Source organism: Poromitra crassiceps (genome assembly GCF_964638095.1).
Source record: "Poromitra crassiceps genome assembly, chromosome: 6".
NCBI lineage: Eukaryota > Metazoa > Chordata > Actinopteri > Beryciformes > Melamphaidae > Poromitra > Poromitra crassiceps.
This window is the reverse complement of record NC_139627.1, coordinates 18,853,827-18,998,005: the sequence shown is the minus strand read 5'-3', so window position 1 is coordinate 18,998,005 and position 144,179 is coordinate 18,853,827. Positions and strand designations below refer to the sequence as shown.

The following is a 144,179-nucleotide window of genomic DNA, read 5'->3' as shown; positions in this document are numbered from 1 at the left end:
CATTGTACTGCTAATTTGAATGAGTTCCAAAGTGGTATTAATGCCTGAATGCGAAATCTGCATATGTGAAGGAGATACCGTATATATATACTGTATATATATATGTGTGAATATATTATGTACATACAGTAATAGGAGGAAAGCTCAATAGTGCGCCCCAACACCACCGTCAGGCTAGCGGGCCGTCATAAGGTGTGGGTACGCTAGAGAGGCGCCTCTATATGTCTTGAACTCGGTGTAATTAACACCGAGTTAACTTTAACTTAATTAACTTAATTCAAACGCACACACACACACAATTCTCATGCAATGCAAGGGGCAGCACCTCAGGAATTAAGAACATATAACTATCATTTTCACGCAACAAATGAGAAACCTAAGAACTGTATTTCGGTAAATGTACTTCATTCAAACTCTCTCTCTCTCTCTCACACACACACACACACACACACACACACACACACACACACACACACACACACATACAGACTTACCAAATTCATTTTCTGGTAAGATGTCTGCCTACTTTTACTGAAGTGTGTTTTTCAGGTACTTCATCCACCGCTGGATAATTGGGACATGTCTGTGATTGGTACAAGACTCAATGGTGGTCATAGACGTTCCATCTCTGCTCTTTGTGGGCTGATGATGCTAAAAGCTGAAGCGGGGGTCCAGCCTCATTAGAGGGGACATGACACAGCACATGGAGGACAGTTTGACATTTGGAAGTACTTGTTGTTGTACCTCCAGGCTCCACACAAACACCTGTGTGCATGTGCACAGTTCTGACTCACATGTTACAAAGCAGTACACACACTCTCTCTCTCACTCACTCACTCTCACACACACACACACACACACACACACACACACACACACACACACAGCAAGCAATTGTACTTCAAACACACATACAGAACATGTTGGTGTCCTGATAGACTCAGCTCTGTCTTAATCCGTTTCACTAGGTGGCGCTGTTACCAAACGTCTGGAAACCGAGACTAGTGTCCTGACAACTCACATTGGCTGTATTTCCGTAATTTACGTTGTTTCTTTGTGGATTCCACACTTGTGCTGCTGACGGAGTCACTAGCAGCACATGTGGCGCTCGGTTCAGCACTGCTAACGCTAGCATTAGCACTGGAAGGCGTTGTTGCGGCTGTGAATACCGCTCGTGGTGCGCTTCTGGCGGAGCCTGCACTGGTGCTCGCTTCACTGTCCTCGTTCGCTTGAATGTCATTGCTGCTGGACTCCTCCACACGTCTCTTTCGAATAGTTCCAGTTTTCAGCCAATTTTGCAACATGCCTGCAATAGCTTCTTGCTTGTAACATTAGCAGCAAATTGTGTACGCGCATCGTCGCGCAACAGGTAGTAGTGTCCGTCAGAAACAACTCCAGAAACACATTTATTTAATATGTTGTTCCTAAATCTACAAGAACAAAATAAATGTAGATACAAGTTATTTTAAACCCCATTTCAATTCTCAAGCTCATTTTCATTCGTAGTATATTGATAGTATTACTGTACAACATGTTTTAACGTTGGTTTTATTTCACATAAAATAACATTGAGATTCCAGGGATCCCCCCGAGTACCCCCAGCAGGGGGTGCAAGTACCCCAGGTTCAGAATGACTGCTCTAATGAGTCCCATTGTCAGGATGTGTTGAAAACATACCAATAAATAGAAACCTTATTAACACTGATTAAACAAAGTGTTGTGTCACTCTGCCATTGACCACAGTGGCCAACAACACGCTTTGGCTCCAAACTCTCTTTTTATCTTTTGGATATTTTGTTGGCAATTGAAATTACAATATGCCTATGAGGTTAAAGGTTAAGTTGCTTTAGCTTTAATTTGAATGTGATTGTGTGTGTGTGTTTGTGTTTGTGTGAGACAATTAGGACATTGAGGTAAAGCTTTGAAGCTCAGAATTTGAATCATCTATTGTTAACTGAAAGTCATCTGTTGTGAAAACTGAATCCAAGCAAAGTCATGAGTTGGAGCCTACAGTATACTTAGTCTAACAGTTACAAAAAAAATATATTCACTAGATAATAATTCAAGTTTCACACTTCTATTCTATTCAGCAAACCTGCCGCCGACTCTGGCCAAGTCTCAGGTGAGCAGCGTGCGTAAGAACCTGAAGCTCCACCTGGTGGCTGTGCTGAAGCATCCCTGCTCCCTGGAGTTTCAGGGCCAAATCAGCACTCTGCTGCTGGACCTGGGAATGCCCCAGAGCGAAATCACCAAATCCACACCTGCGCCACGCGAGCAGCGCAAGAGACCGCGCCACGAACAGTACACAGAGGGCAAGAAGCTCAAGATGGGTTAGTATGGTGATATCACACACATACAGACTTATTCTTTGTAGTCTTTAAACCCCAGAGACCAGGGTTCATACACAGAGCTGGAATGCATGGACACAAATGGAAGCAGCATTTGGCAATTTCCAAGTTTTTAGATAAGATAAGATGAAATTTCAACCTATTTTTAATATATGGAAAAATATTGCAGTACTGTTCCGTTCCGATATGATACACATACAACTACACATTTTCTGGTTTCAGACCCATTTCTTGCTGTGAAGAATAGTCTTTAAATAAGTGATATGGCATAGTCATTAGGTTCAAATCAGTATCTTCAAATGGAATCAAGAAATTAAGGTCTGGAGAAGGTGGGAACACAGCCATATTTTAAGCCATAAGATCTACAGTTGCATACATCAAACGACCAAGAGTCATCGCATTTGTGTGTCTGTGTTCAGAGCCGGCCCTGATGGAGGATGACGAAGACAAAGAGGAGCCGGCCCCGCTTTCAGTCTCGAAGCCCTCCGCTGTGCCGGTGGCTCAGTCTGCCATCGACCTCACAGCCGAGTTCCTGCACCCGCTGCTCAGCCCCGAGAATGTGGCCAACCTGGTAAGCTCCAGCAGATGTTTTTTATCGGGGGGGGGGCACTGATCTCTCACTTTGACCCAAACAGTACGACCATTCAGCTCAAATCTCGGTTGTTCTCTCATCATTTAGGTGCTGATCAGCATGGTGTATCTGCCAGACGTCATGCCAGCCTCCTTCCAGGCCACGTACACACCAGTCGAGTCGGCAGGCACCGATGCCCAAATTAAACATTTGGCTCGGCTGATGGCCACGCAGATGTCGGCAGCCGGGATTGGTCCAGGTCAGTAACAGAAAGATTTGGGTGTCTACAAAGGTTTGAGAATTTGTGTGTGTGTGTGCTTGTGCAAAAAAATAAAACATTCTTCCTCTCTCAGGACTTGAGCAGTGCAGAGCTCGAGAAGAAGACGCCGGCAAAGAGGAAGCCATGGAGGACGACTCTGTTGCCAAAGACCTGCTCATCAAGCGCAAAGTGCCAGGCGTAATGCTGGGCCAGGCCATCTCTGTGGTGGGTTACACAGAGAAGGTCCAGGCCCCAGAGGCTCCACTCAAGAAGCTTCCTGAACCCATCCTTCCCTCTGCACCAACCAAGTGAGTTCAAGGCTCTGACACACAGGGCGACTTCTGGTCAGATCAGAGCAGCAACGCTGCCCAAGGATGTGTGTTTATCACATATTTAGTCTCTCAAGCCAGTCTATCTTTCCACAATTTCAAATACTCCAGAGATAGAGCCCGACCAATACTGGATTTTTGAGGCCGATGCCGATACCGATATTAGGGAGTAAAAAAATTCCGATATCGATATATCAGTCGATATATATATATATATATATATATTTTATCCAATTTTGATCCCCCATTAGTGCTAATTTTTTATTTATTTATCCTGGTTGCTGCTCCACCCTCTGCCGATTTGGGGAGAGCCGAAAACTGGCTCCATGCTTCCTCCGAGACATGGGCAGTTAGCCAGCCGCTTCTTTTCACCTGACAGGGGAAGCTTCACCGGTAGGACATAGCACGTGGGAGGATCACGCTATTCCAACGAGTTCCCCTCCGAACAGGCGCCCTTAACGACCAGAGGAGGCACCACATCAGCAACCCTCAAATATCAAACACTTGACAAAGATATGAGTTGACATGAATTGAAATATGTAATGTAGGCAGGATATTTTACAGCTTATTAATAAACTCAATGCAATGAAACAGTAAACTTAACAGGGAATTTAATAATTATAAATAACTAGAAATACAAAAACACAAGAAATAGAACAAATAGTTAAGAAAAAATATCAAATATACACAACATGCTGTCTATAACAAAAAAAAAGAAAAAGAAATCTGCAATATCGGCGCACCATATCGGCCGATACGATATATCGGTAATCGGCCGATAATATCGGTGAACCGATATATCGGTCGGGCTCTATCCAGAGATGCTCTGTACTTCAGTCCATTCAAATTTGGACAGACGTGGTTATCTTACCAGAAGGAGGTTTGATGATTAGATTCAAGATTCAAGATTCAAGATTTTTATTGTCACTCCATGGTACAAGTACCACGTGTGAAATTCTTGTGCAGTGGACTCCGTTTACGACATAGTACAAATAGGCAACAGCAATAAGTAATAGGCAATAAGAAATAGGCATCAATAAGCAATAAGACAGCAATAAGGCAATAAGAAATAGGCATCTTATAAGCAATAAGACAAGTCGGTGGCTTATACGACAGTGGCATATTCATTGCACATAGGTGCACATGTCATGTGCATACGTTAGACGTGTTCAGACATTCCAAATTCGACGTTTTATACATACATGTGCAAATAGCATGTACCTTATTAAAAATACACTTAAATTTACAATTAAACGTTAGGCACCTTATTAAACATACACTTAAATTTACAATTAAACGTTAGGCATCCGTAATAGTAGCAGCTGCAGTACGGTACTGCGGTACGACTACTGCACTATTTGTGCATATTTAGGAGTCTCGTGGCCTGCGGGAAGAAACTGTTCCTCAAGCGATTTGTGCGTGTTTTTGGACCAATCATGACACATGTTCACTAAAATAAATATATAAATAAATCAAAATATCTCGTCCAATTTGCACTTCTGCTCAGCAGCTAGCTAGCTAGGATTTGACTAGTTTGTTTTCCTGTCGCAGCTATTATTAAGCGACTGCACAGGGGACACGAAAGTTGAGAAATGAGCGGATATCCTGCCTTATTTTTACGGGATATCTTTTAGATATATTTATTTATTTTTACCAAGTTTAAGACCTGCTGAAGTACAGATGGGTAGGCGGGGGCATTTGCAAATTGCGGCAGCCAACACGTCTGTCTTGAGAGACTAATCAAATTTTTTGCTACAGTAGCACTAGCAGATTTTCATTTTCACAACATTGAACCTAAAGTAATACATAATAATCATAAATGACAGTTTTGCCACACTCTATTGCTGATTGACACGATACAATAGTGATTAAACCTATAACCAGTTCATGAATGCTTTTATATTTGCTGTTCTCAACACCTATGAGTGTGTCCTTCTTTCCCGGGAAAAATCCTCCACTGCACAGAAAGTGATAAATATAAGAGTATAGAAGAAATAAGAAGATGCACTCTACATTTAATGTCTTTATCATTGCAGTATGTTCGGTCAGTGCCTTCACTACATGCAAAATGTCCAAGCAAAATAAACCCAAGAATTTTTGTTTGTTTTGTTCTTTGCCCATTTTGGTGTAAACCCCATTTATTACCCAATATGTTTTCTTTCTCTTCCAGAATGACAGGGGCAAGTGGGAGAAAAAAAGTGTTTCGTTTGTCAGATGTCGTCCAGCCTTTATCGGACACCCAGATTGAGAAGTTAACCTCCTTGTCAGTCAAACGCATCCTGCATTCAGAAAAGGCGATTGCACAGAGCGGCATGTCCCATGTAAGTAACCCAAACAACCATGGACAGGACATATATGTCGTTGAAATCCAAGATGGCATAACGCTTGAATCGGAAGAGCACTGGGAGGCATCGTACATGGATTTTAATGCATGTAAGATGGACAAATGCACTCCTCTGGCGTTAGAACAATATATTACACGGCCTTGTTGAATGCTCAATTCTGATTGGGTATCACGGCATTCAACGGTTTCTATGACAGCCTGCTGCTCGGGATATCAGAGCGCTTCCATACCATTTATTTAGCTCAGTGTTCCATACACAGAGGCCACCTCAGTCATATCAATCCACACAAAGGAGTCCAGTTAATTTAACAAGCTCATTTGCGACACCCTGTGGCAAAAAAATTCGCAACAGTCTGTTAAAATGGCACGTAGCCTCCTACCAAACACCTCCCTCTTGGATGTATTGCTTTCTTCGTTAGAATCTCAGACTAATCCAGGTAATGTTATGTTGTTTCTACCCGGCTGGTGTGTTACATGTAGCATGTCAAATCATCATTGTTATATTTTGTGACAAATAATTGATTGACTTAGTAAGTGGCCGTGTAATAATAACACTGCGTGTCGGTGATCTGTCTGTTATTTTACAATAATGACCAGCTTGCTGTACATTATCCCTTACATATTACCCTCCTAGTACCCTATGATATAAGTCACAAATACTAAATGGACTAAATACTAAATTTCCTCACTGTAAATGTTTGGTACAGGGAAAAATTCACTGGTACCTGGATGGAGTTCTGCTGTAAATATTTGGTACAGGGAGAAATTCACTGGAACCTTTCTCACTCTGGCTGAAAAATGTCAGCACGAGTGAACGCCTCTTTGCCTCAATTTGTGCTTAGAGCAAAGTTGCATCCACCTCACTAAATTAGTTGACTATTGTAAGTAAACTTGCCACTGTGGTTACATAACCTTTGACACAACTAAACTAAGGGGTTGTCCTACAACCCAGGTTTTATGAGTGAAGCGAGGCTCCCACCTATTGCCATCTCTGCGTGGTACACGCTATCGAATGCTCTTACCTTTTATTACTTTAAAAGTGTCCTTTCCAACCATCCATTAGACCGTTGACAGGATGCAGACTGGACCCTTGGAAAATCCGGGGTGATCCTGACGGTCTCATGGTCTCCGATCCAATAGCAGGAGTAGAGGCGGGCACAAGCCCTCACGCCTGGAATTGGACCGGGAAAACACCACTCACCCGGCATTCGGCCACAACCAGACAGACTGGCAGCAAGGCACCTGAGGTGGGAGCCTCGCTTCACTCATAAAACCTGGGTTGTAGGACAACCCCTTATTTTTTTTTCGTTGAAGCTCGGCTCCCACCTATTGCCACCTTACAACCGACCTTGCTGCAAAGGAGCACCTAAGTGCCCGACCTTGCGACTCTCGATCGAAAAATGGGCCGTCACGGCTTATAGCGCATGGGAACCCGATAAGGATTGGGGAGCAGTCAGCGAGGCAACTAGTCCGCGGAGGCAGACAGAACCGCATGAGCGAATGTCGCGCCTCCCACATCCAGACCTCACAAACCTCACACATAAAACCTCACAAAGGTATGGTGAGTCGACCATGACGCGGCTGCGCACATATCTTCCACCGTCACACCGCGCAACAGCGCCCAGGAAGAAGCCACGCCCCGAGTAGAGTGGGCCTTAATTCCTTCCGGTGGAACCTTCCCAGCGGCAGAATAGGCCAAGTTAATGGCCTCCACTATCCAGTGCGATAGACGCTGTTTGGACAACGGCTTGCCCAGAGCCTTAGCCCCATGGCAGACCAGAAGCTGGTTAGAGGTACGCAAAGTACGCGTCTTGGCCACATAGGCACGGAGCGCCTGCACGGGGCAGAGCGACCGAAGTCTCCTCTCTTCCGCCGAAGAAGAGGCAGAAGGCTCAAACGCGACCAGGTCTATGGTCATGGACCTGAAGCCAGCCCCAATACACTTAGGCTGATAAGCAGGGTTCGGGCGGAGCGTGGCCCTGCGCCCATCGTTAGAGAACACCATGCACGATTGTTGCACTGACAGGGCAATCAAGTCTCCCACTCTCTTGCCGGAAGACAAAGCGAGAAGCAATGCCGTCTTCAGCGAGAGGTGTTTCAGGTCGGCAGCGTCAAGTGGTTCAAACGGAGGCCTCGAGAGGCCATCCAAGACCGTGACCAAGTCCCACTTGGGAAAGATGTTCCTTGTCTGGGGGCGAAGCTTGCGCACACCCGTCATGAAACGAGAGACCAAAGACAGGCCTCCCACTGTCTTGCCCTCGATGTCCATGTGGCAGGCCGAGATGGCGGCCACATAAACCTTAAGGGACTGCGGCGACTGGCCCGCTTCGTACAGACCCTGGAGGAAGCAGAGAATGGGCCCAACGTCGCAGGTCACCGGGTCCAGGTTCCTTTCTGCGCACCAGCGCGAGAAGGACCGCCACTTGTAGGTGTACTGAGTGCGAGTCGAGGTGGCTCTAGCACTCTGTATGGTTTGCACCACGTTCGCAGGCAGGCCCTGGGCTAGCAACCGTTCCCGTTCAGGGACCAAGCGGCCAGCTTCCACTTGTGTGGGGATGGGTGGAGTATCTCTCCGCCCGCCTGCAACAGCAGGTCCTTCCGATGCGGCAGCAGCCACGGAGGACCTCTCGTCAGAGTGATCAGATCCGCAAACCAGACCTGCGACGGCCAGTGCGGGGCTACCAGAATGAGCTGTAGCCCTTGCTGTCTCACCCTGGCCAGCACCTGGGGAATCAGTGCGATTGGGGGGAACGCATAGAGGGCCGCCCTCTGCCAGACGTGCGCCAGCGCGTCGTGGCCCAACGGTGGATCGTCCGCGAGGATGGAAAACCACTGGGGGCAATGGTGTGCGAGCCGCGAGGCGAAGAGATCGACGCTGGCTCGCCCGAACTTGGCCCAGATCTGCTCCACCACCTGTGGGTGGAGAACCCATTCTGAGTTGCGCGGGTTGCCCCACGATAGCAGGTCCGCGCCCAGGTTGAGGTGGCCCCGAATGTGTGCCGCCGACAGGGACAGCAGGTGGAGACGGGCCCACTCGTGGATGACCGTAGCCAGCTGGTTCAGAGCCAGCGACCGGACACCGCCCTGGCGGTTGATGTACGCCACTGTTGCGGTGTTGTCCGACCGTATCAGCACATGGTGACCCATGATCTGATGTTGGAAGTGCCAAAGAGCGAGGCGAACTGCCTCCAGCTCTAGTACGTTTATGTGGCGAAGCTGTTGGGCTTGCCATCGCCCGTTTGCAGCCTGGCCTTCGAAGACCGCGCCCCAGCCCCAAAGGGAGGCGTCGGTCCGAATCACTCGCCTGAGTGGGACCGGACCCAGTCTGGCGCCCTCTGAGAGCCAAAAGCGGTCCGTCCACACTTCCAATGCTTGGCGAGCGCGGTCCGACAGCGTAAGGACGCGGGACCGATGTATCGCTGGGTCCAAGCGATGACCGAGGAACCACCTTTGGAAGGGGCGCATGTGCAGCAGCCCCAGAGGAATTGCCGCGGTCGCCGTGGCCATAAGGCCCAGTAGCACGGAGCACTGGTGAACGGAGATCGTGCGTGACGCCGAGTCTCCGCTGTCCTCCGAAGGTTGTCCAGCCTCTCCGGAGAGAGGCGGGCGTGCATTGAAAGGGAGTCTAGCTCCAGACCCAGGAAGGTCGTGACCTGTTGAGGCACAAGGGCGCTCTTGCGCCAGTTTATAAGGAACCCCAAGGCCTGGAGGTGGGAAGTCAGCACCTCGGTGTGTGCGGACACCATCTCGCTCGAGCTCGCCGCTATCAGGGCGTCGTCAAGGTAGACGTAAACGCGGATCCCCATCTCTCGGAGGGGAGCCAGCGCTGTGTTGACGCAGACTGTGAAAGTCCTGGGACTTAGAGACAGGCCGAAGGGAAGTACGCAGTACTCGTAGGAGACTCCCTGAAAGGAGAACCGGAGGTACCTCCTGTGCCTTTCCACGATGGAAACGTGGAAGAAGGCGTGCTTTAGGTCGACTGACGTGAAGAAGTCCCCGGGTCTGATCGCTCTGAACAGTGTGGGGAGCATCAACATGCGGAAGGGAAGCTTCCTGAGCAGGGGGTTTAGCCGCCTGAGGTCGAGGATGGGCCGTAAGGACCCGTCCTTCTTGGGCACCAGGAAGTACCTGTGGTAGAACCCAGACTGCCTGTCCTTGTCCGGCACGGGCCGTATCGCGCCCTTTGCCAGAAGCGAGGAGACTTCCTCGCCGAGGACAGCCATGGAGTCCGCATCCGCCAGGTCTGAGACAGGGATGCCCGTGAAAGCCGGCAGGGGGGCCGCGAACTGCAGCGCGTAGCCCTTCTCCAGCGTTCGCAGTACCCACGGTGTGGGTCTGCACAGCCTCTTCCACAGGGGGAGGCTGTTTGCCAGGGCAGGTCTGGTGCCCTGTGTCGGGGTTACCCTTGGCACATGATCCTGAGGCGCCACGGCACACGGCCCCAGCAGGACGTCCCCAGGGGGGGTGCGTCCCGGAGGCCGTGGCAGCATGGCGTGCAGCCCCGGCAGGACCAGCCCATAGGAGCTGCGTCCCGGAGGCCGCGGCGAGTCGTCGCCCGTGGTGTGCGGCCCCAGCAGGACCAGCCCGGGGGGGCTGCATCCCGGAGGCCGCAGGAGGTCGTTGCCCGGCTGGTGCGACGACAGCTGTGGGGGGGGAATAGCAGGGGGGCCTGCAGATGGTGAGGTGCCCTCCGAGCACCTCGCAGCTTTCGCTGGCAAGGGACACGTACTGAGCAAGGCTCTCTTCGGCGCTCGACAACACTGTGGGACGCCAGGTCCTGGCAGCGTGGAGGCTGCCCCTCCCCCCCCCCGGGGGACCGCTAGGTACGCGCCGGGCCTCGGGGCCCGGTCGCGGTGGCCGACTTGTCAGGGTTACGGCGGGAGCCCCTGCTGCGGCGGGCACGGCTTCCTCGACCCGCGCCAGTCCAGGCTGGCTGGGGAGGTGTTGGCCCCGCGTTCCTTGGGGCATTCGAGCTGTTCCTGTCTGCATTGGCTGGGGGACCGGACCACCCCTGGGGTTGCCTGTCCCGTGGACGGCGTGCAGGGCTGCCGCGGGTCGTCGTCGAACGACCTCAGGCAGGGGGTGGCCTCGCTGTGTGATGGGTCGCCCCGGTCTTGCGCGGCAGGACTCTGCCGACCGCCTCCGTGTCCTCACGCCGCCTCTGGGCCCTGCTGGCGAGGTCCGCCATTGAACCGAAGAGCCCGGTAGGGCAAACGGGCGCGTTGAGGAGGTCCGTCCTCTCATGGCCACGCAGGCTGGTGAGCTGCAGCCAGAGGTGACGCAAGGCGGCCACCGAAGATCCCATGACCCTCCCTGAGTCCTCCGACACACACTCCAGCATCTTGAAGACGTAGTCGGAGACCCGGCGTAGCTCAGTGAACATTTCAGGCTCGGGGGCTGCTTGGACCTGGTCTACCAGGAAGCAATGATACTTCAGCAGGAAGGCCATGGTGTTGGCCATGGAGGCCGCCTGGCCTGCCGACAGATAGGACTTTTCCAGGAGCGAAGCAGTCCCCCTGCAGGCTGGGGAGGGGAGCAAGGGCTTCCCTTCCTTCTTCTGGCCTGGGAGCAGGTGGTCCGCCACCGCCTTCTCCAGTGGGGGGGGATGTTCATAGCCTGATTGGGCCCCTTCCACGACGCTAGACCAGCACTTAAAGCGTCGGATGGGGGCCTCAGAGGAGTAGGGTTTGGTCCAGGATCGCTGAACCCTACGCTGCACGTCGGGGCAGAAGGGCAGGCTGCCCCGTAGCGGCGTCTCAACGGCGCGGAAGTGGGAGGCGGTGAACATGTCCTTCTCGACGGTAGGGGGCGTAGGCCAGTCCCAGTCGAGGGCGGAAACAGCCCTGGCCACGACCTCCCTGAACTCCCTCTGGTAGATCTCAGAGGAGATGTCGTCAGGAGGGGGGAGCCCCCCGGGGTGAGCCCTTTCTGGGTTGGCCGGCCAGCAGGGAGGCCTCATCATCCCGTTTTGGGTGGATCTCGAGGAAGTCATCCCAGGGTCCCCCGCCTCCAGCCATCTTGGCGGAAAGGCGAGCCCATTCCGAGACACGGGAGTTAGCCGCACCTTCACCCGACCTGGGGGAGGGGGGCAGGGAACAGCGGGAACCATGTGGGGAACGCAGGTGGGGACCGCGCTGGGAACCCGTCTTGTGCTGTGAACCCGCTGGGAAACTGTGCCGGGTATACTGCTCGCACTGCCGTGATCCCGGCGGGAAGTCACGCTGGGAACCTACCTGGTAGCTGTGCTGTGAACCCGACCGAGAACCGCGTTGGGAAATCTGCGCGTCATGCCGCGGGCGCTTCGGCGGGGAGCGCTGTTGGGAACCTACCTTTTTTCTTTGGTAGCTGTGCTGCGAACCCGACCGGGAACCCCGCGCATCTTGCCGTGGGCGCTTCAGCGGGCAGCGCTGCTGGGAACCCTCCTTGTGGCCATGCTGTGAACCCCAACGAGACGCACGTGGGGAGCTCCCCTGGGAGCACTGCTGGGAACCCTCCTTGTGGCCGTGCTGTGAACCCAAACGAGAAGCACGTGGGGAGCTCTCCTGGGAGCTGTGCTGGGAGCCCTCCCGAGAGTTGTCAACGTGCTGCTGTCCGAGAGGCAGCGGGGTGTCGGAGGTAGCAGGCCCAGAGGTAGTCTGACTCTGGCTGGGCTCAGCTGCAGCAGCAACGCCGCCAGCGTGGCCTCTGAAGAAGTCTGCCCTGTATTTTTGAGTGCTACGAGGCATCTCAGTACAGGCGAGGCAAAACTCCGGATCTCCGAGGCAGCTATCTGCGTGGGCCTGTCCCAGGCATTCAACACACAGCGTGTGCGAGTCCTTGGCTGATAGCCACGCGCCACACTTGGGGTCCGCACAGCGCTTCGCCTTGTTAACACTAGCCATCCTGTTAGAACACGCGGTAGTGACAGGCGAACAACGTTAACGTTAAATGTATCCTCTTCTTTTTCGCCTTGTGGGTAACACTGAAGCAAGCGAGTTAACACAAACCACTGAACGTGGCAGACCGAGCGCGCGTAGGCGGCAGGCTATTTTAGCGGGTCTTAACTCTAGCAAGCTAGTCGGCAATGGTGCCGACTAATACCTGTAACCAACACAAGAACGAGACTAAGCTACGAAACACGTGACGCTAGTAGCGGAGAGTTATCTCTACGTGAGGTTAGCTTAGACAGAGCAATTCAAATAGCAAGCATACAACGACACTCGGACCGGCTTGTTCTTAGAAGCCGCCGACACGTGAAAAAAAGCACTTAGCTTTGTCGCCTCCAACTTTCACCTCCCAGGCGAAGGTAACCTTCCAGACCGGAAAATAAACGACCGAGGTTCCCGTCCGCTACGCCGATGTACGGGGAGCAGTTGAAGTGAAAGTGGTCGGGCAAGCTAACGCTAATCTGGAGCAATAATTCACACGTCTGTCCGTGGTCGAATGCAGGTAAGAGTGGTGTTTTCCCGGTCCAATTCCAGGCGTGAGGGCTTGTGCCCGCCTCTACTCCTGCTATTGGATCGGGGACCATGAGACCGTCAGGATCGCCCCGGATTTTCCAAGGGTCCAGTCTGCATCCTGTCAACGGTCTAATGGATGGTTGGAAAGGACACTTTTAAAGTAATAAAAGGTAAGAGCATTCGATAGCGTGTACCACGCAGAGATGGCAATAGGTGGGAGCCGAGCTTCAACGAAATAAAACTAGCCACAACTTACGAGATAGGAGGTTACAGGAGTAATCCGTGTGCGGGTATTGTGGATGCCCTCGGGGTGCACATGTTAATGCAATAGCCTATTTCACATGCAGCCAAAGCAGCCATTTTGTGTCAAAAATAAATTGTATATACCATTTATAGCAACAGCAGGGGATTAAACTTTGATATCGTGTTACTGCATTTTCGACACAAAATGGCTGCTTTGCCTGCATGTGAAATAGGCGCATTAGCTCGCTATCTGATATTGGCCAACAGTAGCTGTATCGTTGTTGCTGTTCACATTTCTGATGTATATTATATGTTTACCTCTTACAGATATCAAGAATACCAGATCAACAAAAGCGTCACAAGAGAAGAACCACAACAGCCTATAATCTCTCTGTTCCTGCAAACCCGTGTTGGGCAGTACAATATGACTCGTCCACAGCAAAAGGCCATCACCAGCGCTATACTTTCGGACTTCGTTATTGACTGCAACTTGCCTCTGTCTATTGTTGAACTAAGAGCTTCCGGCACTTTATGACAGTAGTTGACAGTAAGTACAACAGCCCAGTGTGTCGCAGAACATTGAGTTCAAAAGTAGAGACCCTTGCTGCAGAGAGACGTTCAAAATTGAAAACTCAATTGACCAACACAGACCATGTTTCAGTCACCGTGGACATTTGGTCTTGAATTTGAATTTGAATTTTCTTTATTTTTAATACAGGGACAGTGTACAAGAACATTAACCCTATAAAATAGGGAGAGATGCATCGTACCAGGTTATAGCAGAAATGCTATTTTCCACCCGTAGTCCCTGGGCAGGTAAAATACAAGCTTAAAACAGTAGGAAAAATAGAATCTAAAACATAGTAGGAAAAAGGTTAAAAAATAAGGAAATTACACGTTAAGAGATACAAAACACTAGTAAACAGAAAATCCAATCATCCCTGCATCCCCATACCCACAAACCTTTAGAATACCCCCCCCCCCACACACACACAGACAATAGCTCTATTTTACAAATGTGTGCAACTTTGCTGTGCAAATAACCACTGACCGAAAGATGAGGTGATTCCTTGGTGTCACTGTGCACTGTATAGAGAGAGACTCAGAGAGTTTACAGCTCAAGTCCAACCTCTTGGCCTGCGACCGCTTCAAAGGCTCGCACACTGCAGAAAGAATCTGTGAGCAGTTTGAGGTCATCTGTGATGAGTACAGCATTAAAGATAAATTGGACTACATTATTAGTGACAATGCTGCTAACATGCGGAAAGCATTTACGGTGTGCTTCCCCAATGAACAAGAAGATGAACAGGATGGGGATCATCTTGATGACCCAGAGCTCTGGCATGACCTAACTCAGGAAGATCAGCAAACAGTAGATGCTGCTATGGCAAAAAGACAGCGCTGGCAGTGTTTTGCCCACACTCTCCAGCTGGTGGTGGGAGACGGTTTGAAAGAAACTAAAGTTGCTTCATCCTCTCTTTCAAAGTTATCAAAACTCAGCTCTCTGCTGCACACAAGCACAACATTTAAAGATGCGTTTGATTCTGAGTTTGGAGAAAAAAGAGGCATCCCTGCTGCTGTCAATACAAGATGGAACTCGACACTCAAACAAGTGAAGGCAGTTCTCCAATGTGAGCATCTAAAGGTCTGCCATGTTTTAGAAAAGGCTGGGCACAAGTTCACAGTCGTTCACAGCACGGGAGTGGAATCTGTTGAAGGAGTTGGCAGACATCCTCAAGCCGTTTGAAGAACGCAGACTTGACGCAGGCCATGGGGAGAAGATTGTCACAATCAGTTCTGTTGTTCCCTCTGTCCTGTCCCTGAATCATCACCTTGAGAAGCTGAAGCCTAATGTTTGTTTCCTGAGTGGCCTGGTCAGAAGTCTCCAGGCATCCCTCAACAAAAGATTTCTTGGAATCTTCATCAATGTAAAAATGGTGAGAACACAAGATGGAATGACTGCCCCATTTTCAGATCCAGTCTACCTCAAGGCAGCAGCATTGGATCCAGCCTTTTCTCTGATGTGGGTGGAGCACCATGTGCTGGTCAATCGTGAGGTCAAGGCAGAGGTGACACAATGAGTGAAAGGTAATTATTATATTACTTATAATTATAATACTTATTATACAGTATATAGTTTAATGTAACTTTTTCCCCTCATAATTTGATATAATTCAGTCCCTCCAGGAAATTGCGATTTTGCGATCGCAATAATTAATGCAAATTCAACCAAACTCCGCGATATTTGCGGGGGCTTGCAATTTTTCAAAATTCCCGCGATTTCGCCGCAAAAAGTTAGTAAAATGCCGCATCTTTACCTGGGTTTGAGATATGTGTGCGCTGTCATCTTGCCTGGTTGCTGTGGGAACGAGGGACAACAATAGGAAGTGACGAGAGTATGGGACGTAACGTAACACGTCATCGCATTGCGATGAGGAGGGCAAACCCCTCACATTTGCCAACAAAAATAACCGCAAAACAATTACCAAATGTTTTGCATGAAAGTGGAGGCAAACTAATTTGCACTCCGTGCAACACTGTCGTGGAGGAACACAAACGGAAATCGTCACTGGACAGCCACTTTGCTAGCGCGAAGCATTTGAGACCCACACACACACACACACACAGGTGGCATATTTAGCTTAGGATCTAGTTGTTTGAATATTTAACAAGGAACAAGGAAGGGATGAGGAGGACAGGGAAGGCATGAAAAGGAAATAAGGATAAGAGGAAATATATAAAGCACTAAGCAAAAAGTATGAGAAAAGGCAAAGTGATCATGGCATTACTGAGGATGAGGAAGAAAGGAGAAGAGAAACGATGAAGGGAGGAAAAGAAAAAATGTAATTAAAAATTAAAAAATTAAATCACATTTTTTTCCTCAACTCCGCAATTTTTGCCAGTTCCTGCAATTTTACCGCAAAAAACACATAAAATGTCGCAAATTGCATCGCAAATACATTTGTTATGTATGCGGTGGGATCAAAACAAGCAAATTTATGGTGAAAATTTTACATATAAACGGAAAACTTAAATGGAGCCAATCTTGTTGAACTGGTTTCAGACTTTTAGACATATGGAACGTAAATGTAGAGGAATGGTACATCTATAGATTTTTGAGAGAAACAGTAAATCTGTAGATCTCGTGTTAGTCATGTGTCTGATGTGTTTTTTTAAGCCTAACCCAAACCTTAACCTAAATGTAACCTTAACCAAGTTGTTTTACTTGCCTACCCTTAACCAGCAAGTTATGCTTGCCTAACGTGGCCCTGCCTCATGCCACCGGGCAGGGCTTTGCTTTTTCTCCACATTGCCGGTCTGCTTAGAATTGTATTTCCTGAGAAATCTACAGATTTACGGTAAAAAGTGTGTGTGTGTGTGTGTGTGTGTGTGTGTGTGTGTGTGTGTGTGTGTGTGTGTGTGTGTGAGAGAGATTGCATGTAAAGGTGGCAAAAATGTTTTCATGACACTGGATGATTCTTCTCTTTTCTAATGTGTTGTGTCTCAGTGTGTATTGATTTAATGTTTTGACCTGGGTTTAGTTTGTTTGAGTGAGTGAGGTCAAGGCTTCTAATTACTGTATAGGCATTTCTAATGGATATCCTAGCTGTCATAATAACTCGCACGGTTCCAACGAGGTTGCAGGAGATGTGGGTGTTTGCAAACTGTTTATGATTTATGTTTATGCAACCGTTAATGCTCCCTCTCTCACACTCTCACAAACACTGAACCTATCTGTATTATTATTTTTACATTGTTTTATTTCGTTTAGACATAAAACATGAAAGTATGACAGTGCAATGTCAGCACTATTTATTATTCAGTTCAAGCAAACTTGTTTAAAAAAATAAATACAAGTTACACTGTAAATAAATACAAGTTTTACAAAGTATTCATGATTTGTGTAAATTTAATCTATCATTACTCTGTTAAAATAGCATTACATTTGGTGAAGAGCACATTATGACTTGTTTAAGACTCGAAACTAAAAGTGTATGACTTGGACTTGACTTGGGACTTGTGAGTGTTGACTTGTGACTTGACTCGAGACTTGACTGTCTTGACTTGTGACTTGAGTTCAAAGACTTGTGACTGACTTGTGACTTGCAAAACAATGACTTGTTCCCACCTCTGGTGATTAGTGATGTAAACTTTGACCCTTCTGGCTTCTGCACTAATTACTCAATTGTCATTACAGGGGATGTATGTGTTTATGCATGCAGTGAAAGGCACGCCTTTTGAGACCCCCGACCAAGGAAAAGCCAGACTGCTTACACACTGGGAACAGCTCGACTACGGCGTGCAGTTTACTTCATCCAGAAAGTTCTTCACCATCTCCCCAATTATTCTGTATGTATTAAAGATATGATTGTTTTATTTTTGCCTTAGATTTGACAGCCATTTAAGCATAAGTCAGACCTTGGGTATGCGCTACTGTGATACTATAGCCACATCTAAACATGAAGTCTGGACCATGGCCGTTAGTCAGGGCAGGATATTTGCCGGTTTTCCCCTTCTAGACATGAGGGATCTTAGTTTCTAAACATGGGGAAATGTTCAGTTTTTTCTGGCCGATGGCGAGTAGAGCGGGCGGGGGGAGCGTGCGGGTGGAGGCGAGCAGTGGGGTGGGATGGGGGATGACGCATTTTGTGCTGCGGAGGAGAGCCTGAGGCAGCAATTGGCAATGCCCAAAACGTGCAGGTCTCCACTGCATCCACAACACGAGATGTCTGCCCAACACTTTTCTCCACTACTCCATAACGCACATGTCCCCCGAAGTTCCTGATGCATTCCGATGCTTTCAGGCAATAACATGGGGTGGCAATGTGCCAGAAAGTGAGCGCTTGCCTTGTTACATCGCCCAAAAGCCTAAAAATGGTGGTCGCACTAACATTAAACGGTGGATGATTTTACATGATTGATTGATTTTCTTTATTTAAGTGTCATGCTTCGAATGAAGCCCAGCCCACATGGGCTTACAGGACACTTTTACTGTTCATCATTTAAACAAACAATGATCAAAACATAAAACCAACAGAAAACACCCAAAATACATACAGTAAAGTTGTACAGCATGAAAACCACCACCTGAACCTACTTAAAGAGCTGTGCTTGCCTTTTATTCCAGGCCCTAGAGATAAAGTTAGCAGTCTTAAATACCTCAGTCTTAAACAACCACTCCAACTTCTGGCCATCATCTGCCCAGAAGAGCTCAGGTCTTTGCTTTTGCATTTCGTCAAATAAGGAAATCCTCAAATCATCATATAAAGTACAATAAAACATGAAATGAAACTCATTTTCAACATCCTTTAGATCACAGACATTGCATATCCTGTTCTCTTCTGGTATAGCTGTGAACCGCCCTACTTCAATGGCAAGAGGCAGAATACCAATTCTCAGCTGAGCACATAAAGACCTCTGGTTTCTGGTTAGAACGGAAGTGACATAGGGCTCAGGACCAAAACGCTGCTTCATCTGAACATATGATCTAAGCTTAGGTTTAGACCATATGTCGTTTGCCCATCCCTCTCTGTAATTAAGAGATAACTTTTGTTTCAACATATTAACATTACAGCAAAGCATGTTGTGAAAAATATATGCCAGGTCTGCCTCTCTAAGAATAGAACAAATTTCCTTTATGATGATTGATGATGATGATTTTACAAGTGGCATTCAAGTCATATCTGACTAGTTTTCAATGTATTTCTCTCCACAAAAGTTAGGCTATATGTCTCGAATATATAATGCAACACTATCACCCTCTTCAAATAAACCATTCAAGCCGTTTTTGCAGCACTTGAGGAAACAGTGAGTTTGCTTGTATAATTCATTGATATGAGTGATTGTGTGAACATTAATAGTGGGCACTTATCACCTAATAGCCTAATGCAGTACTAGGCTATCATCTCCTTGTTGCATTTTCTAACTGGCAGATGGGGGGGAAAAGAAACGATTCAACTTTTACTTTACTCACCAATTTGGCTCTCTTCCAAATAATCCAGCCACGTAACTATGTCCATTCATGAAATTATGAAATAGCACAGAAACATTAACTCATTCACCGCCAATGACGTCTTTGACGTGTTATCAGCAATGGCCTTCCCCGCCAAGGACGTGTTTGACGTGTTTTTGTTTTTATTGGTGCAGCGCCTGCAGCAAACACTTGCCCAGCCTGTCACACAGACACAGGTCCCTGCCTTCAAAGGGTAGCCGACAGCACGCGATCAAACACATACCGCAGCTGTTGTTTTGAAATTGAGCAAGAGGGAAAGCAGAGAACGGGTAACGCTTCCTTGTGCAGACAGGAGAAACGCCATTGAAACGCCGAGCTGGAGTCGCCTTCCTCTGTGCCAGCCAGGAGAAAACGGGAGAAAGTAATCAAGAGATGTGTTTGATCATCGGAGGAATGAGGAAATGATCGATCAGTTTGCGAGGGCGGTGAGGACGTGTTGAATAGCCGAGGGGAAAACGGGAACGATCATAGATATGACAGGGAGACATGGACGAGGACGGTGTACCAGAACAAATCAAAATAAACACAGGAACAGCTAGGCAGCAGCGGGCAGAAGGCACTCACAGCAGCCCGCTGTCCTTCTCAAGAGCTCTTCAGTTGGTTCATGAAATCGCTGGGCTGCTCGCCCTCCAGTGTTGCTCCTGGCCAATCCCAGCGCCACAGGGCGTGGTTATTGCTTATCCTATGTTGGGTTAGAAATCTAAAAGGGGGATCGTGTGTGTGTGTGTGTGTGTGTGTCTGTCTGTCTGTCTGTCTGTCTGTCGGTGTGTCGGTGTGTCTGTCTGTCTGTCTGTCTGTCTGTCTGTCTGCACACTCACACCGAGTAAACTGTATTGTTGAATGTAAAAAAAAAGCACTTCATGTGTGTATATATATATATATATATATATATATATTTTTTGTCATTTGTGTCCTAACGAATAATATTTACATGTCTGATGTCAATACAGTTCAAAATAAAAGAATTGAGAGTGAGTTATGCCTGAGATTGTGCCCTTTTACAAAAATGCTTTTTTCTCCCTTTTCTCTTCCCAGACAGGCTTTTTTGGTGAACATGGGGTGTATAAAAAGGGTTATAAGTAGAGTACAGAACATGCTAAAAGCTAACTTTCTTTTTGGGGGTGAAAGTAGAGACTTAGATCTTCATTTCGAGGTATTGGACATCACTGTAGTCCTAGTACAGAATTTACTGTGGGTCTTGAAAGATGACCAAACATTATGGAAATACTTGGCCTGTGCCAAAAATGCCAGTCAGATATTGGCAGTGAATGAGTTAATGGTTTGTAAAGTGCCATTTAACCACCCGCCCACCCAGGCATGCTCCGGAACATGAGCTGGAAGCTGCTAAACTACAGCTGCTCTGCCAGCGATGCGGACCTTATACTAGGGGGCTCGGGTGGTAATGAGCCGCACTCGCAGGAGTACACATACAGCAGATAATTGTTTCTAAACATGCAGGCCGACCGGCTAGCGTCTGGTTATGATCAGGAGTTCACTGCATGTTTAGAAGGGGCTCATGACTACCAGGGCTCAAATCACAGATGTCAGTGCAACAGCAAGAGCAAACACAATACTCATTAGTTATTACAGGGTTTCTGGGACATTGGTAAAACTAGAAAGACCGCACCAACAAGTGAGCAGTCGACATCCATGTCTGACCAGAATTTGCCAAATGTGAACAAATTCTGTCAAGGCGTTACTGAGATATTGCGTTAACGAGCTTGAAAATGGCGTCCGTGAGGTCATAGTGACCTTGAATTTTGACCTTTGACGACCAAAATCTAATCAGTTCATCCTTGAGTCAAAGTGGACGTTTGAGCCAAATGTGACAAAATTCAGTCAAGGCGTTCCTGAGATATCGCGTTAACGAGGTAGAAAATGGCATTCGTGAGGTCACAGTGACCTTGATCTTTGACCTGTGACCACCAAAATCTAAGCTGTTCATCTTTGAATCCAAGTGGACATTTGAGCCAAGTTTGATGAAATTCCATCAAGGCGTTCCTGAGATATCGCGTTAACGAACATGGGACGAACGTACAGACGGAGCCTCCGGCTCGGCCATAGCTGGCGGAGGCATAAAAACAGTTAAAAATATAGCCGCAAGCAGCAATGGCAGGGCTTCAAGCCTTGCGCAAATTGAACACCTAATAGTCCTTGAGGCAAATTTGTAGAGCACGTTCAGGTAAACATGTGGAAAAAAAGTTGCTTGAAAATTGGAGAAACAGCCTGGGAGTTACAAACGGGTGTGAAGTTATGGCATATTAGGCCACGCCACTTTTCAGATCTGTGGCGCCCCCTTTTGGTCAAATTGCGAAATAGCATGCCAGAAATGCCATTCCAGATGAAGCTGAGAAGTTTGCAACCGATGATGCGAATGGACTTGATTTACCGCTATTACATGCTTACACCATAGACCCCGCCCAATTTCACCAATGATGACAAAACTTCAGATTTTGACTAGGACATCCTCCTTGATATATCTGCCAAGTTTCGCGATCATTGGACAAACGGGTGCGGAGTTACGGCCTTTTTTGTGTTAGGCCACGCCTATTTCTGGCACTTTTGGTCGAATTGTACAAGATTTGACAGGCATGGTCTATGATGGTCCCTGAACATCTCCAGCAAGTTTCGTGGAGATTCGTTAATCTGTCATGAAGTTATGACAATTTAGCTGAGAGGCCACGCCCTCTCACAAATTTAACGATTAATATCTCCGAAACGAAAGTAGATTTCAAAAATCCAAAATTCAGGATTGTAGAGCTTGCTCCATAGATGCTCCCTGGCGATTTTGGTGGAAATCCGTCAAACGTTCTAGGAGGAGATGTCAAAATGTGTTTTCCAAAGTTTTCAAAATATCTCAAAAAGTTTCCAGACGGACCTTTAGGGTCCTTATAGCAAAGTTGTAGAGCAGGTTCACCTGAACATGTGGAAAAAGAAAGTTTGAAAATCGGACAAACGGCGTGGAAGTTATGGCCTTTAAGGTAAAATCTCTAATTATAGCGCCACCTTCAGGCCGATTCGAAAAATATTTCTTGAGCAGAAACCAGCCACCAATATCTGTCATTATGCCAAATTTCAGGTCTCTGGCATTTACCAACTCACGGGAATTTGCGTCAAGGCAGATGGAAAACGACAACAACGATAATAAACCGGCACAAAAACAATAGGGTTTCAGCCCCTTCAGGGCTTGAACCCCTAATTATGATTATAAAAAATCAAATACAACGTGCTCCACTCCCGATGTATTAGAAGAACTGGGTGCTGGATCCTTAAAATAGTAAATAATAATTCAAAAACACAAGAACAGCACTCCAAATTGACTTTTTATTGCAGAATTGCTATAATTATTTTAATGATTTTAGGTCAAAGTAATATTTCCGATGTATCTTGCCCATTCTATGGCCAGGCGAGTTATAATATATTGTCATGTCATGGTGTTTTGGGGTCATTAATAAACGAGATTGATCCTGTTATTTTTCTATAATTTTCTGGGGTAGTGCTAGTTTACATTAAAGTCAACGGGAGAGGCTTGTGTTTTCCCCCTAAAAGGGGGCGGGGCCTAATTGCCGATCTGATGTATTTTTTCATTCTTGCATCGGGGAAAACGCAGTTGTGTTGTTTGCGTTTTCATCCTGTCTAACGTTAGAGCTGCTGCTTGTTTCTTGACAGTGAAGATCTCTCTCGTTTCTCAAGCTCGCTGCACCCCGCCCACATCTATCAGCGGGCTATCAGCATCACCATCAGACACAGGTGCTGCCAATTGTGCACAAACAAGTGGCTTTTAAACATGAAGTCTGGATCATATCTGGCTAGCCAGAGCAGGATATTTTCCGGTTTTACCTTTTTAAACATGAGGGGTCTTTGTTTAGAAACAGCTGGAAATGGTCAGTATTCTCTCTGCCAGTGGGCGGGGGGAGGGGGTGCGGGAGTATGCACGTTATTGGCAAATAGTTGTCGTGTGAGTCGTCGTCGGCGCTGTGCTAAGTTGAAACAGCGTTGTAACCAAACTCCATTCAAAAACATGCCGTTTTAACTGAGGGACCATTCCGACGGTGGCAATGTGCCAAAAATGAGCGCTTCCGCCTTTGTTACATAAAGCCGCCCTGTCAAAATAGTGGTCGGACCGTCGTCAAACACTGGGTGATTTATTTTACAAGTGGCATTCAAGTCATATCTGACTAGTTTTCAATGTATTTCTCCCCACAAAAGTTAGGCTAGGCCTATGTCTCACAGCAGCGCAGCAGTAAGCGTCCCTCCTCTGTGATGCACCGGACCTGCCTGCCTGCATAGCTGAAGCGCGTTGGGACCAAACAATTCAAGCCGTTGTGCAGCACTTGAGGAAACCGTGAGTTTGCTCGTTTAATTCGTTGATATAAGCGATTGCCCGAACGATTAATTAATTAATAAACTACGTGAACGTGAAGTGCCACCACCCGCCCACTTAGACGGGATTATGAGCTGCCAGTGTTTAACAGCAGCCGCTTTTCCTATAATGCGGATCCTATACAGGGGACCGAGATTAATATGATACGGACTCGCGGGAGTGCGCGTAGGCCGGCTAATTGTTGTTTAACATGCAGGCCAACCGGCTAGGAGCGGGTTATAATACGGATTCCACTGCTCTAGGGGGGCTCCAGCCCAGTGTGACAGGGTGCCTCATTACAGGAGAAATGACGAAGGAAGGGAACAGAGTTTGACATTTGGAAGTACTCCTACATAAGAGAGGTTATTGTCCACACAAGCACCTGTGTGCATGTGCCATGTGCACAGTTCTGAGTCACATATGTAAGAAAGCAGTAAACACACACGCACGCACGCACACACACCTTGAAACACAGGTTTAATCAGGCATCGTTGAAACAGAAAATGCCATTAGATATTGAAGTGGATAATTTCACATCTTGCTCCATTCATTTCTTCGTGTTTTTTTTTAAATGGGCCTTTCATGCCCACTGACTGTGCTTTTATGGGAAATTACAACATTTAAACTCGACTCGTTTGTCGGGGATACGGTAATTAATTGCACAAAAAACCATTAGCTGTCTTCCTGAGAAATGATGTGATGGGTGGTTATAGTTGTGTAACTTAGCTTAAAGGCTCTGGCGGACCACCAGGCGGAGCCCCGCGGACCACTGGTGGTCCACGGACCACAGTTTGGGAACCACTGATCTAGGGAAATTGAGACCTGGGACATTCAAATCGGCTACCTATGAAAAACCAAAAATTGTATCATCGATATACTAACAAATGTTGATTGTGGAAACTGTTGTATATCATAGAAAAGTCCTCGAAATAAAAAAAACTATTTTTTAGGAACCCTGTATAGTATATCTCACCACACTATAATTGGAGAGTGTGGCACCAAGGCGCACAATTGCCCAACTGTGCCTGCACGGGCATGTGTATATGAGCCCGCCCTCAAGGGGAAACCAATGAGGGACAGTATAGAGTAGCGCGTTTCTGCCTATGGGATTTTTGAATGGGTTTTTGGCGTGATGCTTAAAATGAGGTCTGTGGTTAACGCAAGCTTCTTCAAACGCGAACCTGTGTTCAGCAGGATAATCTTCACACATGATGACCACTTTCATGAGTTTTGAAGCATAAATGCCAGCCCTAGAAGTAAAAAGCTCATGCTAAGCTATTCCAGAACTACACACACTGTCGCATAGGCTTCCACATCACGTCACCACAGCCAAATTCAACCTTTTATCAAAATAACCGTTGTTACTGTGAGCTGACAGAGAGCAGTGTGTGGGACGGAGGGGGGAACATGCACCCAATTAGTTAGCAATCACAGACACATAAATAAAATAAAGTTTATTAAACATAACTATAAACCAACTGGCAACTATTAACATTAATGATCAACTTAATACTGGCATGAAACTAACAAACATGAAACCCACCACTACACAGGTATCTACAGGTGAAGAGGGAATTCTCTCCACCAAACCATTGCGAACAAACTAACGTTAGATTATTTGTTATTCTAGAATGTACACGTATCATTCAGCGCTCTGACAACGCTTCTGGTGTTACACTATAACACGTCCGTGTGGGAACATATCACAACACGGGATACAATGCTATTGTTACAACGATAACTACAATTGGAAAATACTACAATCAGAAAATACTACAATTGGAAAATACTAATAAATCTAGTTTGAAAGAGCGAGTGGGCAATAGCTGTGTGACTGAACGGCGAGGCGAGGGAAAGAGAATAGGCTCGTTTGAGATGAGCAAATTCTGCGCAGATTCGACCAGCGCATTGCTTGCCCCGTTGCATGATGGTTAGAAAGTTGTCCGACTTGCTCCGTCCTGCCCGACTGCGTGAGTCACGTGACTCTCGCGAGAGCGAGGCGGGCGCAGATTTGGAGCGAGGCGCCGCAGTTGCTCCCCACCAACTGCGCCCGACTGTGGATGACAGAGGATGACGAGAAACGCATCAAGCTGAGCGCCCATTGGTTCAACACAGGTGCATCACAAACCCACAGTGAAGTGTAGAAACTTCAATTTTATATCTATTCCAAGCTGTCACTCCATATTTTACATAAATACCACCTGGAATGCCTACATTAAAATAAAAATAAGGAATCTGAAGATCTGTGTTATTTGAGCAGTGAGTGTGGGTGGCGCTAATGCATGTTTTAATTTGTTTACAAACCGCTGTTAAACCAAACTGTAGAAGAAGAAAAGCAGCAGCGAGTGTGCTGCGGGGGTGTTCGACTTGTTGACACCTCGCCTGACTGCTCGCCTGCTCTCGTCTGCTTTCCAGGCGAGGCGGCAGTCAACTCAAACGAGCCTAATGTCCCCGTTCGCCCTTCGGCGTGATGACGTATAATATCCCCGTCGACAGTGTAGTCTCATTTAGCCGTTTGCTAGCTAGCTGCCCTTTTAACGGCACGTAAAAGCTTCAAAACTCATAAGAGTGGTCCTCAAGTGTGAAGATTATCCTGCTGAACACAGGTTTGTGTTTCAATAAGCTTGCGTTCACCACAGACCTTATTTTAAGCAGCCAAAAACCCATTCAAAAATCCCATAGGCAGAAACAGTGAAGAACCCGGAAGTGTTAGCACCCATGTTTTCCGGACTCATTCCAGCAATGAGGAGGAGGACGGGAAGTGCGTTTGTGAGCCGGATGGTAGAAATGAGCGGGAGGGCAAGGCACGGTAGGCTATAAGGAGCGCGCTCTGTTCCTAGTCAAAGGCCTGCATGTTAACCATTGGCAGGTACAGTATGTGTGGTCTCACTCCTCATTGCTGATACTAAAGGGATTTTAATTCTTGTTTTGCTCTACAGATATTTCCTGGCAAGTTTCTACACAAAGTATGACACGGCACACTTCGTCATAAACACTGCATCGCTTTTGAGCGTGCTGATCCCCAAGCTGCCACAGCTACATGGAGTGAGGATCTTCGGCCTCAACAAGTATTGAGATGAGTGTTATAAAGTCCTGTGCCCCCCTGTAATCTGTACCACCGACGTGTGTACTAAGCTGTTTCGTACAGTTTGTGTAAATGTCACTGTCGTCGTTTAGATATATCAGGTTTAAGGTGAGATGTTTAAAAAGAGGAGTAGATTTGTAGAAGACAGGATGCCATATGCATTACTAACTTAAGTGAATATTTAATGGTGTATTTGGGGGGGTCTGCACAGACCTGGGCAGGCCCAGGTTTGAGTGGTGACACTTTTGGTTGTTCCTTCTTTTCTTTTTCGGTTTGCGCTCACTTCACACGGTGACACAGAGACTGAGTCACAATTTCTAGCCACGATGTCCTAAATATATTTTTAATTTTTAAAAGATGCTTTCTTCCTAAGCGTAGGAGCCTATGGCTCATTGTGTACATTGGTACACTCTCATTCTGTGATGGGTGTCAATCTCATTCATGCTGAGTGAAGAATGAAATCATACTCTTGCATGATTTCCTTGGTATGTGAATCATTTCTCATTTGTAACTCAATCAAATAGGGCAAGCATTTTTCATTGTATATAGTTTTTTTGTGACTGTTATGTACTGTATGTTTAAAAAAAAGAAAGTCTTGTATGTAGATATAGAGACAATTTATTGTTGCCAGATTAAGTGTTTACTGAGGCAGGTCTACAGTGTGTCTATTATGTACTTATTCATGTAGGGTTAGGGTTTAAGTTGAGTGCTAACTGCTTTGTTTAGATTATGACCTTTTGCTATCTACAAGGCAGCTAGTCCTGTTTTGTTTGGCCATAGCTCATAGTAATCTTGAACCCTTTTGTTCCTAACCTCATTAAAACATTTTGTGCCCTCAAAGTGTTGCACCTCTTATGTGATGTGTCGCTCAGTGGTCACTGGTCCTGGTGTTTCTGGAATATCATTGCATTTTCAGAGCTTTATAGAGTGCCAAAGTCACACATGGGAGAAGCTAGCCATGAAGGCTTTCTGCCAGAAAGGGATGACGCAGAATAGAGGAATCGCCATACAACTCTTCAAACATGATTCATTGCATTTTTATTTTTAGGATGTTGGTTGTTATGGTTAGGCTAGTAAAACAATTTGGTTAAGGTTAGGGGTTAAAAATGTTCAGCTGAAGTTGTGGTTTGGGCTTGTGGGTTAATAGTTAAGGTGCTTGCTTTCTGAGCTGAGGGCTGGGGTTCGATTCCCGGTCAAGCCACATCACTTTTTTAACAAGCATTTTTCTTATTTGAAAACATTAGATTACATTCCAAAGATTGCTTATTAGGGTTAGGCAAGTACAACAATTTGGTTAGTTTTTTTTACTTGCTTAACCATAACAACCAACATACTTAAACCAAAAATAAAATGCAATGGAACAATGCACCCCCCTTATTATTATTTTTCTAGTCTGGACTTTTGGCATACATAGGACCTCTAAAATAAAGATTTTGATGATACCAAGAAAAGAACCTGTCCAAAATGTGTGTTTTTCCCCCCCAATGTTTTATTACCCCTATGAGACCCGCAAGATTGCTGGCAGGAACGCCGGTGAGACTGTCTTTCAGAGACTGTGGCGCGCTCAGGGAAGCTCAGGCTTGTCGGGAAGGGGGCTAAATAACTAATGATTCAAAGTCAGACAAAATTTTGGCGAGGGAAAAACGGCCATCACCATTTTCCAAATGGTCCCTTGACCTGTCACCTCAATATATATGATAATGGGTTAGATGGGCATAGCCTTCCCTATACAGATATGCCAAATTTATGCTCATCTGATGCAGTTTTGGGCAAGAACCACACCGTTCTTTACATGCAGTAGGCCTGGAAAATTGTCATTTCCGCCTATTGCAAAAATGGTGTATTTGACATTTCTGCATACTGGGGTCCCTAAAGAGTCTTGGAATTTCATAAATTTGGGTATGACTGGACAGCTGAGACTCTTATAGATTCAATAAGCCCAATTAGCAGCTATTCATGTGTGATCTTAGTCCCCAGAGTAGCCATTTCATTGTAGTGATACACTTTTTTGAAACTAGACCTGCACTGTATGAAAAGCAATGACCTATGGCTACCTCTAGGACAGGGGTTTTCAAAGTCTGAGACTGTGGGCCTCCCCCCAGACAAAACTTGGAAAAAGGAGCCCCCCTCACTCAACTCCTGCATGCCTATCGAGATCTTGTTATTTGATCCCCATAGACACTCAACAATCGACCCATGATAGCCTGATATTGCTGTTTGACATACTTCAGACTACACCAAATACATAAAAAGGTCTGTCTGAAGGCGTTTATTTGCTTCTGACTCTGGGAAAGTCAGATTCCCCAAACTACTGTATCTCTGAACTATCTCTTTAACCAAATCACACACATTTAGGCTATACTATGAGATCTCCTTTTAATAACTAATATAATATTTTTTCACTTTATAATTTGACTGAGCCCCTGAAACTGCTTGGAGCAGACCTGGGTCATTCAGACAATGCATGACTTTATTGTTTCTGAGCAATATCCAAAACAGAAGTGCTCTAGTAGAGGAATGGTATGGCCACCACATAGACATCTGGGCAAATGGAAACATTGATTTTCTGATTCCTTATACAATACCCTATCCAAAAATGTATAGTTTTGCTAATCTCCCAAAAAATCCCACAAAAGTTAACATCAAAACATAATAACCTGACTATCTGTAAAGCACTTAGAACTGCTCCGATCAGTGCAGGAAATGTGCTATAAAAAGCTGCCTTGCCTTGCCTCCTGTGATTCAGATAAGTGTCAGACAATTCTAATCATGGTCATATTCAAGTCATAAGCCATGTGGGGCACAGGAACAGGAACAAAATGATATGATAACAAAATGGATCATGATGTCAAGTGCTTAACAACACAAAGACCAAGCTAAAAAAAGTTTTGCCATGACAACAGGTTCAGTTAGTGAGAGAAAAGCATACTGTATATATTTTTTATTTTTTTATTTTAGAGTTTTCATGTAGACAAAAAACAACAACACATAATGCAACTCATTCCCATTAAAGACAGAAAAGAAAAAGCAGTAATATAAATTACTAAAAAGAAAAGGAAAATAAAAATAATAATAATGTTTCATGAAGTACGGTGAGATATCTCAACCAGGGTTTTTTTTTTTTTTTTAAGGTGTTATTGACCTAATGTATAGTGGGACCAGTTCAGAAGTCATAGCAAGTTCACAGTTGGTAGAGTTAGTATTTTCATGTACTCAATAAAAGGTTGCCAAATACTTAGAAATACATCAAGTCTGTTTTTCAGAACATACATAATTTTCTCTAAAGAAATACAGTTAGTCATCTCTGTTATCCATTTTGATATAGAGAGAGGGGAATCCGATTTCCAGGTTAGGGCAATGCACTTTCTAGAGACAGCAAGGGCTATGTCAATGAATTTTCTAGTATTTTGACTTAGCTTCAAGTTTGATACATTTCCCAGTAGACAGAGCTCTGGGTCGAATGGGATTGAGGAGTTTGTAATTTTAGTTAACGTATCACATAAGTCACTCCAAAATGTTGTGACTTTAACACACTGCCATGTACAATGTAACATTGTGCCCTCATCAATACCGCACCGAAAACACAGGTTTGAAATTGTGAAATTATAACGGTGTAGTTTATGAGGGGTGAGGTAGAGTTGGTGTAGAAAATTGTAGTTGATGAGCCTGAATCTGGCATTTACAGTAGTAAACATGCTGTTCTGACATAGATCAGACCAGAGGTCTTTATCTATAGTGGTGCCTAGTTCAGTTTCCCATCTCTCTCTTGATCGATGTATGTTTTGTTTTGGATAATGATCAATCATTATGGAATATACCCTACTAATAAATCGTTCTGAACCTTTGTCATTATGAAACACCTCCTCCAACTTTGTCAAATCACATAATGACATTTGTTCACCCAGAGTTTTTTTCAGAAAGGTTCTTAATTGCAAATAACAAAAAAAATGTTTGTTGGATAAACCATATTTCATTTTTATCTGATCAAATGACATGAGGATATGATTATCATAACAGTGTTCAAGACATCTTATTCCCTTGTCATACCAAAACTTAAACATTTTATTATCAGAGATCATTGGTATAAGTTTGTTTTTCCACAAAGGTGTTTTGGGAGACAAGTCAATCCTTACTCCAAGAATTCTATGCATTTCGTACCATGTTCTAACCAGGTGGACAGTAAGTGGGTTTTTTGTTTTACTAGTAATACTTTTAGGGTTCCATTTATAAATGAGATCAGTTCCTACCTCTTCATCAATATCATGTAATTCAATTTGTGTCCAGGAGGGGGCATAGTCACATTCAAAAAAAGATGAGAGAAATCTAATTTGTGATGCCAAATAATAAAATTTAAAGTTGGGAAGTCGAAGGCCACCCATCTTGAAATCCCATGTTAGTCTCTCCAAGCTCACCCTCGGTACTTTACATTTCCAAATGAATTCACTTACAAATTTATTGAGAGTTTTAAAAATACTATTGGGAAGAGGGATAGGGAGAGACTGAAATAAATACATTATCCTCGGTAAAATGTTCATCTTTATACAATTGACCCTGCCAAGTAGGGTCACGGGTAAGTCTGTCCACCTGTTTAGATCCCCTTCAATTTTTTTGATCAACACAGGATAATTAAGTTGAAATAAATTCTTCAAACTATTATCCACCTGTATACCCAGATATGTAATTTTTTTAACATACTTAAAAGGCCCTAACTGACACAGGTCTCCATGATCAAATTCAGTCAAAGATATTATTTCACTCTTTTCATAATTCACCTTATAACCAGATATTATACTGTAATTGTTCAAAAGATTTTGTAATTTGATGAGAGATCGGGGTGGGTCTGTTAGAAATAAAATTATGTCATCTGCAAATAAACTAATTTTGTGACTTTGTTGACCTACTTGAAATCCTTTTATATCTGGGTCTTGTCTCACAGCTTGCGCCAGTGGTTCGAGTGACAGGACGAAGAGTCCGGCGGAAAGGGGACAACCCTGCCTGCTGCTTTATGTAGCATAATGGGGGTTGATGTTATACCGTTTGTGATTATCTTTGCTTGGGGTTTATAATATAGAGTTTTCACCCAGTTAGTGAAAGATGTGCTGAAACCAAATTTGTCTAAGACCTTCATCAGATATGGCCATTCTAGGCGGTCGAAGGCCTTTTCAGCATCTAGTGCTATAGCAATACTGGGCTCGTTTCTGGTATTCGCTGTATGAATAATATTGAAGAGTCTACGGAGATTGTCAGTCGAGAGCCGATTGTGTATGAAGCCTGTTTGATCTTGGTTGATAAGTTTGGGGAGGAGCTCATTTAATCTACTTGTTAAAGCTTTGGAAATGATTTTAAAGTCTGCATTAAGGAGACTAATTGGCCTATAAGAAGTAAATTTTTGGGGGTCCTTATTTTTCTTGTGAATAACAGTTATTAAGGCAGTGGAAAATGAATCAGGTAGTGATTGTGTTTCACTTGCCAGGGTTATAACATCCATAAAAAGGGGGATAAGCAGATCTTTAAACTCTTTATAGAATTCAGGTGGAAAGCCGTCTTCACCTGGTGATCTATTAGATTGCAGTGAGGAGATGGCTTTTTCAATTTCTTTTTGAGTAAGGGGACAGTTTATCTCCTCCTGGTCCACCTGTGTCAGTTTCGGTAGATTCACAGTTGATAAAAACCGATCTATCATGGTTAGATCATCAGGGGATTCCGATGTATACAGTGAAGAGTAGTAAAGTTTGAAACAATCATTAATTTCTTTTGGATTCCCAGTAACATTCCCATTTTCAGTTTCTATAGAGTTAATAGCTCTCGACTTCTCCTCAGACTTCAACTGCCAAGATAAGACTTTGTGTGCCTTTTCCCCCAACTCGTAATATCTTTGTTTGGTTCTGAGAATATTTTTTTCTATTTCATAAGTATTTAATAAGTTATATTTAAGCTTTTGGTTCACTAATTTTTGGTATATCTCTTTAGAGAGTGACTTTTGATGTTCTTTTTCCAAATACAAAATTTCTTTCTCCAATTTGATAATTTCAGCCATATGTTTTTTCTTTAAACCAATGGTGTAGGAAATTATTTGGCCTCTTAAATAGGCTTTCATTGTATCCCACAATACAAAACTTCAGACTACACCAAATACATAAAAAGGTCTGTCTGAAGGCGTTTATTTGCTTCTGACTCTGGGAAAGTCAGATTCCCCAAACTACTGTATCTCTGAACTATCTCTTTAACCAAATCACACACATTTAGGCTATACTATGAGATCTCCTTTTAATAACTAATATAATATTTTTTCACTTTATAATTTGACTGAGCCCCTGAAACTGCTTGGAGCAGACCTGGGTCATTCAGACAATGCATGACTTTATTGTTTCTGAGCAATATCCAAAACAGAAGTGCTCTAGTAGAGGAATGGTATGGCCACCACATAGACATCTGGGCAAATGGAAACATTGATTTTCTGATTCCTTATACAATACCCTATCCAAAAATGTATAGTTTTGCTAATCTCCCAAAAAATCCCACAAAAGTTAACATCAAAACATAATAACCTGACTATCTGTAAAGCACTTAGAACTGCTCCGATCAGTGCAGGAAATGTGCTATAAAAAGCTGCCTTGCCTTGCCTCCTGTGATTCAGATAAGTGTCAGACAATTCTAATCATGGTCATATTCAAGTCATAAGCCATGTGGGGCACAGGAACAGGAACAAAATGATATGATAACAAAATGGATCATGATGTCAAGTGCTTAACAACACAAAGACCAAGCTAAAAAAAGTTTTGCCATGACAACAGGTTCAGTTAGTGAGAGAAAAGCATACTGTAAACTGTCGAAATCAAGTAACCAAATTGAACAGGGTGAAAAAGAGAATTCTATCAGCAAAGAATAAAAGGAGTCCAATATGACGGCAAAAAGCTATAGATACAGTCGGTCACGTTACTTCCAGTATTGTGTGTGTGTGTGTGTGTGTGTGTGTGTGTGTGTGTGTGTGTGTGTGTGTGTGTGTGTGTGTGTGTGTGTGTGTGTGTGTGTGTGTGTGGGTGGTCAATGGGTCAGCCTGGGGGAAATGGAAGGATTTCCCCCAGGCTGACCCATTGACCACACTTCTGACTATTATATGACAAGACACCGCCTGCATGTATGGAATGTGTTGAATGATATTATGGGTACCTTTTACTCATTACCCACTGTTCTCTGTGATCAACGTGGATTTTGTTCTGATATTCATCTGTACAGGACTAGAACAGCCACTGCTGCACTACTTTCATTACCATGCCCTAGAACTAATGCAATGAAAATACTGTATTATATAGAGCCTTTTCCTTATGGAACAAACTTCCTCTGGACCTTCGAAACATTCCTGGGAAGATAGAATTTAAGAGACGAGTAAAATCACTTTTTCGTCTGCACCTCTTTTACCATTACTATTCGGTAGCTACCTATTCTTCTGGATGTCTAGTTTCCGCCACTAATACCAGTCCAGAAGCTCAGCTCTAGCTTCAAAATTGAGCGTGTGAGAGCTGGTCAAAAGGTCAAAACCAGACCTCTGCCATCTTCTTCCCACAGGCGGCTGCAGGGCCCTAAGCAGCTGCTTAGTTTGCTTATAGGGAGGGCCGGCTCTGGGTAATAAAACATTATTATGTCCAAAAACATTTTGGACAGTTTTTTTTTATTGGTATCATCAAAATCTTTATTTTAGAGGTCCTATGGATGCCAAAAATCCAGACTAGAAAAAAAATAAGGGGGGTGCACGTGGACCCCTCAAAAGTGCCCTACTATATGGCAATTCCCCTGTTCTGGGTCATCCCTTTCTGGCAGAAAGTCTTCAAGGCTAACTTCTCCCATGTGTGCGAAGAACTGGATTTTCCAGCATTCATTTCTTTCGATAGACATTTAGTAAAATGCTTATAAAAAGTTTTACTTCGCCAAAAGAAGTGGTTCAACTATATTTAGAATCAGGAGAGACCATGTAACATTTCATTCAGACAAAAAAAGTGGTATGAGTGAAATGTCTATGGAAAAATGAATGGCGGATAATCCCTTGGTTCGTATACCTAACCTGGAAGAGGGTGTGACTTTGGCACTCTATTCCAGACAGGAAAGTCCGGGAATTTGATCAATTCTGACAGGGAATCTTGAGGAATTTTACAATTGAGCCACTTAAGTTGCAAGGTTTCCTCTATATACATTTAGTAGCGTATAGTAGTAGTCACTGTTGGGGACAGTTGTCTTGCCTTTGCACACAGAGATCCACACAGAAGAAAACACTGTGTCGGGTGGGCAGATCCATGCGCTTGGAATAAGCCTTGTAACAATTGTGTGATGTCCAAAGTCACACAATTGTTGCAAGGCTTATTCCAAGTGCACCGATCTGCCCACCCAACATTTTCTTCTGTGCATCATGGAGAGTGGTGTGCTGCTGCCAGAGTGCACCGCAACTTTACTCCGCCACCTCCCAAGTGAGCAAATAGATAGAATATTCACAGTTCGCATAATCCGGTTGAAATTCATACACATTTTATTGAGGGCCCTATCTTCCCAAAAGCGCTAATTTAGCGTTTGCGCTCGTTTAACGCCATGCGCAATGCAAATTGGGGGCGGACACAAGCGCATGCCTGTGATAATTGTACTGGGCATTGGCTGCCACAAGCCAAGCAGGCGTTTCAGCGCTAAAATGTGGGATAGATGGCATTACCCTATTGTCAGCAGCGCGCAATTAGGCTACTTTGCGCTAATTAATAGCTTTGAAAAGGACCTCTTACGCGCAAATACCTCCCTGCGCTGGGAGCTCACCCGTAATCTCCGTGCAGTGCAGCGCAGTGCAAAGTAGAATTCCTTTTGGAGATGTCATTATGCACAGCCTAAAAATGAAAAGATGGGGACCGCACTCAAGGAATATCGTTTTTAATTTTCTTTATGCACAGCCTAGACATCAAATAATGTTGCTAAAATTGGGTATTAGCAGATAATTCAGTGAGGCAATCAACTATAACTCACTGAGAAACTTTTATCACATCGCAAAGAGGGAAATTAATTGAGAAAACATGTTGGACAATGGACATAGGCTATTTACCTTCATAGCCCGGAGGGTCGTTGGCACCACAGACGATCTGTCAATAAGCTCTCTCTGTCCTCGCACGTCATTCTTCTTTCAAACACTTGTGCGTGGAGATATAAAGCATTATGAATGCTGAACTTATAAGACATTATATCCACCACTTATAATACTTTATAAACCTTGTTATAAGTTGTTATGCATGATTATAAACATTTATAAAGGGTCTTATAAAGCCTTATAAATGCATTATAATGCCTTATGAATGTGCTCATAATGCATTACATGACCGTCATAGAAAGTGTTACCAAATATTTTCCTTTAAATCCGCTTTTTTTTTATTTTATGTTTTGGTCCGAATGAATGTTACGTGGTCTCTCCTGTTTCTAAATATATCTGAACCATTTGGTTTGAACAAGTAAAACTATTTTATAAGCATTTTACGAAATGTCTATGGGAAAATAAATGGTGGATGAAAATCTCTGGTACAGTGCTGAAGCAGGAAGTAGGCAGTCACTTTGCCTTTCTATACCTGTTTTATGGGCTGGTCAGGCACAAAAGAATAATTGCCTGACCGTATGCAAGATGGCCGGTCCAGCCCCCGTGTGAGCGTGACATCATCAATGATGTCACATGTGAGGTCTCCAGACCATAGTTCAAGCAGAAGGCCACTCACGCGTAATCCGATCTCAACGTGGTCAAAAATCCTAGTATGACGTCTGCTATGACGTCAAACATGACGTCAGTTAATCCTCATATATATAGCAAGGGTTCTACGTCACCTCTCTCTCTCTGGCCGATCATAGCAGCAGCAGCCCACGGCAGTCCATCTCCCTTGAAGCCGGCCTCCGAAGCGTTGTTTTGCGGCTGTTTTGCACCACATCTGCAGACCGAATCAGCACCCACTCCTGGCATGTCGGATCCCGAGCCAGAGCAGTCCTGGACAGTGACGACAGCTTAAACAACGATACCCCGTTCCGGATCAGCCACGGAGCGTATTTGCCCTCCGAGACGCCTGACGACACCGGCGAAGCGGCCGTGCCACAGGCCGCCAACGTAGCCACAATGAGAAGGCACGGGCCGCGCCACAGCTCAGCAGCCGTTCCTGTCCCGGGTGTTCAGGCGTCCAGCCCCAGGCTTCTCCTCCAAGCAGGCATCACAGGCCGTTCCATTCCACGTCGCTGTGGTCAGTTGCACGGCAGGCGCAGACCCCTCTGCTATCACCGGGCAGTTAAGTCTTTACTTTAACCGTAAATAAACGGGAGGTTGCGTGAGTAAAAGACGTCACGTCGCTGCCTGATGACGGTGACGTTATCACCGCACATTGCATACTTCACCATGGAGCATGTCCGAGCATCAGTTAGAATCAGGTTAGAATGAGTGTTTACTGTATAACTTCCAGACCGAAGTCAGACGGCCCAGGGAATGCTAACGCCTTTTTCCGTGTCAAGCTACCCAGTCTTAATACACCACTTCCTGTTCTTAACAAATTTCAAAGTAAAATGCCCTGGCGTTTCTTTTAACTGTGGGAATTAGGAAACAGCGAGACAGTAGACGAAGGTTGGTCGAGGTAGTTTACTTCTATCCATATAAATGTTTACATTCACCGCGGTTAGCAACCAGCAATAACAGACCTAACCCGTAACCGGAAGTACGGTAACCTTAACCCCCCGCTCTTAAAGGCACAAGTCTCCTTTGGCGAATGTCTCTCCTAGTGTCTCGATGTGGGTCACCACATAACCATAAATAATACCAAAGCTAAAATAATTAATACAGTGTCACGCTAGTCATGTAACAAGAGGCTGCGAATCCCACTGTTATCAACCAATCAATCAATCAATCAATCAATCAATCAATCAATCAAACAAACCGTTATCGGCAGACGCTTGGTCCATAGATGACACATACACAATTCCAAAAAAAAAAAAAAAAAAAAAAAAAAGCACATAAGGGCACAATAAAAGAACAAAGTACATTATAAAAGAGAGTCATACCAGAATTTCCACATATGTGACTGGTATCTCACAGTGCTTAGCCCAAGGTCAGTGAGCAACTTAATAATAACATTCTGAGACACGTTCAATCTACAGATGAACCTGTACCTCAGATCTCTCAGGAGCGCCTGGAAAATGGCCACCCTCGCCTTACAGAACAGGTCGCTAGCACTGCTCCACCTGGGTTTAACGTTAGCCCAGTGAGTGCGCGAGCCAGGCTGCCCGGTCTATCGCCTGGTATATCGCTACTAAGAGAGGAGCTTGTGAAGAACGAACATCCCCACAGTCAAAGCATTTCCCCCAGATATGCATATAAAAACGTTTGTTGCTTTAATAGCCTACAAAAATAAAACGTCCGTTCGTACGTGATGCTAATCCGCTAGCGATGAGCTAACGGTGCGCGTGTACTACTAGGCCTCATCCCATGAGCCACCCCGACCTCCAGGCCTGCACTACCCAGGCTAAGAGCCCATCTCCCGGCCCCACACACCCAGCAGAGCCACCCGACCTCCAGGCAGCATTACATAACAATGAAGCCGCGTGTCTTGTCTATCACGATAGATCTATAATGTGAAGAGCCTGTCCAGCCAATGACGGCTTGAGACTGGCTGCCACAGCTGCCAATCACCCATTTTTATCCCTTTTTATACGTCAAATAACTACTTAAAAAACAAACTGATCAGAAAAATGACCACCTGCACAGGCATTAGCATGATAATGACTATCTAAAAATGATACAAACCACCTTTAAAAAAAAAAAAAAAAAAAAAAAAAAAAAAAATCATCCGACGTATACTGTGATTATTTCGGTTTTGATTTTCCCATCCACTAACATGAGGAGGCGGGCCTCGTGACCCAACACTGGATTCAACCGCCAGAGCGGCGATCTAACATGCAGCGGCTTCACTGAACCAGTGTGATGCCCAGTCCATCTTATGACGGGTCCATGGTTGCAACTAGCAGTCTATGGTGCACTTGCAAGGCGGTGAAACCACTGTTTTTCTTTACTTGTTTATTAACCAGGTCTTTATATCCCATGCATTAAGCGTTACATTTCAGCTCTATAGGGTTGCCGCCAGAATGAACCGTTTGCCCCATGGATCTTTCGGTCTGTCCAGAGTGCCCGAGATGCTATGGCACTTCAGCATCAGTGCGTCTCCAGGCCGGGTCCCGTCAATCACCGTGAATCTGCCCAGACTTCCCCATGGGGGGAAAAGATGGTCGCCATCTGAGGACATCATCACCGGCCGGCACCGTATCTTTTCATTCAAATAGCTAGCTACTAATAATGCTTGCATTCCCATGAATTATTGGCTCGTAATTCTGAAATAATTGTCCCTGAAAGGGCTGAGAGCGCTGAAGCTATTATCATAAGAATCTTGCATCGGGTGAATTCTGTCTGCCTCTCCAGCTAGCGATCCTGTCCACGTGTCATATCGTTTATTTTCAGCTCATCAATCTCATCACGTGATGACTGCTGACCCATACAGCATTGCAGCTAAGCCCAAAATCAGGGGAAAGACCGCTCAGGCCCCAGACCGGCCCCCGGCTCCCCTGTTCCTCATCGCACCTCGTCACCACATGACAAGATCCCGGTTCGTCCTGCACCTCGAGCGGACGCTCCAGAAGTGCAACCTCCCGACAAAGAACTTCTCCAGCCACTCCTTCAGGATCGGAGCGGCCACCTCAGCCGCCGTGCAAGGAGCGTCCTCCGCCTCCCTCCAGCAAACGGGCCGCCGGTCTTCATCAGCATTCTCCAGCTACATCCGCCCGGAGCGGGTGGCCATACCGGCGGCCCAAAGGACCCTCCTCCCTTCATCGGCAAGCATGGCAACGAACAGTGTCCCGGACGTCCGTGCCAAATAATGTCTCGTTGGTGGTGGCTCCCCGAAAAGCAGGGTGCCCAGCAAGGCGCAGTAAATCTCCCGGTTATTTTTGGGGGGGGTAACCCCGAAAGAGAGAGCCGGAGAAAGTCAGGGTAGTTGCGCCAAGGCAGCCAAGTAGGCCAAGCCGGGAAGCGCCAAGCTAAACAGAAAGAGAGAGCCGGAGAAAGTCAGGGTAGTCGCGCCAAGGCAGCCAAGTAGGCCAAGCCGGGAAGCGCCAAGCTAAACATCAATGTACCAAGATCGAAGGCCCGACCGAGTTGGGAGCGCCAGCCGCAAATAACGTAAGTCGCTAAAAAAGGTCGAAGGCCGGAAAAGTACAATCGCGAAGCGCCAAGGCGGCCAGGTAGGCCAAGCTGGGAAGCGCTATCGCGAGGTGCCCGACCGAGTTAGGAGCGCCAGCCGCAAATAGCCGTAAGTCGCAAAAAAGGTCGAAGGCAGGATAAGCACGTACCAAGTAAACATTAACGTATCAAGATCGAAGGCCCGACCGAGTTGGGAGCGCCAGCCGCAAATAGCTGTAAGTCGCTAAAAGGTCGAAGGCCAGAAAAGTACAATCAACTACTGGCGCCTGCAGATCTCAATTAACTTCCGGTAATCAGATCTTCCTTTTGGGGGATCTCCTAGCCCATGCAGGCGCCCTCCTCTGCCTCAAGAGCAGCGCCACTGGCCAATGGAGTCAAGCGCCAAAGCATTTGCCATGCATGCCGATTGCTAAATAAAGTTTGTCTAATCCTACCAACTGGCCTCTCCTGATTGAAGTGAGGTCTCCAGACCATAGTTCAAGCAGAAGGCCACTCACGCGTAATCCGATCTCAACGTGGTCAAAAATCCTAGTATGACGTCTGCTATGACGTCAAACATGACGTCAGTTAATCCTCATATATATAGCAAGGGTTCTACGTCACCTCTCTCTCTCTGGCCGATCATAGCAGCAGCAGCCCACGGCAGTCCATCTCCCTTGAAGCCGGCCTCCGAAGCGTTGTTTTGCCCCACCCACCTCCCCAGTCCACCACCAACGAGTCTTGACTCCCGATCCCCCACGGGGGGGGGATCTCCTAGCCCATGCAGGCGCCCTCCTCTGCCTCAAGAGCAGCGCCACTGGCCAATGGAGTCAAGCGCCAAAGCATTTGCCATGCATGCCGATTGCTAAATAAAGTTTGTCTAATCCTACCAACTGGCCTCTCCTGATTGAAGTAACAGTATGCTGACTTTTTCCCTCAGAATTCTGAATGAATCTTTTACTAAACCAAGTTACAGTTGTACAGCATGAGAAGGGCAGAATAGCAGCTTATGTTCTGTCCAACAGCAGTTAGCATAGACATATTGACACCTCCTTATGCCCAGACCCATACACAGTATGTTAGCCGGTTAGCCTGCCCATCTAAAGGACAAATGGCAATGCACGTAGCATGGGACTGTTTAATCCCTTTTTGTAGCCTGACCAAGGAGCCTACACAGCCTTCCTCCAATGGAGGTTTAGAAAGACACCAGAGAAGCCAGCCTTACTCTATTGTCTGTTTAGAGGCTACTTATAGGGGCACAGACAGACAGATGCACAGACAGACGCGGCCACAAACATGATCTCCTGGCGGAGATAAAGATAATAATGGAGAACAGATGCGTGAACTTTTTGTTATTTTATTTATGTTTATTTATGTATTTATGTTGTCAAGTCATCACTTGACAACTGTGCAAATGTAGGCTTTATATATAGGAAACCATCAAGCCAAAAAGAATGTGTAAAGAAAAACAAGTGTAACTATTCCCTTGTACCCTACTAGTCCATCTGATGGATATTTCCTACAGTCGCGTATGGGCCGTTTCGACATTTTTTGATTAAATGGTCTGAAATTAAGGCTAGGTATTTTTTTTGGGGTATTTGACAAAAATCAATCATATCTATCATCTTTCTACCATCCTAATACCTTGTTTCAAAAGTACAACTCAATTTACTGTTAGTCCATCTGATGGACCCATTGACTTCCATTGAAAACACTCTATTGGTACTCCCAGCAAACTTTTACAAAATTAATTTATTTCATTTGTTTCAGCGGGCATCCTGGACCAAATACCTTGAAATTTGACCTTAATATCTAACCTTGGAGTTGGTAGAAAATTTGGGGGAGTTACATGGTCTCAAAGTCCATTGCATAGTTGTCCTAATTTTGCACAAAAACAACATTCTTTTTTTGACTCCCAGCAAATTTTTCAAAAAATCATTATTTCCTTGATGTTACACATCTCACCTTGACTCAAGCGGTTAAAATTGTAGTTTCTACTGTGTTTGGCTATTTCCCCATATTCCCCCAGTTTTGGCATAGCAATCAATTCCATACAGTTTACATGAAATGTAAAAAAAACTGATTCCTATGCCAAAGATGGGAAAATATTAGAAAACTGAATTTGACAGTCCACACTACTGATTTGAAGCCTTTAGACCAGGATGGATGCTGGACTAAAGCTCGTTTGTGTGTTTTGGGGGAAATGGCTGGTAGTCCAAAACATGCGCTTTTTGGATTTTTGGCTCAAAATATGAAAAAATATTATTTTTACAAAAAATCACAAAAAATACAAAAACCCACTGATGATGTCACAATGTCTGTGAAATCATCAGTAATGTCATCAGTGACATATTATTGACCAAAAATCATCTCATGACATCACTGATGATGTCATAGGCTAGTGATGTCATAGGTATTGTGACATCATTCCTGCCAATCTTTGACACTAGGCATCTTGCAGTGGTGACTTTTGTAAAACACCCCAACCTGCCCATAATATCACACCCAAATCCAGTTTGTCTTTATGGAAAGGGAGGGGGGGGGGAAATCACTTTTTTTTTTTTTTTTTACTGTACTTTTTTTTAAATTTACTGTACTTACTGTACACTGGCATTTGAGGGGTTAAAATTTGAATAGGTATGAAATGTTGGTATGAGGTATTAGGGAAGAAGTTACCAATGAATTATAAACAGTCAAAAATTTTAAATTTTAAATTAATATTTATAAATTAGTACAATATTTCCCTTAAGGTCCATCAGATGGACTAACAGTAAGTTGAGGATTATTCGTAATTGGGGTACAAAGGTTAAATCACAATATCTGCCTCAAATAGTACAATACTCAAAATAAAACAGTTATAAAGATACAATAGAAAACACAACACAAAATACATCAGCACAAAATAACAGTCATGAACAGCAGCACATCACAATATATTCCTACTTTTCCACTGTGTTCCAAAAAGTAAATTTTAGATAAAAATAACAGGTGGGTAGTCTCAGAAAGCACAACAGTTCACATTTCGCATATAGCAGCAGCCTGCTGACTGGTGATGCACGAAAAAACAGTCAGCACACTGTCCTGCTACACAGACCAAAACATAATCTGCCTACATTATATCCTCTTTTGCTTGTTTCACAAAGACTGCTACCAAGTATGTCCGAGTATGTCTAATGTTTAATTGTATGTTTAATTAGGTATATGCTATTTGCACCTGTGCAAACAGAATGTCAATTATGTTTAAGTATGTTTAAAGTATGTACATGCCATTGGCACCTATGTGCAGTGAATATGTCACTGTCTTTGACTTGTCTTATCACTTTACTGCCTTATTGCTTATCGTTTCTCTTTTTTTCCTGCACCCATATGCCCTGTTATTTTGCACTATGTTGTAAACGGAGTCTACAGCACAAGAATTTCACACGTGATACTTGTACTACGGAGTGACAAAAAAATCTTGAATCTTGAATCATGACTATTCACAGCCAAGGTTATTATAGTTAACGAAAACTAACGAAAAAACGAAAACTAGAATTGAAAAAACATGAAATAAACTGAAATAAAAATAAAAACTAAGCTTTACAAAAAAACGATAACTAACTGAAACGGTATTGTGTGTTTACAAAACTAACTAAAATAAAATAAAATTGAAGAGAAAATGTCCTTAGTTTTAGTCTTTGTCAGTTTACAGTATTTCATACATAATAAGCCTATATTTTGAGTGGAGATTAAATCTATTTTCCTAGATCTATCATATTTTATGACCCTTTTGAATCTCACCCCTGACAAACACCCCATATTACAAAAAAAAGAGGAAAGGGGCAAAAAAAGACTAAAACTAACACTGAAACTAATAAAAACTAAACTAAAACTAAGCATTTGCAAAAAATAAAAAATAAACTAAACAATCAAACCCACCTTAAAAACTAATGAAAACTAAACTGAAATTGAAAACAAAAAGTCAAAACTAATAAAAATAAAAACTAATGAAAAAATCCAAAACTATTATAACCTTACAGGAATGAACAGAGTGACATCTACAGAATAGAACCACGCCTCGAAAAACATCACTGTATTCAAAAGTACAAATGCAAGAAAACAAACACGACAGTCACCAACAACAGTAGCTTATGGCTAGTTAATCTCCCCAAAATGGGTGTGCTAAACTGAAGCTTTTGTTGTGTATTATTTACAATATTGTTTATTATTGTTGATTCAAACGGATCCCCATTAGCTGACGACCACTACTCTTCATGGGGTCCAAGACAATAGGTATACATTGCATAACAGACAATACAATAGAATACACAAAAAACATGTATCACATAAGATAAAATACACAAATAGAATATACTAAAAAACATGTAGGCTTATCACAAAAAACATGTATCATATAAGAAAAGGTGAGATGAAAACAAGAGATAAAAGCTAATTTAGAACCAGATGAAACAATGTATGTAGGTCCGCAAGCACTCAAGCTAGCCTGCGGACACATTTTTCATTCTATGTATGAGTTTATGTAGAGTCTAAGTTTCCTTTTAAAACAAGCCTTTCCTTTGATGTAATGGACATCACCTGGAAGGCTGTTCCACGACACTGGCGCCCTGTAAAATACAGCCCCTTCATATAATTGGACTTTGGTAGAGGTAAAGTTAACAGTCCACCTCTTGCCCGTCTAATGGAATGTGTGCGAGTAGCTACTTGAACTATAAATTATAACAGAATTTAGGAGTATGAGTTTGAATAACTATGAAAATATATAAGTAAGTTAGCCGATAGTCTTTCCTTAACACTGAGCCAAGTGAGACGTGCATGCATGCATGTCCACTACACTAGACCTACAGTAAATGTGAGCAGCCCAGCAGGACCAGTCTAGCTACCTTGTTTTGAGCTACTTGTAACTTTGAGTAGACCATTGGATGCATAATTAAACCGAACATTATGCACATTGTTTTTTATATGTTAAGCATTTATGTTGTGCCATAAATATTTTTGGTCCTGATTATTTTTTTTATCATAAAATAGAGATTTACATTGTTTAATGTGTGGTAAAACAAAACCCCAAATTATAATGGAGGGGTTTTAGAGTAAACTCCACCTCCCATCATTCATATTCGAACTCCACCTCCTCCTAACCTTGCTTGCAAGATGGATAACCTCGCGAGATCAAAAGAGATTCTCTCCAGAGCAATCTAGATGCTTTACTTTGAGTGTTCCAGTGAGTCTATTTTTTTCCAATATTTTATTTTGCAATGTTCAAAACGTGAAAAACAAAAGGCTCAGACACAGAAAGAAAGAAATCCACATTCCAATACTACAGCTTGGCACTAAAGTGCTTATGTGCTTGTAAGAGATGTGCATGGGATCCCACACAAAACGTCCATGAGAAGTCAGTTAGGCGTTATTAACCTTGTCCAAATAGGCCAGAAACGGGTCCCAGATATTTGAGAATTTCCTAAGGGAATTGGTACTCAAGAACCGGAGTCTCACAACTATGCTGTTATTAATACATTTATCGGGATGACCTTTGCTTAACCCAGCCAGCCATCTAAACATCATGTTCAAACTGTGGAACAAATATTTGACTCCCTAAAGGAAGAAATAGGCTATATAGCCCAGAACATAGACTCACTAATGCACGACTGCTGCTTCTTTTTAAATGGACTGCCTTTATATAGCGCTTTTATCCAAAGCGTTTTACAATGTGCCTACATTCACCCATTCACACACCGAAGGCGGCCAGCTGCCACGCAGGGTGCTGGCACAGCCATCGGGAGCAATTTGGGGTTCACTTCAGTGTCTTTCCCAAGGACACTTCCACATGCGGACTGGAGGAGCCGGGGATCGAACCACCGACCTTCCGATTAGTAGATGACCTGCTCTACCTCCTGAGCCACACCCGCCCCCTTTTTAAGCTTTCACACACGGGCGCGCATGCATTTGACTTCACTTCTGGGAATGTTACGTATATATTGATCGTGATATTGTGGCATGTTGTGCTGAGGAAATGACCGTGGCTGGCTCACCCGTGACTAGTTGGAGTGGATCTGCATCTGATCTCCTCTCACCCCCTCTTTCTGTAACATTGCTGTCAGGTTGTTTATGTGTGATACAGTGACCATTGTATCAGTCAGGCTGTCTGCGGTATTGAAGTTTCCAACACTTAAAACACTCCCATCGTATTACATTGCACTCTGCTTTTTTCTTCCTTGATTAACACAGCTGCTGTCTTGACAACACAGTGCAGTCTCACTCTCTGTTCACATGCTGCGGTTGTTCATCTGTGTCCGTGACCGCGCTTTGCTCAAAGTTTAGTGAAGCATTTAGTGATAGTTTAGACTATGGATCGGATCAGATTCTACTTCTTTTTCCCATCAGACATCCAATCCAGTGATTTTGGCCGGATCGGCTCCGATACCGATACTGAGTATCGGATCGGACCATCCCTAGTCTCGACTCGGTCTCGACCCCCCTTGGTCTCGGTCTTGACTCAGTCTCGACCCCCTCAACTCCCCCCGGTCTTGGTCTCGACTCGGACTCGATTCACCAATGACTCGATCTGGACTTGGACTTGACCAAGGCGGACTCGACTACAGCTCTGACAGGAAGTGTAAACACAATCAGAACTTGTGTTTACACTTCCTGTTAGTCTCTCAAGCCAGACTGTCCTACATAAGGTGAATAGGCTTGTAAGTGTATGAGCATCTCAGTCGCCCCAACACAGTATGCTTAACCGCATTCTACTGTAACAACCTGTCCTTGGCTAAGACCATGTCCCCATGGTTAGTCTATCTCGTCCCTCTGCCTGAGTTGTATGACCCAGGATGCACCTCATTCAATGGAAAGGAATTGCATACAAAAATTCCCATTCTCTGGGGTGGAGTTGTCCAATCTCTACAACCCAGTTTCCCAGGAGTTGTAGAGATTACTTGCAAAGCCCCATTTAATGGACAGCTTGCCTAGGTTACCTGAAAAAGCCCATTTAATGGACAGCTTGCACAGTTTACCAGAAAAAGCCCATTTAATGGATAAACCTGGGGTCTCCGAGGCCTGGGTGGGAGACCCAGGGCCCCAGGACCCTGCAGAGGTCCTGGGGTTGGGTCGAGACCCCCCTTCGGGGGTCTCCGACCCCCTGAAAGGGGGACCCCTCTCCCACGCCCCATGCCTAACCCTAACCCAAACACTAACCCTAAACCTAACCTTTCCCACCCCTAACCCTAAACATAACCTCTCCCACCCCCCACACCTAACCCTAACTCAGACCCTAACCCAGACCTTAACCCAGACCCTAACAACCCAGGGGTCTGACGCCTAACCAGACCCTCCCCACACCTGCAGAGGTGGGCAGGGTGGTCGAGAGAAGAGCCAATGGAGAATCCTATCCATTAAATGGGGTTTGCAAGTAATTGGGGTGGAGTTGTACAATCTCTATACAACCCAGTTTCCCGGGGGTTGTAGAGATTGTACAACTCCACCCCAGAGAATGGAGGCATTTTGATGCAATTCCTTTCCATTTAATGAGGTGATTCATCATTAATCTAGTGCGAATGCAGGGTTCTGATCCCTCTCCGTCCAGTAACAATGCAGCCTGGGTAGTGCCTGCCTCACCTCCCCGTTCCTCAGCCCGTAGACAATCGGGTTGATGCAGGGTGGCACCATCATTAGGACCAGCAGGGTCATGTGGAGCACGGATTGGGAGACCACACTGTTCTCCTTCACTAGACACAACAGCGTTTGCATGATGGTATAGAACAGCCCTGGCAGCATTCCCAGCACCTGCATAAAACAGTAGAACAACACAGTCTTACGCGCTCTGATGTTGACCATGTCGAAGGGTGCCACGGCCCTACTCGCGTCCTGGTAGATCTTAATGTAGGAGAACGAATGGAGCATGAGAGATGCCAGGATGCAGAGGATGCCCGTGATCATGCGGAAAACCTTAGGCACATGCGGGAAACCCAAGTTCTGCTCCACCGTGGATGGCTCGCACAGCAGCCCCACCATGAAGGGGCTTGACCGGGCCGTCTCTTCTGATGGCAGCAGCACAATGTAGATAACGACGGTAGAGATGGCGGAGAGCCAGATTAGGCTGAGGGAGAGCCGCAGGCGCGGTTGGGTGATGATGACCAAGTAGTGGATGGCATGGCACACGTACACGTAGCGCTCGAGAGCCATGAAACTGATGGTCATGATGCTGGACAAGTTGGAGGTGGAGACAATGAAGAACTGGATGTAGCACCAGGCATTGAATGGCAGCATCCGCCAGTGGACCAGGCAGTGGATGACTGTTGAACCTACGGTGACGGTCTGGAGGAGGTCGCTCAGGATCAGGCTCTTGAGGAGGTAATAGCGTGGCTGCCAGGACACGTCGTCAGAAAGTCCAAGCGCGAACAGACAAAATCCGTTCACCACCAATGACAGGAGAGTCAGTGTCACAAACAGGCATATCAGCATGGGCACTGCCTCAGCGTGGGGCAGGATGCGAAAGAGGCAGCCGGCTGTGTGCTGCCCGGTGGAGGTGTTCCACGGTGGCTCGGTTTGGTTCTCCTCGCCGAGCCAGGCACACACGTCGCCGGTCAGGTTGTGCACCTCTGCGGCCTTCATGCTGGGTGCAGTGTTGTAGTCAAGTCACTATATCTCGAGTCCGAGTTGACCCTCGAGTTCCTAATGTTCAAGAGAGACGAGCAAGCGCACACACACACATACACACACACACACACACACACACACACACACACACACACAAACACATGCAGAGAGAGAGAGGTAGAAGAGACTTGTCAGAAGATGACAATACTGTGTGGCCCAGGGGGGTCCGGGCGCTAGTCCGACTTCCCGCTAGTCCGACCTCCCGCTAGTCAGACCCTGCCACGACCTCCCGCTAGTCCGACCTCCCACTAGTCCGACCTACACTGCCATAAATTCGGCTGTGTTGAGGAGAGATGCGATGCGATGTCTGTGGAATATTGGGTGGTCGAGGGTAGGTCGGACTAGCGGGAGGTCGGAACAGCAGGAGGTCGGAATAGCGGGAGGTCGGAATAGAGGGAGGTCGAACCAGCGGGAGGTGAGGTCGGAACAGCGACATATGTATCTGATGTAGATAAAATTAAAAGAAATAAAATAAAAGTTCCATTCATTTGCATTCAATTAAGCAATAATTGCATACACATAATTAATTGTAATGAGTTATAGTTATGTCATAAGGACAGACTCTTATAGACAGGCACTACAAAGACAGCATAATCTGTCATGGCATTGAGAAGGTCAAGGCGCGGATTGCAAAATCGGGCACGTCGGGCAAATGCCCGGTGGCCTGGCCTGGCATGCAATTTTTTTTTTTTTTTTTTTTGCCCGCAGTCAGGCCACTCACTGAACAGCAGGCCAGGCCCCGCCTAAGCTTCCCACAGGTGGAGGTAGTGTAGCGATCCTAGGTCTGGGTGGATAAAGCAAATCCACTCCGGAGACATCTGAACCTGGACCAATCATGTAGCCTGCTATATACATCAGAAATAAAAATGGAAATAAGTGAAGAAATAAATAGGCTAAATATTTAGTGTGCAAAACTGTCCTCCGCCTGCCCATATTGAGCCAAATGGAGAGAAAGTTCCAAGGCACCACACAGTTCCAAGACACCACACACACACACACACACACACACACACACACACACACACACACACACACACACACACACACACACACACACAACACACACACACACACAGGTAAAATAAATGGAGTGTCTATTCGTACCCGGGTGTAAATATCTTCCGCCGTGTTGTGGGGCTATTTGTACCCCCTATAGAGAGCCGCAGGGATGACGTATTTTTGTAGGCTGAATGCGGAAGTCCCGAACTTCCTGGTTCTTCACTGTTTCTGTCTATGGGATTTTTGAATGGGTTTTTGGCGTGATGCTTCAAATAATGTCTGTGGGCAACGCAAGTTTAATCAAACGCGAACCAAGGTTCAGCGGGATAATCTTCACACATGAGGACCACTTTCATGAGTTTTGTAGCGTAAATGCGAGCCCTAGAAGTAAAATGCTCGAGCTAAGCTAATCCAGAACTACACACTGTCGCATAGGCTTCACGTCACGTCAGCAGTCAACCTGGCCGGTTGCACCAACTGGTCTTAACTATGCCTGGTCGTAACTCCTACGTTGGTCTTAGTTAAAACCATGGACTTACGCCTGTTGCACCAACACGGCTTATGTCTGGTCTTAACTATGCTGGTCGTAGCAATGCGCGTCCATGTGAATTGCCAGGGAATGCACCCTGATTGGATGATGTGTGCCTCGCGACCTGCTTGGAGCACTGTGCCACTACGCTCTCTCAGCCACTACTGTAAAACACCCTCCCTCCTCTCACCCTCCCTCGCTCCGGGGGAAAAATGGCAGCGATTGAGCCAGAAAGACAGTCTGAATGAAATTGAATGTAACGTTACCAATTCTATGTATTACATTCTAAAAAACTAACGGCAACATTTTGGAAGGCTAAGGCACACAACTAGTTAGTTATAATCTAACGTCGTGCTTTCAAAGACGGCGAACTGGCGGTGTTACGACGATGACGGTCAAAAAGGTCTCCGCGGAGGGCGCGGTGAAATTGGTTTTATATTCGATATTCGCCTGTTTTACCCGTTTCTAACTGTATAGCTTCATGAAAACGGCACCAATTAATTCCAGATTAGTCTTATTTTGTACAGATACGTGAGGCCGACATTTCACAGCTTTGATCAACTCCCCAACCGCAGCGGTTATCGCGCAATTGCCGAGGAACGACTCTGAATATCCTTCTGAGTGCGTGCGGCAGGCTGAATATCTAGGGACCGTCGTCAAAGAGCAATATCCGTAGTTTCACCTTTGTAACAACGGTTGTATTTCCTAAAAAAATAAAAGAGTAGAAATACAACTGTTATGGCCATTCTGTTTCTCCACAGTCTAGTCACAGCGCCACCTACTGGCAACACAAAAAGCGGTTAATTCTGAAGACCGTTTGCCCGATTGACCTCAAATTTGGCGTGTGTGCTGCTATGAACCAGATGTAGTCTGGCACTGAATTTCGGACATGTGAATGGTCATAGCGCCACCTACTGGCAACACCAAATGTGGTTTATCTCAAGAACCGTTCATCCGATCAACTTCAAACTTGGTGGGTGTGCCGCTACAGGCCACGCCCACCACCTACTACACCATAGGAGCCATCTAGAAACGCCATAGCAACTGTTTGTCTCTGTGTTTCTCTACGTATCTGTTTGTTGGTGTGTGTGTCTGTGTGTGTGTGTGTGTGTGTGTGTGTGTGTGTGTGTGTGTGTGTCTGTGTGGCCTGGATCGTTCCCTCTCTCCCAGCTCCTGGAACTCTGGCTTGCCTTGCTTATGGTACTCTCTCAGCCAATCAGTATCCAGTAGACCCTAGTTGTTCCTGTTCCCTCATGCCTGTTTCCTAACATTGTTTTCCCCTGTCTTCAGGATCGCTCGTGCCCTCTGCCCTGTGTGTCACCTGCTCATACCTCTGCTGCCAGCCTGTTAGGTCATCGGCTCGTGTACTTGCCTACCTGCTAGTATGCTTGCCCCCTGCTACCTCACCTACTTATGCCTCAACCCATCTCTTCGTCCTATTCTCAAACCAACCACCAGCATACAGAAAACATGTTTCCATCCCATCCACCCTTTTTTATTGAAATAGCTCTGTCGTTCGTGGACCAATCAACACCAAACCACCTCTCATCTTTTGCTAAGCCCACTGCTAAGGTTCCACAGCCGTTGTTTTGCAGAATAACACATTTGGGACTTTTCTAGACAATAAAGCTGTCACAGAACCATATTCGCGGCTTTTATTTTGAAATAGCTCTGTCGTTCGTGGACCAATCGACACCAAACCACCTCTCATCTTTTGCTAAGCGCACTGCTAAGGTTCCACAGCCTTTGTTTAGCAGAAAAAAACATTTGGGACTTTCCTAGACAATCAATATGTCACAGAACCATATTCGCGGCTTTTATTTTGAAATAGCTCTGCCGTTAGTCAAGCGATCGACACTAAACCACCTCTCATTTTCGCTAAGCCCACTGCTAAAGTTCCACAGCCTTTGTTTTGCAGACAGAAACATTTGGGACTTTCCCAGACAATCAATATGTCACAGAACCATATTCGCGCTTTTATTTTGAAATAGCTCTGTCGTTCGTGGACCAATCGACACCAAACCACCTCTCATCTTTTGCTAAGCCCACTGCTAAGGTTGTTGGTCATGATTAACGGTCCGCATCAACAGGGCTGAATCATTGACAGTGGTGGTGTAGTCAGGAATGTCATACCGAACCGACCTGGATAGCTAGGCTTAGATAGTGAGGTAATATGCAGTTGTGCGGTGGTAGCATGGAGGGGGGTGTTTCCAGGACGCTGGATTACACCGTTAAGCCTTCTTGAGGTGTCGTGGGCCTAACTTAACGAAACGTCGGTGAAGGAAGGTGCCCACTTGAAAACCCCGATGACATGCTTCATACTGCTGTTGGCTAGGGTAGGTAACTGGTGATTTGTGTCTTGTTTATTAGTTTGTTAGCCTGTTAGCTTGTTTTATTCTGGATTGGGCTTCTAAATGTGTTTTTCCTCGGATTTTGGCACAAGGGATAGTAACATCTTGTCCTGTGTATTAATTAATACACAGCCTTTGTTTTGCAGAAAAAAACATTTGAGACTTTCCTAGTATTATGATATTCTGGCCTTTTTGTTGCCCTAGATCTGCACAGTTTGGAATAGTGTATGGTTAAAAAGCTGAGACACTTGTGAATGCAAATAGCCCAATTGTGTTCATGTAGGATAAAATATGGCCGCAGAGTAACCATTTCAATGTGATAGCTTTTTTTTTTTTTTTACTTGACCTGAATGTATAAATTATCTTAGTAACAGTGTTTCTCGTTCAGATAGAATTGGGCTTAATGGTACAATACATGAACAGTGAATTGAAGCATGGGCACAAACCCCCATCCATTTTGTAAATATTTCATTATGTCTGCTCTGGGATAAACAAATATTTTAATTAGGAGATAAAAGCCTGAAATGGCACGTTTTCCTGTCTAGGCCAAGTCTGAATGTTTTTTCCTGCTAAACAAAGGCTGTGGAACCTTAGCAGTGGGCTTAGCAAAAGATGAGAGGTGGTTTGGTGTCGATTGGTCCACGAACGACAGAGCTATTTCAAAATAAAAGCCGCGAATATGGTTCTGTGACATATTGATTGTCTAGGAAAGTCCCAAATGTTTTTTTCTGCAAAACAAAGGCTGTGGAACCTTAGCAGTGGGCTTAGCAAAAGATGAGAGGTGGTTTGGTGTCGATTGGTTGACGAACGACAGAGCTATTTAAAAATAAAAGCCGCGAATATGGTTCTGACATATTGATTGTCTAGGAAAGTCCCAAATGTTTTTTTCTGCAAAACAAAGGCTGTGGAACCTTAGCAGTAGGCTTAGCAAAAGATGAGAGGTGGTTTGTGTCGATTGGTCCACGAACAACAGAGCTATTTCAAAATAAAAGCCGCAAATATGGTTCTGTGACATATTGATTGTCTAGGAAAGTCCCAAATGTTTGTTTCTGCAAAACAAAGGCTGTGGAACCTTAGCAGTGGGCTTAGCAAAAGATGAGAGGTGGTTTGGTGTCGATTGGTCCACGAACAACAGAGCTATTTCAAAATAAAAGCCGCGAATATGGTTCTGTGACAGCTTTATTGTCTAGGAAAGTCCCAAATGTTTTTTTCTGCAAAACAAAGGCTGTGGAACCTTAGCAGTGGGCTTAGCAAAAGATGAGAGGTGGTTTGGTGTCGATTGGTCCACGAACGACAGAGCTATTTCAAAATAAAAGCCGTGAATATGGTTCTGTGACATATTGATTGTCTAGGAAAGTCCCAAATGTTTTTTTCTGCAAAACAAAGGCTGTGGAACCTTAGCAGTGGGCTTAGCAAAAGATGAGAGGTGGTTTGGTGTCGATTGGTCCACGAACGACAGAGCTATTTCAAAATAAAAGCCGCGAATATGGTTCTGTGACAGCTTTATTGTCTAGGAAAGTCCCAAATGTTTTTTTCTGCAAAACAAAGGCTGTGGAACCTTAGCAGTGGGCTTAGCAAAAGATGAGAGGTGGTTTGGTGTCGATTGGTCCACGAACGACAGAGCTATTTCAAAATAAAAGCCGCGAATATGGTTCTGTGACAGCTTTATTGTCTAGGAAAGTCCCAAATGTTTTTTTCTGCAAAACAAAGGCTGTGGAACCTTAGCAGTGGGCTTAGCAAAAGATGAGAGGTGGTTTGGTGTCGATCACTTGACTAACGGCAGAGCTATTTCAAAATAAAAGCCGCAAATATGGTTCTGTGACATATTGATTGTCTGGGAAAGTCCCAAATGTTTTTTTATGCAAAACAAAGGCTGTGGAACCTTAGCAGTGGGCTCAGCAAAAGATGAGAGGTGGTTTGGTGTCGATTGGTCCACGAACGACAGAGCTATTTCAAAATAAAAGCCGCGAATATGGTTCTGTGACAGCTTTATTGTCTAGGAAACTCCCAAATGCTTTTTTTCTGCAAAACAAAGGCTGTGGAACCTTAGCAGTGGGCTTAGCAAAAGATGAGAGGTGGTTTGGTGTCGATTGGTCCACGAACGACAGAGCTATTTCAAAATAAAAGCCGTGAATATGGTTCTGTGACATATTGATTGTCTAGGAAAGTCCCAAATGTTTTTTTCTGCAAAACAAAGGCTGTGGAACCTTAGCAGTGGGCTTAGCAAAAGATGAGAGGTGGTTTGGTGTCGATTGGTCCACGAACGACAGAGCTATTTCAAAATAAAAGCCGCGAATATGGTTCTGTGACAGCTTTATTGTCTAGGAAAGTCCCAAATGTTTTTTTCTGCAAAACAAAGGCTGTGGAACCTTAGCAGTGGGCTTAGCAAAAGATGAGAGGTGGTTTGGTGTCGATTGGTCCACGAACGACAGAGCTATTTCAAAATAAAAGCCGCAAATATGGTTCTGTGACATATTGATTGTCTAGGAAAGTCCCAAATGTTTTTTTCTGCAAAACAAAGGCTGTGGAACCTTAGCAGTGGGCTTAGCAAAAGATGAGAGGTGGTTTGGTGTCGATCGCTTGACTAACGGCAGAGCTATTTCAAAATAAAAGCCGTGAATATGGTTCTGTGACATATTGATTGTCTAGGAAAGTCCCAAATGTTTTTTTCTGCAAAACAAAGGCTGTGGAACCTTAGCAGTGGGCTTAGCAAAAGATGAGAGGTGGTTTGGTGTCGATTGGTCGACGAACGACAGAGCTACTTAAAAATAAAAGCCGCGAATATGGTTCTGTGACATATTGATTGTCTAGGAAAGTCCCAAATGTTTTTTTCTGCAAAACAAAGGCTGTGGAACCTTAGCAGTGGGCTTAGCAAAAGATGAGAGGTGGTTTGGTGTCGATTGGTCCACGAACAACAGAGCTATTTCAAAATAAAAGCCGCAAATATGGTTCTGTGACAGCTTTATTGTCTAGGAAAGTCCCAAATGTTTTTTTCTGCAAAACAAAGGCTGTGGAACCTTAGCAGTGGGCTTAGCAAAAGATGAGAGGTGGTTTGGTGTCGATTGGTCCACGAACGACAGAGCTATTTCAAAATAAAAGCCGCGAATATGGTTCTGTGACATATTGATTGGATGAACGGTTCTTGAGATAAGCCACATTTGGTGTTGCCAGTAGGTGGCGCTATGACCATCCACATGTCCGAAATTCAGTGCCAGACTACATCTGGTTCATAGCAGCACACACGCCAAATTTTAGGTCAATCGGGCAAACGGTCTTCAGAATAAACCGCTTTTTGTGTTGCCAGTAGGTGGCGCTGTGACTAGACTGTGGAGAAACAGAATGGCCATAACAGTTGTATTTCTACTCTTTTATTTTTTTAGGAAATACAACCGTTGTTACAAAGGTGAAACTACGGATATTGCTCTTTGACGGTCCCTAGATATTCAGCCTGCCGCACGCACTCAGAAGGATATTCAGAGTCGTTCCTCGGCAATTGCGCGATAACCGCTGCGGTTGGGGAGTTGATCAAAAAAACTCGTGTAAAAAAACACAATTTGGTTCATCATATTGTTAAAACATTTGTTGTAGTTTGGAATAGAGACAATATTGATAGTGTGTGAATTGGCATTTGTCCATTTTATTGTGTAACAGAGTTGAAATCTGGTCTACACGAAAACTACATTTCAACGCATTTTATGTCACATGAAATATCATAAATATGGGACTATATAGGCTATGTGGTGCCAGCAAAAAGCTTCCAGGACACAACTATGGTTAATAGTTTAGCGCAATACTATAAAATAATGAATTCAGTTCCTGCAGCAACGCGCATGCGCAACTACTTGACTAGACCAAAGCAAGTCTGCACCGGTCTGCACTAAGTGCGGAATGAGGTGCTCTGGGCACGCTATGTTATTGTAACATACTGTATACGAGGCTCTGTGTAGCCTACCTCCTGAGTCTCTGGTGTTAAATGAACCTCTGAAGCCGTACAGCTTACAGACTATAGATGCACACACAAACACATAATTTTAGTCTGTTACATAGAATATATATGTGCCCGGCTCTCTGTACAGTATAAGAAAATGTATAGCTCAGGGTGTAAAGCGCAGTGGCTTGAACGCTGCTCAATTTTTTATTTAAGATCCTGGTGAAATATGGTCTAAATGTGAACGTTCAATAAACGTCTGCAAATAGTGGGTGAAAAAACTTTCACTTTCAAACCTTCCTTGCACGTTTTTTCAACGTTGACCCTAAACGTTTTTTAAACGTCTTTTCAACCGAAAAATGCTTGCTGGGAAGCTGTGAAATGTCGGCCTCACGTATCTGTACAAAATAAGACTAATCTGGAATTAATTGGTGCCGTTTTCATGAAGCTATTACAGTTAGAAACGGGTAAAACAGGCGAATATCGAATATAAAACCAATTTCACCCCGGTCCGCGGAGATCTCTGTTACAGGCAGGCTCTACGCCTCCTCCTGAGTGAAAATAAGGCTTAAGCCGTCTTGGTGCAACCGGCGTAGCTGTTAGGTCGTAAAGTTACGACCAATGGTCTTACACTGGTCTTAAGCTAAGTTGGTCGTAACTTTACGACCTAACAGCTACGCCGGTTGCACCAAGACGGCTTAAGCCTTCTTTTCACTACGCCCAGGCGCATAGCGCCTGCCTGTCAGAGATCTCCGTGTCTTATCAGCGGAGACCGTTTTGAGTCCTTACCCTCATCGTCGTAACACAGCCAGTTCTCCATCTTTTGAAGCATGATGTTAGATTACAACGAGCTAGTTGTGTGGCTTAGCCTTCCAAAATGTTGCCGTTAATTTTTTAGAATGTAATTGTAGCGAAGCTTGTGGGCTTGCCTCGGGTGATGCGTGAAGTGGCCTGGGCCTGGCCTGGCTGGGTGTAAGGCAGCCAGTGACCAAGAGTGATCGGTCAGAATCGCAATCAACTTGTAGCGAAGCTTGTGAGCTTGCTGGGGGCGAAGCTTTGGGGCTTGCCTCGTGAAGTGTGCTGGATCGTGGATGAGGGCTCACGGGCTGTGATCGATCAGAATCACGGGGATGGAGATAGGGACCGAGATGTCGGTCCTCGGACGCGGTTGAAATACCACTGGTGGCCTGTCTGAGTGTAAGGCAGTCGGTCACCAGGGCCTGGCTGGTTGTAAGATAGCCAGGATTCAGCTCGAGTTCGGAATTGGTTGTGCTAATGGTTGACATTATGAAGGGTAGTAGGGAGTAAGTATACCGGATACTGGAAGAAGGAATCTAGGAATGCATCACAGAACACCTTGTTTATATCCCCGCATTTGTGATGTCACAACGTTCAGGGGGCTATGACATCATCGGTGTTATGTCTGACGTCGCCGATGACCTCACAGGTGAACTCTATGCTATGACATCATTGTCATCGTCATTACGTCGTTGGCGCGCCGGTTGGTGGGCATCGACTGCCCCAAGAACAGGCCTGACGGTGGGCCATTATGGACCCTTTTCTACAGTAATACATAGAATTGGGAACGTTACATTCAATTTCATTCAGACTGTCTTTCTGGCTCAATCGCCGCCATTTTTCCCCCGGAGCGAGGGAGGGTGAGAGGAGGGAGGGTGTTTTACAGTAGTGGCTGAGAGAGCGTAGTGGCACAGTGCTCCAAGCAGGTCGCGAGGCACATTTTTTGCAACATCATCCAATCAGGGTGCATTCCCTGGCAATTCACATGGATGTGTATTGCAAGTCACGTGACGCCATGCAGCCCAGAAAGGAAAAGGTAAAAGCGGCGTAATTCATGTTTTTAAAAGGCATAGAAAAATGGTTAGTTGGCAGATTAAAACAATAAACAAAGCATCTAAACGAAGCAAATTATGTTTCTGTTTACCAACTGTTTTAATAACATTGAGAACGCTCTTCTCAGTAGCCTATGGCTAAAACCTGTTCACTGGACTTATACCCCGTTCAAGACAGCTCGGACCGCCGGAAAAAATGGGTTCCGACCTGTAAAAAGTGAATTGAACAGTCGTTCAGGCAACGGCGTTGGAAGCACGGTGCGGCACCCCCTGGTGGCAAGAGATGTAAAAAAAAAAAAAAAAAAAAAAAAAAAAAAAAATTTTTTACAGTGCACCTGAACGCAACATGCAAAATACCCGCTGAATAAGTGTCCAAATGTTCATGTAATTCTGGCCAATACTCCACTTCTGTTATAACATTTCAGTCTGGAAGATATAATCTTTATGACTACCTTAAAAGGCTAAATGAATAGCTTAGAAAATGAATAGCACCGGGGGCCCATGGTACTATTAATCCAGCCCTGGATATATCGGAGGAATAGCAGGTAGGCTATCACTGTCCCTGAGTCCTGAGGGTAAATTGAGTAATGCTGCAGAGAAGAGGAGAAGACACTGAATAATGACATCACAACAGTATAATCCTAATGTTAATTTAAAATGTAATATTCCTCTAAATATGGCTAAAAGTCCAAAAAGGGTGGGAGAGAGAATGAGGATTCCAACACAGCAGTGGGAGCAAGTGGTGACATGGAGGTGAGTGAGAAAAGGTGACTGAATAATGACACAACAGTCTAATCTTAATATTAATATTCCTCTAATCTGGCGACAAAGTGGTCAAATTTTTTGGCGCCCTATGGGCGCCGTCAGCCGTCCCCCCCAATGTTGAATCGGTGGCAGCACCCCCTACCTAAAAGTACTTCCAACGCCACTGCGTTCAGGCCAGAATTACAGCTAGGAAATTCGGGTATCATTTTTTTTCCCCCCCCCCCATTTTTTGTAACACCTATTTATTACCACCATAATACGAGAAATTTGGAAAATACAAAGATCAGCTTATTTATACGTCTGAAAATCTCGAGGAATAAGAAAAAATATAAAAGAAAACAAATGAGGTTATATTGTGTATCACAAATTTTGAGAAACGGACAGATTCCACAGTCAGACAGGAGACACAAGAACCTAAACATGCAGAGAAAAGCTCGCTACACTGTCGATTTATGCTGTTGATACAGGTCAAATGCCTCTCTAGAGACAGAGATAGAGTCGCAGAATGTGACAGAAACTGAATAGGAAAGGAGCTGGTGAATCGTTGCCCCCTTGTGGCTGCCATTAGAGTCAGAACGAGTTGATTTGGGAAACACACAAGCCCTTCCGGATTTTCTAAAACAAAACAAGATTACTGTAAAAAGAGAAGGAAAAAAATCCAATATATCACTTTCTCCTTTTATTTTGATGAATCTGGAAGTGGTAAAATGAAGAGATGTTCATCCATGAAGTATAGGGTAAATTCGGGTATCATTCAGAGCTCCGAGTTGACGTCACAGCCACATCACAATGGCAACTTGCATCGTTAATCATAATCACAAAATGATTATAAAGACGTTTGTTGACGTTTTAACACACAATTTGAAGTCTTAATGATGTAATGTTAATGTGTTTGTGTCATCTGTGTTTCGCTCTGTGTGAAATTCAACATTCAGCATGTTCGGTTAGCATTGTTCACTAGTAGGTAGCTACCATGCTAACATGGGTTGCTATAGCAACAGTTTGGGTTATCTTCCCCGAGCGGGAGGTGCAGCGTGAACGCAAATCTGTCCGGGCCGGAGGTTCCGTGTTGAAACTTACGGCGGTCCGAGTCTTGAATGCGGTATTAGTTGGCTAGGTATTAGTGTTAGCCTTTACAAATTTGACACTGGACAGGTTTGTGTTCAGCTGTGTCCTGTGAGCGAATATAAGAGCTAGCGAATATAAGAAGTTCCGGTGAGATTTTTCAAAAAATTTCAAAGTAAAAGAAAGATTCTGCACAATTATAGAGCAGACAGGGGCGATTGAAAAATCATTATTTTCCACATTAAACTAATAAACTAAGCATTTAAATGAAGCTATACAATACAAATGATGTTTCTGTATGACAATAACTCTTTCAATAACATTGAGAACGTTCTTCTCAGTATCTTAATAGATAAAAGCTGTTCACTAGAGTGCATAGCCTTTACAAATTGGATACTGGACAGGTTTGTGTTCAAAGTGGGAGCTTGCCAAACATATGCACACGCTCGGGTAGACCCCCTCTATCACATCACACTGTCAGCTAACCTCGGGAGGAATAAAAAAAAAACATGGCAGGCCGTCAAACCCAGAGGTCACTCATATTGTCATTTCTGTACAAATATTGAACACTGTACACCCCTGTGTCGAAAGTGGCAGCACAAACGATATATGCACGCGCTCGGGTAGACCTCCATCACATCACGCTCTCAGCTAACCTCGGGAGGAGTAAAAAAAAAACCCACCCAGAGGTCACTCATATTGTCAAAAGTAACTAGGTAGCCTACGTTACTAGTTACGTTAGCCTACTAGTTACTTTTATCCCAAATACTTAAGTTGTTACATGTCTAGCATGTCACTGTATTAATTATTTTCGCTTAAGAGTGATATGAGGTTGCAAACTATTGTATTATGTTAACTGTCAAAGAAATCACATAGGCTACACTAAGTATAAGGGACATCAGATTAGCCTACTGCATACCATGAGAATTATTTATTTATTTAGAATAGCATGATTTATGTTATACTAATTGTCAAAAACCCACCTACATGTATGAACAAACAAGAAAACACTTGACACCACATAAACCACAACATACATTTTATGGCACTTAATGATGAAGCTCAAACTCATGATTATACTAAAGTAGACTGAACAGAAATTATTCTATTCTGCGCTCTACTGAACACATTTCCTCGTTTTCTATTTAGTCAAATGAGACGCCAGCATAATCAGCTATCTTTGAACACCACAGAAAGTATGATGAACACTCAAAAGATGAATTTTAACTTCCATGTTCTTCTGTCATCCATTATTACACTACTTTTCCTGTCAGGGATGCTGACCCCCCTCTTCTCACCATTCCTTCAACATTTACTCACAGCAATGTTTACTTTCAACCCCCCTCATTCTCACCATTCACTCTCAACGACTCTACTTACAGCAGTGTTTACTTTTCTCCTGTCACAGAGCGACCCGCCCAGATCAGCTGGGGCTTGAAGGAGCGCAGAATTGAACACACATGTATAAATATTAAAAATACTCCCGAAGTTTGAAGTCGATCCAACCAACGGTTCTTGAGATACGAGAGAGAGAGAGAGAGAGAGCGAGAGAGAGCGAGAGAGAGCGAGAGAGAGAGAGAGAGAGAGAGAGAGAGAGAGAGAGAGAGAGAGAGAGAGAGAGAGCTGCTGGAGTGTAGATTAGCCCAAAGTTTGAAGTTGATCCGACCAACGGTTCTCGAGATAGACAAAGGACAGAGAGACAGATCTCGCCAATCTGCTGTGAAGGTCCGGTCCTCCCTCTCGTCCCGTGTGTTGTGTTCAGTCTGCCAGGTTGCCTCCTGCCATCGGTTAAAGGCCGAGTTAAAAACCCTCTCTCCGCCAATCAGCGCAGCCCCCTGGAAAGCTTGGCACTCAGCTGATGTGCTGCACATGAGGACAATCTTAAGACACCCCCCCCACAGTCCATCCAAAGCCCAACCCAGGTAACCCATATCCCCAGTCTCAGTCTCTATACATCTGGCAGTGCAAATCATGACATATAATAGTATACAGTATGAACTAGAAGTAGAGAAAATCCCGCATGACACTGACCTTACTGGTAAACTCTTTATTAGAAGATTAATAGGGAAACAACGTTTCGGTGCTAGACCTTCATCAGGTTTTAAAAGACTGACTCATGTCAGTGAGGTATATGTAAGGGATAATGTATATTGAGGCGGTGATTATGGGGGAAATAATGACCGACAGGTGATGATTGAGCCCGACGCGCAGCGGAGGGCTTAATGATTCACCTGAAGGTCATTATTTCCCAGTAATCACCGCCTCAATATACATTATCCCGCTTAGAACACGGCCTACAACTAAATCATTCAATAATCTGACAAAAATAATTATTCAAATAGATTTTTTAATAGCGTTTTCAACGGCAAAGCGGTTTCATTTCTTAATTGGCACACAAGACACCACAGCTGCAACTGGTTGGCCTAATTAGTAGTGTTTGCTGACAAAAAGCTCTTATCAACTGATTAATCCTGGTGTGGCAGAGCAGCGGTCGGTTGTCGAGAAATAATGACCGGTGAATATTGTTGATTGACCAATCAGAATCGAGTATTCGAGAGAGCCGTGTTCTAAATACAGGCTGGCCACACCCTGAAAATTGCTCAGGTGAGCTTGATTAGGGAACAGTGGGTGTGGCTAGATGAAAACATTATAGCCTACATACAGCCAACAACAACAACAATAATTAACAGTAAATAAGATAACATTTTCAGAGTATACATGTAGAAAAAATTCCATCAATACATATCACATGGATAAAATTCCAAATTGGATATAACATTATAGCCTATATAGCAAACAACAACAATAATTCACAATAAGAGTACATATCACTCAGGGAAAGTTGTAAAGTCAATCCACAAATTACAACATCACATCAAGTAGCATCTCATCATTAAGACCCTTAGGAGCTAAAGTCTGCAAAGTGAAAATCCAATAAACCTCTCTTCTTTTCAAAAGCAGATCCATGTCACCACCTCTAGGTGGCACCCTTAGTTTTTCTAGACCATAGAAACGAAGTGTAGATATGTCATGTCTCATATCATTAAAATGGACCGAAACAGGATAATTTCTGTCATTACGGCGTAGCGTGCTCTTGTGTTCACTAATTCTCAGCTTTAATTGTCTCGTCATCTTGCCTACATAAGCGAGACCACAAGGGTAACGGAGCATGTAAAAAACATAAGTAGATGCACAGGTGATGACACTAATGGGAAATAATTTTCCTGTGTGAGGGTGACTGAAGTGGGAGCTCTTAGCTGTACTGTTGCACTGGGCACAGTGGCCACAGCGGTAATTGTCATTTGGAATTGGGCTGAGTAATGACTGTATTGGTAGACCAACTGTGTACTAGTACTCAGCTGATGTGCTGCACCTGAGGACAATCTTAAGACACCCCCCCACAGTCCATCCAAAGCCCAACCCAGGTAACCCATATCCCCAGTCTCTAATCATAACGCAAGCTCAATGTTCCGGACCTTCGCTTGAGGACATTTTCTCTATCTGGACCTCTTAGGCCATGTCCACACGGAGACGGAAGCTATCTTTTTTTTTTTCGTTTCAGAAAAGTTTTCCATAAACATGGACACGTTTCAAGAAATGTGTGTATCCACATGAAACCACTGAAACCGCTGTAGAATAACAGAGAAAGACAATCTCGTCAATAATGGCATACAACCTCTAGGGGCGCACAGTCTATAATGTGTATCTCACTGTAGCAGCAGCTTAAACCCTTGGCTTTGCGGGGAGGTTTGCCATGTCGATGAATAAAATGATGAAACCTACAGTATACAGGCAAATGCAGAGCTGTTCAGCAGGGCTGATGGTCTCCCTGTAGCCTACAATATAGAACGTTAACTATCGGTGACATTCCTGATATCATCCACTTCCATGATCTTTAGACATGTTGCAAACACATCCCAGCGTATTGGCCGCTCCTGCACATCACAGCACAGGCTAAATGATGCAACATAAATATACATTATATAAACTCATGGCATAAATGTGTTTTTATTGGAAAAAGTCGCGTCAAGTAAGCTAAAGTCTTGTTGGAGTGGACACGAGCGGATATCACAGACATCACAGTGCAACCGCGTGTTCCTCAAACCTCTCACTTCCCTATTCACGTTGTAGGGCTATATATAGGGCAAGAGAGTATGTTGGTTACACTCAGGGTTTAGATTTAATTTCACTTCATTTTGTCCAATATTAAAATATTCCAGAATTGCATGTTGTATTAAAAATAAATATAATTTCTATCTAACACGTTAAGCCTGATTTTGTTTGTGTTATTGTAAAAATGTAGCCGCCGCTAAGCCTTCTGGGAAATATCCGATGAAGGGAGGGGTGGATGGGAAGAGTCAGCTGTGTGGAGCCCTGAGGATGTTGTAGGCTACACGCTGTTCTCCGTGTCCACTTGTTGCTGACGGTGGTAATAGAGGAGCATTATATTTTGCTGCAAGATCCCCACTGCTGTAGCACGAACGTTACTGCCATGATTGTTATTGTTGCTGGTGGAGAGAGGTGGGGCTATGGCGTCATCGTTTCAGGAAAGATGCGTATGGGTTGTAAACACGGAAATGCAAGGGTGGCGTCTTCAGATTTAATCACTCTGGGACCCGTTTTGAAAAATTAGCGTATACGGCCAGAACGTATAGTCCCAGAACGCGGTTCCATCTGGACGAAACGGCTATATGACAAAAAACTTTAGCGGATACACCTAAACTCGTCTCCGTGTGGACATGGCCTTAGAATTTTAATTGAGTGCCCCTGGTATACAGTATAAAATAAAATACATCTGTTCCAATGGCGACACACACACACACACACACACACACACACACACACAGAGAGAGGGAGATACAGAGACAGAAAGGGAGAGAGAGAGAGAGAGACGCGCCCCGTGTTATGGCCCGTTCCTTTATCGCAAAATAACTGGGATGTGGAGGCTAAATTATGTCACATCTGTTTTGTTAGGGTTCCATTTGCAGAAAACTAGAGCTGGGAAGTTCACTGTTCACTGGTCAGATCCAGTCGCTAGCCATTGTTAGCAATAACAGTTGATAACAAGGCATTTTGCGGCATCTTGCACATACAAACACTGCAGCCTCATGTCCACACAGATAGAAGTTAGGCAGTGCTGTGTGTACAGCTGATTTAATGAAACACAAACAAGACAGAAGTGCTAATAAACAACATTCACTACCATTATATATGTTGTTGTGCGGCGCAGCCATATTGGATCTTTGAGGTCGGGGCTGCTGAGTCTCTACGAGTTTGGAATGGCAAATACCAGCTCTGGTGACGTCACCGTCCCAGCTCATGACCTTTGAACCGTAAGATTACCAGTTCCGAGTTATAAAGGAATGCACGATAATACAATCCATGTAGGCCAGGCACGAGGCCCTGTGCAGTTGCACGCACCTCCTGATATCACTGTGTTGGTGTCGTTCCTGGATCAACATTTGTTCCTAGTACGGCCCGGGAAAACAATTGCGGCGACCAATCAAATAAGTTCGGGGTGGGGTTTTCCCGGGCCGTACTAGGAGCAAATGTTGGTCCAGGAACGACACCAACACGACGATATCAGGACGTGTGCGGTGCCACACTTCGCACAGCCCTCGCAACGCTTCTGTCATCAGCTGTGCCAGCCTCGTGAGACCATTATTAGGCTTCAACATTGGTTAGGTTAGGTTAAGTTTATTTGATATGGACATTACAGAGTATTGGAGATGTAACATACATGTATGCACAGTAACCAGATACAGTGTTAAGTGTATATAGCAGAATGCTAATTTTCAACACCTGTCCACAGGCGACTCCTACACCAAAACACAACCCAAAAGGACATACCCAAAAAGAAGCAAAACATAATTCAACTTCAAGAGCTCATCCTAGGGCAGGAGGATGGAATTGAAGTTGTTGCTGTTATTGCTACATTGTTGAGAGGCCATGCAGATTGAAAGTGACAACATTGAGGCAATTGTGAACTTTGAACAGCAAGAGCCCATTCATGACCATGCACTGGTGAGAGTTGGTCGGCACGGCATCGTCGTGCACACTGGCCGGCCAGGTCGCCCACATTAAATGTAAAGTGCCTAGTGATCTCAGCCCACCAGTGGCGCTGTTCGAGGTCAGCCACCCCGACCTGAAACTGGAGCAGCTAGGTCTTGACGATGGCTTGGTTGAGGTCCACCACACCAAGTGGCCTTATGTCGAAATTCCAGTGTTGGGCAGTATATCCAGACAATCGACAAAACAGAGACAATATTGAGGTTAACAATGTCGACTCACCTGACTGTTGACAAAGATCAACCAGAGCAACTGTCCAAACTGTGGCATCCCCCCGTCGATAAGCCATCTCAGCACCGGACAGCTCCATGGTGCTGAAAGAGCGCACAGGCTACTTCCCAAGCATAATGAAAAACAAAACACATAAAAAAACATGAGAAAACGAAGATTGTTATATCGAGTAGATAACGAAATAATAAGTCGTTATCATGGGAAAACAGACTTTGTTATATCGAGATAACGAAATAAGTCGTTATCATGATAAAATGGTAATAAAATAAACGCTTGGCCTTTCTCGGTTTCCGTAGCGTTCAGCAGGATAAACTTCACAAACGTTAATCACTTTTATGCCTTTTGAAGGGTTTTCTAAAAATGTTGTTAAAAAAATGCATTTATGTTCCAAAAGTCATAAAAGTTATTCATGTTTGTGAAGATTATCCTGCTGAACCCAAATTCGTGCTCCCATAAACTTTTGTTAACCACAGTGAAAGTGAAATCCCCATTCAAAACCCCATTCACTTTTCCCTTGACGAGCCCGGAAGTATACTTCCGGACTCATTCCTGCGGTGCTGGAGCATGGATCGAGAGAGAAGGGTCCAGCTCCGGAGCTGGATAATATTGGGAGCATGTGCTGGACGGAGGCAGTGATGTCTGTGGATATGCTACACATGTTCCACCACTAGGTTGTGCCCTTAAGTCAATCAAGTGAGTTTAGAAGCTGAAGCAGATCATATTTCTCCACAGCTAGTGTATTCAGCTGCAGAGAAAATGTGTTGGTTTTCAGTGACAATATAGCGTACTGCTTTGTTTTTGTATTAAAGTGCAGAAGGAAAGACACTGAATGTAATACTTCCCATCGCCCACTGGAGTCTCGGGCTGCAACACATGCATTGACTGTAGCCTGATGGTGAATGATCAATAGTCAATTTAAAACAGAGAGGCCAAGGGGCACAAAAACGGAACTTTGAACTTCTCAAAGAAAAATTCACATCTTTGAAATGATATTGCCTGTACCGGTGTGAAACAACATCAACAATGGTAGCTTGTTGCTACACGCTGAAAACGATTGGATCCACCATTGTAGGGAGAGAGTCTGGCAAGCGAGACTAGGTCGTTAAACCAAACAGAGCATCCCCCCCCCGCAAGTCCAGAGTGGAAATCTACGCTGCTAGACTCTCTCCCGGAAGGGAGGGGAGTCTGGAAAGCGAGACTATCACAAGCCCAACTGTAGTGAAAACAAGACTGTTTACCCTTAAAGTCGAGCTGAACCCAAAAATGACTTTTCTTTTCTTTTAGTTCAAATACCTGGGTATGCAGTGCACCTATTTAATAATGTATGCAAACAAAATCACAAAAGTCTAATTTCTTTCGTTTTTCACACTTTTTCACATCAAAAGTTCATTTTTCAAGATTTCATTGATAACAGTAATGTAGTTTGCTGACGTCACCTAGTACTATCAAATTTCTACCCCATTTCAACCAATCGTATCACGACATGCAGCTGTCAATCAAATCTTAATTTCAGGATAATTTTCTCTTCCAAAAGAAAGAGAAAATGGCGCCTAGTGCCTGTCATCTGGCAGAATTCCTATCCCATAAACTAACTAGGCCAATTGTTAGAAACATGAACAAAAAACAAAAACTATAATCTCTAAGAATGCAAAGAAATGTAACTGGCTCGTTAAAACACGCATTCCAGGAATATTATTTACATTTATAACGATAATGGCACGCGCCTCCGAGCCTGACAGCCTCCCTGGCTGTCAGGGGTCGTCTCTCGGAGTTTCCAGGCGGGCAGGCAGCACCCATGCATCGGATTGTCTGCTCGCTCCGCACGAAGCAGCCTGGCTGCCTGGTACTCCGCGGATCCCACTCGCGTAGCACGACAACACGCTGAATCCCACCCGATTTGCGGGTGGAACACGCCAGGATTGGCCAATGCCAAAGCCAGTCCTCAGAATAGACCAAATCAGCGGGATGTTTACATTTACTTCCGGGTACCCCTGAGGTCCACACATTATAATGGCGGTGGACGGCACAAACTGACGTGTTGAAGACAAAAACAGACAAAGAAGACAAAAATGGTTTGTCCGTGTTGTGTTGTTTAATATCATTCATAACAACACTTTCACTAACGTTAGTGGAGACCAGACTAGCTAATTTACCTGTTGGACCAGACTAGAGTAGACTTGAAGCTAAATTAAATTGACGTGGCGTCAGTAGCTCTGTCTGTACCAGGCTCTTTCTCGCCGAGAAGAGCCTGGTGACGCGAGGTTACTCTGTCTGTAACGTAAAAAAACAGCGAGTTTGACAGACAAACAAAGGTTATTAGCTAGCTAACACTACATAAAACAAACACAGAAGAAAGGCTAGATACGTCGGACAAGCATGTTTACCAACCGTTTAACCATTTAAATTGAAAGTAGTCGGCCGAAAACAACGAGAGGGTTTGACAGCATTTATTTGACAACACGCACATTTAAACCTGCCGCCTTCCCCAAGTGGTACCCGGAAGTAAATTTGTTTACATGGTGACGTCACGGTGATTTGGTCTATTGTCAAATCAAATAATCGACACCGTATATGGTCCGCTTCTCAATTTGTTTTCAGTCTGAAACTGACTCAGACTTTAAGAGATTTCCTCTTCTGGAAAAACAACATTAATGTACCAAACCTGGAGTGGAAGGCAACATATTTTCAGGGCATATAGAAGCACTGTGGCCTAATCATGGAAAGTAAAGTCAGGAACACAGTGAGAATCTTGTCATTTGTACTCATTATACACAGGCTAGCAACATAGGAATAAAACCTTTATTACATATGAATGGTGAGTGAAGTAAAAAAAACATAGGCCCACGAATACATTTTAAACAAATGTACGACATAATTAAAACTTGACAATAAAAATCTATAATCCCTGGCCTGGTCCATGTTTGCTTCCGGGCTCACTGACCAAATGTAAAAGATAAACACTATAGCTTTTCTTCTCAATTTCCCTGTAAACTTTCCTTCTCAATGTAGGTCTCCAACCCATTAAGATCCTCACACTGCTTGCTCAAGTCTCCTTTAAAAACCTCAAAGCGATGGTTCAGGTCTTTCTGGGTGTGGATTTTATATTTGCTCCCAAAGGCCCCGTCAGCAGAGGCCGCCCCGTAGAAGACGCGACCGATCCGGGAGTGGACCAGAGCCATGGCGCACATGACGCAGGGCTCCCGGGTCACGTAAAGGTCATACCCGGTGCATATGTACGGCTGACTGTCCTTTACAGCAGGAACGTCTCGCAAAGTCTCTGAGGTTGGTGTAGGAGATGTGAACTGGCAAGCGGGGTATTTGTCAAAAGAGTACGCCCCGCCGCCCTGACTCCGAGCCACGAGGTCGATGCAGACCATGACGGCGTGATGGAGCGGGTGGTGTTTTCGGCAGTCGTGGCCCACGGCGACGACCCTCTCCACCTTGGGGTCGACCAACACGGCCCCCACGGCCTCCATACTGCTCTCCCTCCCCGCTCTGGCAGCAGCCATGGCGGCCGCCATGTACTCTCGCATCCTGGCTCTCTGAGGCAGGCCGAACAGCTCTCCTCTCAGGGCCACCGTCACCTGCTTGTCTTCGTGGAAGGAGGTGGGCCAGTGTTTGCTCGCCAGCTCAAACTGGGGTCTGGTCAGGGGAGGGTGCGCCAGGACCCGGACAACAAAAGGCTGCCCTAAGCCGTCATGTCCGACTCTACCTGCGGGCAGCAGGGAGTCGATGCCGACGGGCTTCTCGCTGTCGGTGTCCAGCGCGTCACTGACAAGGCACACGACCACCTCCAGAGGGTGAGGGCCATCCTTCGCCTTGCACGCCCGCACCCTCTTGATGTGCTGAAGGCCGGGTAATGGGTAGAGGGAGTTCAGCTCCTTCACGATTCGAGAAGTCTGCTTCTTGTCGGTGATGGGTGCAGCAAACACCTCAATCAGTTCCGTGTCTTGTGACTGCTCATCCGACAGTACGGGATAGGCGACCCAGGAGTCATTGTCACCTTCTGACCCTTTCCTGCGTTTTGACAGCGGCTCCACTTCTGCAGCATCCTCCTGTTGAGGTTTGTTGTAAACCAAAGTGAAACATTAAGTCAGGATATTTACAGGACAAAAAAACCACATTGATCACAATGCCTTTATGTTGGATAACTGAAAATGTCTCATCTGTATTAACAAAGCAGCTTTAGCATACAGTATTACACTGCTGCTTTGCATATTTTTGTTTAGCATTTTGCATTTACATCAATTCACACCATAATTCATACACAATTCCCTTAAAATTACTTAAGGGAATCCTTAATGAAGAAAAAAAGATGGAAAGAAAAAAGAAAAAGCCTTAAAAGATTTAAACCGGGAGACAGAAACTTTGCATTCAAAACTAACCCTGTAATAACTCTGTAAAGGCATAACAAAATCCCTTAATAATTACTAGTCTAACCCACAAATAGATCCCTTAAAAAACAATGACTAACCCTTTGTTACAGCTGTTAAATTAAAGGGTTTGGTTTTGTGTAGTCTTTACAATGGCTTGTAACAGATCTACACTCTGGGTAATATGAAATCAAATTATGATGTTACTCATTTTTGTTGTGTTTGATGCATTTTAAGATTCTAATGTGAGATTTTTCTGCCATAAATTGCAGTATGAGGTTTTTTTGAATGGCATACCAGGTTGGGCTATAGCCTAACAGTACCACAGACAGCATTAACTGTGCAAATTGCAAATTTTTATGTACATCGATCTTATCCCAAACATAAATGGGAGCTCGGGCTCTGTTTCCCTGTCCCACTGTGACATCATCCATGATGTCATAAATCCCACTGTGACATCATCAGTGATGTCATAAATCCCACTGTGACATCATCAGTGATGTCATAAATCCCTGATCCCACTGTGACATCATCAGTGATGTCATAAATCCCACTGATGACATCAATGTCATAAATCTGACATCATCAGTGATACTGGTTGCAGGACGGGCAAAGCCACGAAGCCACAGAGCGGGCGAGCCTAGGCTAATATAAAGTGGGCAATGTTTGTTTGTTTCAAGTTCTGTGTTTGGCCACAGCTATGCCGTTTTATGTGCAATCGGGCTGAAACCTTCAGGGTATGTAAAGGGCACCTGTGCGGGTGACCTGACGGAGCCAGATTTTTTAATTAGGGCAGATTAATTGCCCTAAGGCTGAGGCTATAGTTCAGTGATGATGTCATCAGTGTGAGGCTATATAGTGATGGGAGTATAAGTAGGTAGAATCGGGAGGAACCAGACGGAGACGATGGCTTCCGGCCCTGGGCTCTGCGGGTGACCTGACGCCGCAGATTGCATCTCCCTGTCTCTCCGTGAGCGCGTGCTGTGAATGTGCGCTGCTGCTGTGCCTGTCTTGCCTCGGAAGCAGCAGAGAGGGAGGGTGTGTGTGTGTGAGAGAGATAGAGATATACACACACACAGAGTGAGAGAGACAGAGGCAGAGACAGAAAGTGAGAGGGGAGAGACCGAGAGAGATGCGCTCCGTTGTGGTGGAAACAGATCTCGGAGCTGGAGTCCGTGCGTAATACAATCCATGCGGGCCGGGCGCGAGGCCTCATGAGGTGCGAGGCCCTGTGTGGTCGCACACTTCGCACAGCCCTCTGCGGCGCTACTGCCTGACGGAGCTGGATTTCTTAATTAGGTGATTGCCCTAATTACGATGTCATAGAGCAGGCGAGGCCATTTCTAATAATCACCATTAAATGAACACAAGCAATCCCAATACAACATCACCGTGGAGATACAGAGGGGGTACGGTGGCGCAGTCGGTAGCGCTGTTGCCTCACAGCTAGAAGGTCCTGAGTTCGATTCTCGCCTGGGACGCTGGAGTTGTGACCCCCCCCCATATCTTCAGTGCCTAATGCCCAGGTGGGCTATCTCGTCGAAAGGGCCTTTCTGTGTGGAGTTTGCATGTTCTCCCCGTGCTCCCCAGGGGGTTCCTCCGTACATAACCCCCCACTAAAAACATGCAAAAGATCGTCATCCGACCAGTGACGACAACATCCGAAGTTGGTCCCCGGGCGCTGGAAAGAAAAAGCGACCACTGCTCCTGGCCTGCCCCCTGGAGGAAAGGACAAGCCTGGATGGGTCAAATGCAGAGGACAAATTTCACCGGCCACCGTCAGCATGACTGTGTGTTTGTGGCCGCATGCATGTATTGAAGTGTTCGTGTGACAATAAAAGACAGGCTTGTCCGTCTGAAATCGTGTTTTAAATCGAGTTGTGTGCGCACGGCCACCCTCTCCATTCCTCCCACCTAGCTGGCACCCAGACCGTCTCAGTCAGGCTCTCCTGCACATTTGTCTCATTTCTTCATAATCATGCTTTCTGTTGTTGTTTTTACCTCCACTAAATTGCGCTTATGATGCCCAGCTGCATTCACTTTATGCCGTTCCAGAGTTACTTTTTACGCGTGGGCAGAACGCTTCTCTACAGCTCTTTGGGATTTTCTCTGCCACCAACACTCCTGACTCCCATCTCCACTGGAGACATTTGCGCTTCCTTTCTCTGTCATTACGGTGCCACTACTGTGCGCTTGGCCCGTGTATATTTGCGTAGATGCAATTCTAATTAATTAAGCTTCAGATAGTTGAGAGGCACCGTAGCGCATTCCTGAGCAGACCGCGCGCGACGTGGAGGGAAGAGAGCAGCAGAGGGAAGCAGCTTGGCAAAATGAAAACGGGTTTTATTCCTATGTAAATTACCATACGCATGTAGGCCTACACAATGGGCAATTATCGAGGTATGAAGAGTGAGAAAAAGAACGATAAGAGGGCCGTTCACTGCCCCAGGTGTGAGCAACGCTCACTGTACCTTCATGGATTTGCAAAAAGGTGCTCAGCTCACCGCTCATGAAAATAATGAGCTTGCTCAGTGAGCGGCGCTCTATTAGCGTGTTCATGCACAACCCAATGATCATTTAGGTTGATGATTTAGGTTCTTCTGTCGTCCTTGATCACATCCAGAAAAGTCACTGCAGCTCCTGGGATAAAACACTGAGGAATCACTGAGACTATGAACATCCAGCTAAACAGAAAAACAATTGTATCGAGGGTTTAGAACAAAAGGGGCATAAGTGATGGTTTCCTTTTTTTATAGCAGAGCAAAACAAAATCTTTCCATTCAAAACATGCTATTATCCAAATTTAATTTAGGTTTTTCACTGGAGTCTTTTGGTTTTTCACTTTATTAAATTGTGTGTTACAAATGTATCCTTGGACACAAGATAAGAGCTCAAGAGCTTTCCAGTGATATGGGACGATACATTTATCTCACAATATGATTTGATACGCGGAGTTCATGATTCGATGCAGCCACGATACAATGTAATAAATAAAGGTTCAGTGACAAAGTCCGACTGTGCAGAATCATGTTTATTTCTGAGCCACAGATCTTGATAGCAATTGTTTTCTAGAAAGTAAACCATTAAAACAAATGTCATTACAATGTGCAAATAATATAACTGACATTGAGAGCTTGTGAAATTGTGATGTCTCAAGCAGAATAAAATGTAGTGATTAATTTTCAGCCCCATGATACGTATTGTCACATTTGTAACAGGGACTGGTGTTTTGGTTAACAAGTAGGCCAAGGTCGAGTTGCACAACCTTTTATCTTGAGTTGTGGAAACTTTCACCAGAGCCTGTCACATTTTTGTTTTGTTTAGTTCAACCAAAATGGCATTGACAATTTTGCTTAATGGTGTCAATGGAACCTGATCTTTACGCACAGTGACAGTATGTGATGTTATAATGGAACAGTCCGATACGGCAACTTCTTTGTTTATTTCCTCCCCAGCAGGAGCTTTGCCTTCATGACTTTGGGCACATGGCGTATGGTGAGAGACACTCTGGTGCCTCGGGTCAGCATATCCCCCGGCAGCGCGCCAGTGGCTGGTAGGTTCAGCACCCTGTGGGTCAGGGTGTCCTGGTCACGGGGCTGGATCCCATGCAGGAGCTTCTGGTAGCTTTCCTCCTGCAGGATCAGGAGGCTCTGCGGCTTCACCAGCAGAGAGAAGAGGTGGCGGCTCTCCTCTGTCTGTGGGGCGTCCCCCGCCTGGCTGCTGATGGCTCGGTAGAAGTCCAGCAGGGTGTGAGAACCCAGGCTGATGGTGGTGACGGTGGGGTGGTACAGAGGCCCGTCTTCGTGAGGCATAATCCCCTCTCCTTGCTTATACTCATTCACCAACACGTGATTGGCCGTTTTCCCACTGAACGCGCCCAGAGAAGAAATTCTATCGCAGTACCGCTGAAGCCAATCAGGAATCTTCTCTGCCAGCATCCCTTTGGTGTGTGGCAGTCCTCCCCAGTTCTGCAGCCGCCTCGACGATAACTGAGTCCATTTGGTTCTGGGTGACTTGTAAACCTGTTGTAAAAGATAGGCCTCCTCTTCCTCTGATATGAAATCTGGAATGTAATAGACTGTTGGCAGAGCATCTTTTAGAACAAATTGTTGCAGTTCTTCCACAATACTAGCTGGCTGCTCCATGCCTATTGGTGAAAAGTCATGAAATGCTTGTTAAAACGCAGGTTAGTAGATCACTCAGGTGCTTCTTGGTAGTTTGCTAATGCAGGCTAAGCTACCCATCTGGTGGTGGCTAACAGTAAGTGGTACCACTACAACCATCTTTTGCTTGCAACTCTGTAATTTTGAAGGTAAACAACCAAGCACTTAGGTAAACACAACAATTTCTACTGTCTGCGATCAAAACTTACTGACTGAATACGGCGTTAATAGAGGAAAAAGTCGGGGCATCTAATAGCAGCAGGACGATTTTCAATCACACGCTCTGGCTGGCTAGTCCTCCACAGTCCCGTCTACGTCATCGCTCGTTGCACTTCCTTGTTTGTTAGCAATAGCAACATAGCATGTGCATCCCCCAACACCTGCTAAGCAAGCTGCTTAGCAAGCAGTATGGAGACAGTGCAGCACTGTGCTGGAAGGGGAAACAACTCTGCCCAGTTGCTACAATGATGAGGGAAATCCGACATTTCTGATGGCTTTGAAGGCACACAAACTGCATGGGGAACGCAAATTACAATTAAGTGATGTGAAACAGCGCCACGCCTGTATTGTAGTGTAAATTAAAGTAACAAAACCAAGAAAAGTATAGTTTGCCAAAGAAATGTCAAAACGCTCCATTACCTCTTTGTACAGCGACATCGATACTCAGAAGAACACTGTTGAATTTCTCAGGAACGATTTGACTCCATGCTACTTGAGTGTGCAACCGGCTAAAACATCCCCTAAACTTTCGGCATTATTTTCTTACCGAGTCAACTTCTTAGCTCTTCAACACATAAACATGAACGTATATTGTAAAAAAACAACAACAAACAGACAAACTAAAAACATGAAAATGTACTCGTCTTCAGCAGTTTTCTACTATCTCTCTACCTGACGTTTAATGAAAAAATGGTAACTTACCATTACATATTTTGCTGCTAGACGGAATTATTTACATGGGACACAGCCAGCCAGACAGCTGAACAGAGAACACAAAACCGTGACCTACCGCTTTCTGTTAACTCTTTTTGAGAAACTCGAGTGCTTCATGTTGTCTGTTGCTGATTTATTGCTCTGGAGGTCAACGTGTGCTTGTGGTATGTTGGGATATTTGTCTTTTTCGTGCTCTTTGGTATCAGACTAAATTCACACGATTTACACAAAAGGAAACTTGTTTTTGGACTCGTTGGCAAAAAACGCAAGCCACCACTACTATGTTGCCTTCAAGAGTTGTGGTGCACAGGCTGCCACACTTCAGAGTTAAACCTTCATACACTTCTGCACATGGAAAAGCTTCCTGCTCCAGACTTGTCCTGGGCATCGAGACGAGCTGTGATGACACCGGGGCTGCGGTGATGAACGAGGCCGGGCTGGTCCTGGGAGAGTCTCTTCACTCCCAGAAGGAAGTGCATCTGAAGTAAGTCACAGACTAGTGGTGTAGGAGAAGTGGGTAAACTCTTAATTTATGACATTTGCATTATGACATCACTGATGGCATCACAATTGCTGGAGTGACATCACTGATGATGACATCACAATTGCTCGAGTGACATCACTGGTGACATCACAATTGCTCGAGTGACATCAGTGGTGTTGGTGACATCACTGATGACATCACAACTGCTCGAGTGACAGCCTCGTTCACAGCCCATCAATCACAGTGTGGGCGGAGCCTCTTCCTGTCAATCAGTGTGGGCAGAGCTTATCACAGTGTGGCCAGAATAGTCCCTATCTGCAGAGCCGGAGAGCCTAGCCAGCAGCAGCAGCCGGCAGCCGCTGCACTGATACCCATCGCGTGGCAGCGTCACCTAGCGATTTGCTGACCAAATGCTACTTCCATGTATATATTATTACGTTTATTCTCATTAGTTAAATATATCAAAATTAATGGCTAATGTTCTTGTTGTGATGTTTGCGTGCCTTATATCCTCCCTCTTATATCCTCCCTCCCTCGGGCCATTACGAACAAGGTCTGTGAGGTCCCCTTTAGAAAAACTTCCTTTAGTCAGAAGACCCTATCCTTCATGGGAAGCACTCTCTGGAATAATCTACCTCCCTCGATTAGAGAATGCCCGAGTCTCGCCACCTTCAAAGGCCAGTTGAAAATATGGCTCAGATCAAACCAACAATGTGATCACAATTAACATACTTAACAGATCATTTGCCATGTTTTGCAGCATGCTCTGTGTGTTTTATTTATTTTATTTATTTTAGGTTTCACTAACCTTTTATACTATTAATTTTTTTGGTACTATTAATCGTGTGTTTTAATCATTTTTGGTTTTACTAACTTTCTGTACTTTTAATCTTTGTTGTATTATTAATTTTTCTTTCGCTTTCATGATTACATCAACCTGCCATGGGACTACAGGTGGAAACTAGCCCTTGGGCTACAACCTGGCATATTTACTGTACGGCTGTACTGTTCATTAATGTGTAAAGTCCCATTCTTTAAATAAATGAATCTGAATCTGAATCTGAATCTCTTCCACACATCACCTACACATCACCTGCCAATCACAGTGTGGGCGGACCCTCTTAACAAACAACACATGTCAATCAAACTGTGGGCAGAGCCTCTATCACCATGTGGAATTCAATTAGACCATCTTCATGGTAGAAGCAGTGTTTCCCCTACCATTCAACGGCACCCCCGCCAGGCCAGAAAAAATTAAAATAAATAAATAAATAAATAAATAAATATATATATATATATATATATATATATATATATATATATATATATATATATATATATATATATATATATTTTTTTTTTTTTCCATAAACCTTTATGGCATACTATTACTACTGGTGTTGACAGGGTTGACAGTAATAGAAGATGCCAAATCATTCAAAACAATAAGCATTTTGCTTTTAGGAGCATTGCACCAGCATGCAGCGCTATTCCAAAACGTGTCAACGTGTATCGTTGCCTGGGAAACGCACATCCCATAATACAACTGTTCGCATCGCATCCCATAATGATATGATGATACTTGGGATGCCATTGTGAACATAGATGTGAACAGGTTAGCTAAAAGTTTAGTGTCGTCAGCGAGGGCCCCCACCATTGTGGTCAGGGTACGTTCCGAAATCCCTCCAGGCCTGAAAATTTTTCTAGGGGAAACACTGAAGACATGTGCCAATTATAGTATTTGGATCAGTGCATATATTCACAAGTTATAAGATACTTTTAAAATTATGACTTAGTTTAACTCATATAGGCTAATAGACTGCACCTCTGCAACTTGTTTAGCTACAGTTCATATTTAGAGTTAATCAAACAATAGATAGCTACATATTCCTTCAGTCTCCTTGCCCTGCAAGGTATACATTTTACACTATAGGCTATAGAGGAGATTTAGAATTTTGTATACTCAATGCTGCCCTGGTCACAGACCATACTGCAATGTTTCCCAACCAGCCGTACGTGTACCCCTAGGGGTACTTGAGGAGCTTGCACGTGGAGAGATTGGGGATTACACTTTAGTTCCAAAATGATTTAAAAAAATTCCAAGTAATTTCATAAGCCCATTGCTAGAATAGTACATGCAACTAGTTCCCCCCTGGCAGGTGTCCACTGCTACACTACTGTGAAGAGGTCACCATTAACGCATGTCAAAACTGCGTGCAAACCAACTAGCTAGCGGAATTGGATAAATGGCTTCAATCGTAAATAATTGTTAATTCATTTAATAATCTGGTTGTGTTAATACAGTTCAATATGAGTTTAATATAACACATTTAGGATAATCATCAACACACATGAGTGTGGGGGTACTATTGGCATGGCAAAACAGCTCAAGGGGTACATAAGACAAAAATGGTTGGGAATCATTGACTGTACGACTGGGTTTCGTTTTTATCGTCTTTCAGGTGATCATGGGATAGCTAGAATGGGATAGCTGACACTGACACAGTTCTGCTACATAAGTTGATGTAAAGCAAATTTTATTTAAAATCCTGACAAAATGTGATATGTATAGTCTATATATTTTTTTTATTTCCAAAATGTTTCATACATCTCTACTTTATTTATTTTTATCAAATGTGTCAACAGCATAAAAAAAAATCATATGACGTGACACTATGATTCCACTGAAAGACGACAAATGATAATATCACCCCCTCCTAGGCTGTTATGTGGAGTTAATTTTTTTTCCAATTCTTCTTCTTCTTTTTGTTGTCAAGTTTATTTGTATAGCCCTAATTCAGAAGCATGTCTCAGAGGGCATTACAAAGAATTTGTCTTAGCTAAGTTCAATCAATAAACAGAATTAAACAACTTATATAAAGCATAAAAAATAAGCATAGAAAGAGGAGAGATTGAAGAGGAGAAAGAGCAGAAAGAAGAGAGGGAGAAAGGAAAAGCGATAAGAGAGAGTGAAGAGAGAGAACAGAACAAGAAGACAGGAGAGGGAGAGAGAGAGAGAAGAGAGAGAACACAGACACTCTTAAGTACCCTACCCTTAATCTGAACTACATAGCAACCAAAGAAACGAGCTAATGTACAGCCTACCTACCCTATACTAACCTAACCTAGCGGCATCCCTCAGGCCTCAGCCTTAAAACCTTTCATGCCTCATCCCGGGCCCCCTGTCGACCACGGGGCACCACATGGCCGATCCGTACGGCTGCATGCCGCGACCTGACCGCCAGGTCCTGGCATGCCAGGGTCCCCTAGATTGTCACATTTCTATGCCTGGACAGTATTTATGTAAGGTGGCTTTGATTATAATGTTTTTCTTGGAAACAAAACAAAACTGACAAATAAGTTTAAAGTCCCTGGAAACCAAAATCAACAAAAACCTTCTAACTATTCAATAGACTCTTCTCACGGGGGCCATTTTGTGTCGAGAAGCCAGGGTAAACACAGGTGCAAGCAAAACACTAATGAGGGTTTCCAAATTCCAATCATGGAAGTTGGAAACCCTCATTAGTGTTTTGCTTGCACCTGTGTTTACCCTGGCTTCTCGACACAAAATGGCCCCCGTGAGAAGGGTCTATTTAGGGTCTTATGTGAGTAAGTGTGTGCCTCAGAAAAGAGAGAGAATTACTTTCAACCCTAACCCCAAAAATCGACACTTTTCTACATGGTCTGGATTTCCATTTCCTCATTGAAGAGAGCGGAGCGCGCGGTGCTAAAATCCATGATCTTATCACGTCATAAGATTTAATCGAATCACACACGCATGCACGCACGCGCGCACACACACACTGACACACACACAGTAGTGCTGTGCACTCGCAGCGCAGCGGCGAGTGTGTTCGCCAAACGCGCGAACACACACACACGCACGCACACGCACACACACACTCCATCTCTCTCTCCTTCTCTCTCTCTCTAAACGGAGAGAGAGGTCTCCTCCGAGAGACCTCTGGAACCCCTTCTGGAACCCCTTCAATGACCTCTGGAACCCGTTAGATGCCCCCTGGAACCCCTTCAATGTCTGACTTCTGGAACCCCTTCAATGACATCTGGAACCTCAAGCACCTCTGGAACTATTTCAAGGACCTCTGAAACCCCTCAAGGCCAGGGCCTCTGGAAACCCCTTCAAAGACCTCTGAAACCATTTCAAGGACCTCTGGATAAAAAACAGTAAAAAAAAGTAAATAAGAGAACAAATCCCAACCCCACAAAACTGAGAAACATGGCTGCACTTGTTGTTGGTGTTGTCAGGGTAACGTGAGAGTGCTGTCCCATTCCTCTTTATACTATTTTGAGCCCTTGCAACCTCTCCCACTAGCACTTACCAGCTGAGTAGTAATTAAGTCTGTGAGGGCTCAGGCCTCAGTCCTTTTCCTTCCTAACGTTTTCTTATGTGGATGAGTCACTGTTCCATGTGCAGACTTCTCTTTCTTTTGTGCCACAATAATAAGGAGAGATATGTGTCTTTATTCTGTGACTGAAAGTTTACATCCTGTAACCAAAGACTGTATCTGTGAGAAAATAAATCAACTTTGTAATCAAAAAATAGATCCGTAAGCAAAAACATAGATTTGAAAACAAAACTATCAACAATCCAATCAAAGAAAAATTTAAAAATAAAATAAAAAAAATGTTTTTAGATTTTTCATTAATGTGAATTAAAAAAAGTTGCATGCAAACGCAAACATTTTGTTCTCAACTCCAAAACATTTGTTTGCGAAACCATTACCTTTGCTTACAAAGCTCAACTTTTCTTTTGCAAAATGAAAAGTTTTGTTTGCAAAACCTGAGTTTTGCTAAACTTTTTCTGTTACAATAAGGCCGGTACCTACTAGCCTGGTAAACCGCCCATCACGTGAACTCACATTTCATTTGGTTCTCCGTGACGGTCTGGACCCGCACAGGCAGTTTAAGATGATTGGTCGAGCCATGCCGGCCATTGCCGGGCCGACGAATCAGCGGCGGCCGTAGGCGGGCAGGCTCGTCTGGGCAAGTAGTGGGTACATGGTCTTTGTAGTTCTTTTCACTCGTCAACATCGCGGAAGTGACAGGCAGTCTGAATGAAATTGAATGTAATGTTCCCAATTCTATGTATTAAATTCTAAAAAACGACCCTCAACATTTGGGAAGGCTAAGCCACACAACTAGTTCGTTATAATCTAACTAAATGCTTCGAAGGTGACTTTACGACCGCGAGGACTCAATCAATGAATACCACGGAGATCATCCACAGGCACCTTCCGCGATCTGATTGGTTGAAGTTAACACCCACCAGCGGTGATAGACAGATGGGTCATCCAATCACCTGCCAAGTAGCTTGGACAAAGTGCCCGCCTCCGTCAGCGGGTCTGGTGACTTCAAACCCAGATCGACTGGTTTAGTGAAACCTATGTGGAGCTATACCGTCCATCTGGCAGCGTCAGGTTAGGTACCTACAGCAGAAAGAAGTAACGCACGTCCCTATTGGCCAGTGTCGATCGAAGTGATAGCTTGGCAACATCCAATCCAGTACGAGACAAGGCGGAGGGCGGGCACTAACAAGTACACAAGAAAATAAAAATCTGATGATTTTTTTTTTTTTAGCTTTGATTCACATTGCCCACTTGCATGTTTGCAGGACCGGCGGCATCATCCCCACCGTGGCACAGCAGCTGCACAGAGAGAACCTGGGCCGTGTGGTGCAGGAGGCTCTGGAGCGGAGCGGCGTGCGCCCGAGCCAGCTGTCGGCCGTGGCTACCACCGTGAAGCCCGGCCTGGCCCTGAGCCTGGGCGTCGGCCTGGACTTCAGCCGCAGCTTTGTGAGGCATCATAGCAAGCCCTTCATCCCCATCCACCACATGGAGGCGCACGCCCTGACCGTCAGGATGTTGCAGCCCGTCCACTTCCCCTTCCTGGTCCTGCTGATCTCTGGGGGCCACTCGCTCCTCGCCGTGGCCAGAGGGGTCGACGACTTCCTGCTGCTGGGCCAAACTCTGGATGAAGCTCCGGGGGACACGATGGATAAAGTGATCCAGTTTTACTATAGGCTGAGAAGTCTTGAGACTTGACTTGACTTGGCCTCTGCTGACTTGGGACTTGACTTTGACTTGTACTTTGATGCCTTGAAAAGCTTTCCCAAGTCTTGGCATATGATTGTGTTTGTAGAGTGAAAGTAATGAGACTTGTTCCAGCAGATGACTCAATTTTAATTCTGTTTTCTGAATGAAATTATTGAATTTAAGTTTAAAATTATTATAGAAATCAAACTCATGACGCTCTTTTTATCCTATTAAAGCCATACTGCATTGGAAACTCTTAGATATTTAGTTTTCTTTAAGGTAATATCATTGATACTGGACTCTTGATTTGTTTTTCTTGACTTGCTGTTCTACATTTACACTTGAGACTTGACATTAATGACATGGATTTGACTTGGTAATCCACATTTTATCCACATTTAGACTTGAGACTTGACATTAACGACATGGATTTGACTTGGTAATCCACATTTTATCCACATTTAGACTTGAGACTTGACATTAACGACATGGATTTGACTTGGTAATCCACATTTAGACTTGGGACTTGATGTGAGACTTGTGCTTAAGACTTGAGATTGAGTTGGGACTTACAGTAAGCAAGTTGACTTGGGCAGACCTCTGGCCCTCCCCCATTATTTTATTCATTCACAACATTCAGAACAAAAGACACAAGACTTAGACAGAAAACTTAATAAATGTAGATGAGTCTAGTCTACCACACTGTAACCATATATTACATTACATTACAACAACACCACCCTCCCACCCGACCCCCAGGACCAGCAGCCACAAATATTGATAATAAAACACTTTTTTCTTCTATTAGGTTTGACTAGCAGACAATATTCTGTCTTAGCATAATGTAATTGTGCTGTAGAAAATATCTTGGTAGGAAGAGAGCCATTCCCCTACAGACAAATGTATAATGGTGGTTTCCAGCAAAAAGCTACCCTCCTTTAGCAGCTGTTAAGCCCAACAACAAAAGGGGCCTATCATTTGTAGTTCGCTCCGAGGAGGAGGTGCCATTTAGTAGAAGCAAAGACTGAGTCAGGGATGGCTCTCAAAATGATACTGGACATACTGTAATGCTTCAAACATTTTCCCCAAATCAACCTCCGCTCCGGGGCACTGCCAACCCCATATGAAGAAAAGTGCAATGGTATTGTCTAGGTCATAAAAAAGTCATAATATGGTTTCATTTGTTGTAGTCTTCAAGGTGTGAGATAAGACCTGTGAATATAATTTGATGGTTTGGATTATGGCATGCCAAAGATATTAGGGATGCACCGATATGAACATTTTGGCTGATACCGAGAGCCGATATTTACCAATGTCAATATGATCTGTATAAAAACACATTTCTATGATAATGCACATAATTCATAGATTTACTGCATTGGTTCCTCTAAATGTGAAAACTTTGGCCGATACGGATACGCGATATTAACAATGCAACATCGAACTGAACGCAGATGTAAAAAAAATTACTAACATCGGCCGATACTGATGTGATTGCCGATATATCGTGCATCTCTAAAAGATATATTTTACCCATATAGTGAGTGTGCCAATTTAGGTCTGAGGAAGTATTTGTTTCGCTGTGGCCGAGGTTTATATTTGGTCAAACTTCTAACCTCTGAGATTTTACATTTTGTTCAGTTTGTGATTATAACTCAAATGAATCTTTGTGTTTTATTTACAGGTAGCAAGACGTTTGTCGCTCATCAAACACCCTCGCTGCTCCAACCTGAGCGGGGGACAAGCTATAGAGCTGCTGGCAGCGGATGGGGACAGGAGGAGGTTCCCCTTCAGGACACCCATGGGACAAAACTATGACTGCTGCTTTTCTTTCGCTGGCCTGAGGAATCAGATTACAATGGCTATAATGAAAACAGAGGCAGAGGAAGGTAAGAGGACAGTCAGTGTGCATGAAATGACTTAACGTGCTCCTGAATGAGAAACAACCACGTAAGATCATTGTCACCATCGGGATTAAACCTTAGACGTTTTTTGAACTTTATTTAAGGAAATAATAACAGCTGCCTAAATCATGGTATCTGATATGACACTGAAATAATCCAGTGCAAATCATTAAACAGTAAAGAGTAATAAATAAATAAATTCAATATACATACAATATATACAAATACAATAAATTCAATACAAATTCAAAAACCCTTTGCAGTAAAACAACTGGTACTGCTTGTGAATTAGGGCTGCAACTAATGATTTTTGTTTTCCAATAGCAATTAAGTTATTGATGATTTAGTCTATAAAATGTCAAAAATAATGACAAATGATCAGAGCCCAAAGTGATTCTTAAAATTGTTGTTAGTCTGACCAGTAGCCAAAAAAAGAAAAAAGGACAGCATTCATATACTGTATAATGATATTAAACTTAAACTTACTCACCGGTATTAAACTTTTTAGTCATTGCTAAATGACTAAAAGGACTCTCTCTCGTAACGGACAAGCCCGTCTTTTATTGTCACACGAACACCACAATACATGTATGCGGCCACAACACACTCATGCTGACGGTGGCCGGTGAAAAGTGTCCTCTGCATTTAACCCATCCAGGCATGTCCTTTCCTCCGAGGGGCAGGCCAGGAGCAGTGGTCGCTTTCTCCTACAGCGCCCGGGGACCAACTTCGGATGTTGTCATCACTGGTCGGATGACGATGACGATCTGATCTTCTGCATGTTTTTAGTGGGGGGGGGGTTATATACGGAGGAACCCCCTGGGGGGAACGGGGAGAACATGCAAACTCCACACAGAGAGAAAGGCCCTTATGACGAGATAACCCACCTGGGCAGTAGGCACTGAAGATATGGGGGGGAACACAACCACAGCGCCCACAGTGTCCCAGGCGAGAATCGAACTCAGGACCTTCTAACTGTGAGGCGACAGCGCTACCGACTGCGCCACCGTACCCCATCGAATACATCGATTATCAAAATTATCTATCCACTAATGCATTAATCGACTAATCATTTCAGCACTACACTTTACACCAAAATGCTACAGTGGAGCTGCTCAACTATCTGGATAAATTATGGTAGATTGTTCTGTAAAATGTTACCTCCATGTGTTTTGCTTCTCCCCAGGTGTGCAGCAGGGGGCGCTGTTGTCCTGCGTGAATGACATCGCCGCTGCTACTCAGCACTCTGTCGCCACTCACCTAGCAAAGCGCACACATCGCGCAATCTTGTTCTGTAAAGCAAACGGCCTTCTGCCAGCATGCAGTCCCACCTTGGTAAACGCGTAATTTATTTATTTATTGTATTGTATTGTATTGTGTCACATATCAAGAAAAGAGAAGCCCCGCACTCTCAAATGCAGATAAAAAGCCTGGCTTATGACACCTGCAGCGCAGGGGCGTAGGCAGAAATTAAATTATGGGTGGGCCTGGATAAAATTGGGTGGGCCTGGATAAAATTGGTGGGGCAATTGCATGACGAAATTTTGCGCGCAAAATTCCTAGATGTCATGAAGTTGTCATGCATTAGACTCTGGAGATGATGTGCCCTGCGTTTTTAAGCTACAAAACCATTAGCTAGCAAGGCAGCAGCAAGTTTGCCTCTAGAAAACAACCAATTAAAAAAAAAAAAAACGGGTGGGCCTGTGCCTACCCAGGCCCACCCGTAGATACGCCCCTGCTGCAACGGGTTTGTAATTGTACTAGATTATCATGCCGCTAGTTTGGTGGGCCTCCGGAACCCCTTCAAGGACTTCTGGAACCATTTCAAAGACCTCTGGAACCCCTTCAATGACCTCTGGAATCCCTTCAATGACCTCTGGAATCCCTTCAAGACCCCCTGGAACCCCTTCAATGTCTGGCCCCTGGAACCCATTCAAGGGCCTCTGGAACCCATTCAAGGACCTCTGGAACCATTTCAAGGACCTCTGGAACCCCTCAAGGCAAGGGCCCCTGGAACCCCTTCAATAATAATAATAAATATAGCCGCAAGCGGCGATGCGGGGTCCAAGCTTCCGGTGACTTGGGGGGTATATGTCAGATAGTGCACATTTATTCAGACTTGGTATATGCACAAGTAAACAAAGTTTGGTTGAGATCCGGTGACCTGACGGTTTCCAAGCAGTACTAGTAGTAGTAGTAGTAGCAGTAGTAGTAATAGTGTTGGTAGTAGTGGGAGTGCAGCAGTAGTAGCAGCAGAAGTACTAAGAATAGTAAATGGTAAATGGTAAATGGACTGCATTTATATAGCGCTTTACAATGTGCCTACATTCACCCATTCACACACCGAAGGCGGCCAGCTGCCACGCAGGGTGCTGGCACAGCCATCGGGAGCAATTTGGGATTCAGTGTCTTGCCCAAGGACACTTCGATGTGCGGACTGGAGGAGCCGGGGAACGAACCATCAACCTTCTAATTAGTGGACAACCCACTCTACCTCCTGAGCCACAGCCGCCACTAGTAGCCAATAGTAGTAGTAGTAGTAGCAGCAGCAGCAGTAGTAGTGGTGGTTGGCTGTTATAGCACCACCATCTGGTAGATTGGTGTAATTTTTTCCTCTGAGTAGTGGGTGATGTCTTGAAACTTGAAGTAGTACTTGGATAGAAAGCAGTTTTTGTGTACAATATCCCTTTAAGTATCTGGACAGAAAGTGGTATTTGGGTAGAACATACTGTCAATACGACAAGTACTTCTCTGGCTCTGCAGATACATATAATATGGTCTACAAAGTTAAATACAACAGTCTGGATAGCTCACTTGGTAAAGTACCTGACTTATGCTAACTAAAGACCATTGCCGCTCAAAGTTCAAACCCCACGTGGGATGAAAAACTTTCAACTTCAGACAGGTAAGTCAGTAACAGTAATTAAAACCCCACATGCTGCCTCCTTATTTTGCGGTGTTTCATGAACTTTTTCAATATCTTGGAAATGTTAGCTGGAGATTGCGTGGCTGTGTTCAAGAACGTGTTTTGCAACAGGAGAGGTTAGTTCTTGTCTCATGATGGAGCTTTTGTGTTCTGAAATCAGAATGTTCAGTTGTCATTGTGTCTTTCCCACACACACATCAAACCATAGGGCGTAGTGGCGTCCACTACAGAAGGTTGATGGGGTTTATCCCTGAAATTGCTTTTGGTGACTATAGCCAGCACCCTGCATGGCAGCTTGTCATGCAGTCCATTTACCATTAAGGACATTTTTGTATTACACACATAATGCACCACTTTACATTAAAAGTATGCCCTGAATGGAGGTGTTTGAACTAATTGGTGTGGGTTGTGCTGTTACAATGAGCACATGAGTGACACGGATAATTCAGATTGAATTCTCTTTTTGGACCTTTCACATGTGAAGACACAATAATGTATTGGAATGTTTTTCCTCTCTCATCTGAAAGAAGGCTCCCAGCAAACACAATTACATCATGATGATGTTCTGATATCATCTTTCAGTGACGTCCAGGACTAGGCCAAATCACAGCCGATTTGGGGATCATTTAGACATCTACACAGGAATGTCAAGAGGACGTCGAAATATGACGTTACCATAAATAGGCATATTCAGTTATTCTGCTATGTACACAGTGTGTATTCAGCAGCGTTATACATAATTATATTCAGATTAACCTTTATTCTACATTTTCAAAAAATAAAACAGTTACCTGGCCGTGGTTTGAACCCAGGACCTCCAGCTTTGGTGTCTGCTACTTTACCCCTACACCATCCTTCCACAGCAATGACAAGGCACGGATATAACCTTATTATGGCATAAACTTGTTTTTATTCAAACGTGGGTGTCAAGTCTTTGTGGATCGGGCATTACTGTGTGACATCTAAACCAACTATGTATTATGCTACAGCAGATGCAGAACCCCAAAACACATTAACCCCACCCAAAATGCTACATTCCAACTTCCAGTAGTAGTAGTAGTAGTAGTAGTAGTAGTAATAGTAGCAGAAGTAGTAATAGTAGTAGTAGTAGTGTTGGTAGTAGTGGGAGTGGTAGCAGTAGTAGCAGCAGTAGTTGTAATTGACCGGTTAATGAGTTGTGGGCAATTTAGTGTTGGCATGTGTTTTATTAAAAGTTTCGAGATTTAGCATTTCAAAACGGTTTCACGTATCCAAAATCCTTTACTAACCTTAGGTCGGGGTAGTCCATAGATGGCCCAGAAAAAGTTTTGTGTGATTTGGCCAAACGGTCTAGGAGGAGCTCGCAAAAGTAGGTTTTTGATCAAATTCAAAATGGCGGAAAATCTACCACGCAGAAATGGGCGTGGCCTAGTGGGTTAGATACATGATGCTCCAGGGAAACCAGTAGATGTGGAATTTTGATTCTACAGCTCGCAGTTCAGAAGTTATGGACCGACAAACGTGAAATTGGCTGTTATAGCGCCACCATCTGGTGGATTGGTGTAATTTTTTTACTCTGAGTAGTGGGTGATGTCGTGAACCTGTGTGGAAAGTTTGGGTGATGGGGGGTGTATGGTTTCTGAGATCCACACACTTTTAGGGCAGGAAAAGAACAAAAGTAAATACACAAAAGTTTAAACATTTATCATTTCAAGACGGTTTCACGTATCCAAAATCCTTTAATAACTTTGAGTCAGGTAAGTCCAGAGATGCCACAGAAAAAGTTTAGGCTCATTCAGGCAAATGGCCTGGGAGGAGATAGCAAAAGTAGGTTTTAGATAAAATTCAAAATGGCGGAAAATCTAGGCACACGCAAATGGGCGTGGCCTATATGGATAGATGCGTATTGATCCAGGGAATACAGCCGAAGTGGAATTTTGATTCTACGCCTCACGGTTCAGAAGATATGGACCATAACACGAAATGGTCTGTTATAGCGCCACCATCTGGCCGATATGGGTAATTTTTTGTTTCTGAGTAGTGAGGCACATTTACAATCTATGTGCCCAGTCTGGCTATGCTGAGCCTTACAGTTTCTGCTGTACATACAGTTTTACCGGAGAAGAAGAAAAAAATAAATAATCGGAACAGATACAATAGGGATCCACGCACTTCGTGCTTGGACCCCTAATAATAATACATAAGTTTTATATAGCGCTTTTCTTGGGAACTCAAAGACGCTTTACAATACATAGAAAAGTAATACAGTAAACAAAACTAAATAATAAGAACGAATACAGATACAAAACAAATACAAATCAATAGATTGCAGAGATGGAATGGTGGTTAGAGGTAGAAGTCAGATATTGTAGGCTGTTTTGAAGAGGTGGGATTTGAGTTGGGTTTTGAAGGAGGTGAGTGAGTCGGAGTTTCTGATATTGAGGGGCAGAGAGTTCCAGAGGGTTGGCCTCTGACCTCTGGACCCTCTCAAGGACCTCTGGAACCCCTTCAAGCATCTCTGTTGTGTTGTGTTGTGTTTGTGGTGCGTGCGTGTGCGTGCGTGTGTTTTGTGTGTGTGTGTGTGCGCGCGCACGTGTGTGTGGGTTGTGTTTTTGTGTTGTGTGATGGGTGAAACATCTGCCAAATCAACCAAACTTTTTAAGCGGTGTGGCCACTTCTATAAGTGACTGTGTGTTTGAGCACGGGATGTGCGTGGACGAGAAGGAAGTGAGAGTGGAGCCAGAAGGCTCCAAGCTGGTGAAACACGCACGCATGCACACACCCACGGAACGGATGGACGTGCGTGCCCGCACACAGGTCTGACATGCGCAAAACTGCACCGCTTACTTCAACACCTGGGTGTGATTTTTTATTTGACTTCTCTTTATAAGTGATAATATAGGAATTATTCTAATTGCATTAACTGTAAGTTGCTGTGGATGTAACTGTAACTGAGACCTTTTAAACCGGAGAACACTGTAGAAACACAGCATGTTTAGCTTCCATCAGAACCATCTCTTTCTTCTTCTCTGTCAGGTTGTGTCTGGAGGAGTCGCTAGTAATCAATACATCCGGAAGGCTTTGGCGATCATCACCGAGGTGACCGGACTGCATCTGCTCTGCCCTCCGGCCAAGTTCTGCACCGACAATGGAGTGATGATTGCATGGTGTGTTTGTGTGTGTGTGTGTGTGTGTGTGTGTGTTTGTTGGCCAAAAGCGAGATGAGACAGCTTCTCTTGCTAGACGCAGCACCTGGCGTCAAGTACTCCCACACCCACTGGAATCACTGTGGACGGCTTGGAGTGCAGACTGATATGTACAGTAGAGCGAAAGAGAATGTGAGATCATGTCATCAGGATGGTTTTAACCAGGCTACAGTTTTGACACTGAATTCAGTGAGTTTACCTGCTTTGGAATCATGTTAATTTAAGACAAACATGTATATTTTAGGAATGGTGTTGAGCGGCTGAAGGAAGGGAAGGGGATTCTGCCTCATGATGTGGATGTGAGCTACGAGCCAAAGTAAGTCAGAACTGATTTCCATTTACAATTTCACAGGAAGGTGAATTGCAACATCAAATCATCACTTTTTCTGAAGTGGCTAATAAGAAAAGCTTTACCTTCCTTTAGAGAATCAGGGTCAGTGGCTCTACTTTCAAGGCCATCCATTTTCAAGGCCAGTGGGAACACACCTTGAAAATGGATGGCCTTGAAAGTATTTGATTTGTTAAATTTATTATAACACCCAAATACATCAATATGCCATACTTTGCCTCCTCAGCAAAACTCTGTGATGGAGATTTAATTAGTTTTAAAATTAAGTATTTCTCCAGGATTTCTTGAATTGACAAGATCAGGAGTAAAAATGAAACCTCTATGTCTAGACCCCATTTCACCAGATAAGACATTAGTCATTGAAAACGCCTTGAAATTGACCTCCAAATGAGTTAACCCTGAATAACTTTGCCATTTTTCAATCTTCTTAAAGTACGTGTTAATGTAAATTACTTATTTTTCTCACAGATTAATTTATATTCTCCAGCATGATTTTTTATTTTTTAATCTCTGCCATGAATTGTAGAAGTCATTTCAGAAGACGCTTCTGTTGTGTGAAAATAGATTAGATACTTCCTGTCAGACTACTGTGTTCTGATGAATCTGTTCTGCTGAGTAAATCACCATTGGCTCAATCTTGTGTTGTAGGGCTCCCTTGGGTGTCGACATTACAGCAGAGGTTAAGGCAGCGGCGATCAGGGTGCCACGAGTCAAGCTGAAGATAACCAACTGACAGACTCTGTTTCATATGTTTTGTCCTGGGGGGGACTATTACAACAAATACTGTAATTATAAAGCATTACAAGTTTATTTATTAATAAAAAAAATAAATACATGGCACTTTCTTTTGCCAACCTGGCCACTTTCTTTCGTGGGGACATACGGACAGAACCTCTTATAGATGCCTTGGCCCCTAGTGGTCACGCGGGCCATGTCCATAGAAAGCATCCCCCCCCCCCCCCCCCCCTTGTGGAGCGCTTTGGATATCAAAAATATTAATGCCAGGACCGCTCCAAATGCACAGACACACAGCACAATCCCGCCTCTTCCTCGATTTTGATTGGTCGGTCGAAAGAAGTGACATTGAAGAGTTTTCTACTTGAGGCGCCCAGAGCGCTCCGCCAAAAAACGCTAGCCACGGAGAGCACTGAAATGCAGGCGCAGTGCTGGGAAGAGGAGTTACCATAGAAAAGGGATTGCATAAAGGAACTGGCAGCTCAAAAAATGGCTTCTCTGGACACAGCCGCTAACAAGATTACGAGTTTTGTGAGAAACGGGGTTAGGACAGAGGATCTCAAATGTTTTTCAGCCAAGGACCCCTTACAAGATAGAAAATATACCAGGGAACCCCTCATTCTGATTTGTGATTTTGGGCTAAGCTTAATTGTTTCCTATGGTAACGTGCTTGACTTTTAAATTGATAGGTTTGGTAGATTAGAATGTAATCCATGAACCATTTTAGATTTAAAGCATAACATATTTTCGTTGAACTATGAAGCTTTTGCACACACAAAAAAGTTTTTATTTTTATGTTCCTGAAAACTTTGCGCGGACCCGGGCCCTTGCAAAGTGCCATGGACCCCTGGGGGTCCCTGGACCCCCATTTGAGAACCACTGGTTTGGGATACCAGCATACCAGGTAAACTACCACAGAATACAAAGTTCCAATCTGTTGCAAATGACACAATCCTGGGCTGGGTATTTTGCTCCCCCCACCCCCCCCCCCCCAATTTTAACAATATATGAACAAAACAAGCTCAGACGAAAAGAAAGAGGAAAAAAACACGTATAATATCAAAGGTCATAATGTGGTGCTACCTGCATATAGGGTGCTTATGTGCTTGTCAGAGATGTCGCGCATGGGGTCCCACGCTAGGTGTCCAACAGGAACCAGCGGGCAAGTCAGCCGCCATCCCCAACCTCATCGACGTATGCTAGAAACGGGTCCCAAACAGCTAGACACTTTTCAAGTTTGTTGGTTCTCAGAGTTCTGAGCCTCTCCATCCTTATACCAGAAATCATGTCTGTCAACCACAGTTGGAAAGAAGGCGAAGAGGGGGACTTCCATTCTTTCAGAATGAGTTTTTTGGCAACAATTGCCCCCAGTGTCAGAGACTGTTGCACGGCTGCGGGGAAGCCCAGATAGGTCTCCGGAATTTTGCAATTTGAATGCCAAGGATAGATAGCGCTTGTACATTCCTCAAAACTTCCATCTATTTCCGCAGTCATTGCAGAAGACAAATGTCATCATTGGCTCATCACCGCTGCGAGTCTGAAACTGGACATAGGTGCACTTCTTCCCCTTGCAGTTGCCACAGGTAAACAGATCAGTCTCCGTGCCTTGGCTCGTGTGCATCTGGCGGTCCCTGACACATGTTTTGGTCAAATTCTTCCTCATCTCTTTCAGCTCGTCACTGGCCATTTCCACTGTCGTGATCTTGGCCATGCGCTACCACAGACACGCTGCCACAGAGCACAGCCCTCCTCAGATTAGGGTTCTTCACATCTTTCAGATTGAAGAACCGGCTCCGCACACATCTCTTGTATTTCATGTCTGTGTTCTTAAACTCTCGGAAGATGCATTCCTCGATCTGTGCTCCAAGTTGATCACAATCGCCACCAATAGCAATATGGTCATCCCCGGTCTGCAGCGCATTGGCCAGCATCTCTTTGCACTTGATCCTTATAGAATCAGAGGTGATGGGGGCATGCGGAAATGTGGAGATGAGTGTGTTGGTTGAAACATCAGCAGCCTCCCTCTTACTGGAGCTGCTGTCTTCTTTTGCCTCTGGGCTTCCATGCGAGGGAGAGACAACAGGCGTTGTTTGCTCTTTCCTCTTCTCTGGTTTATCTCCACCTCTAGGCTCATGCAAAAGCTTCTTCCATGATTTGATCAAGGATTTAGCTAGGGATGTCACGTCCTCATCTGTACTCTGCTTGTGAATGGCATTAACAGACATCAGAATTCTGGTAGACTGAAGCATTTCCAGAGTCATGGGGACACTGCACAGCTCCTTCAGTAGATCCAAAGCACCAGACCACCTTTTCTTCTGAGCCTTTTTATAAATTTTCTTCGCAATTCGAATTATCTCCTTTTTGCCCATACTGACAATTACTTGGGGAATATAGTAGAAATTGAAAGCAAACAAGAAAGAAATTATAGTGACATCTGCAATCGTACTTATAGCATCTGCAGGGAAGGATTTATGATATCACTGATGATGTCACAATGTCTGACATCATCAGTGTCTGTCATAAAATTGTTAGTGATGTCACTTGAGCAATTGTGATGTCATCAGTCCCAACTGTGAGAGGCAGCGATGTGCCTCAAGGCATCCAGTCAGCCATTAGAAGATGTCATCAGTGAGTGATGTTATCAGTGATGATGTCATCAGTGATGTCATCGGTGATGATGTCATCAGTGACTTGATGTTATCAGTGATCCTTCCCTACTGAGGTTCAGTGTTGCCAGGTGGGAAATGTTGAATTAACATACGTGAGGGGTTGCGTGTAACTGGCACACGGAAGCACAAGCACATTTCCCCCATTTTAGCCTCACTCCACTGGCTGCCCGTGCATTTTAGAATTAATTTGAAAGTTATTTTATTTGCTTTTAAAGCCCTAAACGGCCTCTCCCCCCCCCTACCTCTCTGAGCTGCTGCACGTTCACGCACCTTCCCGCTCCCTCAGGTCAGCTGACCAGCTGCTCCTGGCAGTGCCAAAAACCAGGCGTAAGCTCAGAGGGGATCGCGCCTTCTCTGTAGTGGCTCCTAAACTATGGAACGGCCTACTGCTGCAGATTAGGCAGGCCTCCTCAAAACGCACTTTTTCTCCTTGGCCTTCGCTGCCATGTAGGATGCTGATTTTATGACCCATGAGTTGCTTTTATGTTTTTATGTTTTTATGCATTCTATTATTTTATACTTTTTATTTTCTTCTGGTTTTTAATGCATTTTATTGATTTTGTTTTTATATATTTCACTTAACGTCTTTTATTATGTTTATTCATTTTATTGATTTCATCTGATTTGATTGATTTATTATTATTTATTATTTATGTTTTTAGCTGATTGCTCTTCAGTACTCTGTACAGCACTTTGGTCCTCCTCTGGTTGTTTTAAAGCGCTTTATAAATGAAGTTGGATTGGATTGGTTGCTCGAGTGACATCACTGATGACATCACAATTGCTCAAGTGACATCACTGATGACATCAAGTCGTAACTAACCACCCACCCACTTAGGCAATTTTAGACTCGAACAACTGTGATGTAGTATGAGCCGATGGAAAAAGTATAAGTGAGAGTCTCCACCCTAGGAACGAGCGACAGGAGGAGAAGTGAGCGGAAGGGACAGAATGTCGGGAACTGGATGGATAAACAGCAAAACTATAATACTTCTACTTGAGTAGGAAATTCGAGTACTCTACCGCTGGTAGGAACTAAAATGACTTAGGGGTAACTAAAATGTCCTAGGGGACATGAATGCATGATTGGGTGCAAGAGATCTCATGAGAAAGTGATTTTTTTCTAGTAGAAAATAATGCTAAGCGTAAATTAATGTAATCCAGAGATCCAGAGACAATGCTAAACTGATTGCAGTCATAGGAAATTCATACAAAAGTTCATGTGGAGCACTGAGCACTAGTGGTCTACCATTTATAAGAGGGAACTAACTAAAGAACTATGTAGCTGATTATATCAGTCATGGCTCTAAAGCTAGACTCCTGCAGTTCTAATGAGTCCAATTTAATATTTTATATTTTGTATCACTTGTCTACACTTTTGCACTTTTTAAGTGGAAATCTTTGACCTCTCCTGCTGTATTATTATCACGCTGTAAAGCGCTTTGAATTGCTCCAATCAGTGTATGAAATGGGCTGTACAAATAAAGCTGCTGCCTACTGTCGTCAGGGAAAAAAACAGCAACAACAATAGTTGTAGGCCTATAAGCTAGGAAAAAAGATCGGATCGGATTGGTATCGTATCGGCAGATACTCAAAGTTGTGGATATCGGATCGGTATCGGACATGAAAAAATTGTATCACGCCATCCCTAATAAATACACGTACATTTAAATGTGCGCTTGTTATGTGCTTTCATAGTGGAGGCTATAAAAGCAGTATTCCCCTTTCAGGGACAAAAAAATATATATATCAACTTGACTTGACTTGATAGAGGTTAGGATTCAAGAAAGGGTACACCAATTCCAGTTCCAGAAAGGTCAATAACCTTCATAATCTATAGTATAGATTATGAAGCAGAAGCAGAACAATAGGGACTATTTCTGTTACAGAGTATAGATTCTATACTCTGGAACAGAAATAGTCCCTATTGTATTTTCTTTCTATCTTTGCTGCCGAGACCTTTACAAAGTGAATGAGAGACACAAAGGAAGGTTTCCTTTAGTTTAATCGCTGCATCCTGCAATGTTGCCAAGTCGGGGCATTAAAGACAGACAGAAATAGAACACAGCAGGATCTGGATCACATGGCAATAGTACATCAGTAGCACCTGATGTACTACACACATTTTGATACCATGCTGGAGGAATGTGAATATTGTAGTTGTACAGAGGTTTTTATATAGCCTAACCTCTACACTCTACTGTATAGGATCTGGATTGGAAGCATGGCCATAAACAGTGAATTTCACTTAAAGCAGCTCCGGGGGACATTCATTGTAGTTTCATTGTGTGTTGATTGTAGCGGTGCCTGTGGACAAAAACGGTTCCATTCGCCCAGAATGAAAACTGCATTACCTAAACACTGATGCTTCTCCCGCCGGAACATGGTGCTAATGGCGTTAGCATTCTCCATCCACATACTTAACGTTAGAATTTGAGCTAACGCTGCTGTATCAAACATTACTAATGTTATTAATAAGACATATTTGATATTTGGAAAAATACCGTGGCAAATATCCCGATATTCGATATGCTCGAAAATCAGCCCAAGGCACGCACCCCCCCCCAAACACACACACACAAGGTACTGCCACAATTAGATTTGAATTATGTAGGAAACACTGTCGTCATACTTACAAAACAATACAATACTTAGAATATCAGTGAATTGAACTACAGCCACACAAACAATTGTTTACAGGTCTCTCTCTTCCACTTTCCCTTTATACTTTATTATCATGTAGCCTACCATTTTGGAGAAGACAATAGATCGATTTGACAATCATCAACGAAACCCTCCCTGAAGAGAGGAACCTTTCAAAAGTGGATCACTGAATGAAATGGAGAATGTCTTGTTCATATCAATGTTGTGAGAAGACATGTATAAACACAGATAGGATCCATAATAGTATATTTATTACAACTACTGTGTAAGTGACACAAAATGATCAAATTATCGTACATTATGGGAATTTTGGCATTATTGATCGTACAAAGGGCGAAATGATGGTAGAAATACGATAATAATCGTACACCTGGCACCACTGCTGAGGTTATAAATTGGACGACTCTTGCTCACAGCCCAGCTAATCCAATCAAGTTTAAACCTGTGGCAAAACATGGCCATGGGTAGGCTATATGATATCAGGCACCACTGGCCACCACTTGCCGATGATGACGATTACATCATTGCTCTGGCCACCACTGATGATTGTAGGCATGACATCAGTGGGTATGACGTATGACAGGATGGTGGATGGTGTGGGTCTCCGCCGCCTGCCCTATATTATGGGCGGCCAGCACCGTTCTGATGATGTCATACAAACACAATTCATAAACTGACTATGCAAACACCCTCAACTGATGATGTTATAGGCTACCCACTGATGATGTCATGCCCCACAATCATCGATTGATGTGACTGATGATGTCATGACCCACAATTGTCAGTGGTGGTGACTGATGTCGGCTACAACACAGCCTACCTACTGATGATGTCATAGACATTGTGACATTATCAGTGATGTCATAGACATTGTGATGTCATCAGTGATTTATGACAAACACTGATAGGCTGATGTCTGCACCGCTTACTTCAACACCTGGGTGTGATTTTTGTATATAACTATATATTGTGGTGTTACTTTTATCATGTTGAACTGTTAACTTTAACCCATAGATAGTATATTAAATAGTGTAAACACTGGACATTCATCCATGTAAAAGAGGCCGAAAATGTTGATTTCTGCAGCCGCAGAGAGGGTGTCCCTCCAGCATGTGGCAGCACGCACGCACGCACGCACGCACGCACGCACGCACGCGCACGCACGCACACACACACACACACACACACACACACACACACACACACACACACACACACACACACACACACACACACACACACACACACACAATGGTGCGCACCAACGAAGAAGTAAAAGAGGAAACATGGCCGCCTTCATGGCAGACAGTTGTGTTCATTTAACGAGTGAAAAGTGATAGATTTGCAATTTCGGCTCACCAGCCACATTTTGATGGGTTCCGTTACGGCGAAAAACGTCTGATTAGCGATAGGTATAGTAAATCTTAATCTGTTACAACTCTCCAGGTGGCTTATAAGTAAAGTCACGAACGCTATTACTGTTAGCGTTTGGCTAAGTGAATGCGGTAGCTGACCTAGCTTATTCTCTTAACGCTACTTGTTTCTTATTGATAATTGGTTGTTTACGTTTTAAACTCATTACTGTGAAACAAGATAGGATCGGCTATCAAGCAAGTTACGGTCTAACTGGTGATTTAACATGTCGAGTACCTTTTCTTAAACAGCTAACGCTATATAGCCTACTTAAACACTAACCCGCGCGGGTAACAACACAGTCGTGAATTTATTTTAGCGTTACTTCATTCAAGTGGAAAATGTCTCTGTATTTACCAGTTCACCCCTGATCTATTCTAGACTTAACGTTTTCTCCTTTCACGACTGGCCTCATTTCCAAGAAGTGAGTCAACTAAAATATTACACCCCCTCCCCCCGGTTACGATATTTATCACAATCTAATAACACCCACATTACATTTACACCGTTTGTGTCTTATTCAGGTTCGTGTGTTTCCTGAGGCTTGAAGAGCATGTTATCCATGTAGTTTAGACGGTCCTGGACGACCAGAATCATGGAAGCACATTTCCTCCCAGAGGAAGAGGAGGAGACGACGCCACAGCAGCATCTCGTCAACATGACCACCAGTGAAAAGGTGACAGTCCAGCCCGACAGACAGGTGTCAGCTCCAGACAAACCGCAAGTGTCGAGCTGACAGCTCCAGACACCTGCGTTTTTTATGGGCTACTGCGTGGACTCAAATACTCGCTATATGATCTCAGTTGTGGGGGAAAAAGACTGCTTCAATGATAAACCTGCATGTTGGACAATCTTTGCGAATTGTACATATTACTTTAAATGTAATACGTGGTAAGAGTCTGCTAAATGACAATGTATTGTAGCTAAATGTAATGTATAGAATAAGGAAAACTGTCCGTCCACATTCATTTATCTGCCATGGGGCGGCTGGGCTGGGCAGTGGTGGCCCAACGTTTAGAGAAGCGAGCTTGTGACTGGAAGGTCGTCGCTTCAGTCCCTGGGACCGGCAGGATAAATCTGCCTGGGGTCCGGGGAAAGTGAAAAGGCAGTGCTTGCCCCTCCCTCATTACCACCACTGAGGTGCCCTTGAGCAAGGCCCTTAACCCCAACTGCTCCAGTGGAGCTGATCAGTTGCCAGCAGATCAGACTATGGTTGTACTGGTCAGCTTCCAGGTATGAATGTGTGTGTGAATGTGAACAGGGCACTCCTGAAAAAGAGAGAATTGCTCTCAGCGAGACTCCCCCTGTATAAATAAAGGTAAAACAAAAATTGCCCGAAAGAGTTGACCAATCGATCTGAAACTGTACATGGGTCTGAAACTTTTTTGGCATCAGGAGGACCCCCTTTCCCTCATTTCTGAATCCAAGTGCCCCCTTTATGCGACTACAGCATTTTGCTGAGAAAACTGCAAGAGAAAACTATAGCATATGATGCAATGCATGCATGATAACCCACCTTTTGAAGAAAGAAATGGAGTGAAAGAGACGAGTTGCAATTAGTGAGCCGATTTATTTTAACATTTCATTTATTTTCATGATTTATTCTTATATTTTTCTATTTTTCCCTTTCTCTCATGTACCCCCTGTAGTACCTCCACATCCAGTTTGAGAACCACTGTCCTACTATAGAATATTGTCTGTCCGTCCACATCCATTTGTCTCCCCAGCGGATTGGCCAATCAATCTGAAACTGCACATGGGCATTGAGCATTGTTTTATTGCATAAAGTCAATGTGCATTATGACATATTGTGGGGGCAGTACACATTTTTGAAGATGTAAAAGTAAAAGTACAGTCGCATGCCTTATTTACAGCTAATCCCTGCAAAAGCACAATCTCCACTCCAGTTTGAAAAAGGTGTTTGTGTTAAAGGAACACTCCGCCCATTTTCAACCAGCTTTGTATCATTAGAACATCAGTAGTATATCAGAAAACTGTAAATGGTTTTGAAGTCTGTCATTTAATTTGACAGTTATTGAGTGTTAAAATGTGGACCAGTGACATCACTGGTCCACACTACGGTAACTCAAATGAATTACTCATTAACTCAAATCAACTCTCAATAACTGTTAAACTATTCATCATTCATCTAGTTTGACAGTTATTGAGAGATGATTTGAGTTAATGAGTTATTAATTTGAGTTAGTGTGGACCAGTGATGTCACTGGTCCACACTTTAACACTCAATAACTGTCAAATTAAATGACAGACTTCAAAACAGTTTACAGTTTTCTGATATACTACTGATGTTCTAATGATACAAAGTTGGTTGAAAATGGGCAGAGTGTTCCTTTAAGCAGCTAAACCAGCCAGATAATTCCACAGGATTCCTTGAAGCAATAGCCTATTACTCTCTCTATGTGAAATACCCTGGAGATTTAGGATAGGAGGATAAATAAAAGTAGCTCATGTTGTCTTTTGACTTCCTCTTACAGGTGGTGGATCTTCTAAATCAGGCTGCACTGATCCCCACAGACGCAAAGCTGACAGTCCTCAAACAGGTTCGTCATCTGCTCTCTTCCAGCCCGGCTTTTCTACTTTGTAGCAAATGTGAACAAAAAGGAGTTGGTAAATAATTTAGAGTTTGTCTAAATGCCAAAGGTTCTCTAAGCATCAATTGGTTATTTTGTGTTTCCCTGCTTTCAGGCCAATGCATGCTGGGATCTAGGGCAATTTCGTTTCAAATTCAGTTGTGAGGTGACTTAAGGGTCCCACGCAAGACCGACCCCCTTCAAAAGCCTAAATTCTGTAGGCCTATTTTACAATTATGAAATAATCTAAGTTACGACAATAACTAGGTCTACTTTTGATTTTGATAATTACTTTAATGAATTCCAGACAAATTATGGAAAATTCTGCAATATTCTATGTTTATGCTTCGCCGGCGATAGCCGTGGCTGGAGGCATTATGTTTTTGGGTTGTCCGTATGTCCGTACGTACGCCCATGCTCGTTAACGCTTGATCTCAGGAACGCCTTGAGGGAATTTCTCTAAATTTGGCTGAAACATCCACTTGGACTGAAGGATGAACTGGTTAGATTTTGGTGGTCAAAGGTCAAAGTTCAAGGTCACTTTGACCTCACAACCGTACGTTCCATGCTCGTTAATGCTGTATCTCAGGAACACCTTGAGGGAATTTCTTCAAATTTGACTCAAACATCCACTTGGACTCAAGGATGAACTGATTAGATTTTGGTCATCAAAGTTCAAGGTCACTGTGACTTCATGTCCATCCGTTCCATCAAGGAAGGGGGCAGGGCTAGGTAATAGGGGCCATAGCTAGGTATAGGCAGAGTCATAGAGATATGAGAGTTGCATCATCTCCATTCACTCCAATGGACCAGTTTTCCACCTCGCAATAGTTCCCGCAATTAAGGTTCTGGATTAAGCAGTGCTGTAGAGTTACAGCAAAATGGAACATTTGTGATGTACTTTGAAAGGCTAAGAAGTTTAAAGAATCAAATTGAATAGTATCAACTTTATTTTATGCATTCAAACATACTTCTTGAAGTTCCTGGAACATACTCCCCCGCACACACTAATAGCTACGTGACGCAAGTCACATGACTATTAAGCATTTTGGACCTCCGTTGGCGCCACTGTCTTTAAATCACTCTGGGTATAGGAAGCGTGATTTCGAATCGCACATAGGTTACGCAAAAACCACGCCCTGTGCCCGCCTACGCAGCAGTCAAGCGCCGGGATTGGCCAGGAGCAAGTATTTTGTCTTCTTTTGACAGCTGGAATCTCCCACACCACAACCACTACACGGCACGCAACCCTGCGATTTCATGAACCAACTGAATTGCTCTTGATAGCGGACATTGAAATGAATTATTAGTGTATTAACGTTAACGCTAATGAAGACGTAACACACAAGCTTTTCAAACAAACATTTCCCACACACCACTAACACTGTGCACAGCCCAGCGATTTTATTACCCAAATTGCTCTTGATAGCGGACATTGAAAATAAATTACTGTAATAACGCCAATGAAAACGTAACACAAGCTTTTAACACACAATCGATTTTTAAACATTTATTTCAAAACATCATTGTAAAATTCAGGCCTTTAGCCAAAGCTTCAAATAAAACCAAACGTAAATGGTTAGCCTTCCCAATGGCCAAGGGCAGCATCTGTTATTCTGGCTGAGGCGGGTGGTCAGAAAGTCAAATAACATTAAAATACATAATTGTATGCTTTGGTGCGATGTAGGATTTTGTCTTTCAATATCCTCATTGCAGCCTCGCTTGGTGTTGTTGCTTCTCACAGGAATGTGTCCCTGTAACGGAGCCCAACATGAGCATGAGCGCCTGGCCAATCCCGGCGCTTGACTGCTGCGTAGGCGGGCACAGGGCGTGGTTTTTGCGTAACCCATGTGCGATTCGAAATCACGCGTATAGGAAGGTCATAGAGTCAGGATTCGTTGGGTGGCTAGGGGGAGTGGCTAGGGGGATGGGACTGGTGGGAGGGGTGGGGGGATTAAGTAAGGGGAAAAGGGGCCATGGCTAGGGATAGGAGGATCGGAGAGAGTCAGGATTCGAGGCGTGGGTGGAGGGAGTGGCTATGGGGATGTGGGTGATGAGAGGGGGGTGGTCAGTAAGGGGCGGGGCTAGGGTAAATGAGCCTAGGGTGAGAGGCTAGGGGGATGTGGGTGGTGAGGGAAGGGGTGGGGCTAGGGGAAAGGGGCCATAGCTAGGTATAGCAAGGCCGTAGAGAGTCGGGGTTTGGGAGGTGGGTAGGGGAGTGGCGAGGGCCTCGCCACTCCCCTACCCACCTCTCAAACCCCGACTCTACGAGGGGGTATGTGGGTGCTGTGTGTGTACTGTATGGTTAGGGGTAAGACCATTTTCCATGTTGAAAACGATTAGCCCTGTTGTTGAGGTAACCCCAGTGGGCAACAGAATTAGGGAATGTATGAAGCCAGTCGTGAAATTCCATTAATTCGAAAAGTCCGCAGGGGGGCGCACGTCAGGTCCGGAAGTGACGACACGTACATTGGCTCCAATGTAAAAATGCGCCGACTTCTCTCTCGTTCTGTGTCTTAAATAAACATTTTCCGAATGAGCTTATGGTCTGAATAAACAATTTCAAGTCTTTTTCATGCTCCCCTGGGCTCCGTTTTCTAAATTATGGTCCCATTTCGAGTAAAAGACTCAAAAGAGCCGATAAAAATTATAACTTTGGGGGCGGGATTTTCTTTGATTGACACCAGCCAGCCCAACCAGTTGCCAAGGCAGGCTAGCTAGCTAGCTAGCAACGTAGCCAGAGATTAAAAGTAAAATAACAGAAACAGCGTTACCCTTATGATATTTTAATGATGTTAGTAGACACACGTAATAGTATAGATCCCCGTTATGAGGTATGTTGATCAAAAGAACACCTAAAACGCTATATCGAAATCGGGTTTTAGTGGACGGGCAGCTCTGAAGTTGGGGCTTCAGAGCTGATCTGCGGCTAGCTAGCTAGCAACAGTATAGAGCCCCCGAGGTCTGTTGATCAAAAGAACACCTAACGCTATATCGTTATGTAATGTGACTTGTGACATGATCACCACATTTCAATAAATATAACGTTTTTGCACATTTGAATGCTGCTGGTCGTTTGTTTAACGCTGTATATATTGGACATTTAAAGCTGATACACAATTGTGTTGAGGTAATTCCGCAAAGCTCGGTTAAAAATATAACGTGTAACACTTAAAACAATCAAATGTAAATTTTTCACAGTAATACAGTCCAGGCCATGGTGAGCTAATTGTTTGAATTATATCGAAATATATTTGTATGGTGTAGCAGACATTACAATAATATGACAATATAAGCCAGTTACCCTAGCTAGAGAGAGCAATTTCAGCCCACCAGATATCACCATATTTCATTTCAATAAATATTAAGCATTCATTGATTGAAGCAGACTGCTGGTTTCTCCGTCGTCATGTCCTCTGGTCCAATCTTCGTTTCGTATCACTCGACATCAACAATCTTATACATGATAATATACAACAAGGCTATCTTTGTTGACAATGTTTATTGACAAAAGCATTAAAACAAGCAAATATAACAATATTCTCCGGTCACTGGCACTAGCTACAACTTGAACAGAATATTATAGCTTTGATCTTCACAAATCATGATCCTCTGTTGTGTAGTTTAGCGTTAATCTCAGGAGAACAGAATATTGTAACGTTCCCGGTAACTCATGAGGCAGAGGCTTCTTGATGGTACAAGGTTCTTTATTCTCAGTTAGTTATATTACAACTCTCAGCGGTTGTCACGCTCATAGCTAGCAGCCTTCCCTTCTAGCAGTGTGTGGAGACTGACGCGCATGCTCAGTTCTCTCCGGAAGTATCCCCACAGCATAGTGTTCCCCAATACAACACTCCCACACATCAGTTCCTATCTGTAGTTGAGACACTACCAATGCTCACCCCTGTATGTGTACTGCTGATTCGCTACATACTCCCCGCCCAACAATAAGGTCAACGCCCACGTTGATAACACATCACACACCCCCTTGTACCACAACATCTTTTTTTAACAGCTTCTTTGTTTTTTTTCTTTCCAACCACATTTTATGTTGCACTCTCAGACTTTCCCACATCTCCTCCCCCACAATATCTCATGTCATGCACATCCTTTACTTTCTGTTACAACATTTCAACATTTCAACATCTCCAACCACCATCTCCTCTCTTTTTTTTCTTTTTTTTTTTTTTTTCTTTTTTTTAATACAACTCAAAGTTGTTGAATCGTCCTGGAGCCCTTGGCTCTCTCCGTGGCCGTGTTAGTCTCTGTGAATCTGTCTGCGGGGCTGATCCCACCTGCAGTGTCTCTGGGCTTTCACGTCCCTGAGTGGGGCCCGCCCGGTCATAGCCGGACGCCCCTCTCTGTGGAAACAGAGTCCTTCTTTCAGCCGGTCTAGGTGAAACCGCCGGGCGGCCGAGATCTGGGGGAAAGGTGCACCCCCCCCGGTATGGGGCCAACCTGTCTCGGTGGAGTACCTTCTTGCCACCAAGTGGCATCTGCACTCGGTACACCACTTCCCCCATTCTCTCCATGACCCTGCATGGGCCTGTCCAGTGACAGTCCAGTTTAGGGCTATGCCCTTTTTTTCTCCGGGGTGTGTACACCCAGACCAACTCCCCCCCCTGGAAATGGTTTCCCTTTGCCCTCACATCATAATTTCTTTTTTGTTTCATGCCTGCTTTCTCTAGCTGGTCCCGAGCGAAGTGGTGAGCGGACTCTAAGCGATCTTGTAGCCTCCTGGCGTACTCTCGCCCTGGGGGAGCGTCCAGTGCATCTGGTGGCTTGCCGAACGCCATTTCTGCTGGTGTCCGCAGTTCTCGACCTAACATGAGCAGAGCTGGTGTGCAGGAGGTGGACTCTTGTGTGGCAGATCTGTAGGCCATGAGGATGAGAGGCAGGTGCGTGTCCCAGTCCTTCTGGTGCTCCTCCGTGAGGATGGCCAACTGCTTTTTCAGCGTTCGATTGAATCTTTCTACAAGGCCATCGCTCTGGGGGTGCAATGCTGTGGTCCGTGTCTTTTTAATGTTCAGTTTCTCGCACATGGTGGCGAACACTCGTGACTCAAAGTTTCTCCCTTGGTCACTGTGTAGGGTCTCTGGTGCTCCGAACCTACTGAACATGCCGGTTACTAGTGCGTCGACCACCGTCCCCGCCTCCTGGTCGGGTAGTGCGTACGCCTCTGGCCATTTTGTGAAATAGTCCATGGCGACCAGGACGTACTTATTTCCACTGTCTGAGCGGGGGAAAGGTCCCATCACGTCTACCGCTACCCTCTCCATGGGGGCTCCTGCTGCTAGCTGTTGGAGCGGGGCGCGAGACTGGTCTAACGGGCCTTTGTACGCTGCGCAGAGGTCGCAGCGTCGACAGAAGTCCTGTACGTCTCTCCCCATCCTCCCCCAATAAAAGCCTTGTCTGATGCGACGGAGGGTTTTGTTTACCCCAAAGTGCCCAGCCCCTACAGTTCCATGGCAGCTCCTGCACACCTCCTCCCTCAACGTCGTCGGCACTACTTTCCGCCACTTATGCTCTCCTGTCGCTGGCTCCTTCCAGGACTTCATCAGCACTCCGTTACTCAATCTCAGGGTGTCGAACCCTGCCCACAGCCCTTTGGTTGTGTCGGTGGCCCCTGCCACCTCTTCCCAGGGCGGCTTCTGGCCCTCTTCTACCCATTGCAGTACTGGTGACAGCTCCCTGTTGTTTTCTTGGTGCCCCCTCCAATCCGCTGCCTCTGCCACCCGCAGCGTCCTGCACACTGGTCCATCCCCCGTGTGGTTAGGGCAGATCCTAGCTTCCTCTTGGAGCTCTCTCTCTCTTCCTTCTCTCTTTTCGCAGTACGTACACCCTCTCTCTGCACAGGGTCGTCGTGACAGGGCGTCTGCGTTGACGTGGCGCGCCCCTGCCCTGTGTTCTATCGTGAAGTTGTAGTCTGCCATTTTCTCTAACCAGCGGCACACTTGTCCCTCCGGCTCTCGGAAGGACCATAGCCACTGCAGCGCCGAGTGGTCGGTCCGTATGGTGAACCGCGGCTGTCCCAGGAGGTAATATCTAAAGTGTCGTAGTGCTTCTACTACGGCGAGGAGCTCCCGGCGGGTGACGCAGTAGTTACGTTCTGCTTTATCGAAAGTCTTGCTGTAGTACGCCACCACCCGCTCCCCGTCCGGCCCCGCCTGGGACAGCACGGCCCCCATACCCCCATTGCTGGCATCAGTGTCTAGTAGGAACGGCAGGGCGGGGTCTGGTGATCTAAGCACCGGAGACTCGGTCAGCGCTTTCTTGAGGGCTTTGAAGGCTAGGTGGCATTCTGTCGTCCAGTGGAAGTCTGCGTTCTTCTCTTTTAGCCTGAACAGTGGTTCCGCTATTTTAGAAAACCCGTTTACGAATTTCCTGTAGTATGCGGCTAGCCCTACGAAGCTCTCGAGTTCGCCTTTGTTTCTGGGGGTGGGCCACTCCATGACCGCCTGAGTCTTCTCTTCCAGGGTGCGAATGCCCCCCGCGCCGATGCCATGCCCTAAGAACTCCACCCTCCTCTTCAGGAAGTGGCACTTGTCTGGGTGTAACTTTAGACCCGCCTCTGCTATCTTCTGCAGGACTTTTCGTAACGCCCCCACTGCTGCCTGGAACGTGCCCCGTGTGTCAAGATGTCATCTAAATACACGACGCATTCGGATCGGGGAATGTCTCCCAGCAGCTTCTCCATTAACCTCTCGAACGTTGCTGGTGCGTTGCACAGCCCGAAACTGAGTACTCGAAACTGCCACAGCCCCTTCTCTGTGCGGAAGGCGGTCTTTTGTTTGGCATCGTCGCGGAGGGGCACCTGCCAGTACCCGCTACGGAGGTCTAGGGATGAGAACCAGGATGACTCTCCCGCGGCGTCTAACAGTTCCTCGATGATGGGCATCGGGTATGCGTCTTTTTTCGTCACTTTGTTCAGCCCCCTATAGTCTACACAAAATCGCATTTTGGGGCTATTTTTCTTTCTCACCAGCACTACCCCTGACGCCCACGGGCTGTCTGATGGCTCAATGATCCCCGCCCGCAGCATGTTCTCTACAGCTTCGTTCGCTATCTCTCTCCTCGCTGCTGGGACCCGACGGGGATATGACCTGACGGGTCGCGCCCCCTCAGTGTCTATTTCGTGTTCCACCAGGTGGGTACAGCCTAGCTCATCATCTGACATGGCGAAAATGTCTTTATATTCCTCTAGTACCCTCCACAGTTCATCGCTCTGCTGGGTCTCTAACCCTTCGCTCTGGCGTTGGTGCAATCCCCTGAGCATCTCTAACCTCTCTCTCTCCCCCTCTGCCTGTTGCGCTGGCTGAGGGCAAGTGTTTGGAGGTGGGCTAGGGGCGGGGCTTTGTGGAGGGGCTTGGTCTGCTGGGTGGGGCTCATGCACTACGGTGACGCGATATACAGTGATGTTATTTACATTAGCTCTCTCCTCTGGAACGGTGGGAGGGTGGCCCATCTGGACTACTGGCCCCCCTGCAAATGTCAATGTGCTTTTTCCTAGGTCTACTGTGCATTTGTTTAGCGTCAAGTAGTCTTCCCCCAGGATGCAGGGTCCCGTCATTTCTACCACCCACACCGGAAAGTCCACTGTCTGTCCCCCCACTGTTATCATTACGTGTCCCCTCCCCCTCATTGGCATCAACTCACCGGATACTGTTCTTAGCAGTTGTGCTGCTGGCTGCTCCAGGCGCGTCCCCTCGGGCATCATGTTGACGTTCACCAGCGTTGCCGTACACCCCGTGTCCACCAGGGCGGCGCAGTATCTCCCCTGTAGGTAGACTGGAACATGGCAGCCGTTCATCGCGCGCGGCCCGCTCTGCATGTTGACAGCTCCGGCGATGTCGTCTACTTCGGGGCCCGGCGGAGCCCCACCTCCCCGTTGCTGTCGGTGGGCTCCTTCCTGCGATGACGTGGCTACGGGGACTGTGGCATCGTAGACCCGTCTCGCCCCATCTGGACGGGCCCTGTGCCGTTTCCCTGGTTCCACGCTCTCCGGCGGCAGTCTGCTTCCCGATGCCCGGGGCGTCCACATCCCCAGCAGATCATGTTCCCTCTGGCCCAGCTGTTGTTCCGCTGAGTGGGCTGCCGAGCGGGGTTGGGCTGCAGGGTCGCTCTGCGGAGCAGTTGTTCTGTCAGCTGTTGTACTGACTCGGACAGTTCTTTCACCCTGTCGCCTTGCTCTTTCACCGTGTTGCTTTGCTCTGCCAGGGCCGTCTTCCACGCTGGCTCTTCTTGTAACTGGCTCTCCGCTGCCATTCTCACCACTGGGGCGGCCTCCATTATGCCGCTGCTCTTGTCCCAGCCTTCTACTGTCTCTATCTCCAGTGCCAACCCCAGCGCTGCTCCCAATGTTTTCGGGTGTCCCAGCGTTACCTTCTGGCTTAGACTCCGTGGCTCGATGGCCTGGACAAAGTAGCTTAGGGCTAGCCCATCCAGCGTCTCCGTCGGTAGCTGGCTGTATGCGCGCCGGCTGAGAGTCTCAATGTCCGTTGCCAGTGCACGTAGCGACTCACCCTGTCGTCTGCGTCTGTTACACAGTTCCGCGGCTACGATGGCCTGCTCCTCACATCAGCCGAAACGTCTCTGCAGGACCCCCATCACCACATCCAAGTCCTTTGTATCAGCTATTGCCGACACGCACGCCGTAGCCTCGCCCTCGAGGGCCATCACGAGGTAGCTGGCTCTCTCCCTTCTCGTCCAGCCATTCCAATCTGCAGCCTCTGCAAACTGCTTGCAGTATGCCTCCCACTCGCCTTTACCGTTGAATTTTGGCGGGGTGATTTCCTTTCTTCCTCGCCGCTCGCCGTCCTTTGTCGCCTCGACCCGTGTCCCGTCTTTGTCCTCGGGCCGTAGGCTAGCTCCGCTGGGCTGTGGCACAGCCTCCATGGCTACAGCGGCAATGTCAACCCGCTCGATCTTCACTCTCACCGGTCCCGGTTCTTCCGCTCCTTCTCCCGCCTCGCTAGCTTGCCTGCTAGCTCCTTTGAGCCGCGGGCTAGCTTCCGTGGCTACGGTGATAGCTCTGTCTGGTTCGGATTTTATTTTCACCAACCCCAGGCTTTCTGCTGTTTTTCCCTCTTGGCTCTCTGTGGTAGCAGCTGCGTCTACCCAGACATCTTCCTCCTCGGCCGGCTGGTAGTCTGCCCCGGCTCTTGCCTTTCCCGCCTCTCGATTGAGTCGTTTGCGCTCTTTCTTCAGGAACTTGTTAACCATTTCGCCGAATCTGGAGGCAATATTCACCGTTTAAACTTCTGACGCCAGTGTAACGTTCCCGGTAACTCATGAGGCAGAGGCTTCTTGATGGTACAAGGTTCTTTATTCTCAGTTAGTTATATTACAACTCTCAGCGGTTGTCACGCTCATAGCTAGCAGCCTTCCCTTCTAGCAGTGTGTGGAGACTGACGCGCATGCTCAGTTCTCTCCGGAAGTATCCCCACAGCATAGTGTTCCCCAATACAACACTCCCACACATCAGTTCCTATCTGTAGTTGAGACACTACCAATGCTCACCCCTGTATGTGTACTGCTGATTCGCTACAATATTATTGCTTCGATCTGTGTGTCCCATCTGGTACTGGACGGCGCTACCCCTGGAAGAAACGAATTAGACACTGTTAATCACTGTATAACGTTAACGTTTGCTTACCCAACACTACGTGCGATTGGTAAATACTGTAAATGTAGCCTTGTACCAAGACGCTGATTACATTACACTGCATTACATTGCATCAGCTGATGCAATGTAAGGCTACTGTAAATGCAGAGGTGGATAAACTATCCAGAGGAGTTGAACCCCCTTGTTCCCCCTCATTGATTGATAGTTATCTAACGTTAGCTAGATATATAACGCTATAGCTGGTAGATCATATGAGTATGCTTTGAATCTGCCTCATCTCAAAGAGGTAACCTAGGTAAACAGAACTGCGTTTGTTTTCTGTCTACGTCCGAATCTGTGCAGCATGCAATACTGTTTAACGTTGTATAACGTTAACTTATGCTACTCTAGTCTAACGTCCTCCTGTAATGACAAATGGACATGTAGCTAGCGTTAATGTCATGCTATGCAATTAGCGTTACGTTAGAAAATAAGATTACCTCGATTTTGTGGAAGATGCAAGCGGCAGGCTGGTGACGCCGCGCGAGGTCTGGAGGAAATAATACTCTGGTTTTTCTTCGGGCTATTGTATTCAATGTGAGAGCAATGGAGCAAGGCTAGCAATAGCAACTAACGTTAGCAACATTTGTTAGCCAAGCTAACGGCTAGCAGGGAAAATAACATGAACAAGATGGATGCCGTGGCGGAGGAAACCCTCCCCCGAGTCCCGTCCACGCTCACGCCCTTTCCTGTTTTCCCGGCTCCAGGTTTGAACAGATTACCCACAATGCAACAGGAAAATCCATTCATCCAATCAAACGAAATCAAACAATATCGGGAAGTGAGCTTCATTTTGCCGTGTCAAAATCATATAGCTAAGGTGGTCCAGATATTATGTACAGTCTATGGGTAACCCCAAACATTGCCTAAACGTGCCTTAAGCCTGACTGGCCACACCACTGCGCTCATGAAGGAGATTAAACAGGTAGAGAACACTGACTGACTGAACTTTATGCCATTTTCAGGTCCAGGAGCTTATCATCAACAAGGATCCTTCACTACTTGACAATTTCTTGGATGTAAGTATGCATGAGAACCACACTCCCATAGTAACTGTATATCTTTATTTGGCCTGAAATACAGCTGAAGAGGCTATAAGGCCTAAGCAGTACTCCCTATAAAGTAGACCAATATGCAATTGTTTTCTTAACTTAACATATTCATGTACTTTTCCATTTTCACCCTGCCCTGTTTGTCTTGTAGGAGATGATCGCTTTTCAAACTGACAAGTCAATGGAAGTGAGGAAGTTCGTCATTGGCTTCATAGAGGAAGCATGGTAGGTTATCAGACTGCAGTGACATCAGCATCATACATGCAGTGTTGTAGTCGAGTTGGACTCGTCTAGTCCTGGACTCATCTTCAGGACTTGTGACTCGACTTGGACTTGAGCACCGATGATGCACACTCAGACTTGGACTCGAACATTCATGCATTCTGACTTGGAAGTTGGAGACGAGGACTTGGACTTGTTTTATTAATGACTTAGTAACACCAGGCCCTAATAATTTGGCATAAGGTATTGATAGCTATATTAATATTGTGACATTATTCAATTTCGTGCAAGGGCAGGCACATGTGTTCCACCACCTACATGTGGATTCACGCTCATGTTCAGTAGCTCCGGACTCAGACTCGGACTCAGTTAAAAGGGGACTTTACTCTATCTTCTTTGGTGAATCAGACTTGGACTTGAACACTGGGGACTTGAAACTTGACTCAGACTTGAGATATGGTGACTTGACTTGTAAATGTGTGTGTGACTGGAAGAATACAATTTAACAGATTCCGAAACTTTTTATTTGTCATGTCCCCCCACCCCCCCCCCCCCCCCCCACCAGTAAAAGGGACAGCGAGCTGCTTCTCCGACTGATCGCCAACCTGAACATGTTGCTGAGGGATGAAAGTGTTAACGTGGTGAAGAAAGCCATCCTCACGCTCACTCAGCTGTACAGAGTTGCTCTGCAGGTACAGAACTAGGTCTCTTCCACAGGCCTAATTCATGAAAGGCCTGTGGTACGCGTACAAAAGCCCTGCACCCGGCATCACATCCAAAGCAAAATTGTCTAGTGAAGTTGATCCTTTTGTATGAATTTCTTTCCAAAACCTCCCCATCGACGCAAAGGACGGCTACTTTAAAGGATCTAAAGTAGAAGATAGTTTTGATTTTTTGGTCACTGCATACTTCCATTTGTGTTTTTTCATAGTTTTGATGTCTTCCTTATTATTCTAAAATGTGGAAAATAGTAAAAACATGCGCGGAATTGCAGTAGCTGCGACCACACTACATTCATTTGACACAAACACACCTTTACACACACACACACACACACACACACACACACACTTGCACCAACGGGCGGAGAACTTTTTGTGGAGCGACTGACGGAGTGTCTTATAGAGCTCCTGGTCACAGCTAATAAAGAAAAATGTGACGTGCCTAAACTTTTGACTGGTAAAGAATATTAGAAAATTACACGAATTTCCCCATTTTATTTTGCGATACCGTATATGCCGGAAATAAAGCAGTGTTTTCATCACAGACTGTTCTTTCTGTTGCTATCCCAAAGAATGAATGCCATATATCTGATTTGGTTTAATTTCATCATACTCTTTAATATGATTATAGAATAGAATCATAAGTTTGTATATAAATGTGGTCTTTTCAAACCTCGTACAGTGCGGGCTACCATGTGATTTGATTCATCCACGACTTCGTCTCTTTCATCCCAGTGGCTGGTGCGCTCCAAAGCCGTGTCAGAGATGCAGGAGGCATGCTGGGATATGGTCACGCAGATGAAAGGCGACGTGCTGTCCCTGTTGGACTCTGAAAATGACGGCGTACGCACGCACGCCATCAAGTTCACAGAGTCGGCCATCATCACTCTGTCGCCGCGGACGTCAGACTCCGACATCCCCAAGCGGCAGGAGGGCGACATCAGCCTGGACAAGATACCCAGAGATCACTCCTACATCCGCTATGGTCAGTGACTCATTGGGTTCATTTTCACTAGAGTGGCTGAAGGAGGGCTGGCCAATAATTCAATATCATAGTTTAGCTTCTTTATATTGACTCAGAAGAACATGAGAAAATAATGGTTGATTGGATGAGTTATCATGATCAACAATTCATGCATGATATACAAAATAATAATAATAATGCGATTATTTTTGACAGATATGACTGTGACATGACTCACAATTTTAGTGGGAATGCAAATTTTTGCATTTCATTTTCACTGAAAATAGATGGACAGATAGAGTGTGTGTGTGTGTGTGTGTGTGTGTGTGTGTGTGTGTGTGTGTGTGTGTGTGTGTGTGTGAGAATTTTACTGGGGTCTGTCTCAAACCATCATGTTTGCTTATATCTGGAGAATATGACTAGGCCGGGGAACCTCTGTAGCACTACACTGCTTCATTTAATGGTATGTTGTGAACTTGTGACACATTTTAACTTACTTTATATTTAAGTAAGTGCGATTTGAATATTGCAATTAGGGAAAATATTTTAAATTTGATCACACTATAAAGCCATGCAGTTAACGGGATGGAGATCAATTTGATTATTTAACATTTAATTCTGCATAACTTAACAGATCTCTTTCAAAATGTAAGTAATTCCTTATATTTGTGTGAAGTGTGAAGCTTCTCATATGAAGTACCTCCTCCATCTGTGATTGGAGCTCATCTAATCAAACTGAAGTTATGATGCTGTTTGTCCTCCCTAGATGTTCTGTGTGAGGAGGGAAAGGCTGCGCTGGATAAGCTGCTGAAGTTCATGGTCCACCCGGCCATTTCCAGCATCAACCTGACCACAGCGCTAGGCTCTCTGGCCACCATCGCCCGCCAGAGGCCCATGTTCATGTCGGAGGTGGTGCAGGCATACGAGACACTGCATGGTAAGTCCAGAGGCCATGTTCATGGCGGAGGTGGTGCAGGCGTACGAGACACTGCATGGTAAGTCCAGAGGCTATGTTCATGTCGGAGGTGGTGCAGGCGTACGAGACACTGCATGGTAAGTCCAGAGGCTATGTTCATGTCGGAGGTGGTGCAGGCGTACGAGACACTGCATGGTAAGTCCAGAGGCTATGTTCATGTCGGAGGTGGTGCAGGCGTACGAGACACTGCATGGTAAGTCCAGAGGCTATGTTCATGTCGGAGGTGGTGCAGGCGTACGAGACACTGATAGTGCTTTCAGACAGACACGGTTCTGGTTCTGGCTCCGGCTCCGTTCTGGAGTCTCAGAACCTTGGTGCTTTCTGGTGAACCAGCCCGTGTTCACACCAGTTTAAGCGGAACCAAAGTGGGAGGACATTATTCGGTAGTCCTTCTTCAGTTTATTCTTTATTTTTTTAAGTTTATTAATTATTTGGTCTGGCGTTCGAGTGAACCCAGCCTTGGCCCTCTCTTCTGCAAGTTCGGCATACGACTTGCTCTTTCTTGTACTGCTTTCTAGCTTTTCTTGAGATTCGGTAGATGCCCAAATCACCACTAAACATTTGGTTTCCTCAGGAGACCACTGCAAATTATTTTTCTCTGTGTTGTCACTGCCTTCTTCTCCTTCCTGCTCGTTTTCACAGCCTAGAATAAGACACGCCCACTGATGATGTCACGGTTCCCAAGGAAAACCAACTATTTTTTGGTTCCGCTGAGAACCAACTTTTCAGGTTCCGAACCAATTATTTTTTCGGTCTGAACGCGCCGGCCAGTTCAGATTAGGGTTCTGGAACCGGAACCGGCATGGAGCCCTGTCGGTGTGAAAGCCCTATGCATGGTAAGTCCAGAGGCTATGTTCATGTCAGAGGTGGTGCAGGTGTACGAGACACTGCATGGTAAGTCTGATTGATTGATTGATAACTTTATTGAAACAATAATAGCAGGTAAGTACAGGACAGACTCAACAGTAACATATTTGCTCAAAAGGAATAAAACACAATAAAGCCCGAGGGCTTGTTTCCATTGTGGTCCTTGTGTGTGGGACAAGAGTAGTGAATCTGTATGCAGGTATGAGCGCGTGTGTGCGCAGGGCAAAAACATATACAAACAGATGATATCATTTACCACTCAAATCAAAATTCTAAAACTTTAAGTTAATTAGATATCTAGTAAAAATGCGTCAATCAATAAATAATAAGATAGAGACCAGCTCATATACTAAAAAGAGGAACCTACCTAGGGATTTAAAAACCCCGCCTATTCAGGTGACATTAGAAAAGGAAAATACAAGGTTTAAGAAAGGAAAAAAATAAAAAGGAAAGTAAAAGGTTTAAGACCACATTTGTGAGCCCACCAGCCATTTTTTCAGGGCAAGCTTAAAAGAGAACCTGGAGTTAAGTGTCTTAATACTCTCAGGGAGTTTGTTCCATAAAATAGCTGCTGAGTAGGAGAAGGTGCATTTACCCTTTAGGGTTTTAAATTTGGGGGGAACAATGTTGGAGGTGCTTCCTCTTGTGGAGTAGCCATGTACCTCACTGACTTTACAAAAGTAGTCAGTGAGGTAACGAGGAGCCTCCCGTTTAATAATCCTAAAAACCATGCATAATTTAATTTGGGAAACCCTCTCCTCCACTCTGAGCCACCTGAGGCTATGGAAGTGGGAGGGGAGGAGATGGACTCTGGGATGAAGCTTCAGAATAACCCGAATTAATTTATTCTGGGAGGTCTGAAGCCTGTTTTTGAGTTTGGTGGTGATTCCCGTGAACCAAGGCTAACCAGAGGCTATGTTCATGTCGGAGGTGGTGCAGGCGTACGAGACACTGCATGGTAAGTCCAGAGGCTATGTTCATGTCGGAGGTGGTGCAGGTGTACGAGACACTGCATGGTAAGTCCAGAGGCTATGTTCATGTCAGAGGTGGTGCAGGCGTACGAGACCCTGCATGGTAAGTCCAGAGGCTATGTTCATGTCGGAGGTGGTGCAGGCGTACGAGACACTGCATGGTAAGTCCAGAGGCTATGTTCATGTCGGAGGTGGTGCAGGCGTACGAGACACTGCATGGTAAGTCCAGAGGCTATGTTCATGTCGGAGGTGGTGCAGGCGTATGAGACACTGCATGGTAAGTCCAGAGGCTATGTTCATGTCGGAGGTGGTGCAGGCGTACGAGACACTGCATGGTAAGTCCAGAGGCCCATGTTCATGTCGGAGGTGGTGCAGGCGTACGAGACACTGCATGGTAAGTCCAGAGGCTATGTTCATGTCGGAGGTGGTGCAGGCGTACAAGACGCTGCATGGGAACTCCAGAGGCTATGTTCATGTCGGAGGTGGTGCAGGCGTACGAGATACTGCATGGTAAGTACAGAGGCTATGTTCATGTCGGAGGTGGTGCAGGCGTACGAGACACTGCATGGTAAGTCCAGAGGCTATGTTCATGTCGGAGGTGGTGCAGGCGTACGAGACACTGCATGGTAAGTCCAGAGGCCCATGTTCATGTCAGAGGTGGTGCAGGCGTACGAGACACTGCATGGTAAGTCCAGAGAGCCATGTTCAGGTCAGAGGTGGTGCAGGTGTACGAGAGACTGCATGGTAAGTCCAGAGGCCCATGTTCATGTCAGAGGTGGTGCAGGCGTACGAGACGCTGCATGGTAAGTACAGAGCCTATGTTCATGTCAGAGGTGGTGCAGGTGTACGAGACACTGCATGGTAAGTACAGAGGCCATGTTCATGTCAGAGGTGGTGCAGGTGTACGAGACACTGCATGGTAAGTACAGAGGCCATGTTCATGTCAGAGGTGGTGCAGGCGTACGAGACACTGCATGGTAAGTACAGAGGCCATGTTCATGTCAGAGGTGGTGCAGGCGTACGAGACGCTGCATGATAAATACAGAGCCTATGTTCATGTCAGAGGTGGTGCAGGCGTACGAGACGCTGCATGGTAAGTACAGAGCCTATGTTCATGTCAGAGGTGGTGCAGGTGTACGAGACACTGCATGGTAAGTACAGAGGCCATGTTCATGTCAGAGGTGGTGCAGGCGTACGAGACACTGCATGGGAAGTCCACAGGCCATGTTCATGTCAGGTGGTGCAGGCGTATGCGACACTGCAGGGTAAATAAGACTGGCCCAGAGGCCCATGTTCATGTCAGAGGTGGTGCACTGCATGGTAAGTAGGACTGAGCCAGTGTTGTCTTCAGTCTCAGTGAAAAGTCATGTCTCTAATGCAGTGGTTCTCAACCTTTTTACACCAAGTACTAGAGCCCGACCGATATATCCGATATTGGCCGATTACCGATATATCGTATCGGCCGATATGGTGCGCCGATATTGCAGATTCTTTTTCTTTTTTTTTTGTTATAGACAGCATGTTGTGTATATGTCCTACCGGTGAAGCTTCCCCTGTCAGGTGAAAAGAAGCGGCTGGCTAACTGCCCATGTCTCGGAGGAAGCATGGAGCCAGTTTTCGGCTCTCCCCAGATCGGCAGAGGGTGGATCAGCAACCAGGATAAATAAATTAAAAATTAGCACTATTGGGGGATCAAAAAAATCTGGAAAAAAAATATATATATATATCGGCCGATATATCGATATCGGAATTTTTTTACTCCCTAATATCGGTATCGGCATCAGCCTCAAAAATCCAGTATCGGTCGGGCTCTACCAAGTACCCCCTGAGAAATTAGTTGGCTCTCCACGTACCCCCATATGACCGAAGTTAAAATACAGTCTATTCAGCTGCACAGTTTACGCAGGAGGCACACTTATTCCTAATAACATCATTTATTGTTAACCTTTGTCAGCCACAGCCACAATGTACAAAGGGGCAGCACTAGAACTAGCAAACTCAAACAAAAGAACATTAAGAACTGTATTTCAGCAAATGTAGGCCTACTTCAAACACACACACAGACTCTCACTCACACACACACACACACACACACACACAATAAGTGACATAATTAAGAACACAATGAATAACAACAATAATAACTGCTTCATTCTCAAAAAGGCAAGTGAAAAAAAAAAGATTAACAGCAGCATTTCAATTGTCCTTAATTCAAACACATGAAAAAAGGCGAGACACGCACAATCCAAAACCTGTATAGGGCAGGTGCAGAGCTCGAGGCAGGAATAGTAGAGAAAATAAAGCTCGCACACTGCAAGGCTCCAGTTAGGTGTTTTTATTTGACACCGGTGGGTTACGTTTCGGGCACCCTGCCCTTCCTCAGACAGTGTGACATAGGACGACGCCATCTTTAAATACAAGCATGGAACAGTCACATGACGCAGTCAAGTGGGTCAACTCGGTCATGTGACAGGAAAAGCTTGGATGAAGAAAGTTACATACAAATACAGTTATACATTGTGATCAAAAGTGAAATTAGCACAGTTATGGTATATTGGCTATACTCCCAACTTTTATGTGGACAGAACCAAGTCTGACCACAGAGAAAACACATCTCCCACAAAAATGGGCCTGGGCATCCACTAGAGGTGCCCAGGATGACAGTATACAAAAATAGAAATGGAACAATACAGATAATATATTATAAATGGCAGATAAAGCAGGACAACTCACATATGCATTGTACTGCTAATTTGAATGAGTTCCAAAGTGGTATTAATGCCTGAATGCGAAATCTGCATATGTGAAGGAGATATATATATACTGTATGTGTGAATATATTATGTACATACAGTAATAGGAGGAAAGCTCAATAGTGCGCCCCAACACCACCGTCAGGCTAGCGGGCCGTCATAAGGTGTGGGTACGCTAGAGAGGCGCCTCTATATGTCTTGAACTCGGTGTAATTAACACCGAGTTAACTTTAACTTAATTAACTTAATTCAAACGCACACACACACACAATTCTCATGCAATGCAAGGGGCAGCACCTCAGGAAGTAAGAACATATACGGTAACTATCATTTTCACGCAACAAATGAGAAACCTAAGAACTGTATTTCAGTAAATGTACTTCATTCAAACTCTCTCTCTCTCTCTCTCTCACACACACACACACACACACACACACACACACACAGACTTACCAAATTCATTTTCTGGTTAGATGTATGCCTACTTTTACTGAAATGTGTTTTTCAGGTACTTCATCCACCGCTGGATAAGAGGGACATGTCTGATTGGTACAAGAGCAGCACAAATAGACTCTGAGCTCTTTGTGCTGTACATCTAATGTAGGAGTGGGGATTTTGAATGGTGGCCATAGATGTTCCATCTCTGCTCTTTGTGGGCTGATGATGCTAAAAGCTGAAGCGGGGGCCAGCCTCTACAGGGGACATGACACAGACATGGAGGACAGTGTGACATTTGGAAATACTCCTATATATAGGTTGTTGTTGTACCTCCACACAAACACCTGTGTGCATGTGCAAAGTTCTGACTCACATGTTACAAAGCAGTACACACACTCTCTCTCTCTCTCTCTCTCTCTCTCTCTCTCTCTCTCTCTCACTCACACACACACTCTCTCTCTCTCTCACACACACACACACACAGCAAGCAATTGTACTTCAAACACACATACAGAACATATTGGTGTCCTGATAGACTCAGCTCTGTCTTAATCCATTTCACTAGGTGGCGCTGTTGGCGGCGCTTACCAAACGTCTGGAAACCGAGACTAGTGTCCTGACAACTCACATTGGCTGTATTTCCATAATTTACGTTGTTTCTTTGTGGATTCCACACTTGTGCTGCTGACGGAGTCACTAGCAGCACATGTGGCGCTCGGTTCAGCACTGCTAACGCTAGCGTTAGCACTGGAAGGCGTTGTTGCGGCTGTGAATACCGCTCGTGGTGCGCTTCTGGCGGAGCCTGCACTGGTGCTCGCTTCCCTGTCCTCGTTCGCTTGAATGTCATTGCTGCTGGACTCCTCCACACGTCTCTTTCGAATAGTTCCAGTTTTCAGCCAATTTTGCAACATGCCTGCAATAGCTTCTTGCTTGTAACATTAGCAGCAAATTGTGTAAGCGCATCGTCGCGCAACAGGTAGTAGTGTCCGTCAGAAACAACTCCAGAAACACATTTATTTAATATGTTGTTCCTAAATCTACAAGAACAAAATTAATGTAGATACAAGTTATTTTAAACCCCATTTCAATTCTCAAGCTCATTTTCATTCGTAGTATATTGATAGTATTACTGTACAACATGTTTTAACGTTGGTTTTATTTCACATAAAATAACATTGAGATTCCAGGGATCCCTCCGAGTACCCCCAGCAGGGGGTGCAAGTACCCCCCGGGGGTACGCGTACCCCAGGTTCAGAATGACTGCTCTAATGAGTCCCATTGTCAGGATGTGTTGAAAACATACCAATAAATAGAAACCTTATTAACACTGATTAAACAAAGTGTTGTGTCCCTCTGCCATTGACCACAGTGGCCAACAACACGCTTTGGCTCCAAACTCTCTTTTTATCTTTTGGATATTTTGTTGGCAATTGAAATTCCAATATGCCTATGAGGTTAAAGGTTAAGTTGCTTTAGCTTTAATTTGAATGTGATTGTGTGTGTGTGTGTTTGTGTGAGACAATTAGGACATTGAGGTAAAGCTTTGAAGCTCAGAATTTGAATCATCTATTGTTAACTGAAAGTCAAGTCATCTGTTGTGAAAACTGAATCCAAGCAAAGTCATGAGTTGGAGCCTACAGTATACTTAGTCTAACAGTTACAAAAAAAAATTATTCACTAGATAATAATTCAAGTTTCACACTTCTATTCTATTCAGCAAACCTGCCGCCGACTCTGGCCAAGTCTCAGGTGAGCAGCGTGCGTAAGAACCTGAAGCTCCACCTGGTGGCTGTGCTGAAGCATCCCTGCTCCCTGGAGTTTCAGGGCCAAATCAGCACTCTGCTGCTGGACCTGGGAATGCCCCAGAGCGAAATCACCAAATCCACACCTGCGCCACGCGAGCAGCGCAAGAGACCGCGCCACGAACAGTACACAGAGGGCAAGAAGCTCAAGATGGGTTAGTATGGTGATATCACACACATACAGACTTATTCTTTGTAGTCTTTAAACCCCAGAGACCAGGGTTCATACACAGAGCTGGAATGCACGGACACAAATGCAAGCAGCATTTGGCAATTTCCAAGTTTTTAGATAAGATAAGATAAGATGAAATTTCAACCTATTTTTAATATATGGAAAAATATTGCAGTACTGTTCCGTTCCGATATGATACACATAGAACTACACATTTTCTGGTTTCAGACCCATTTCTTGCTGTGAAGAATAGTCTTTAAATAAGTGATATGGCATAGTCATTAGGTTCAAATCAGTATCTTCAAATGGAATCAAGAAATGAAGGTCTGGAGAAGGTGAGAACACAGCCATATTTTAAGCCATGGTGCCATAAGACCTACAGTTGCATACATCAAACGACCAAGAGTCATCGCATTTGTGTGTCTGTGTTCAGAGCCGGCCCTGATGGAGGATGACGAAGACAAAGAGGAGCCGGCCCCGCTTTCAGTCTCGAAGCCCTCCGCTGTGCCGGTGGCTCAGTCTGCCATCGACCTCACAGCTGAGTTCCTGCACCCGCTGCTCAGCCCCGAGAATGTGGCCAACCTGGTAAGCTCCAGCAGATGTTTTTTTATCAGGGGGGGGGGGGGGGGGGGGCACTGATCTCTCACTTTGACCCCAACAGTACGACCATTCAGCTCAAATCTCGGTTGTTCTCTCATCATTTAGGTGCTGATCAGCATGGTGTATCTGCCAGACGTCATGCCAGCCTCCTTCCAGGCCACGTACACACCAGTCGAGTCGGCAGGCACCGATGCCCAAATTAAACATTTGGCTCGGCTGATGGCCACGCAGATGTCGGCAGCCGGGATTGGTCCAGGTCAGTAACAGAAAGATTTGGGTGTCTACAAAGGTTTGAGAATTTGTGTGTGTGTTTGTGTGTGTGTGTGTGTGTGTGTGTGTGTGTGTGTGTGTGCTTGTGCAAAAAAATAAAACATTCTTCCTCTCTCAGGACTTGAGCAGTGCAGAGCTCGAGAAGAAGACGCCGGCAAAGAGGAAGCCATGGAGGACGACTCTGTTGCCAAAGACCTGCTCATCAAGCGCAAAGTGCCAGGCGTGATGCTGGGCCAGGCCATCTCTGTGGTGGGTTACACAGAGAAGGTCCAGGCCCCAGAGGCTCCACTCAAGAGGCTTCCTGAACCCATCCTTCCCTCTGCACCAACCAAGTGAGTTCAAGGCTCTGACACACAGGGCGACTTCTGGTCAGATCAGAGCAGCAACGCTGCCCAAGGATGTGTGTTTATCACATATTTAGTCTCTCAAGCCAGTCTATCTTTTCCACAATTTCAAATACTCCAGAGATAGAGCCCGACCAATACTGGATTTTTGAGGCCGATGCCGATACCGATATTAGGGAGTAAAAAAATTCCGATATCGATATATCAGTCGATATAGATATATATATATATATATATATATATATATTTTTTTTTTATCCAATTTTGATTCCCCATTAGTGCAAATTTTTTATTTATTTATCCTGGTTGCTGCTCCACCCTCTGCCGATCTGGGGAGAGCCGAAAACTGGCTCCATGCTTCCTCCGAGACATGGGCAGTTAGCCAGCCGCTTCTTTTCACCTGACAGGGGAAGCTTTACCGGTAGGACATAGCACGTGGGAGGATCACGCTATTCCAACGAGTTCCCCTCCGAACAGGCGCCCTTAACGACCAGAGGAGGCACCACATCAGCAACCCTCAAATATCAAACACTTGACAAAGATATGAGTTGACATGAATTGAAATATGTAATGTAGGCAGGATATTTTACAGCTTATTAACTCATTGAGTGCCAGCCACTTTTGGAGAACGGACGCTCCCAGTGCCAGAGTTTCAGAGCGTTTTCAGTGATTTCTCGAGGCCCACAGAATATTGTGTGATATTACCGTACTATGTAAACACCGAACACGCACAAAGAACGATGAGACTCTATTGTATCAGCAGCAAAAAAAAGTTTATTGATATCATTTTCCGTTCTTTAGTTATCAGCCGGAGAAGATACCGTAGGTCAAAAACAGAAAAAATTGGCGTTTCCATCTAGAAGCTGAGATATTGAGCCTTTTGTGAAATATAGCATTTCAAGCAAATCACTGACTCTGAAGCTAATATTTCTGACCTGAAACATCTGAACAGTAATTTCCTTCAATATAACAGCACCCCCACCCCCCTCTACTGCAAACTCCTCCTCCGTGGGTGTGGCTCTGGTGGCTCTGCTCGTTCTGAGTGCTGCGTGTGTCAGGCGAGTCTCTGCTGCCTGGATGGCGGCCGCTCGTCGGGGGAGTCTGGATCGGGCTCGCTCGTTTCTGGGGTTTCGGTTGTGAGCTGGGATGAAGCTGCGTCCGATTCTGGGCTTTCTGCTGCGCGTTTCAAAGTGTGCTGCACCCAGAGTCTATTTTCGGAGCCCCCCACCGTTGTGCGCCGGCTCCCAGCGCGACAGCGAAAAGCCAAACGATTCTCATGAGAATGGTTTCATCACGGCTTTTTCTGCTGTTTTTCCTCGCCTTTCTCTAATCTGGAGAGCACTGTCGCCACCTAATGGGTCCGTAAAATAGCTTTTACACATTCAACATGCACCATACTTTCACAGGAGATGGATCTGGCTTTGATCCACGTCCCACCGTCAAAAAACGCAATTGACAAACATACTCGTCTTTGGCACTCTACGTTACTAAACCAATTGACGAACATACTCGTCCTTGGCACTCAATGAGTTAATAAACTCAATGCAATGAAACAGTAAACTTAACAGGGAATTTAATAATTATAAATAACTAGAAATACAAAAACACAAGAAATAGAACAAATAGTTAAGAAAAAATATCAAATCAACATGCTGTCTATAACTAAAAAAAGAAAAAAGAAATCTGCAATATCGGTGCACCATATCGGCCGATACGATATATCGTAATCGGCCGATAATATCGGTGAACCGATATATATCGGTCGGGCTCTATCCAGAGATGCTCTGTACTTCAGTCCATTCAAATTTGGACAGAGGTGGTTATCTTACCAGAAGGAGGTTTGATGATTATTGGACCAATCATGACACATGTTCACTAAAATAAATATATAAATAAATCAAAATATCTCGTCCAATTTGCATTTCTGCTCAGCAGCTAGCTAGCTAGGATTTGACTAGTTTGTTTTCCAGTCGCAGCTATTATTAAGCGACTGCACAGGGGACACGAAAGTTGAGAAATGAGCGGATATCCTGCCTTATTTTTACGGGATATCTTTTAGATATATTTATTTATTTTTACCAAGTTTAAGACCTGCTGAAGTACAGATGGGTAGGCGGGGGCATTTGCAAATTGCGGCAGCCAACACGTCTGTCTTGAGAGACTAATCAAATTTTTTGCTACAGTAGCACTAGCAGATTTTCATTTTCACAACATTGAACCTAAAGTAATACATAATAATCATAAATGACAGTTTTGCCACACTCTATTGCTGATACGATACGATACGATACGATACGATACAATAGTGATTAAACCTATAACCAGTTCATGAATGCTTTTATATTTGCTGTTCTCAACACCTATGAGTGTGTCCTTCTTTCTCGGGAAAAATCCTCCACTGCACAGAAAGTGATAAATATAAGAGTATAAAATAAATAAGAAGATGCACTCTACATTTAATGTCTTTATCATTGCAGTATGTTCGGTCAGTGCCTTCACTGCATGCAAAAGGTCCAAGCAAAATAAACCCAAGAATTCTTGTTTGTTTTGTTCTTTGCCCATTTTGGTGTAAACCCCATTTATTACCCAATATGTTTTCTTTCTCTTCCAGAATGGCAGGGGCAAGTGGGAGAAAAAAAGTGTTTCGTTTGTCAGATGTCGTCCAGCCTTTATCGGACACCCAGATTGAGAAGTTAACCTCCTTGTCAGTCAAACGCATCCTGCATTCAGAAAAGGCGATTGCACAGAGCGGCATGTCCCATGTAAGTAACCCAAACAACCATGGACAGGACACATATGTCGTTGAAATCCAAGATGGCATAACGCTTGAATCGGAAGAGCATTGGGAGGCATCGTACATGGATTTTAATGCATGTAAGATGGACAAATGCACTCCTCTGGCGTTAGAACAATATATTACACGGCCTTGTTGAATGCTCAATTCTGATTGGGTATCACGGCATTCAGCGGTTTGTATGACAGCCCGCTGCTCGGGATATCAGAGCGCTTCCATACCATTTATTTAGCTCAGTGTTCCATACACAGAGGCCACCTCAGTCATATCAATCCACACAAAGGAGTCCAGTTAATTTAACAAGCTCATTTGTGACACCCTGTGGCAAAAAAATTCGCAACAGTCTGTTAAAATGGCACGTAGCCTCCTACCAAACACCTCCCTCTTGGATGTATTGCTTTCTTCGTTAGAATCTCAGACTAATCCAGGTAATGTTATGTTGTTTCTACCCGGCTGGTGTGTTACATGTAGCATGTCAAATCATCATTGTTATATTTTGTGACAAATAATTGATTGACTTAGTAAGTGGCCGTGTAATAATAACACTGCGTGTCGGTGATCTGTGTTATTTTACAATAATGACCAGCTTGCTGTACATTATCCCTTACATATTACCCTCCTAGTACCCTATGATATAAGTCACAAATACTAAATGGACTAAATACTAAATTTCCTCACTGTAAATGTTTGGTACAGGGAAAAATTCACTGGTACCTGGATGGAGTTCTACTGTAAATATTTGGTACAGGGAGAAATTCACTGGTACCTTTCTCACTCTGGCTGAAAAATGTCAGCACGAGTGAACGCCTCTTTGCCTCAATTTGTGCTTAGAGCAAAGTTGCATCCACCTCACTAAATTAGTTGACTATTGTAAGTAAACTTGCCACTGTGGTTACATAACCTTTGACACAACTAAACTAGCCACAACTTACGAGATAGGAGGTTACAGGAGTAATCCGTGTGCGGGTATTGTGGATGCCCTCGGGGTGCACATGTTAATGCGATAGTTCGGCTGCAAGGCTGCAACCAGCAGATAGGGAGGTCACAAGGTAGGGATATAGGCTATAAAACATACGTAGCTAAACACAATGCAAATGCAAAACAGGAAATACCAACATTTTATATGCCCCCCCCCTCCCCCTCCATCTCAAAATAAAATACCTTGCCCTCCCCAGTACTCAAAATAAAATCTAGAACGATCCCTAACCATGGTTACCCTGTGCTGCAGGTCAGAGTGAAGCTCGTGTCCCGGCTGGTGACGCAGTTTGAGGGGATAATGAAGGAGGACGTGCTGAGGTTCATCCTGGAGGACATCAGGACCAGGAGCGAGCTGGCCTTTTCTCTCCTCTACCAAGAGTACAACACCTACTTGAGCCAGCTGCCCACAGGCCTGCTGGACAGCTACGACCACTGTCTCTCCACGCTGCTGTCAGGCCTGCAGGAGAAGCCGGAGCAGAGGGACGGGTGAGCAGAATCCCTGTGCTTTTCTTCTACCTTCCCTTTTTCCTCATGTTCTTGAGTAGACAATGAGCAGAAAGGACCGACATGCGTTTTATTGTATCCAGAACCATCCTCCTCTATAAGTGTATTCTGTACTGCCAAACAAACCCTCTGAGATACAGACTCCCAAGCTTGAATTTGGCCCTGCTTCTTAATGTTGTCATATTCAAAGATGTCGATTTTACTGGCCGTAGAAGTAACAAGCCACAGGAATAACGTATAAAGTAAATCCCTAAACTGAGTGCTGTTCTGTTTGAACTTACCATCTCTTCCAGGCTTTTCACAAAGCTGGTACTGGAGGCTCCCATAATAACAGAATCAGCGCTGGACGTAATACGGCGTTACTGTGAGGACGAGGTAAACTACAGGATCTTAATTGTGCCTTGAATAGCGCTTGATCCTAACACCTGTTTGACCCCACTGTAATCTTCTAACTGTGTTTCAGTCACGGGTGTATTTGGGCATGACGACTCTTAAGGAGCTCATCGTCAAACGTCCCTCAAGGCAGTTTCAGTATCTCCATGTGCTTCTGGACCTCAGCTCACATGAAAAGGAGAAGGTGATGCATATTGATGATCCATATCCCTCAAAGTAATAAGTTTGCTGAACTGATTTTCTGTGATTCTCATATGTTTCGATCGTTGTGTGTTTTCTTTTCAGGTGCGCACCACTGCCTTGGCTTTTCTGAAGCGCATGTATGAGAAAGACCAGCTCAGAGACTACATTGAGAAGTTTGCGCTGAACTACATGCAGCTTCTGGTGCATCCTAACCCTCCCTCTCTGCTCTTTGGGGCCACCGAAGACACAGGTTCGCCCCCCCCACACACACACACATACACACACTTTCCAATCCCCAAACAAACCAGGTAGTACTGGTATCTGTCACTTATGCACTTTCTATCATGGGTTTTCCCTTTTATGTACCTAGAGAAGGTTTTGCTTAGCAAGCCTGTATTTGTACAGCAACAACCTGCTACACACACTCACATTTACTCACCATTTGCACACCCCACTGTGACTGTAAAATGGGTGTGGCTTTGAAAGTGTTTATCTGATCTATTATCACAATAGTCTGGCTACATTCTAGTCTAGGGGTTACCATAATCAAAGACCCACCACCGCGCAAACTGAAAATGTACATTTGTTTTGGGCTGAGTTAGCATTGATATGACCATAGCTTAGGAGTGAAGGCAAAATTAATAATAGGCTAATGCTGTAATTTAATTCTTCAGAGTCAAAAAATACATTTCTGATATCCACAATGACATTCTTCCTATAATGCACAATTGTCATTTCAGATATCTACTCTACCGAGGACAAATTATCTCACTTTTGCCGTTTATGTGTATAGGGCTTTCAACTTCAGATATCCACAAATGCATTTTGATCCAGAATGATTTTCGCTGAACTGTAGCAGCAGTGACATCAATCAATGGCATTGATTGATGTCACTGCTGCTACCGAAGGTGTTAAAAAACCAAAAGGATTTACTTTGATTGCTGGCTTTTCTGTCTTCTTGTATATTGTTTGCGCCTTGCACCGTAGCTTTTGAAACTTTTTTTTGAGAGTGCTCACTTGTCGTGACTAGTAGTCACTGACTTTTTGGACATTCAGTTCAATGTGAAACAGTCTATACTCTATAGTTTATCATTAAGGCATCATTTCCCATTCTGAGTCCCATGTGGAATGGCGTTTGGCCGAACATTTCCACATGCCTCCTCCACAGTCCCTTTCATAAGCCTCACTTCTCTCTCATGCGCATGTCAGACTGTAAGGCCCGCCCAATCAACAGCCCCCAAAAGAACCTGACATATGCAAATCCTTAGCCTATCACTCAGAATGGTGACACTGATTGACAGTTAAACTAACCAACGTCCACTCCTGACTTAACATTAACAGTTTAAGACTGACAGTTAATCTGACCAATGACAACTGCTAAATGCTGTGACGATTTGATCATCACAATACTAAAACTAATACAATACTAACAGGGTGAGTAATTGAACTAGAGAGAGAGCAATTCAGGCTGAAATGAATGTGGCAGAAGCGGTAGGCTCCGGAGGTGGAAACACCATCGAGTAAAGAGATAATCACACAGCAGCCAGACTCTGTCCTGGGACCCGGTAGCTAACGTTACAGCAGCCAGACTCTGTCCTGGGACCCGGTAGCTAATGTTACAGCAGCCAGACTCTGTGCTGGGACCCGGTAGCTAACGTTACAGCAGCCAGACTCTGTCCTGGGACCCGGTAGCTAATGTTACAGCAGCCAGACTCTGTCCTGGGACCCGGTAGCTAACGTTACAGCAGCCAGACTCTGTGCTGGGACCCGGTAGCTAATGTTACAGCAGCCAGACTCTGTGCTGGGACCCGGTAGCTAACGTTACAGCAGCCAGACTGTCCTGGGACCCGGTAGCTAACGTTACAGCAGCCAGACTCTGTGCTGGGACCCAGTAGCTAACGTTACAGGCGCCTGTCAGATTTACCCATACTTGTTTTCACCACATTCGCTCCCGCAACTAACTAGCAACATCCCAGTTACAAGTCTATTTGTCTGACCCTGAGTTGTTGTGTGTTTGTGCTGTTTGTTGGCACAGAGGTGGCGGCTCCCTGGACTGAGGAGACCATGCGACAGTGTCTGTTCCTTTACCTCTCCCTCCTGCCTCTGAACCACCGGCTGGTCCATGAGCTGGCCTCTGTCTACACCGAGGCCATCGCCGACATCAAACGCAGTGTGCTGCGAGTGATAGAGCAGCCTGTAAGTCATTCCTCACTATCAGCAGATCATTCTCTTTGTCAAAGCTCCCCTCAATATGTGGTCCTCAGTTTAAGAAGTCATGGTTTGATATTTTTATGGTCTAAAACATTGTTTGTTTGTGAAAATGAAAAACTCCTAAAACAACTAGCAAGCATGTTTGGAGCAGTTTATTATTTATTGAACTCTGGAGTGTGTTGCTACATTAGTTGGGTTAATTTATGCAATGCCATTCTAACCTGTTGGCACCAAAAATAAAGATGAGGAGGTGAATGTTGACATCTGATAGCCAACAGTTACGGATGCTTGGAAATCCTAGCATGCATAACCAAATTAACTGAGGGCAAACTGTAGTCGGGACCGATGCTCATATCAGGAGCACAGACAGGTCTGTCATATTTAGCTAAGCTTAGAGGGACTGGAATGATACGTTTTGACATTTTGTAACTTGACAATGTGAACCAATATTTAGGTTGGGTGGGGTAAAATATGTTGTAGCATTAAAAAAAGCAACTGCCCTTCCTGACATTTTTATATTTTCGCTCTGCATCTGTGAAAAACAAACAAAACAAAACAATTAGCTGCCCTCCCCCCACCCACAAGTTCAGCCAATAATGTTTTCAAATTTGTCAAGGTGCGCTGTCACCAGTAATGTTTTCATTTTCTCAATGTGCGTCACCAATACATTTCCCATATTCATATCATCAAGTTGAGACTCTGAAGCTGAAACTATACACATAAATTCAGCATAACATTTGGTCGTTTGGTCAGCGAACATATAGTTGACTAATCAATGTGTGTAAACTGGTTATATAACCTTTGAAATGAGCCACGCACGTGCAGGCTTGCTCGTGCATCATACGTGAGCCCCGGTAAATAAATAGGACTAAATGGGACCGACGGGAGTAACCGTGTGGTTATTGTGGATGTCGTCCAGGTGCACACCTTAATGTGATAGCCAGCCCATCTTCGTTTTCCGTTTTCTGGGTGTGCATAAAATGGCCCCTAAACTTGCAGTATATGGTGACATGGGATGGGAGCCATGTGAAGTGCGACATAGGGGTGACATGGTGCGACTGTGGAATAGATTTATTAATATGCCCGATAACAGACTTACTAAACAAATTTTTCTCTGGGATCTTTCAAATAATTACTCTTGGTCAAATGCGCTTGAAAAGATATTTGATATGTCAGGTCTTCAATATATATATAGAAATAAATTATCTTGTTCTGTTAGTCAAATTAAAACAATATTATTTGAAAATTATAAACAGAAATGGTCAGAAGAAGTTCTGTGTAAACCAAAATTGAGAACGTATAGTCTGATTAAACACATTTATCACCCAGAGCACTATGTCACCCTTAACCTGAGCAGAGCTCAGAGGTCAGTTTGTGCCCAGCTGAGATGTGGTATCCTGCCTCTGGCTCTGGAAACCGGGCGCTTCCACTCAATTCCTGAGGAGGACAGAAAATGTCACCTGTGTGATCTGGGAGAGGTTGAAAATGAAATGCACTTTCTGTTTTACTGTCCGTTATATCACAATCTTAGACATAGGCTTTTCTGTAAAATTTCTTTTGATGAAGGTCCTGATCTGTTTTCTATGTCTGATGATTGTAGACTTCAGTACTTGTTTACTGAAAAAGTGTTCCAGGTTGCTCAGTTTGTGTTAAATGCCTACCAACAGCGTAGGATGGTACTTTATGTTTGAGATATAATCTTTTCTTTCATTGTCTGACATGTTCTGGAGATGTATCATATTCTGTTCTTTCATTTTCTTTTTCTTGCTCCTGTATGCTTTGAAACTAGTGTCTTGTAAGCCCATGTGGGCTGGGCACCTTAAGGTGTATGACACTTTGAAAAATAAATAACTAACTAACTAACTAACTAACTAACTCTTCGGCTGCAATCAGCAACACACCCAAGTTTTACCAGCTAGGGAGAAACCATTTGTGTGGGGGTGGGTGGATATAAAACACATAATAAGCTACATAGCAAAACACAATGCAAACAAATGCAAAACAGAAAATACAAAAACTTGATATGCCCCCCCATCTCAAAATAAAATGCCTTGCCCTCCCCAGTAATCAAAATAAAATAAAAATGCCCCCCCTTCACCACACTCCACCTCACCTAAATATCAAACTGTCCTCTACAGTAAATGCACCAAATACATAAATGCAACAAAAGAAATGTTTCCACTATGGTTCAGACCAAAGAAAATTACACAAAGTGTCACCACACCCTCAGACTCGAACCTGTAATATCATCAGGTAGGTTTGTGGGAGAATTGTTGTTCATGTTCACAAAATATTGAATGGACTCTTACAAGAGAGGAATAATATATATACGGATTCTTTAATAGAGTGTTGTTGATATTAAACTATGTATAGACCCTTGATTAACATTCAGTGTTCATGAGTTGTCTCAACTCTATTTTAGATCCGTGGAATGGGGATGAACTCTCCTGAACTGCTGCTCCTGGTTGAAAACTGTCCTAAAGGAGCAGAGACTCTCGTCACTCGCTGCCTCCATATTCTGACGGATAAAGGTAAAAAATAATAATTACGTTGCCCACCTTTGGCCAATGGATGTGGAAAGTTAATCAGTTCTTCCTTGGCCCATGACCAACGTTTCCACAGTTTCATGGTGTTATGTGAATCCGTTTGGAAGGTAGGCGCCATTGACAGTAAATATAGTAGGCGCCTTTTTGTGATTGGACATTGTTACGCCCCCTTTTGGCCAGTGGCTGTGGAAAGTTAATAATTTCTAAGTTGGCCCATGACTTGCTTTTCTACCAAGTTTCGTGCAAATCTGTTCATAACTTGTTGAGATATCCTGCCGAAAAACGGGGGCGAAACCATAAGCTCCTGGCCACGTTGGAGGTATTTGCCACACTGAATGAGTATTTTCACCTTTAAACTGCAGTTGACATATGAATAATTAATAACTAAATTATTTTAAATTTCTTTAAGTACTGGATATAGATTTCCAGTTGTAGAATTTTGAAGAAAATCTGCTTCTTGAATTGATTAATTTCTGTATTGTACTGTAGAAAAGGGGTTCTCAACCTTTTCTAACTTAAGGCCCGTTCTTTTTCTTTCTTTTTTTTCTGAGGACCACCTTCCATGCTTGTCTCTACCTGATGTGTTTGTGTTTGGCATGGTGATATTCAAATATAACTGTAATTGAAATTATACATTTTAATTTGAAGTTTTTTATGGAATTCTTGAGCACATTTAGATAAAAAAATTACTTTGTCAATAACTAACTTTGTAAAGCTTTGGAAATGACAAAATAATAATGATGACGATAATAAATTAATCTAAACATTTGGCAGTACCACTGCCTCCACAGCCCACTAGATGGCGCTCTGAGACCTAGGTTGAGAATGGCTGCTGTCGAAGACAGCTGAAAAGCATCATCAGTGTGTGAGAAAAAGGTGTTTTCTTCTCTTCTCCTCTTCAGTGCCTCCTTCTCCAGAGCTGGTGGAGAGAGTGCGCGACCTTTACCACAAACGAGTACCGGATGTTCGTTTCCTAATCCCTGTCATAAACGGCCTGGAAAAGGTATTGATCACTGCTTAAATTGTACATTTTAGAACATTTACGCTACTCTCTGTATCCCCGTTAAGATCTTGTGTCGAATAAGCCACTGCCTTTGTATCACATTTGACAAAATCACAAATATCACAAACAAAGCTTATGCAGATGGGAAAATTCAACAGAAAACTCGACAAGCCATTACATGCCGCAGTATCTCAACTAATATTGGTGTATCCCAGCTATCGTATTCAAGTTTCATAATAATAATGAGAGCTTTATCAAAGTCTTGTTACAAAAAATGTAAAAAATAACAGGTATGTAGTTAATCTGATCCAGCTCAAACAAGAAGATGGGTTACTGTTGTGTGCATGAAACCGCAGTCCCTGTTGTAATGTTTTATAACAGACGCTTTGTTCTTTGTTCTTCCTTCTTCTTCTACAGAATGAAGTCATCCTGGCTCTGCCCAAGCTGATCAAACTGAATCCGATTGTAGTGAAGGAGGTGTTCAACCGTCTCTTGGGCACTCAGCACAGTAAGACAGTCATATCTTCCACTGTTGGAATAGGTGGTTTCCTCAATTTCAATGTTTTCTTTTACATTAAATTTTTACATTTAAGGACCTCCAAAATGACCACATACTCACTTTTGATTACCGTACATTTATTTTCTTAAGGACCCTAATTGAAGAAGAATCTAAGAGGACATTTGCCATTAGCTATGAATTGCATAAAAAATACATAAGGCGATAACACTGGCCTGGGCAATCAGAAATGTATGATAGAAATGTACTATTTTGATCATGTTTCTTATTCCCCACTGTTATTGCCTTCTGTTAATTTATTTATGTGATTTTACCTTTTGTAATTGTGGAAACTATTATTTAATTCACTGGATTTTTGCTCATTTTAGACCTCTGATGTATTTGCACTGTTGTGTTTTGTCTTTCAGGTGAGGGAAGTTCAACAGTGTCCCCTCTCACCCCAGGAGAGTTGCTCATTTCCTTACACAACATTGACTCAAACAAATGTGACATGAAGTCTATTATAAAAGGTCAGTATTCCTCTTCAATCCTAAAGCCACCCTAAAACAGAATATACAGTCCTTATTTCTGCTCTTAGGGCATTTTCAGACCAGCCTAGTCTGGTTCCTGAGTCGCACCAAATGCAAAAATGATACATTGTTTCGTTTTTCAGCTGGTTTGGTTCGGTTTCACACCAGGTAAAAAGCAAGCGGATCAGATACATTACATTACATTACGTCATTTAGCAGACGCTTTTGTCCAAAGCAAAATATCACAATTTGTCAACAGTACAGAAAACCACTATGCAACACAATCAATGACAGCTAAGATATTTTGATAGACTAGCACCATGTAGGAAGTAGTTTGAGAAGGAATAAGTAACATGTAGCATTATTATTATTATTATTTTTAATAAAAAATACCCTCCCTGATTGACCAGGAGACTCATCTCCCAGGATGGAAAATATAAGTAACATCAGAATTTCCCCTCGGAGATAAATAAAGTATCTATCTATATCTAAATTCCCAGAGTTTTTATTTTTTATTTTGTTTAAAGAAATACAGTCTATGGTCAGGACCGGTTTGCGTATTTGGCATTGCATAATGGTGACAGCGAGTGTGTGTGAGACAGACATACGGGCAGAGGAAGGGAGAGCGCGTGTGTGTGTGTGTGGGAGAGAGAGACAGACAGACAGACAGAGGAAGGGAGACAGTATGTGCCACTGCAGTGAACCAGAATGCGCATCTGAACAGACCTGTCCGTTATTAACCAGCTCTTGAATCCCAAAATCTGAACCGATTTCTGCCATTCAACTTGCTCTGTATTTACAAGGTCCCAAATGACATTGCCCTGTGCCAAGCATGCTTCTATCACCTGTCAATCAAAGACCGCGACTGAGACGCAAGAGTCAAGCTGATATGTGTCATTAACGAGTGGTAATTTGGCCCCAGTAGCCTAATTTGGTCAAAATAAAACAAAACCCTTGCAACTTCTGCCTAAATAAAGTAGGCTACTATCATATACTAGAAATCTCGTGTGCTCGATTCCTAGGCTCACCCGCTTTTGAGTAGTGTTGCTGAAAGATTCTGGTCAAAATCTCCACATTTGAGAGTAAACTGTTAGAATTCTACACAATGTATAATTTTCATGCAGCGAGAGAGCCCTGTAGGGGTTGAAACCTACTTTTGCAGTTGAGTCTGTGGCTGATTTGGGTTCCGATGACAAGAACCCCTTTCCCACGCAGAGTCAGTCTAAGCCGGCCGCTCTGCACCAGCAGCCGGTCTGCCAGAATTCTGGGGTTTTAGTTCCTCTTTAAATATGTTCTAGTCTTACATTAAAATGCGTTTAAAAAAGGTAAATGTAATGTCTTGCAATTGATATGATAAATTGTTTTTCAAAGCAATTAAACCATACAGTACTGTTTTTAATAGGGATGGGGCCGATCCGATCCAATATCGGTATCGGGTGCCGATATTGGCGCTGGCCGTAATTTGCCCATGTATAATAGTATCCTTCTTTGCCTTGTATATTTTCTTAATTTTGTCTGCTTTTTGCAATGTATATTTAAAAAAAAATCTTTAATTGGCCAAATCTTTGCCTATACTGTATATTCAAGAAAAATATTGGTATCGGCATAATTTCGGTATCAACAGATATCCAAATTCAGGTATCGGAATCGGATCGGAAGTGAAAAAATGTGGATCGGTGCATCCCTAGTTTTTAAGGGTTCCAGTTTTCATCTTATTAAAAATATATTGTATGTTGAGATCATTTGGCCAAGATAATCGTACTACTGAAGTCGGCACAGGCCTATTCCACATGTACCTGAGCTGAGGTTCAAATGCTCTCCCTGTCTCTGTGGTGCAGCTACCAACCTGTGCTTCGGGGAGAAGAATGTTTACACGTCAGAGGTGCTGGCAGTGGTGATGCAGCAGCTGATGGAGCAGAGTCCGCTCCCCATCCTGTTGATGAGAACCGTTATCCAGTCACTCACCATGTATCCCCGCCTGGGAGGCTTCGTCATGAACATCCTGGCCCGCCTCATCGTCAAGCAGGTCGCCATCCAAATCTAGATGGACATTCATAGTTTCTACAGCATTGACATCCTGGAAAAGTCACGGAATCTTTTTTTATTCCAGGCTTGGAAGAGTTGGAAAATGTCTCTAAAATTATACTAATTCTTTTTCAGAATCTTGTATTTTAAACCTGTCAAAATGTTTAATTTCTGGTCTGGCCCCTGCTAGCTGTTACCTTTGAAATGATTTAAAACATTTCACATATTTATGAATACTTATACAGTTAATTCTTATTATAAAGCTAATAATCAACACCTTAATTTATAAAGCACTTTTTAAAATGGTTTCCAAAGTGGTTTCCAGGTTCAAGTGAAAGCAGACGTCATTCTCATAAAATAAATTCAAACAAGAAAGTACTGCATAAGTCCCAAGTGATAGACAAGGCCTGGAAAATTGAAATCATGACTAATTCAGCAGAAAATAAACTAACATCTGAATTAAGATACTAATAGATACACCATGTGTTGTTGGATAAGTCATGCAAAGTCATACGTTGTTTAGCACAAAAGTTTACAGACCTTGTACGTAGTTTCCACCGCCCACCCCCTTTTTTTTTTAGGATGATTTTCTTTTGTTAGACTACAGAACGGTGATAACCCAGTCTTGGTGGATTACACTGGTCCTTATTTTCTCCTGCAGGTGTGGAAGTATCCCAAGGTGTGGGAGGGCTTTGTGAAGTGCTGCCAGAGAACGAAGCCGCAGTCGTACAGCGTGCTGCTGCAGCTGCCACCTGCCCAGCTGGACAGCGTCTTCTCACGCTGCCCAGAGATCAGAGAGCCTCTTCTGCAGCACGTCCACTCCTTCACACCTCACCAGGTACGGCCTGTTTCCTTCACACCTCACCAGGTATGGCCTATGTCCACTAGTCTCGCAGTGCCAGCCGTAGATGATACCTACATCTGGCACACAACTCTCAAAAGTGGTTAACACCCGCCCCCCAAGACAAAAAAAAGGATGCGTGACAGACATATGAATCTACCAACCACGGACCTCATGGGCGGTGGATTCGGAATGTGTGCAACAGCTAAAGAGACCCCGGGTGAAAACATCAACTTTATTTCTTGAAATGGCTCAAACGCACCACGCTGACTAAAACTGCCGCTGCCGCCTTTGCACAGCCGTTAAATGATCTTGCCCACTCATTCTTCCTGCAAGACAGCCTATCGCTACTTTTTAGTAGCTTCTTTTATCACTTCACAGTTGAGTCTCTTCACGGTGCTTCATGGCGTCCCACTGAACGTGTTCCTTGCTGGACTGTAATATGAGAGGCACCAGGGACGCTGTATGATGCGCTGTATGACGTAACTTCCATCACAGCCCAGCCAACCAGATTTCACCTGCAGCATCTGGATGGAGTGCCGGAAGTCTCTTGTGATGAAGACTTGTTGTGATTCAGACCCTCCGTCGCTGGAAGCTTGCTGACGTCGACCACGTGAGACTAATGTCCACAGCCTCTGCTCTGCTCCTTCACACCTCACCTGGTACGACCTGTTTCCACGGGCTCTCCTCCACTCCTTCACACCTCACCTGCTATGGCCTATTTCCACAGGATCTCCTGCACCAGTATACAAGTATAGGCCTCATGGATCATCAAGTGCACCAGTAATACAGTGGAAACAAGAAAGATCACCCATTTACCCCCTGGTTACCACATAGCAACACATTTCACTTTCATCACAGCCTTCAAGAGCAAGAATCAGAAAGCGGAAAGAGTGGTATTATTCTGTTGTTTATTGAGCAGTATCTATTTTAAGAGAGTAAAAGTGGTAATATTGTGAACATTTAGCTTAAACTATGTACTCCCATAATCCTCCTTTGTGTGCAAATGAGTTTTGTTAAACGTCACACAACGGAAGAATGTACTTCTATGTTCTTCATCTGTTGGTTTGTAACTTGCATACTGTGGCAATAAAAGTGATTCTGATTCTGGACTGTTGTATATGGCACATTTTCATGTATGTAATATCCTATAATAAGATATCTTTGCCAACGGTGTATTGTAGTTGTTGACATTAACTACTAGTAAGCCAGATGTGTTAGTTTTCCAGCTTTTCTCAGTTTTCAATGAAAATCTCTTGTTTCTTTTGTAATTTATCTTCTTTCTGCCTCTTCTTTTCTGTTGCAGCAAGCCCACATCCCCGCTGCCATCATGTCCGTCCTGGAAGCCAATAAAAAACCAGAGCCCAAGCCCATAGAGTCTGTTGTGCTGAAGCCCATAGAACCTGCTGTGCTGAAGCCCATGGAACCTGTTGTGTTGAAGCCCATAGAACCTGTTGTGTTGAAGCCCGTAGAACCTGTTGTGCTGAAGCCCGTAGAACCTGTTGTGCTGAAGCCCGTAGAACCTGTTGTGCCGAAGCCCGTAGAACCTGTTGTGCTGAAGCCTACTGAGCCTGTTGTGGAGAGAGAGGTAATGGACAAAGACATCACACAGGGTTCACACATGACCTTAAACATCATGTAACAGACAAACATCACACAGGGTTCACACATGGCCTTAAACATCATGTAACAGACAGACATCACACAGGGTTCACACATGGCCTTAAACATCATGTAACAGACAGACATCACACAGGGTTCACACATGGCCTTAAACATCATGTAACAGACAGACATCACACAGGGTTCACACATGGCCTTAAACATCATGTAACAGACAGACATCACACAGGGTTCACACATGGCCTTAAACATCATGTAACAGACAGACATCACACAGGGTTCACACATGGCCTTAAACATCATGTAACAGACAAACATCACACAGGGTTCACACATGGCCTTAAACATCATGTAACAGACAGACATCACACAGGGTTCACACATGGCCTTAAACATCATGTAACAGACAGACATCACACAGGGTTCACACATGGCCTTAAACATCATGTGACTAAGACATCACACAGGGTTCACACATGGCCTTAAACATCATGTAACAGACACAGACATCACACAGGGTTCACACATGACCTTAAACATCATGTGACTAAGACATCACACAGGGTTCACAGATTGCCTTAAACATCATGTAACAGACAGACATCACACAGGGTTCACAGATCACCTTAAACATCATGTAACAGACAGACATCACACAGGGTTCACAGATTGCCTTAAACATCATGTAACAGACAGACATCACACAGGGTTCACACATGACCTTAAACATCATGTAACAGACAAACATCACACAGGGTTCACACATGACCTTAAACATCATGTAACAGACAAACATCACACAGGGTTCACACATGGCCTTAAACATCATGTAACAGACAAACATCACACAGGGTTCACACATGACCTTAAACATCATGTAACAGACACAAACATCACACAGGGTTCACACATGGCCTTAAACATCATGTAACAGACAGACATCACACAGGATTCACACATGGCCTTAAACATCATGTAACAGACACAAACATCACACAGGGTTCACACATGGCCTTAAACATCATGTAACAGACACAAACATCACACAGGGTTCACACATGGCCTTAAACATCATGTAACAGACACAAACATCACACAGGGTTCACACATGGCCTTAAACATCATGTGACTAAGACATCACACAGGGTTCACACATGACCTTAAACATCATGTGACTAAGACATCACACAGGGTTCACACATGACCTTAAACATCATGTGACTAAGACATCAAACAGGGTTCACACATGACCTTAAACATCATGTGACTAAGACATCAAACAGGGTTCACACATGACCTTAAACATCATGTGACTAAGACATCAAACAGGGTTCACACATGACCTTAAACATGTGACTAAGACATCAAACAGGGTTCACACATGACCTTAAACATGTGACTAAGACATCAAACAGGGTTCACACAGGGCCTTAAACATCCTTGAAAGTTTGTGGTTTTGAAGATACTTAATTTTTATTCAAATACAGCTGCCAAATTAATTATTGTGGTTCTCTGGATCAACACACCCAAAGTGTTGTGGTTGGTTTGTTGTCATGATGTTTAAGTATAAGTCTAATTCTAATCATGTATTACCCTAAACAGTCTTTTTGGCCAGTCTAAAAGGGGCTTTATACTGTAGATTGTATTTTGCTTGTGGGATCGGCTATGAACATACAACACCTTCACTCGTTGTTCTGTCCTTTCCTTTGTCCTACAGATTGAACGGATGCCCCCTCCAGCTGCCCCTGTTGTAGCAGTAGCTCCTCCTGCAGTGCTGAAGGATCCAGAGCCGCCAGTCCAGCAGCAACCAGCGCGTCCGAAAGACGAGGAGGAACCCATGGAGCAAGAAGAACCAGAAGCAGTCAGACAGGAGGAAACCGATCACACTGTTCCCCAGGTAACACTAAGCGTTTGTCATATAAAATAGTCATATAATATTGTCATATAAAAGTACTCGCCTACCACCGTGGAGACCCGCGTTCAATTCGCGGAAGCGGTACTTCCCCTACTATACTTCATCACAAAATAATTACAATCATCTGTGATTCTGCTCAGGTGGAGTCTGCGAGAGCGGGGGAAACCCCGTCGCCTCAGGCAGAAGCAGCTGAGGAACCGATGGAAGAGTCTCACCCTGAACCTGCAGACCCCAAGGAACCAGAGAGAGACGTTCCAGAAAACGCCGTCGCCGACACCGAGGCCGACAGCGGTGGGGAAGAAGCAGAATGAATCTGCTCAAGACAGATGCACTCAAAACAAATGAACAGTTATAGCCTCTGCAAACACCCTGAAAACTTTCTTGTCAAGCAAATTGCTGTTGCATTTGTATTTGTAGAAAATATAAGGTTAATGTATTTTGGACACATTAAAAGGAAGGTAAAATTGTGTGAGAGCATTCCATATACCTTCATGTCATGAGTTTGGAAATCAATAAACTAAAGAACATATTGTCTCTTGTTTCTCTCTAAATCTTTAATCCCACTGCTCCAGGAATCTCTGTAAGCCTGTGATCAGCATGTCAGCAAAATCAGATGATGCAAGGAAAACTTTGACACAAGACACGTGTAGAAAATGCTTCAAAGATTAAGAGAAAGAAGAAAAATGTTCATTAACCTCGACTTTCCCTCTAGCTCTAAACACAGGGCTAAAAGTTGAAAGGGGGCAAGAGACAGGACCATTAGCTGTTCTGCCAGCACTGGTTCCAACAGCCCTGGGCTATTAAACCTGCAGTGTGAATTGCATAGCCCTGGGTTTAGGTCAACCTGGCTTTACGTATGTGTGTGTGGAGGGGTACTGTCATGTCTCACCCAGCGTCCTAGGTTATGTTTTCCTAGTTTCACAAGTTTCCTTGTTTCACACACAAGTGTCTGTCGGTCGTGCGTGGGCACCCTGGCATGCTCCACCTGCCATCTTCTGATCCTTGAGCAGGAAGCCAGGACTCATCACCAAGGAGGAGCTGGACATGATGGACTTGACACACACAGGGCATGCTGATCATCTCCAGGCGACAGGCATGTGACTGACAGCAGGCGAACTCCGCCTCCCTTGGTGACCGCTGGGCTGTGAGCCAATAGAAATGCAGAAAGTGGGTCAGCAGATTGCACAGACTCCATCACTCCCTGAGCGCTGATGGAGAAAAGCCTAATGCTGGTTTTCCTGCTGTTGTTCTTACTTGTTATTTCGTTAGTCAGATATGAATCTAATTGGGGCAAAGCCTGCTAATGCCACTTATGGTGATTATATAAATGAGATTAGTGTGTATTCTTTCATGAAATCCCAGTGGGGGGGGAGGAGCGGCCCGGCTATTTTCACATAAAATCAAACTTCATCCAGCAAGTGTAGCTCGCTGTGTTTTACATAGTCTTTAAAACGGAGTAACAGCCTCTGAAAGACGGCCACGGATGTCGCCGTCTGCAAAGAGTTGAAGAGGTTTGGTGCCCTCATCAGCAAGGCAATTGGCTGGTGCCCCTGGGCACTTGCCCAATGGCAGCACAGACCTGATGGGATGGTCATGATTGTTCCAGGGATTAGTCAAACCCTTAGGTGTTACGAGCTAGGGACACTGATTGCAAAACGCATGAAAATATTAATGGTCTCATTTCTTTTTCTGTGGCAACTGACCATGGTATAAGCAGGATACTCAACAAGCAGGTGTGTTAAACTGACCATGGTATAAGCAGGATACTCAACAAGCAGGTGTGCGTTAAACTGACCATGGTATGCTGGATACTCAACAAGCAGGTGTGCGTTAAACTGACCCTGGTATAAGCAGGATACTCAACAAGCAGGTGTGCGTTAAACTGACCATGGTATAAGCAGCCAAAGCAGGATACTCAACAAGCAGGTGTGCGTTAAACCAGGGATGTATTACCAAACGCGTCTACCGGGCCCAGGGCCAGGCGCCCCGTAGCTCAGGGGGCCCATAACCCAGATCCTCTTCACAGGGCCAACGCGTATCTTGCCCGGACCTGGGACCAAATGATCCCTTAGGCCAGAGGTTCTCAAATGTTTTTCAGCCAAGGACCCCTTACAAGATAGAAAGTATACCAGGGACCCCCTCATTCTGATTTGTGATTTTTGGGCTAAGCTTAATTGTTTCCACGGTAACATGCTTGACTTTTAAATTGATAGGTTTGTTAGATTAGAATGTAACCCATGAACCATTTTAGATTTAAAGCATAAGATATTTTCATTGAACTATGAAGCTTTTGCAACAAAACAATATATATATATACTGTATATATATATATTGTTATTTTCCTGAAAACCTTTCGCGGACCCCCTGGCAAAGTACCACGGACCCCTGGGTTTACTTGTTTCACTCACCAGCAAAAACAACAACAACAAACAATAATAATCTATTGAGTGGCTGGTAAAATTTGAACATTGACTAGCCATTTGGCTGGTGGACAAAAAAGTAAATTTTGGAGCCTGTATTGAGATACAGATCAATATTATTTCTTGTTATTGTGCTGTTGGCTTTGTGTTCAGGTGGCTGTGCTATAAATCCTGTTGAGATGCAGGTGAATGTATGTTATTCTGGCCTTAATCGTGCGTATGTGCGCGGTGAGGGGGGGCCCTTTATGCATCCAGGCCAGGGGGCCCCATCATGTCACAATCCGCCTATGCGTTAAACTGACCATGGAATAAGCAGGATACTCAACAAGCAGGTGTGCATTAAACTACATACATGTTGAAGCACTTTTTGTTGTACTGTCTGTTGAAATGTTGTTGGTTTTTTTGTATTTATGAGGAACAGTGTCTTGGGACGCAAGACACATTTCGGACTTGTCCGACAATAAAGTGAAATCAAATCATCAAACTGACCATGGATGTTGCATACTGTAGCTTCTGATTACAGCCTGTACTTTGTCACACACACACGCGTGCGCGCACGCACACACACACACACACACACACAAGCACGCGCCCACACACACACACACACACACACACAAACTGTGCCTGCTAGCGTCCACATTTCTGGCATTTCGCGTCAGAACACATCATTACCTGTCATGCTGCTCTGCTGCAATTAGAGTCGTCCTCAGCTGATTCCTCCCACATGTTTCCTCCACCAACCTGCACATCTGGAAGTGGAACAGCTGTTGTATAACATAAGACGTCTGGCGTCTGTCCTCTGCTGCTGC

At 44.6% G+C, this 144,179-nt stretch overlaps 4 protein-coding genes and 3 pseudogenes across 8 annotated transcripts in view; 3 read left to right on the top strand and 4 right to left on the bottom strand.

Annotated features, from left to right (window-relative positions):
• Positions 1-26,955, top strand: part of LOC310777779 (symplekin-like) — a 34,100-nt pseudogene extending 7,145 nt beyond the window's left edge. The window contains exons 7-13 of the transcript XR_014554046.1: positions 2,091-2,330; positions 2,768-2,919; positions 3,028-3,178; positions 3,273-3,486; positions 5,678-5,828; positions 13,861-14,080; positions 26,849-26,955. The product of XR_014554046.1 is annotated as a symplekin-like (transcript). The remainder of the gene's footprint in view (positions 1-2,090; positions 2,331-2,767; positions 2,920-3,027; positions 3,179-3,272; positions 3,487-5,677; positions 5,829-13,860; positions 14,081-26,848) is intronic.
• A 20,788-nt stretch (positions 26,956-47,743) lies between these two features.
• On the bottom strand, positions 47,744-48,814 carry LOC310777778 (olfactory receptor 2AG1-like; the record flags this gene model as incomplete). Its single annotated transcript, XM_083638137.1, has 1 exon — positions 47,744-48,814. The coding sequence occupies one exon, from the start codon at positions 48,812-48,814 to the stop codon at positions 47,744-47,746; it is 1,071 nt and encodes a 356-aa protein (XP_083494263.1).
• Positions 48,815-69,217: 20,403 nt separating this feature from the next.
• On the bottom strand, positions 69,218-75,904 carry LOC310778489 (putative inactive tRNA-specific adenosine deaminase-like protein 3). The gene is made up of 2 exons (XM_083638933.1): positions 75,822-75,904; positions 69,218-70,701 (listed from the first exon to the last, which is right to left on the bottom strand). The coding sequence occupies exons 1-2, from the start codon at positions 75,837-75,839 to the stop codon at positions 69,622-69,624; spliced, it is 1,098 nt and encodes a 365-aa protein (XP_083495059.1). The 5' UTR covers positions 75,840-75,904; the 3' UTR covers positions 69,218-69,621.
• Positions 74,033-75,456, bottom strand: LOC310778404 (alpha-ketoglutarate-dependent dioxygenase alkB homolog 6 pseudogene; annotated as a pseudogene). Its single transcript has one exon. The product of its transcript is annotated as an alpha-ketoglutarate-dependent dioxygenase alkB homolog 6 pseudogene (transcript).
• A 304-nt stretch (positions 75,905-76,208) lies between the features above and the next one.
• osgepl1 (O-sialoglycoprotein endopeptidase-like 1) lies at positions 76,209-91,782 on the top strand. Its single transcript, XM_083638703.1, has 7 exons — positions 76,209-76,599; positions 82,232-82,619; positions 84,337-84,541; positions 85,743-85,891; positions 90,498-90,628; positions 90,912-90,983; positions 91,665-91,782. The coding sequence occupies exons 1-7, from the start codon at positions 76,397-76,399 to the stop codon at positions 91,747-91,749; spliced, it is 1,233 nt and encodes a 410-aa protein (XP_083494829.1). The 5' UTR covers positions 76,209-76,396; the 3' UTR covers positions 91,750-91,782.
• Positions 91,783-93,216: 1,434 nt separating this feature from the next.
• LOC310778219 (transcription elongation factor A protein 1 pseudogene) lies at positions 93,217-94,120 on the bottom strand (annotated as a pseudogene). The gene has a single exon. The product of its transcript is annotated as a transcription elongation factor A protein 1 pseudogene (transcript).
• Positions 94,121-98,370: 4,250 nt separating this feature from the next.
• On the top strand, positions 98,371-141,464 carry sympk (symplekin). 2 transcript variants are annotated; one of them, XM_083638391.1, is made up of 28 exons: positions 98,388-98,496; positions 98,879-98,921; positions 99,022-99,173; positions 100,993-101,058; positions 111,718-111,771; positions 111,956-112,029; positions 112,592-112,718; positions 113,484-113,733; positions 114,479-114,649; positions 121,435-121,674; positions 122,125-122,276; positions 122,397-122,547; positions 122,680-122,893; positions 125,517-125,667; positions 126,928-127,163; positions 127,475-127,556; positions 127,645-127,758; positions 127,860-128,007; positions 129,793-129,953; positions 132,391-132,499; positions 133,417-133,517; positions 133,935-134,025; positions 134,442-134,543; positions 136,382-136,569; positions 137,230-137,406; positions 138,716-138,997; positions 140,750-140,929; positions 141,088-141,464. In XM_083638391.1, exons 3-28 carry the CDS (start codon positions 99,093-99,095, stop codon positions 141,256-141,258), a joined length of 3,873 nt encoding a protein of 1,290 aa, XP_083494517.1. In that variant the 5' UTR covers positions 98,388-98,496; positions 98,879-98,921; positions 99,022-99,092; the 3' UTR covers positions 141,259-141,464. The 2 variants fall into 2 exon arrangements, with proteins under 2 accessions (XP_083494516.1, XP_083494517.1); XM_083638390.1 differs by lacking the exon at positions 98,879-98,921 and having other exon boundaries at positions 98,371-98,496.
• The last annotated feature ends 2,715 nt before the right edge of the window (positions 141,465-144,179 follow it).

What these genes read in the sequence shown, in the direction of transcription:
- osgepl1 (XM_083638703.1), top strand. Translation starts at nt 76,397, where the DNA reads ATGTTGCCTTCAAGAGTTGTGGTGCACAGGCTGCCACACTTCAGAGTT. An exon ending in CGGGGGACACGATGGATAAA is followed by an intron (nt 82,620 to 84,336) that starts GTGATCCAGTTT and finishes TTTTATTTACAG; the next exon opens with GTAGCAAGACGTTTGTCGCT. An exon ending in GAAAACAGAGGCAGAGGAAG is followed by an intron (nt 84,542 to 85,742) that starts GTAAGAGGACAG and finishes GCTTCTCCCCAG; the next exon opens with GTGTGCAGCAGGGGGCGCTG.
- sympk (XM_083638390.1), top strand. Translation starts at nt 99,093, where the DNA reads ATGGAAGCACATTTCCTCCCAGAGGAAGAGGAGGAGACGACGCCACAG. An exon ending in ACATGACCACCAGTGAAAAG is followed by an intron (nt 99,174 to 100,992) that starts GTGACAGTCCAG and finishes TTCCTCTTACAG; the next exon opens with GTGGTGGATCTTCTAAATCA. An exon ending in TGGGGCCACCGAAGACACAG is followed by an intron (nt 128,008 to 129,792) that starts GTTCGCCCCCCC and finishes TTGTTGGCACAG; the next exon opens with AGGTGGCGGCTCCCTGGACT.